General features: G+C 41.2%; 2 protein-coding genes across 3 annotated transcripts; both read left to right on the top strand.

Moving 5' to 3' along the window:
- The first annotated feature begins 2,300 nt into the window (after positions 1–2,300).
- Positions 2,301–62,705, top strand: Yaf2 (YY1 associated factor 2). Its single transcript, XM_057791851.1, is given in 6 exon segments — positions 2,301–2,467; positions 2,750–2,875; positions 25,535–25,588; positions 25,590–25,604; positions 60,789–60,941; positions 61,925–62,705. Coding segments are annotated over 6 exon segments (612 nt in total). The 5' UTR covers positions 2,301–2,441; the 3' UTR covers positions 62,163–62,705.
- A 9,591-nt stretch (positions 62,706–72,296) lies between these two features.
- Gxylt1 (glucoside xylosyltransferase 1) lies at positions 72,297–113,597 on the top strand. Of its 2 annotated transcripts, XM_057792357.1 has the most exons (8): positions 72,297–72,538; positions 83,836–83,928; positions 89,951–90,122; positions 93,019–93,144; positions 97,368–97,619; positions 104,686–104,809; positions 105,156–105,328; positions 108,271–113,597. In XM_057792357.1, exons 1-8 carry the CDS (start codon positions 72,330–72,332, stop codon positions 108,430–108,432), a joined length of 1,311 nt encoding a protein of 436 aa, XP_057648340.1. In that variant the 5' UTR covers positions 72,297–72,329; the 3' UTR covers positions 108,433–113,597. The 2 variants fall into 2 exon arrangements, with proteins under 2 accessions (XP_057648340.1, XP_057648341.1); XM_057792358.1 differs by lacking the exon at positions 83,836–83,928.
- The last annotated feature ends 9,783 nt before the right edge of the window (positions 113,598–123,380 follow it).

Below are 123,380 nucleotides of genomic sequence, written 5' to 3'. Positions count from 1 at the left end.
GAACATTTCCTTGAGGTTTCCCTCTTGCTTCCCCAAATGAAGGGTGACAGTCCCGGCTGCGCAGAGGTTGGGTTGGGGCAGCCACCAGTCTAGCTGAATTAGAGAGCTCCAGGTTCAGCGGGAGACTTATCTGAAGTGGAAGACAGACAGTGACTGAGGAAGCAACTGATGCTGACCGCTGGCTTCCACATGCATGTGCACACATAGAACAATGCACATTCCACACAGACGGGAAAAGAGGGGTCGCGACCCACAGGTTCAGAACCACTGCTGCTGTAGGCTTTACTCCCATGAAAGCCACCTTTATAAGAAGAGAGTTGGACACAGGTTCACATATACAAAGATCAGGATACAGGCATACAAAGATGACTCTGTGACGGTGGGATCAAAACAGATGGTTATCTGCAAGCCAAGAGCACAGGCCCGGGAAGAACCAGTCCTGCTGAAAACCCCGTCTCTTACTTGGAGCCTCCGGTATCATGGGAAAATACATTCCCATTCCAGAAAACACCCAGCCTCTAACACTAATCTTGGAAAATTAATGCAACAGCTAATACATAACTTTTATACTCACGTCTGGTTTGCAAAAATAAAGTGATATTAACTGACCAAGCAAAACCCCACTTAAATCAACCTTTTAAATGTTTTTTCAAATCTTCAGTAACTCAGAGCCGCCGGGCGGTGGTGGCGCACGCCTTTAATCCCAGCACTCGGGAGGCAGAGGCAGGCGGATCTCTGTGAGTTCGAGACCAGCCTGGTCTACAAGAGCTAGTTCCAGGACAGGCTCCAAAACCACAGAGAAACCTTGTCTCGAAAAACCAAAAAAAAAAAAAAAAAAAAAAAGTAACTCAGAGCCTTTTGCATGATAAGCAAGTGCTCCACCACTGAGCTAGACGCCTGGGCCCGTTCTGCTACACCTCATTTTGAGTTCCTTCTCTCAATTCCCTCTTAATTACCCCAATTAATCTCTAATTCCCAATGATAAAAATGATGGCGTTTCTCATTTCGATTATTAACTTATTGGTTCCTGTTGCTAAGAAAGTAATACATCAAAGCCGGGCAGTGGTGGTGCATGCCTTTAATTCCAGCACTCGGGAGGCAGAGGCAGGCGGATCTCTGCGAGTTCGAGACCAGCCTGGTCTACAAGAGCTAGTTCCAGGACAGGCTCCAAAACCACAGAGAAACCCTGTCTCGAAACCCCCCCCCCCAAAAAAAAGTAATACATCAATACAGAAGTCTCCCCTTAGCTGGGGTTTTTCTTTCCTATTTCAATCACCCTCAGATAACATAATGCAAAACATTAAGGCTTTTGTAAATAATTAAAACAATGAAAAGTTTTTAGTTGCCACCCCACTCTGAGTATTATGATGGGAATTTGCTTTATCCTGCTTTGTTCCATCTGGGTAGAGATTTCCTAAACATCCTACAATACACCCCAACAGCGAGTCACACAGCCGTCTTCTTTTCGGACCAACTATTAAGCACCGCAGTGCCTGAACTGGGGTCCTCTTCACTTAAGCCCGACGCTAAGCTTCTATGCCTCCACCGAAGTAAAGAAAGCAGGGCTCTGTGAAGAGATGACATTCATTATTCTCTCTTCAGGGTGCAGCTTTCCTGCTGGTGAGTCACCGACTGCCATGCTAAGGTCGTCTCTTGATTAGAGCGAAGGCATGATAACTCTGGCGGTTGGTTACCGGCTCGATCGGCGAGGCGGAACCAGAACTTAAAGGACCATCTAGCACGAGAAGCATGTCTCCAGCAGGCTCAAATAAAGAGATCGGTGTGTGTGTGTGTGTGTGTGTGTGTGTGTGTGTGTGTATGGGGGCGTGGGTGTTCAGGGCACCAGCAAGCTCGTTTGTCATGAGAAGCATCCGTTTTATAACAAGCCACTGCAGAGCCCCGTGAGGCCGAAAGAACGCTTCTGGAATGAAAACGGGATCAGACCCTGTGGTTTCGTCATGTTTGAATTATGTAAGCTAAGAGCAGGGCACCGAACCTTTCCTTGAGCTTCCGTCTCGCTTCCCCAAACGAAGGGTGACAGTCCCCGCCGCGCGCGAGGACGAGGGGAGCCGCGTGCCCGAGCGCACCGGCCTCTGGCAGCGCCTGCCACCGCGCGCCCCTCCGGGATTCCGGGCCCTGGGAAGCTCCGGGCGGGAGGCGGGGAGGCGGCGCCGCGAACTCGCCCGGGGTGCTGGGCCGCGCTCCCCGCGTTTGAAGTCTCCGGCGCGGCCGCTGGTTGGCCGGCGCGGGTCACGTGCGCGCGGGCAGGAGTTTCCCCGACAGCTGGAGGCTGCGTGGGATCCGGCGGTGGCGGCGGCGGCGGCGGCTGCAGCTCGCGGCGCGGCCTTCCCCGCCCCCTCGCCTCGGCGCTTCCGCCGACCCCTCTCCCCCGGGCGGCTGACAGACCGGCCGCGGCTCCGAGGCGCGCGTCGGCAGCGAGCATGGGCGACAAGAAGAGCCCGACCAGGTAGGGTACGGCGGCCCGCCGGTGGGGCGGCCGCGGTCCGCGAGGCCGGTGGCGCGGCACGGGGTGGGAGGTGGGGGGGAGCGCGGCGCGCGGCTGCTGCCCACAATGGGCCTCGATGGCGGCCGGGGTCAGCGGCCGCGCTCCCCCCCCCCCCGCGCGGCGCCGAGGGACGGGAGGGGGGGCGGGGCGGGGGTCGCGGGCCGGGCGGGGCGGGGCACGGGGGCCGGGCGCGGCCTGCCGCTGACCCCGCGCTGCGGCGTCGTGTCCGGTTGTGTCCTGCAGGCCGAAGCGGCAGCCGAAGCCCTCCTCGGATGAGGGCTACTGGGACTGCAGCGTCTGCACCTTCCGGAACAGCGCCGAGGCCTTCAAGTGCATGATGTGCGATGTGCGGAAGGGCACCTCCACCCGGTGAGTCCCGCGCGCCCGCGGCCGGCGTCCTCCCCTACCCCACCCCCCGCGCCCTCACCCCCGCGTGACGCGGGGACGGCGGGGCGGCCAGCCAGGCGGCGGCCGCGGTGGGGCGCGACCCAGCTCCGCCGTGGCTCGCGGCGGCGAAGGGGTCGGCGGCGGTAGCGCTCGCAACGACCGCAGCGGAGGATGAATGGTGCTAGGGGGTCGCTGGCGCGGCTGCGATTCTTGTGCGCGGCCGGTGCGGTGCCCCCTCCCCAGCCTGGCACGGAGACGTTGGCCGCATTGTTGTTAGTGTGCAGGGGGGTGGGGGCAGAGGGTGGAGGAAAGGCCGCGGTGTCATTCGACCCTCGGGGAAAAAAAGTGTCTCGTTGTAGGATCGGAATAGGTTAAAGTTTCTTAGTGACGGACGTCCGGAAGGGTCAGGCCAAGGTTTTGCGTCTTGTTTTTGTTCCATTTCTGTAATATTTTACAGTGAAGTAGTTGAGAAGCGAACTCAGGAACACGTTTTTTACTTCAAATATCTGAATCTCTTGAGACGAACGATCTTTTTTTTTTTTTTTTTGTTAACGTGATCTTTGCCTGTTTTGAGCCCTAAATTTGTTGTGTGTCTTAATTGTCTTTAAAAGATAAACACAAAGATTAAGTCTAGGAAATTCAGAGTCAGTGACATTCTCCATCTGTCTGCACTTGGAGCCTTTGAATTAACTTCCTAGAATCTTTGTGATTTGTAGCAATATTTAGATAAAGTATTTATTTTGATGCCTAGGAAGCCTATTAAAATACACTTTAGCACAGTAAGAACATTGGGAAGTTTCTTGTTGCTTGAAAAAGAGTGCCTATATAATTTTGACATATTCTAAGTAGTTCAAGTTATTTCTAAAAATGGCTTATCTTGGTTTTGAATGCAATTCATAGAATTTTATTAAAAATTTAAGTGTAGAGATGTGTCAGGATTTTATTGTTTCTACAGTACTAGTTGCTATTTATTTATTTATTTATTTATTTATTTATTTATTTGGTTTTGCGAGACAGGGTTTCTCTGTGGTTTTGGAGCCTGTCCTGGAACTAGCTCTGGTAGACCAGGCTGGTCTCGAACTCACAGAGATCCGCCTGCCTCTGCCTCCCGAGTGCTGGGATTAAAGGCATGCGCCACCACCGCCCGGCCAACTAGTTGCTTTTTAACACACCTGTCTTGTAAATCTCAATAGGCTTTTACAGTAAATTCTTATTTACATTAGATAACATTTTCAGCGTTTCATGTTCATTAAAAAGCAAGTTTTAAAATACCTTATAAGTTAAAGGAAAGGTTCTAAAAAGAGAAACTATTTGCTGTTTTTGAACTCCTGTTTTAAGTGTTTTGAAAAGCAGTATGTATCTTTATAAGTCTGTAAGGCTGGGAATGGCTTAGCATATATACTTGTATATCTACATATTTGTAAATAAGCAATATGTAGAACATTGACTTTTTTGGGAGGCAGGCATTTTGAAGTAGAGACAGCTACTATAATCTTAATCTCTGCTGCTATGTTGCTGCTTTTTTTTTTTTTTTTGTCCCCCATATTCCTTTGTCACTATTAGAAAAATGCTGGAATTAGAAGGGCCTGTTTGTTTATTTGCAGGGACAGCATGGAAGGGGGGGAGCTGGTGTCCTACTCTACCGTCAGTCTTGGGGTTAGAGGTGCCGTGAGAAATAGAGTAGGTGCTGACACTCGGAAGAGAAGCAACAGGCTGGATACCTGGCATCTGGAAGAAGAGTATAGTACACAGGGGAGTTGGCTCAGAGGCCTACCTGGGGGCCCCTGACACTTTTTTTTTTCACCAGTATATCTGAGCTCTTGTAGATCCAATTTTTAGTGGTGGAAACATTACTTGTGGACTCAGAGAAGCATTGTCATTTGGATTGAAACTGAAGAGTCTCTGGGCAACTCACCAGAAGTCTAAGGGACACTCTGTTCCTAAAAGTAAGTGTTCTGCACTGTGACCCTCTCGGCTTCCTCCTTCCTCTCTCTGCATTATCTCTTCTGACTTTGGCCATAAATTGACTATAAGAGCTCTCATTTCTCTGATTTCTGTTACCTGTCCTTCTGCTGTTTCTGAAATTGAGAGTGGAATCCATATTCAGACAGAGCAGCAGAACAGTCATTGTTATAAGTAGGTATGATTACATGCTGAGTATGTCCTTGTCAGGACAATAGGAAACAGTTAAAGGACGCAGAGCACAGATGAAAAACCAAAGTTTTGGTGGTTGGGAGAAATTCCCCCCAGTTGACATGTTTATTAGCAGTTAGAGGATTTAAAGAATAAAGCTGACAAGGAGCACAGCAGGAGTGGGTAGCTGCAGAGCCTAGGGATGCAGCTTGCCAGAGACTTGTTTGTATGACCATTATAAGTATTTGGATCCCTTGGTTCAGGAAGGCCTCTGAACCGAATCTGACTTATTTGCCAACTGTGGGTTTAAGCCTAAACCATCTGAAACGTCAGGTCACTACAGAAGGTGGGTTCATGGTGTTTCTTTCGAGATTGTACTGTAATAGATATGTATTTATATATGTATACATGTATCTGTAATTTTCTTTTTTTGGAGACAGGGTTTTCTGTGTATCCCTGGCTGTCCTGGAACTATAGACTAGGCTGGCCTTGAACTCAGAGATCCACCTGCCTCTGCCTCCAGAGTGTTGGGATTACAGGCATGTGACACCTTGACCTGGATGATGTGTAATATTTTTTTTTTTTTGGGGGGGGGGGTTTCCTTTTTTTTTTTTTTTTTTTTGGTTTTTCGAGACAGGGTTTCTCTGTAGCTTTGGAGCCTATCCTGGAACTAGCTCTTGTAGCCCAGGCTGGTCTCGAACTAACAGAGATCCGCCTGCCTCTGCCTCCCGAGTGCTGGGATTAAAGGTGTGCGCCACCACTACCCGGCTGTGTAATTTTTTTTTAAGCAACTGATTGAGATGCTTTATATTAGAACAGATGACTGTTTCCTTTGACTCCATCTTCAGTAGGTTGTATCATTCTGCTGATTGTGGTTATATACTTATCATGTATGTCAGAATAATATGTGATTGGATATAACTTATGTCATTTCTATTATTGAATTTCATTTTGTGTTATATGACTGTAGTTTAAATTTGTTTAGCTCTTTAAAAAAATCTAGAATATGCACAAGAAGATAGTTCAAGGATCTTAAATTTCTATATTATGCTTTTATGTTAACAGTGATAGAGGTCAAAAAGACAGTTTTCCTTTGAGTTGGCTTTGCCCTGAAGTTCAGGCTAACCTTGAACTCACATCATTCCTTTTGTCTTAGCCTCTTGAGTGCTAGGATTACCTGCATGAGCCCCCTCAGACAGGGAGTATTTTAAAAGGAAACAAACAAATAAAACCAAATCCCCCAAAACAGGCACTATGGTAACATTGTCAGAGGTGCTGCCTAGTCTCCTATATAGCTGGCTGTTTTAAAGTAAGTATCATAATAAAAACTTGGAGACTTCAGAAAATGAACTGTTCAGTAGTAAGGAAGGATTAAGAAATGTAATAGAAAGGAAAGTGTTTATGGAAGGTATTAACTGCTGGATGATTGAATTAAGATGAATATCTTCATTAGGAATGGACAATTTCTTGCTTAATTTGGATAGCAGATATTTAGAAATAAAAGTGACAAAGGCATTTACTTTGGTTTTGAACTGTTGTCTTAATGCTAGTTCGTAAGTCGTCCTAGTCCTGCAGGCATTCAGGCATGCCTGGTAATGTAATTTTTATTTTTCAGGGTAGGTGTCTTCTTGGTCTCATTTTGGGGAGATGTGAAGATGTCACAGTAGAAAAGTGCTGGTTTTTATGGTGGGCAGGAGTCTGGTAACTCCATGTCTCGTTTGAGCTTTTCACCAAGTTTCTCTAATGTCTTTGGTACAGATCTGAGATAGGTACTCCCTGTAGTGAGGAAATTGTAGTTTCTTTGCTTTTGTTAGTGTTTTGTGGGTGAGAAACACTTTGGGCTATACATAATTTTGTAAGTAAGGGGCCAGAAAGGTGGTTCATCAATTAAGAGCACAGGTGCTTTTCCAGAGGACCTAGGTTCCATTCCCAGAACTCATTTGGCAGCTCATAGCCATTTGTAACTCCAGTCTTAGAGGCTCTGATGGCCTCATCTGGTCTCTGTTAGTAACAGACACATACATGATATGTAGACATAAATGCAGGCAAAACACTCAGAAAATAAATAAAAAATAAATTCTTTATGTGAGGTATTATATTTTTAGTGTGAACAGAAGAGATAAAATTACCTATTAAAATATATGTATGCTTTTATAGCTAACACAGTGTTATAGTTAGGAGTTGACTCTTGGTAAAAAGTTATTTCAGTTTCTATAAAGTAGGAATAAATTATAAAGTACACATTTGAAGAAATTCCATAGCAACCACTTATATCAGGTGAAAGTGTTTACAGTGTAGCTATTATCTGTTACAGTGGCTTTCTGTTTGTTAGTCTGAGGTTTGGTACCAGTCCCCCCCCCCACACCCGAGACAGGGTTTCTCTGTAGCTTTGGTGCCTGTCCTGGAACTAGCTCTTGTAGACCAGGCTGGCCTCGAACTCCCAGAGATCTGCCTGCCTCTGCCTCCCAAGTGCTGGGATTAAAGGCGTGCGCCACCACCACCCGGCACCAGTTTTTTATAGACACTTGGTATAGAAATAAAAGAAGCAAAACAAGGGCCATCTAATGGTCTGGGTTTTCTGTTGAAACACACAGTTTCTTATCCTCCCCTACTTGAAGAACACTTTTACTTGTTATTTAGGGACTTATTCTCAAGGGCTTATCCTCTGTTTATCTTGGGTTAAAGAACTCATACAAATTCGTTGTTTAGTAGGGAAATTGTGAAGGGGATTAAGTGTTTGGATTGTATTTAGTAATGATTTTCAGAATGCGGAAGGAGGAACCTTCTTATTTTATAATAGTTAATCTGTGACGTCCAAGTTGTTTTCCTAGCAGCGCTGAGCTGTTGTTCATCCTCCTCACTGTTAACTGTGTGGTGAAATGTGAAAATGTTCGTTTCAGTGTGAGTCAAAGCAGAACCGCATGCCGTTGTAGTCATTGTACCCTTCCTCACCATCTGCTGAAAACCCACCCGAGAGTGCTCCTGTGAAGCAGGTAACAGGTAGTTCTGTTATCTTTGCTCCAGTAGTCTGACAAAACGGGAAGCACATGTGTAGCTCTTCTGCTGGAGACAAAGGAAGATGCTGTGCTGCCTCTGGTGCAAGTCTACTTGGTGTTTTCATTTATATGAAGGGCTGCTTTCACTTTAAAGGCAACCTGGACGATCATAATTATTCAGATGTGAGTCTTTCACAGGTATTTTCTGAAAGTAAGCGCAGTGAGTTTGTCCTTGTCAACAGAAAATTTTTTTAAATATTTATTTATTATGTATACAATATTCTGTCTGTGTGTATGTCTGCAGGCCAGAAGAGGGCACCAGACGTCATTACAAATGGTTGTGAGCCACCATGTGGTTGCTGGGAATTGAACTCAGGACCTTTGGAAGAGCAGACAATGCTCTTAACCACTGAGCCATTTCTCCAGCCCCTCAAGAGAATGATTTTTTTTTTAATCAGTTATATAAGCCAAGTGAAAACCCATAATCAAAATAATGAGCTTTGGTACTTCTGAATATTCAGAAGTTTTTGTATACATCCCCTTTACGTTTTGCTTTTCTTCATATTTTTTTTTTTGGGTCTGGTAAGATAAGTAATGATATCAGTGAATGGTATTTTTTTGAACTGTCTCCATATTTGGAAGATCTGTATAACTTAGTGAACTGTTTTTTCCTGATAATCAATGCAATATGGTGTTAAAGAGCCATATGTGGATAATCAAAGTACAAAATAGACAGATTTTTGAGGAAATATCTTGAAAACTTAGTTGATGGTGCTTTTAGGTTTTCCATTGCAACTAACTTTAAGAAACAAATACTGGGGCTGAAGAGATGGCTCAGCAGTTAAGAGCACTGGTTGTTCTAGAGGATCCAGGTTCAACTCCCAGCACAAGTGTCTAACTTCATTGCAGGGGAATCCAGCATCCTTGCACATACATACATGTAGGAAAAACACGAATGCATACAATAAAAAGAAAAACAACTACTTGGAAAACAGAAGATTTATAATTCCTTGAAGAAGCAGAGTTGAGACTGAGTGTGGTGGCACATGCTTTCTGGTCTAGTGCTTTGGAAGTAGCCAGGGGACATTGCAAGTTTGAGGTCAGCCTGGGCTATGAAGTAAGACACTGTATTTTTTTTTTTTTAAAAAAACTTCTTCTTCTTTTACATATGTTTTGGAGCCTAAATACATTTCATGTTCTTGGACCAAGATAACATAGTGCAAGAAATTAAAAGCATGAACAGGTATGACAGAACACACTTTGGCTAAGCAGATGTGGGAAACGTGCCAAAAAAAATCACTATACACAAATTTATCTTTATTTTGGAAAATGCGGAGGTTCTTTCTCCTTATAAAGAATATATCATTTAATTAAAATGTGATATGTTTAAAAATGAACTAGCAAACATGTATTTGTGTTTTCTGGACATAGAATGCAAGGTCTTGTCAGTGGTAAAGCAAGTGCTCTGTCACTGAGCTTGGTCTGTTTTTATTTCCAGAACAATATACATAGATGAGAACACATAAACAGAGGCTGAAAGATAGCCCAGAACTTAAGAGTGCTTTGCTGCTCTTCCAAAGAATCAAGATTTGATTCCCAGCACCTACATGGCTGCTAATAAGGGATCTGGTGACCTCTTTTGATCTTGTTGGGCATTGCCTGCATGTGGAACATATACATGTATGCAGTCAAACACTCATAAAATAAAAATAAATGAATATTTACAAAGACCATGTAAATGTAGCTTTTGAGAGTGTGACAAAATCCTGAGACCAAAAACTGAACTGCTGGCCCATAGCTTCACAGGACTGTGTTTCCTGCATAGGAGGTTGACTTGAACAGATATTGGTTGTACTTCCTGTTTGGTCTGATAAATGATGGTCTGCCTTAACAGCTAAGACCTGTTGACTTTACTTTAGTCTTTTAAGTGTCACCTTGGTCTTGCGTGTTGGTGGCTTTTGTTTTTGAATTAAAATATTTCTTTGATATCACCAACACTCCTCTTTTCCTAGCAAGTCTCTGAAATTAATTTTTAACCTAGTCATATTTGACTTTTCTATATTCTTTACCTTGTATGTGTCATAAACATTTTCTAGGACCTAAGCTATAAACCATCATTGTCTTAACCTTGACTCAAACTTACTGTTATTTTTCGTGTACAATCTTCCATGGCTTGTCTCTCATTTCTGTCATTACACTTGAGAATCCTGTGCTTTTTTTCCATGAGATAATGTGATATTAGACTAATTGATCTCTTTCTCAAAATGCTGCATACATCTTTTACAAAACCTACACTGATGCTGGTCCTTGTATGTTTAAAAAAATTGGCTACTAAATAAACGATGAGTGCCAAAGCATGGCGCTCAGCTGTCCATGCTGTTCTCAGCAGTCCTGTTTCTGTTCTTCTCGGGTAGAGAGGCAATAACTGACCAAATACACAATTCTACAGCTAGCTGGGCGAACCAGTAAGTTTAATTGGGGTTACTTTTAAGAGGAGCATGCACCCCCAAGAAGAGACTCCCCTCTACCAGGTGTTTGTATATTTTCATACAGGAGAAGGGTGGCTTGCAAATCTTTGGTTCCTGGACTGGTTGCCTCTTCAGTTAGGAAAGTCTTGTGCAGCCGCACTGATTTCAGGATGGCAGTCACTGGAGAACAGAGTTCCTCAGCGTTCTACTTTGTCCTGTCTCTTAGATCTCATTCCTTGTGCTCCTCTTTCCACATGATCCCTGAGCCTTGATGTCATTTTCTCTTATTTAGGGTGGAGCATTGAGCTATTATTCATGGTAAGTGTCACTTATCCTCAGCACTTTGACTGCTTATGAGTCTCTGCAGAAATCTGACCCTACAAAAAGATGGTTTTTTGACCAGGGCCAACAGCAGTCATAATCCATGGTCGTAAACATAAAAGGCAGGTTGATGGGGGCACATCATATCCATTTAGCAAAACCACAGCAGTAGCTTCTCCATAGGCTTTATGACCTCTCAGCCATGGGTCCCTATCCTGACTTATAGTTCCAAACCTAAGTTTCTTCACTGGAGCAGGCCTTGGAAGGTGGTTGAGTGTTCTCTTATCAGTCATGACACTTCTGCATCTGTGGGCACAGCTTTCCTGGCATACTGATGGTGTGCTAGCATGCAGGATACATTGCTGAGTAAGACCTTGGGCAATAATTCTTTAGCAGCCTTTGTAGTACCTGTCTGTACTACAAATCATAGCTAGTTGGGAGTATGCTTTGGACTCAGCCTATCCTGATTCCCCATGTCCTGCAACCAAAGTTCTTGATGTTTTCAGTAGTAGAATCTCATCATCTAGTTTAGCATACCACCTGTAGCACCAGCAGTGCCTTTTTGATTTGTGTGGCTTCAGTGATCCTCCTAGTCTGGCACTAGAGTTTTCATCCAGTAACTTGTGACTTCCACAAGTGCTTTTTTTTCATCCATGCAGGGTACCTTCATGAAAATTCTTAACCATGGTTTTAAAGTTTATAGGCATAGACAGTTGTGGATATTTTTCAGTTACCTTATTACTGGCACCTGACCCAGCCATAAAACTCAAGAATTTTGCAGTGTCCATGGCCCATGCGCTTTATGTGAATTGATTTTCTCATTTGTGCTCTTTTAGTTGCTCTTCCATGTTTTCAAGATTCTTTTCTAAATCTGTGTGACATTCAGGCTTTATGTAATTGAAGTGAGGCAAGTGCCAGTGGGTCTTCAGCAGCTAATAGGAAGAAAACATGAGCAGCAGGGTCCAGAACAGCATGAAAGATCCCATCACTTGCATCAGTTTTCTCGAGTAGTTTTGGATAGAGCAGCTCCATAGGTAATATTACTTATTTTCCTCTAACCCATGGTCATGGATGAACTCCTGTGTCTTGTGCATCCCCTCTCCTCATCCCTGTCCAGGTTTGCTTTTCTGTTGCTGAGAAAAAACACTGACCAAAAGCAGCTTGGGACAAAAAGAATTATTACGTCTTACATAGTATAGTCTGTCATTGAGGGAACTGGGAGGTAGGAACCTGGAAGAAAACTGCTTGCTTGTTGGCTCCCTGTGACTTGCTCCACTACTTACCTTATAACCTAGGACCTCTGCCCAGGGATGGCACTGCTCACAGTGGACTGGGCCCTCTGATGTCAATTAACAACTAAGAAAATGCCTCACACCAAAATATATCACCCGATCTCAGGAATTAACTGTGATTTGAGTTCTGTCCATCAAGCCATTTGTGTTTATCAACTCCATTTGTTTTTCCAAACAATGTTAAATAGCCCACAAAGTTTGTGTTGTTCTCATTCACTAATTTTGTTTGTTTGCTCTTCCTTTTGTTATTTTTTTTCTATTCTAAAAAAAAAAAAAAAAAGAAAAGAAAATGCCTCACAGACATGCCCACAGCCAGTCTGTTATAGGCAATTCCTTAATTGAGGTCCCTCCTCTCAGGTGTGTATCAAGTTGGCTACTGAGGCTGACACCTCCCATTCCCCAGGGGTGAGGTAAGGCTAGATCTAGTGCCTCAGGAGGTGTGCTTTTGCTTGCTCCACAGTCTCTAAGCAGGCAGTACTGCTGCTAGCTGCTGCTTTCTCATTGGCTACACCTGAGTGTTGAAAGATGCCAAACTGGGAGAGCAGTTTGTACTTCCCAGGGTGGATACTCTGGGAGCAATTGCCCACCCCTGGAACAAGTTTACTCTTTTTTAATCCTTTGTACCTTCACTGAAGCTTCCCAGAGGCTCACAAGTACTCAATTTGGTTATTAGCATTTCTCCTAGAAACTAGCCCATCCCACATGTCTTTGAGTGGCCATCATGACAGGCCTTCTTGACTGCTTTAGCACTTTTAATTTTTTCTTTCATTTAAAAATGTATTTAGCCGCCGGGCGGTGGTGGCGCACGCCTTTAATCCCAGCACTCGGGAGGCAGAGGCAGGCGGATCTCTGTGAGTTCGAGACCAGCCTGGTCTACAAGAGCTAGTTCCAGGACAGGCTCCAAAACCACAGAGAAACCCTGTCTCGAAAAACCAAAAAAAAAAAAAATTTAGCCGGGCGGTCGGTGGCGTGAGTTCGAGACCAGCCTGGTCTACAAGAGCTAGTTCCAGGACAGGCTCCAAAACCACAGAGAAACCTTGTCTCGAACCCCCCCCCCCAAAAAAAAGTATTTAAAAATGGGTGTTTGTCGTGTCTGCATGTATCACATGTGTGCAGTACTTTCAGAGGCCTGAAGAGAGTGTCAGGTTCTCTGGGACTAGAGCTATAGAAGTTGCCATGTGGAAATTGGACCTGGGTCCCCTGGAAGAGTAACCAGTGCTCTTAACTGCTGTGCTGTCATTCTAGCACTATCTTCACTCTTCACCACCTTTGGAGCCTGATTCTTTTTTTTTTTTTTTTTTGGTTTTTCGCCCTGCTGGAGCCTGATTTTTATGCTGGTTTAGGTCACTTAGATGCTCTTAGTGTTCATGTACCTGGTAGAGACCATCTCACTAAGGAGCTCAGCAAGCACTGAGGCTTTGGCATGGGGCCAAACTGAGTGAGTCCAGTCCTAGGAAGATCTCAGTCGACAGTCACAACTACTGTGATTTCAAAGATGGCAGTGGCCATTTCAGGTGTGGACAACAGAGTTCCATAACATCAAATCCATAGTAAGTCATTCCTAAATTATTTTCCTAGCCTCACTTCCTGTTGTGTATATGTCTCAGTTAGGGTCACTATTGCTGTGATGAAACACCATGACCAAGCAAGTCGGGGAGGAAAGGGTTTATTTGGCTTGCTCTTCGACATCATTATCTATCATTGAAGGAAGTCAGAACAGGAACTCAAACTAGGAGGAATCTGGAGGTAGGAGCTGATACAGAGGCCATGGAAGAGTGCTTCTTACTGGCTTGTTCTCCATGGGTTGCTCAGTCTGCTTGCTCTCTTGCTTGCGCGTGCTCTTTCTCGCTCTTTCTTTTTCTTTGTTTCTTTGAGACAGGGTTTCTCTGTAGCTTTGGGGCCTGTCCTGGAACTTGCTCTGTAGACCTGGCTAGCCTTGAACTCACAGAGATCCGCCTGTCTTTTCCTCCTGTGTGCAAGGATTTTTTTTTTTTGGTTTTTTGAGACAGGGTTTCTCTGTGGTTTTGGAGCCTGTCCTGGAACTAGCTCTTGTAGACCAGGCTGGTCTCGAACTCACAGAGATCTGCCTGTCTCTGCCTCCCGAGTGCTGGGATTAAAGGCGTGCGCCACCACCGCCCGGCCTGTGCAAGGATTTAAAGCATGTGCCACCACTGCCTGGCTTCAGCCTGTTTTCTTATAGAACCCAGGACCCACGTGCCCAGAGGTGGTTCCATTACAATGGGCTGGGCCCTCCCACATCAATTCCTAATTAAGAAAATGCCCTACAGGTTTGCCTATAGCCCGATCTAATGGTAGCATCTCTCAACTGAGGCTCCCTTCTCTCCAGTGACTCTAGCTTGTGTAAAGTTTTCCAGGCAGCACAAATATCTTAATCAGTTCTGTGAGGTGTCACTGAGGTATTCTCAACTGGTACTGCTGAAGAACACTTTACCCTTTCCCACACTGAAATTTGTGAGTGTGTGGTTGTGCTGTGTAATTATTCCTAGTGAATCATCAAAATGCAGTAGTATTATTGAGATGTTTATCTGCTCTGTAGGGCAGATAATGTTTTATTCATTTCAGTCCTCCCAAACTAGGAAAGCACCTGGAGCATTCTAGATATTTAAATGTTTCCAATTAACATTTCTTTAATTTTTCTTGTTTCTCTATTACTAATGAGTTTTCCAAACATTTTTAAGATCACGTTTAAAAGGTTTTTATCAGATTATTTAGTTCATAAGTTTCTATTGTCTTCATAATAAGGATGATATTGTATAGAAAACCTTAATGTTTAAAAAATTCTTTGACTTATTGGTGTGTGTGTTCACATGGAGGTTAGAAGAGAACCTTTGAGAATTGGGTCTCTTCTTATCTGTTGATAACTCAGGCATCAGGCTTGCCCAGCAGGGGCCTGTACTTGCTAAGCTATCCTGCATTTTAAAGGGAGCTTTGGAAAGTTATTATTTTTTATTATCTCATTTGCAATATTTGGGGTCTTATTATTTAGTTATTGAAAATTATGTAGTCTGGATCCAGGTATGGTGCCACATGTCTTTAATCCTAGCACTTGGAAGGCAGAGGCAGAAGACTCTCTGTAAGTTTGAGGCTGGCCTAGTTTATATAGCATGTTGCAGAACAGCCAGAGATATGTGGAGAGACTCTCTCAAACAACAACAACAAACAAACAACCCCCCCAAAACCCAAACCTAACAACCAAACAAAAATTTATGTAGACTAAAAATGACAACAGTAAAATTATGACTTTTTTTGAAATGTATTATGTTCCTTGACTAAGTTTTAAGTTCCTGAGTGACTTCTTCAATTTAAGGTATTTGTTCATTGGGGGGGGGGGGTGAGGATGTCCATGGGGAACTGGAGAGGTGGCAGTGGTTAAGAGCATTTGTTGCTCTTGCAGAAGACTTGGATTCCGTTCCTGGCACTCACACCATCTGTAATTCAAATTTTAGGGAATCTGGTGTCCTTTTCTGACCTTCTTGGCACTAAGCCCTTATGTGGTGCAAATACATACGTGCAGTCAAACAAACAGCATTAAGTAGTAAGTGGTGGCTTTCACTGTTCCGGAAGACATGTCAGCAGCTTCTTGTTGCCAGGTTAGTTTGACCATTAGGAACTGAGTCAAAGCATTTTTCCTACTATTGGTGGTTCGCTTTGGTCACAGTCCCTTCCTAGGTAGCCTTCCATTTGCCTTCATCTAGTCTCTGTGGTTGGGAAGGAGTAGTATCTAGTCACAGCACGGTACCAGAGCCAGATATTCAGCAGGTTGTCTGACTGCTGCTTGGTCTCTTCATTCTTTCTTCTTTGATGAGAGTTTATAAAACTAGCTGAAATGTCACTTTATTGTGTCTCAGGGTTACCTAGAGTGCTATTACACTTAGTCACTTAGTGGGAATGCAACACTGGGGTGTCAGCTGTCATTCTAGGCCTTTTTGTTTGTTTGTTCGCTTTTTGAGACAGGGTTTCTCTGTATAGCCCTTGCTGTCCTGGAACTAGCTCTGTAGACACAATGCTTTTGGTTTTTCAAAACAGGGTTTATCTGTGTAGTCGGACTGTCCTGGAACTTGCTCTGTAGACCAAGCTGGTCTGGAATTCAGAGATTGCCTGTCTCTGCTGGGACTAAAGGCTTGTGCCTCCATACTTGACTCACCTAGGAAATACTTGTCTCTTAGAAGTTTTAGTAAGTCTTCTGAATCAGCAGTGGAGTGTTACTGCTCTGGCCAACGTGGAAAATGTCCCGCTCTTCACAGTCCACCTAGACTCGTGGTAGCATGCGTACTTGTTTTTAATTCTTACATGTCTCTAATGTCATAATGAACAGCAAGCAAACATTGAGAGAATCTAAATTGTAAGAGTTTCCTGCAGTTAGCAGTATGGTGTTTAAGTTGTAGATGCTGGAGTTCCACTCTTGGATTTGAGTGTTTTTGTTATTTTGTTTTCTCCTCTTGTAAGCTTTTTAAATTTGTTTTTATTTTACCATTTTCTGACTTTTTATTATCAGTTTTTCTCATTTTTAAAAATGGAGATTATAAAATACTTTCTTCAGTTTTAAATGAAAGTAGTGACCATAAAGTTCTTAGCACAAGGCCTGTTCTTAAAAGTGTCAGCTGAAGCAGTCAGGTGTGCCAGTGCTGGCGCAGCAGTAGTCCTGAGCACAGAACACGTGGGTCCCGGTGTGCTGACCCACGCTGTCAGAACGTAAGAGTCATTTCCCACAGATTGCTTCAGCAGCATGTTTTTAATCTACCTGCCTTCCTCCTGTCCTTACACCTCCTCTTCCTTTCCTCCTGCTTGTGTGCGTCAGGAGGGGTGAGAGTAGGAATAAATGGACTTTCTAGTCTAGCGATGTCGATTGTCATATGACATCATGACCAGAACAGTATGTTTAACCTTTACTCTCTGAGCAGCACCCTAGTAGTGTGTGTGAAGGGCAGAGTATGCTGAAGTGTTAAGCAGCAAACGCGAAAGCATTCTCTACTAAAATGATGGTTGTGTTCTGGAGGAATGTTGGTTTTGTTTCACCCTTCCTTCCTAGAATATTTTCTTCTTAAGGGAACCATTTGTTCAAGAGTCACATTTTGGTCTAAGTCCTCATCTTGCCATTTATTTCCTAAGAGAGTTTGGTGATGAGCAAAAGTGGTAAAGGGTGTAGTGTAGCGTATTTAATATGTGTCGGTCACTAATGATTGTAGAGTGTTAATTGAAATTCTCACTGCCTGTCTGCATCTTACATAGGAACTGAAAATGCTTAACTGAACTATAGAGACCTTTGTTATTTATCTCATTATGGTATTGCCTTAAACTTGTTTCCACTTGTTTTCTAAGGAACATTTATTTCATTTCATTTTGAGTTACATGGGTACATTTTATTTCCCCCATTTTACTGGATAAAAGAACTTAAATTTCTGTGACTTTATTTTTAAGCACTTTAAAATCAGTTTTCTTTGACCATCACTGCAGTGTGTGATCAGAACTACAGCCAGTAGTGTTTTATTCTTATTTCATCACACTTGCTTCTTCACTCCAAACTTCAGCGGATCATTTAGGAGAAAAAATTGCAGCAATCTAGGCAAGGGTTAGTATGGTATGAAAAAGGCAATTCTAGTGCAGAGGGAAGTGAATGAATTTTAAATATATTTAGGGGAAAATTTACAGGACTTGATTGTTAATTGGGTATGGTTATAGCAGTAGAAGACTGGGTTATGTGGAAGAAGGAATCTCAAATGCAGTCTGGCTGACTTACACCATTGGATAAGTAGACTTTCAAGTCAATAAGTGTCATGAAGGCAGTAGTTTACTTTTATCTTTGTGAAGTCTTAGGTGCCTAGAGGAAGTCTGAAAGGGTAGATCCAGTGCAGTTAGATATGCGGAGAAGAACTTAGGAAAGAGAAGCTATCAATGCATATCTATTAATATGTATTGGCAAGCGCGACTAGGTAGAAGCCAAGGAAGTGGATGAGGAAGAGTATAATAGAGAGAGTAGACTGCGTAGATGAGAAAAGAGACTTAGGGAGACCTTGGAGAAATGTCCCCGGTCTGCTCCCTCCAGTGGTAGAAGATGAGCTAGGAAGAAGCCCTGGAGAGTGGAGTGTTGCAATAGCAGGATAAAGTGCTTTCCCCCGTGAAGTTCTGTATAATAGATACATACATGACATGAATTTACCGAATCCAGTTTAACATTTGTTTTCACAGGTAGAGAATTTTTATGTATACTTTAATTTGTAAGGGATGATAATACTGCATTTTGCTTGTCTTCAGCTCTTCAAATGTAATAGTTTTGAATTGCATCTATAGGTTAAATAAAAGAGATTAATATCAGTAGGTAGGAAGATGAATACAATTATGCTGTTAACTAGCTTTGATGCCCAAAGAAGATTGGCATAATTATTTAGTAATATCTATTTTTAAAACCATACTTCTTTGGAGGAGGGGAAAAGCTATATTTTTAAATGTAGCTCTTACTTGTAGTTACAGAATAATGTAAATAATATCTCCCCAAATTTGGGTTGGTTTTGGTGTCAAAAATTTTTTAAATCCTGTAGCTTTGAAATGTATGGACAGTTACATAGCTCTTTGTGAGGGAGTGTGTGTGGCTTGGGGAAGCTCCTCTGTCTGTCGTCTCTCTTTAGGAGGGAGACTCACGGCATTCTGCTGATCATCTCACTGAGGACATTGGGTTTGATCCCGATTCTGTGAGTGCTAAGTTATTCAGAGCATAAGCACTCCTGAAACTAGCTGAGGCTCTAGATCTGATGATGAGCGAGTTGCTGGTGACGGCTGAAATTGCTTAGGTTTTGAAATGCAGTTGTGAGACTGGTGCCCGATGAGGTAGCAGAGTTGGAACAGGGAGTAAGGTATACGCTTACCCTCATGGATCTAAGCTAAAAGAATCCAGATATGATATGTGATAACAAGGGACATCATGGGAAACACAAAAACAAAGGGGAGGAAGCTTCTCTTGTGGAGGTGACTTTTTAAATTCTTTTCAGTGCTGGTATAGACCATACAGTCAAATTCTCTGCGAATGAATTACATTCTCAGTCTATGTGTCACTTTACTGTATTTGTGTGTTTGTCTCTGCATGTGGGGTTTAGAGAACAGCTTTGAGGAGTTGGTTTTCTTCTTTTATTATGTGGGGTCTGGGGATGAAATTCAGATGATCGGATTTAGTGGCAGATGTCCATATTGTGCCATCTGCCAGGCTGGTCTCGAACTCACAGAGATCCTCCTGCCTCTGCCTCCCGAGTGCTGGGATTAAAGGCGTGTGCCACCACCGCCCGGCTTAACATGCACTTTTAAAGTGAGGTGGGATTACTGTAAACGTGAATGATTAGAACTGCGTCTGGTAAAATGTAAAAGAGAAATTTTTACTTAAACCTCGCTCATTGGTAATAAAGAAGGAATAACTTCCCTTTCAAAAGAAGGAAAAGGAGGTGCTCAGAACCTGTTCAGTTGTCATGAACTAGTACTTTTAACTTAAGACTATGTTGAATTCACATTAGAAAAATTTGCCACTTTTTTTTTTTTTTTTTTTTTTTTTTTGGTTTTTTTCGAGACAGGGTTTCTCTGTGGTTTTGGAGCCTGTCCTGGAACTAGCTCTTGTAGACCAGGCTGGTCTCGAACTCACAGAGATCTGCCTGCCTCTGCCTCCCGAGTGCTGGGATTAAAGGCGTGCGCCACCACCGTCCGGCTTTGCCACTGTTTTATAAAGTCAGTTTTATACAGAAAATATGCACTTATTTTTTAGAGGTTGTTATTAATTGATTTGAGGGGCTTGTGAGATTTATCGGTGGTTGAGAGTACTTGTTGCTCTTAGACTAGGGTGTAAGGGCTAAGAGACCGGCTCTACCCCCTACCCAGGGTCCCGAAGATGAAATGCCTGTCAGGAGCAAAGGAGGGGTTGAAAATCTCTAGTAACTTCATAAACATTCCAAGAGTCGTGCTCTTTATTATTCTCTTTTTTCTTCTGCCTCTAATTTAATTCTTCTGTCCTAATTGTCTGTAATTTCTTAGCTTTAATTTTCTGTCTCAATTCTAATTTCAATTCCATCAATTCTGTTTCATTTTTCCTCTTCTTCATTTTCCTACATTCTTATCCACTTACATTTCTCCTAATTTCTGCCAGCTTCTCCCTCCAGCTACTACCTCTCCTCTGGAGGCTTGAAGCCAAAGAAGTAGTTACAAGAGTAATTCTCATTGGTCTGAAGTACATTCCTAGGCTAAGCTTTAAGGGCAGAGCCTTTGCCACGGCAACATAAGGTCCCAAGGCCATGGAGCAAAACCTCAACTAGACAAGGGGGGCACAGTGCCCAGTGACAACTTTGAGACACCGATCTATAATAATAACTGGCAAGTGAAGAACGGACATGCTTTAAGGTTAATGTGAGGTTAGCTTGGGACGGCACTTCCTATTTGCTGGTAGAGCGAATCCAGGACACATTCGTGTTCTTTATCTCTCTGAGAGCTATGGCTCAGAGACAAGTTCAGGCATGCTGTAATTCTTGTCCTTGGGATCTGTGAATGTCTTAATAGAGGTCTCTTTGCCTGGACTCTAACATTGACCAACTGTCTGCCAAGGAAGATAATTGCAGGAGGGCAGACTTCTAAGTTTATACAAAGACCTGGTTAAGAGAGCAAGGGCATTGACTGTGATTACTTTCTTGCCAGAATCACTTATTGCTGGGAACAGTCATCCAATATACTAATGCATAGGGGATATTGTGCCCAGTAATTGATTAACACATTGTAGTGCTGTGGGAAAACTCCCCAAGCTGTAATGTGAGGGTGTGAGGGAAAGAGCTTTTTTTTTTTTTTTTTTTTCGAGACAGGGTTTCTCTGTGGTTTTGGAGCCTGTCCTGGAACTAGCTCTTGTAGACCAGGCTGGTCTCGAATTCACAGAGATCCGCCTGCCTCTGCCTCCCAAGTGCTGGGATTAAAGGCGTGCGCCACCACTGCCTGGCGGGAAAGAGCTCTTAACACAGAAATCTGCAATGAAGACAGGTGCTAGATAAGGTGTCTCCATCAGATGTGCATCTCTGGTGACTGCATTCCTCATTGCTTTGCGACATAAGGTCTGTCTCCATGAGATAGGCATCTCTGATGGGCTGACCCCTGAAGTGCTCGGTGAGCTCTTACTGCATAATTCTGCGGTCCGTAGCACCAGGGTTTGAGTCCCAGCACTCACTGACACTCATTTATAACCCCAGTTTCAAGGACCAAGTCCCCTTTTTTGACTGCCACGGGCACCAGGCATACACGCAGTGTGTTTATGTACATGTAGGCAAAGTATCAGTGCATATAAAATAAAAATAAAACAAATCATTAAAAAAGAATTGATTTGAAAAGTGTTGCATGACTATAAGATCTGGTCAGAATAATTTTAATATTGCAACTGTTAAAATTCTCTTTCTTGTCACAAAGCTGTAATTAAGTTGTCAGCTAGAATTGCAGTCATTTCAGGGCCCACCACAGTTTACAGTTAAAACTTTTTATTGTTGGCAGGATTGTCTTTTGAGGGGGAAACTCATTAGAGAAACCCAGAGTGTACATAGGAAAAGGCAGTTGTCGGGGGTAGAGCAGGAATACCAGGGACTAGGACTTAACTGTACTTTTGACAACAATTTGCACATTATTAGCTGTGAAATATCACTCAAGAAAGTGGACATAGACTCAACTTTATATTTTCACTCAGAATTTGTTGGCAACTGCTCTTATAAGATTCTGTCTTATAAATAAGGCATTAGAGTATGGAAACAGCTTGCAACAATGTTTCTGGCAAGTTTTAATGTCTGAATAGCTTCCATTAATAAGGTAAATGTAATATGTAATATAATGCCTTATAGTTATGTATTGGCATGGTATTGATAGTGATTTATGTAGTTAAAATTCAGTGTTTGTGTACATGTGAGAGACAGAGACCGAGAGACAGTGCTGGAGATGGAATCCAAGGCCTCATGTATAGCAGGCAAGTGTTCCAACATTGAGCTATAGCCTGCTACCCTTACCTTATCCAGCCTCTTGTTCTGAATGCTGGGCATTGAACCTAGGAGTTTGTGCATTTTAGGCAAGTACTCTACAACTGAACTACATATACCTCCCCGCAATGTTCTTTTCCAGATAGCTTCCTACTGTGCAGCTCGGAAAGACTTTAGACTCATTGTAGAGTTCAGGGTGGCTCAAACTAACGGTGCCCCTTCTGCCTTGTTTTAAGAGCTCTGGATTGCAGGTGTAAACCACAATGCCTGGGCTTTATATTACTTGAGACATTCTGTTTGTTTAGCCCAGATGAGCTCAAACGCAGGATCCTCCTGCCTCTGCCCCTGGATTATTGGGATTACATGTCCCACTAGCTACTACATTCTTTTTTTTGTGTATTTGTTTTGTTTTGTTTTGAGGCAGAGTCTCTCTACATAGCTGGGTCTGTCCTGGGACTCATTGTGTAGACCAGGCTGGCCTTGAACTCACAGGGATTGGCCTGCCTTTGCCTTTGAGTGCTGAGATTAAAGGCATGTACCACTAAGTTTTAGCTACTACATTCTAATCTAGGCTTTTTTTTTTTTTTTTTTTTTTAAGTTCAGTCTAATTCTGTGAGGTAACTTTTACTGATAAAATGTTTGGCTCTGTTTTGAATACGAAGGAGTAACTTTTGGTTGATGCATGTTATAATTACAAGAGTTCCAACAGACTAATTTTGAGTAGTGCATCCTAATCTCTAGAATTAAAAATAAAATCTGCTTGAAGGCGTAGAGCTCAGTGGTAAAACACTTGCCTAATGTGTGAGGTCCTGGATTCAAGTCCCATCGCCACACACACTGCAGTAACGGAGTAATAGCAACAACAGTAAAATGTGCTTTTTCTGCCAATGTGCAAGACACCCTTCTGGCTATATCAAAATGTTTTGAATATGCCTTAATCCTCTTATTTTTAAAATGTATTTGATTATTTAAGTTTATATGACTTAAGTCTAAATGGAGACAGTATTTTCTTTAAATAAAAATTGGATATTATTTGATTTGGAATGATGTATTCTAGCTCATTCTATTAAGAAAACATATTATATAATTGCTCCTGTAATCTAGATGAATACATGCAAACTCTGTGTGCTGTATGCTGCACAAAGTGACTTGACGGCAAGGGAGAGTCCAGGTATATAAAAATGTTGATATGGATGACCCTTAAAAATACTAACCTGAATTTAGCATGATGGCACACGCCTTTAATCCCAGCACTTGGGAGACAAAGACAAGTGCATCTCTGAGTTTGAGGCCAGCCTGGTCTACAGAGTTCCAGGACAGCCAGGGCTCCACAGAGAAACCCTGTCTTGAAAACAAACAAAACCTAGTCTTTATATTATAAATTAAAACGGAGCCTGCTGTTTGTGTCAATAACAAAATACATGAAGGTGTTGCTTGAAAAAGATAGACGGTCGGGGAGACACTCAGGTTATATCCCAACAGGCAATATAGTATATCCCATGGTTGTGCCCAATTTGAATGGATTAGCCATTTAAAAATGAAATAATCTGCAATTATTGTACTGTAGACTTAGATTTATAGAAAATGATGTAATTTACCCAGAGAAATGTGCATGTTAAAATTAAATGTGAATCTAGCAAAAATCTTAGCAAAGTACGATCAGACTTTGATATTTGTACCCTGTACTAAATACTGCATAACAGTATTGAAATGTACGATCTTTATATTCCAAATTTGTTTCTGTGGAGAAATTATTTTATATTATTTAGTCCTATTTAATTTTATAGATGAAACAGGAGAAACCTATACAGTTTCTTTAGTTTATTTCCATGGAATGAAGAACAATGAAGCCGCAAGAATCTAGAAGGTGGACTGGTATAGGTAGCTCAGTTGGTAGAGTGATTGCTGAGCATTCATGAAGTCCTGGGTTAAGTCTTCAGCATGACATAAACTAGGAGTCATGGTACATAGCTATAATTCTCACATTTTGGAGGCGAAGGCAGGCATATCAGAAGTTCAAGCCTAACCTGGGCTATATGAATCCTTGTTTCAAGACGGAATATTAGAAGGATCTGGAAGGTAGGGAATGGATGTTCAGTAGTACAATGGTAAAAGTACTGAAATACATCTGTATCTAGTGCTACTAGTATAGTATAGGGCTTGAGTCTATCACTGCTGTTACAGAATGAATGTGTGGAGTTATAGGCAATAGGACACCCTTACATACATTTGAGGATGAGATAAAATTCTGCCTGGGGGTCCCTTTCCTTTGGGTTTGCGTGTGTACATGACCTTAGGTGTCATTTTTTTCCTTCCCTCCCTCCCTGTCTTTCTGGAGCTGAGGACTAACTCAGGGCAAACATTCTAGCACTGAGCTTAATCCCCAGCCCTAGTCTTTTTCTTTCTGAGGCAGGATCTCTCACTGGCTTGGCACTTTCCAAGTAAGCTTGGGTAGTGAGCCATCAACCCCAAGAATCCATCTGTCTCTGCCTCCTTGGCCACCAGTACTCCAAGAGCATACCACCACAGCCAGCTTTTTAAAGGTTGAGACAGGTTCTCACTATATTCCTGGTGTCCCCGGAACTGACTGTGTAAACCAAGCTGGTCTTGAACTCAGAGATCCACCTGACACTGCCTCCAAGTGCTGGGATTAAAGGTTTGCACCACCCTACAGCGACAATTAGCTTTTTTTTTTTTTTTTTGTTTTTTTGTTTTTTACATGGGTTATGCAGTTTGAACCCAGGTCTTTATATTTGTAAGGCAAGCATGCTAACTGCTAAGCCATCTCCCCAGGCCTTTCTTCTTCCTTTTGATTAGAATTTTTCTTTAAATGACAGACATGTTTGTATAAGTATTTAAGGACCAAAAGATAAAAAACAAAACAAAAACCACCACCACCAAGAGAAAACAAGAGTTTGTTATTTTTCAATGACTATAATACTTTTATGCTTGCTAATAGCAACCCATAGTAATTCTAATCTGAAGTCTCCAACCATGACAGCTGTGTAAATTTTAGTATGAAAGCAACCATGGTGGCCTGATGATCCTAAGAAGTGACAGATTTTGATCAACTGTGTATTGTTCTACTAGTATTACAAAATGATGGTGGTGGTTCAATGAAATGCAAGCTTCATCGCTGATTTTTTATGTTTTTAAAATACAGCTGCTATTATAGTGGACATTTAAAAATTAAATCATTCAAATATCTGTATTTTCCTTGTATTTCTGATTTTGCTGAACAGCCAAATACTGTTTTTAATCCATATTTTTCTTTTGGTGAGTACATGTTTAGCTCTGTAGTATGTTTACATCTGTTCTTCCTATAGCACGACATGAGTTAATAATCTCAAATAAAATTTAAAAATCTTCTTATTCTGATAGAGAAGAAAAAACTGGATCACTTACCAGTAACTGGAGTTCTCCTATTGGGTAATCTCCACAGATCCACATTCTTTGAAGCTCTTGTGAGTGGCTCGAGGACCAAGGGACCGTTGCAATCCCATTTCAGGAAGGTAAGTGAGCGCCTGCAGCATGTCTCTAGCCTCCTAAGCCCACCTAGCCTTCTCCCGTATGCACCTGTGCTGCATGCCCTCAGTTCCCGTGGATGCGCTTCACGAGATCCTCGAGATGGACAGAAGGAAGGGGTGGATCTGTGAGGGAAAAGACCCAATAGGATAGCTCAAGTTACTGGTAAGTAATCTGGTTTTCACAAACTTGAGATTTTTTTTCTCTCAAATTTCTTCTCTTTAAGAGGTTAATAGAAAGGAAGTTGTTTTAGATGACATTTTTTGTATGTTATGAAGGCTTTATGGATAATATATCAAACTATTAATAGATATATGCATTAGTATAACTAACAGTGGTTCTAAAGCGTTATTTACATAGCTTTCTAAAAAGTATATGTTTTAGGTAAATAGTATAATCTAAAGTAGTTTTCAGGAAAGCTACATGTTGAATTGTTTTAGGAATTCATTTACATTATTGCTTTTAGTGAAATACTTGAACTGTAAACTTTTACACATACAAATTTGGTTAGATTGTTTTGGCACAATATTTCTGAACAGTAAGAACAGATTTTGTTTGTTTGAGACTGGTGCTCAGTGTATAGACTAGGCTGACTTGGAACTCATAGAGATCTACCTCTCTGTCTCTCAAGTGCTGAGATTAAAAGTCTGTGCCACCATGACTGGCATTAAGTTTTAGTCAATAGCACTTACCCTTTTTCTTTCATATACACCAAGCATACTCTGAACCATCAAGCCACATCTCCAGTCCGACTTCCACCTTTAAAAAAGAGATTTTTATCTTTATTCTTTGTCGTGAAAACTGGCTTTTAGATAGACTAGACTGGCTTCAAACTCCCTGGGTAGCTGAAGCTAACCTTGAACTTTTTGGTTCTTCTGCTTCCACCCCTGGAGTGTGAGGATTACAGAAGTGTCCCACCATGCCTGGCTACCAGTGCATATCAAATGACACAGTTTTCAGTGGGCCTTTTGGTTTCAAGGTGCACCTGAAGATGATCTTGGAAATGCTGCAGTGACCTTTCTGTGTCCTTCTCTCTAATTAAGACCCCTGCTGGTATGAAGCACTCTGATTCCATAAGTTATGGGTTAGAATTCTCTGTGTACACACACACACACACACACACACACGAAACCACACATGGGGCCCAATCCAGAATTCTTGGTCTACACACACACACACACACCCCACACACGAGGTCCAATCCAGAATTCTATGTCTATATACACACACACAAACACACACCACACACCTGGGTTCCAATTCAGAATTCTATGTCTACACACAAACAGACACACACACACACACGGGGCAGGGGGGGGGTCCATTCCAAACCCGAGGCATGCTAGGGAAGTACTCTACTACTGAATATGTCACCTGCGATTACGGTCTTATTTTTGGTTTTTCTTTTGTTTTGCACTATCCTCTAAGGACATTTTTAGCACATCGAGTCTGAGTAATATACTTCTATAGCTGTTTTATAAATTTTCATTTATTTCTGGGTATTTAAAGACCTGTTCTAATTCCATTTCATTCTCTTCATGCAGTCTTAATTTCTTCAATTTGGAACTTTGCTCATTGTTTTCACTTGGATAGTTTAAGGTTTTGGCCAGTACTTTTCCATTCTTTTGGAATAACTACCCCATTCTTCTTTCTGTGCTTGAAAGCTGAAGCACTTCTACCCCTTACCAGTCTTTATTGGCTAGCATGTTTACATTTGTGCTGTTGTACATGAGTGGGTGGTCTGTGGAGGCCAGAGGGCAATCTCTGTCAGTCATTTCTCAAAGTTAATATACCTTGACATTGAAAGACCATGTCTCTCACAGGGTCTTGGGACACACTGATTAGGTTAGCATGACTGGCATGCGCCAGGTAGACTGACAAGTGTGTGCTGCTCTGCCTGGCTTTTTGTGTGGGTGTTGGGGATTGAACTCAGGGCCCCATGCTTTTGTGGCAAACACTTTCCCAACTGAGCTATCTCCCCAGTTCCTGGTAGCATCTGTTTTACCTCTGCTTTCTCTGTGATAGAGTGGAAATTTGATGATATTGTCTTAATTTATGGAATGTGTTTGACAAAGGGCCAGGAGCACATAGTAGCACCCCAGTAGCTAATGTTAGACTATAGATTGAGTTGAATCATTTCTGTGGTTTCAGTTACCTGTGTCACATTGCTTAGCCCTTAAATTTTAACACTGCTGGTGATTATTATGCTTCTGTGTAGCCTAGGCTGACCTTGAAACCACAAAATTCCTGCTTCAGCCTCCTAAATGCTGGGATCACAGCTGTGTGCTGTCACATAAAATACCTTTTTAAATACTTAAAAGTTTGTTGGATGTTTTTTGAGATCAAGGATAAAATTTTACCATAATCTCATGTGATTCCTAAAATCAATAACTAATAAAAATACCCATTGAAAAAATTTATTTTCTACATAAATGTGTGAATTTATTTACCACTTTTTTGTGGATGAAACGTTTATTTGTTAGCTGTATAAGTTCTATGTGACCTATATTTTTCTCTGGAAAACATTTTTTTTAAACCTGTTCCATTGAAATTCTAGCCAGCATAATATTAACTTCTGTGGCACATTAAAAAAAAAGAGTATGTGGCTAGTCAGTGGTGGCACATGCCTTTAATCCCAGCACTTGGAAGGCAGAGGCAGGCGGATCTCTGTGAGTTCGAGGCCAGCCTGGTTTACAGTGCTAGTTCCAGGACAGCCAGGACTACACAAAGAAACCCCATGTTGAAAAACAAAAACCAACACACACACACACACACACACACAGAGACAGAGAGAGTGAAAATGTGGCCTCTTGTTGTGACATCATTGAATAGCATCAGGCCATGGTTCTACACTACTTCATGACTGGGTCTTAACGATGGCCACACAGGTGATGAAGAACACAAATTGAGGCCCAGATGGCATGGTGGACACCTCATCAAACAGGCTAAATTTGTGTGGGACATGATCCAGAGTATGCAAAGCCCCTAGGAAGTGTGCACCAAGGAACTACTAAAAGTAGTTCCAAGGATAAGTGAGCACATAAGTCTGATGGACTTTGCACACTATTGCCAAGAGGAAACAGGAGATGCTGAGGAACTATTGGCAACCAAGAGGAAAGTTCCTGCTAAGAAGGACCCATCACACTTTGTCCCCTCTCTCAAAACAGTTATGCTACAAAATAGGGAGGGGTAGAGAGAGCGGGGGGGGGGAATCAGGCATGGCAGCACACTTTTTTTTTTTAATAAACCGATTAAGTCAGTTTATTAAAATACTTGACTTCAGCATCTGTAATAGTGACTTCAACCTCCACTTCTGGCTCAGTACCGATGGCAGTAATCTGTTTAACAAGCTTGGAAGGACTGTCTAAGTCAATGAGTTGCTTGTGGATTCTCATTTGAAAACAATCCCATGTCTTGGAACCTTAACCACAAGGTGTTTTTCTTGTAGTGATTCTCAGTGTCTTGGTAGGCATGCGCACCAGTCCTTTAATTTCCTGATTCTTTTCCTTTGCTCCTCTGTTCCACACACCTTCTCCAGCAGTTCACGTTGCGGGCAAGCACACTTGTAACCCCAGAACTGTGGAGGAATAGGCCGGTGGATTTCTGAATTTTAGGTCAGCCTGGTCTACATTGGCAGTTTCCCAGCTAGCTAGAGTTATACATACTGTCCTTAAACTTTTATTTTTAGTCATAAATTTTTTGATACAGGGTCTCATGTGTAGCCCTAATTGAGTTCTATGTTGGCCAAGCTGCCTGTGAACTCAACATTCATCTACTTACCTCTGTTTCATGAGTGCTGAGATTAAAGTTGTGTGCCATCATGCCTAGTTTGGCCTCATTCTTTGTAGTTGAAGATGAATGCATTTTGATCCTCTAGCCTTGACTTCTCAAGTGTTAGCATTACCATCAGCTTCTGCTGACACTCTTAAGCCATATTCCAACTACAACATTTACACACTCATTCTTACAGCTAGCAGACAGCAGAGATGAGATTCAGAACTGGTACTTAAATCTCAGTAGTCCGATCCCAGGGTTCACTCTGCCCTGTGCTTTCAGTGCTGAGCTCATGGAGAAGGCTAGGAATGCAAGGAAAAGGGAGTGGAAGAATGAAGTATATATTGGTGTCATCCACCACAGCAGACTTATGGTAATGAACACTTATGGATGGATTTGAGAAGTGAGGGAGATCTTGGAATAGGGCAGAAAGAGAAACTAGCTTTGTAGACAACATGTTTTCCCCTCTAAAAGTTTATAGTTTATTTTTGAAAAAGAAACACTACAAGGATTGTACTTTTTAGTTCTAATTTTCGTTTATCTTCCATATTGGTCTATGATAGAAAAATAAAGCAACACGCTGGTGTATCATTGTAGATTAGCCTAGTTTTGAGACAGCAGCAGGCAGGCACTTGAAGCTCCAGAAAAGAACTGAGTTGGTTCAGCCTCTCTTTAAATGCTTCAGAGTTTTACAGAGAAGAAGATGGGGCAGGAGATTCACTTCCTTTTCCATATGTAGATCTACCTTTCTCCTTCCTGTTTCTCTATCCTTGCCTCTTTTCTTCCAAATATAAACTATAGCAGTAACTCACTTACTCTCTGAAGAGTAGTAGTCGATGTCATGATTTGAGGTTTGGGAAGCAGGCAATAACATATTCACTTCCTAGTCTTTTACAAAACAACAAGAATAAATTTTGTAGTGACAAGATATTGTACTTTATTTGCCATTGTATCTCCAAAACTATTATATATTTTTAATATGTAAGATATAGTCTCACTGTGTAGCCCAAGCTTGCATCAAACTCTGGGTGCAGTCTAAACTAACCTCTACTATGGGATCCTCTTGTTTCATCATCTTGAGTGCATTGATTACAAATGTATGCTACCATCACTGGCTGCAGCATGGTGTCTGTGCCTACTAGAGTCTTAGATGTTTGAACTGGTACAGTTTCGTGCTTCACCCTGAAATTAACTAGCACCTCATAGCCAAAGTTCTCTTTAAGCCTTTTGGGACATTTTCTGTTGGTTCCCTTTCTTCTTTTGGTGACTGAGACTAAGGTAGTTTTACTGAGTTTTATATGAATTCCTGACTTGTTTTGTGCCAAAACACTGACGCGTAATATTTCAGTTTATAAGAATTTCTGGTTCTCCAAAATTCATTTCATTTTCACCTTTTCTGAGTTGAATCTGTCTGTCTTTCTATCTATCATTTAATTTTTGAGAAAAGGTCCTCCCTACATAGTTCTGACTGTTCTGGAACTCACTGTGTAGACCAGACTGGTTGTAAACTTACAGAAATCTGCCTGCCTCTTCCTTCCAAGTGCTGGTATTAAAAGCATTTACCACTACATCCAGCTGAACTCATTTTTAAAAATTATTAGACAATTTTGGAATAGTGGAATTGTTCCTTTGTTATGAGTCCACTGCCTTTGAACTAGTGCTATGTTGTAAAACTGCCTATATCCTATATTTTGATAGTGGAATTAATTTATTTTCTTTTTCTTTTTCTTTGTTTTTAGAGACAGGGTTTCTCTGTAGCTTTGGAGCCAGTCCTGGAACTCATTCTGTAGACCATGCTGGCCTCGAAGCACAGAGATCCACCTGCCTCTGCCTTCCCTTCGAGTGCTGTAATTAAAGGTGTGCGCCATCACTGCCTGGCTGTGAAATTGGTTTCTATAGGCCACATTCTTTTCAAGTTGTCAAATGAACCATGAACTATTTCTAGATGATATTAAGGTTTATAGTATGAGAGAGAAATGCCTTTCAAATCTATCATTGTGTCTTATAAAAATAATGCTATTATTTCCTGTTCTTATAGATAGAAGAGTGTATTTTTTTGTTTGTTTTGTTTTGTTTTTTCCAGCGGTGGGGTGGGGGTTCTGTATAACAGAATTTGCTCGGTAGACCAGTGTGGCCTTGAACTCTCTGCCCGTTATAAGAGGCTGATTGTTCATTTCTAGCTGCCTAGACCATGAAATAACCACTCAGAAACTGTATTAATTAAATCACTGCTTGGCGTATTAGCCCTAGCTTCTTATTGGCTAACTCTTACGTCTTAATTTAACCCATTTCCATTTATCTGTGTATCATTGGCACATCACTATGGCTTACCAGCAAGGTTCCTATATCTGTCTCTGGCAGGGCTACTTGACTTCTTAAGTCCGCCGTCTTTCTCCCAGAATTCAATTTAGTTTTCCCTGCCTAGCTCTGTTCTTCCCTGCTGTAGGCCTAAAGAAGTTTTTTTAAATTAATCTATGGTAATCACAGCATGCAGAGGGGAATTCCACAACAACTGCCTGCCTCTGCCTCTCAGGTGCTGGGATTAAAGATGTATGGGTGGTAAATGAGAGCTAAAAGATATAAAATCCTCAAAAGAATAAAAGTTACCTAAAAGTTAAAAGCTGGGGGGAGGGTAAATTGAATAAATCTTAGTGAATACTGTTTATCTCATTTTGTGAAGTATAACCTTTAACTTTCAAATAAAGCATAGAGTGATACTAGTAGATATAGTTAAGTAGATATAGTTAAACTCGGCAGCTCTGTCCCATGTGTGCATAGTGCTTATTTATTCCTGTTGTTAATGTACCTCATTGTGTGCAGGAAGCCAGCAGTTCACATTGAGTGCCTTCCTCAGTCTCTCTCCACCTTGGTTTTTCAAGGATTTCACTGAACCAGCATATTGGGCCAGCTGGCCCGCAAGACCCAGGTTTCTCCTGTCCACATTCTAGGTGCTGGGTTACTGGTGTGCACTTCTGCTCCAGGCTTTTCACAGTAGGACTAGGGATCAAATTCAGGTTCTCCTGCTTACAAGACCACCACTTTACTGACTGCACCATCTCCCCAGCTCTATTATTGTTGTTACTATTATTAGTTTTTTTTTTTAGAGAATTGCAAATTCTAATTAAAAAGTTATCTTTATGACAAATTAAAAATCTATAGAAGGCTAGGCGGTGGTGGCACACGCCTTTAATCCCAGCACTCGGGAGGCAGAGGCAGGCGGATCTCTGTGAGTTTGAGGCCAGCCTGGTCTACAAGAGCTAGTTCCAGGACAGGCAGCAAAAACTACAGAGAAACCCTGTCTCGAAAATAAAATAAAATAAAATAAAAAAAAATCTATAGAAGCCCTTGATCTCATCCAGAGCAGTAATAAATATGGATATGTCCCAAGTTTTTAATTTTAAAAGATCCCATTAGCCGGGCGTGGTGGCGCACGCCTTTAATCCCAGCACTCGGGAGGCAGAGGCAGGCGGATCTCTGTGAGTTCGAGACCAGCCTGGTCTACAGAGCTAGTTCCAGGACAGGCTCCAAAGCCACAGAGAAACCCTGTCTCGAAAAACCAAAAAAAAAAAAAAAAAAGATCCCATTAAAAATAATAAAAGATAAGGGCCACAGGCATTAATCTTGCTCCTAAGAGGCAACAAAATCTTCACATTATATTAGAGCATAGGGGTTTTAAGGTTCTTACTTTATCAAGAGTTTATAGCTTAATTCCTACACCGAACAGGAAAGGATATGACATTAATGGACCAGCTATGGTCAGCTGTCCATAGGTAACACTCCTAAGTGGTTTGCCATGCATTCAAGTTCAGGTGATGGTAAATACTTCTGTCCCATTGGCCTTTGGATTCATACCTATTTTCCTCTGTCCTTTTCATCGGAAAGTTCTTTGAATGGAACATAATACTGGAATTTGGTCAGTGCATTTTGCAAAGTTTATTCTTTGAGTATTTCATATATGCATACAGTGTATTATGACCATTGTCACCACCTCCTGTCTCCTCCAACTCCTCCTTCATAATTTCTATTTTTGTCTGTCTATCTGATAACCCAATATGGGGCTATCCTCTGGAGTGTGGGCAGCCTGGCAGGGACCTAACGCAAACTGATTCTCATTCCCCTGCCAGCTGTCAGCTGCCAAGAGCAAGAGCTGCTTAGAGGTAGAGGGCTCTTATGCCTTTCCCTCCATGCTTGGGGACTAATTCTAACACATACACAGGTGTCATTCACCTTTCACTTCTTTAAGTGCTATTGCCAGGTTTTAGAGACTTCTCATTTTAGCACCTGGCATTGCGTTGTGTGTGTTTCTTTAAATGAAAGCTACATTTAATGGTACAGTTTCATTCACAAGGCATTAAAGTTTGTCAGTAGCCTACACTTTGTTTAATTACATATTACTAGCTGAGATAATTTCTTCAGATAATTTCTTTCGTATTCATGGGTCAAACCTCTGCTTACCTGGTTATTCTTCCTCATTAACTTAGAACTCTAGCTACAAGTTGTTATTCTGTGCCTGAGTTCTTTCATTTTTGATTTCACTTATAGTAGGACTTAAGAGCATCTATTTTATTTTTTAGGATTTATTTTTATTATTTTAATTATGTGTATATTTGTGTGTGTGTGTGTGGGGGGAATATGCACATCAATGCAAGTGCCCACAGAGGTTGGAATGTCCGATTGCCCTGGAGGTATAAGTTGCCTAATGTGGGAGCTGGAGCTCAAACTCAGGTCCTCAGGAAGAAGAGTATGTGCTCTTAGCCACCGAGACATCTCTCCAGCCCTAAGAACTTATATTTAATTGCTTGTGTATTTTTTGTACTTTTCACGTAAAGTGTAAAGGCCCAAACCTCGTCTGTCGCGTTAAAAGCACTGCTTTGAATGCTGTTGCACTAATGTCATTGTTAGAAGGTCTTGCTAGTCAGAACATCTACTTAAAGTGTGACTGTAAAATAGTGTTTGTGACAAGTGAGGTATGAACAGTTGTTTGCCTGTGAGCTGCTGGACCTTTATTTAGGATTCTACTTGTAACTGTCTCACACTTAACATGTTCACAATTCCACATAGATTCCCCACCCCACGCCCTCCTACTCTCTGGATAGTCTGTGTATTGTTACTCCCTCTGCTGTTAACATTCCAGGGTAAGTGGTGAGCATCCCCAGCGATTTCTCTGATCTTACTCTGCTCCTCTCCCTGTCTCCATTTTGGAGCCAGGTAATTTTTTATTTTAGTACTATCACATCCAGTTATTTTCCTGGTTAGAACTTCTTAATTTCTTATTCTCATTTGAATAAAATTGTAAGTTCTTTGTGTGTTTGATGAAAAGACAGTATGTAATCTGGCTCCTTGCTGTCTCTTCGGAAAACTACCATTTTCTTTCCCTTCTCAAGTCTCCTGCAGTTCTCCTTCACCCTGTCCCCCCTGCTGATTTCCCTAGGTCTGGAACATACTCTCCTCCTTGGTTGGTAGGTGTAGCGCTCCATTTCTCTTTGAAGTAGTCTTTCTCCCATTGTTTCATTGGGATGATTTTTTTTGTAATATTTAATTGATTAATTTATTTACTTTTGAGACAGGGTTTTTCTATGTAGCCCCACCTGACCTGGAACTGCTATAGTAGACAGGACTGACCTTAAACTCACAGAGATCTGCCTGCCTTTGTCTCCTTTGCTGGGAATTAAGACATGTGCCATGACATCTGGCTTGTTTAAATTTTAGTATGTCATATTTTATATAAAATCTTTGTTCATTCTTACCCTACCTAAGTCTCTCTTACAGTGTTGATAAGATGGGGAAATGAGTGGCATCTTTATGTGCATGTTGCTAATACTTTGTTTACCAGTATATTCCCCTAAGCATATTTATTTAGCAAGCAGTGGGTATTCCATAAATAATAAAGTTGATCTATAAATTAAATTGTGTCACAGTAGAAGCATCAAAAGGGGAAAAATTGTGAAAGGGAAAAATTAAAGAAAACAAAATCCAGACCTAATGTACTCGTTAAAACTATCAATGTCCACCATGTGAGCTTAACTATTAGCCAAGGTTCAAACTTATGCGTTATGGCTCCTCTGCTCAGCCTCCAGTGCAGCATTATAAGCGCATCATTACACCTGGCAAACACAGTCTTCACTTCTAGCTGTTTATTCTATTGTTTAGATGTGATCGGTTTTTTTGCATATGTCTGTACCTGGAGCTTTCTCTGACTTTGACTAATCCAGCTTGTCCTGGGCATCCCCATTCTCTCCCTCCCAAGTGCTAGGATTTCAGGCACCTACCACACCTGTCTAGCTTTTGTGTGGGTTCTGGGTATCCAAATTGTGGTCCTTACGTTTTCATGGCAAGCAGTTTACTCACTGAGCATGTATCCTAACTCATTAGTTCTTCCAGATTATGGTAGACATTAAGTTATAAGTAGCTTGAAGGGTTCAAGTGATTGATGGGTGACTAAAGTTGCCAGAGGCAGATATACTGAGAAGTGGTGACTGACAAGGCAGGCGACAGTAGAACCATCAGCTGGAATGACATAGCCTTCTGAAAGTGCTATTTTAAGTCTGGGCAGATGGCCCAGAGCATCTTCATGAGTCCAGACTTGTGTGAGGTTCCAAACAGTGGTTGTGAGTCATCAGAAGCCCACGGCATTATGGGTGTAGAAGGATGAGCTTTAGAATTTGGCAGACCTGGAGTTGATTGAGACTTGGAAAGTTATCATAATAGGTTTCTTCACACACAACAGAATTTAAAAGTCAGTGGATAAATAAAGGTAGAAAACTTCATATAATCTGTTGCATTTCTCACTTTTATGGTAGTGGTTCTCAACCTGTGGGTCACCACCCCTTTGGGTTCACATATTGAATATTACAATTCATAACAGTAGCAAAATTATAGTTATGAAGTAGCAATAAAATTATTTTATGGTTGGGGGTCACCACAGCATGAGGAACTGGTATTAAAGGGTTGCAGCATTAGGAAGATTGCCTTAAGGTATCCTTAAAATTAATAGCATTTATGTAATTAAGGCAGCAAAGCAAAAAGATTTAGTTGAATAGAGAATCAGTTTTATCTAAATATTTCATTTATCTCTAACTGAAATCTTATTCTGTATTAATTAAAAATTCATTTATAGAGTTATATCAGGTCAACATTGCAGATATAGAATAGATTTGAAGTATATTCCCCTTCCTGTTCTGCCATTCTCTTCTTTCCCTTCCCCTTCTCACTTCTGTCACCCCTACTAGTCTTGTTTGTTTCTCCTGACAGCTTTGCTACCTCTTTTTATGTCATCTATACATTTATGATTTCAGTTACATTTAACTTCTGATTGTTAGTAAAAGCACACTGTATGTAATTAGATAATGTACTATCAAGTGTATAGTCCTTACATGCAAAAATATCCTCTTAGGTTCCCCTTGCATCTGTACATAGTGGTAGCTGCTTTGTGTAAGATAGTGAAGTTTCAAATTTCAATTTATCTCCAATTTCTTGATATATTCTGGGTAGTCTAATTTACTTTGAATCTGTCAAAGGTCTCAAGTTACTCATGCCTACTGGCTGGTTAATTCATTGCTGTTCCATATTTATGTATTTGTTAGCTTAAACCAAACATTTATATTTTAGTGCTCTTTGCTAAAATAAGTTTTGTTTAGCAGAAGACTATAGATAGGATGCAAGAAATTTGCTTAAAACCACAACTTCCTTTTCATCATCCAATGTCGGAGTAGGTTAACTCGACAAAAGCCCTGGTGGTTCTTCACTGGCTTTGGAAAGGGAAGCCCAGACTTGCTTGAACTGGGCATACACAGACATACACCCACACACATGTAAATAAAAATAAAACAAAAAAAAAAAAACCAAAGCTTTTCCATCTGATGTAAAAATGTTACATATAATTTTTTTTGTTATGTAATACTTTATATGGCATCATGTTTAAGTTATATGTAGATGCATATTAACAGATAGACCTCACTTTATAATGGCTTGACTTCACAGTTTTTTGACATGTTGTGGGTTTATCTTCTGCAACTGCATTGTATTTGGTATACTATTTGTGTTTTAATAAATAAAGCTTGCCTGAAGATCAGAGGGCAAAACAGCCATACTAGTTGGTCATACAGGCCAGAGAGTGATGGCACACACCTTTAATCCCAGGACTCAAAGACAGAAGCAGATGGATCTCTGTATTCAAGGCCACCCTGGGCTACACAAGATTGAATCATCTAAATGAGAAACAGAGCTCACACAAAGGTGATCCTAGTACTTGGGATCCCACCCCTTTACTCCCAGCACTAGGGAGGTGGAGACAGGAGCAGTATGGCTGGGCAGAGAGAGGAATATAAAGGGGAAAAGACAGTGAGTGTGGAGTCTTGTAGTGAGGAGCTGTGGGCTGCTTCCTGCCGCCCAGCTCCTGGCCACCGGCTAGTTTTATCCAAAATAATTACATAGAAACTGTATTCTTTTTTTTTTTAAGATTTATTTATTATGTATACAACTTTCTACCTCTATTTATACCCACACGCCAGAAGAGGGCGCCAGATCTCTTTACAGATGGTTTGGAGCCACCATGTGGTTGCTGGGAATTGAACTCAGGACCTTTGGAAGAAGAGCAGACAGTGTTCTTAACCACTGAGCCATCTCTCCAGCCCGAAACTGTATTCTTTTAAACATTGCTTGGCCCATTAGTTTTAGCCTCTTATTAGCTAATTTTCACATCTTGCTTTAAGCCATATTTAGTAATATGTGTAGCACCACGAGGTGGTGGCTTACCAGGAAGGATCTTAACCTGCGTCTGTCTCAGAGAGGAGAGGCATGGCGACTGCCTCACTTCCCTTCTTCTCAGCATTCTGTTCTGTCTACTCCACCCATCTAATTTTCTGCCCTATCAAAAGGCCAAGGCAGTTTCTTTATTAACCAATGAAAGTAACACATAGACAGATGACCCTCCTCCATCAGAGTCTGAGGTTGGTGGAGAGCATTGCAGGGTTGCCTTTGTTTGTCTGACCCTTGGTAAAATCTCTCTAGTGTTTGCACTGCTCTGCTGTTCTGTTCTTCAGGTTGAACCCCAATATCTGTCTTTGGGTTTTTATTATTCACACTTTACATCATAGTTGTGAGCACTTTTTTGAACATATGTACATGTATATGCATGTCTAGCCCCACAGCCAAGCTGGCACGTTATTGCTGTAGAAAAGCAGGGGTCAGGCACCTTAAAAGTTCTTGTTTCCATCCTGTTCCCAGTACCATTGTGTTGACAGTAGTGAGGATTTTAAGTGGACTGTTTTCTAATTATTCGTTATAAAACATTTCCAATTATATGTAAAATAGAATAATTAAACATCTTAATATAGATTAATTTGTGAAAAATAGTATCCTGTCCTCAGAATCCAATCCAGGCTCCAGACCTCTTAGTCAGGTGCAGCTATTCACAGCTTGACCCCAGCCTTTCCTGCAGCCTGTTTCCTCAACTAGCTGCTCACAGCCTTTCCTGAAAGTGCTTTAGACACTCCACATATCTTTTTCACATGGTAGCGTCCTCTGATTTAACTGCCCTGCTTTTCAGCTTTGTCTGTTGAAACTCTGCCCATGGCTAGTTTGGAAATCCTCTTTTCAGGAATACTTTTCTTGGTATATTTCTTCTTCGCCTTCCAGGTGTTGAGGTGTTATTTATGTTTTTTCCCTTTCATATTTATTTAGCAAATACTTGGGCGTATGCTATGTTAGAAATCATTACTGGATTCCTTCTTCTAAATCACGCTTACTGATGCTAGAAACCACACCATGTTCATTAGTCACTCTTCATTTTAGCATAGTATTTTGCATGTAGAAGCCTTAAATTGAATTGTGATCTCAACAATTGAACCTCATTTTTAAAAATAGACTAAAACATAATAAAATATACATGTGCTGTTCTTTTAATTTCTAAAGTAAAATATGTTAAATACTTAATAGGGTCAATGAGACAGCTCAGCAGGTAAGGGTGCTTACTTCTAAGCCCTGACAATCCATAGTTGGTCCCTAGGATCCATATTGTTGAGAGATTCTACTCTTCTGGCTTTTTGGGGAGCCCACCACCCAGCTCCCAAATAAATCATACACAAAAGTTTGTTCTTAGTTATGAATGCCTGGCCTTAGCTTGGCTTGTTTCTTGCCAGCTTTTCTTAACTAAAACTATCCCAGCTATCTTTTGCCCCTGGACTTTTATCTTTCTCTATTTCTGTATGCTTTTCCTTACTTCTTTCTCTGTGGCTTGTTGTGCAGATGGGTGACTGAAGCCTGATGTCCTCCTTTCCTTGTTCTCTTGTTCCTCCTCTTCCTTGTTTCTCCTTCTATTTATACTTTCTGCCTGCCAGCCCTGCTTATCCTTGCTCCTGCCTTGCTATTGGCCATTCAACGTTTTGTTAGCCCATCAGGTGTATTAGACAGGCAAAGAACCACAGCTTCACAAAGTTAAGCAAATGCGGCATAAACAAGAGTAACACACCTTACAATAATATTGCCCAACAATACTATAAAAGAAGAGAACTTTCTCCCATAAGTTGTCCTGTGACCTTCACGGGCACCGTGGCATGTGCACAAACACACACAAAACAGTAAGACAGAATTAAAAATTAAATGATTTAGAAACATAGAAGCCTAAAATGTTTTTTGCCTCTGCCTCCCGAGTGCTGCGATTACAGGAGTGCGCCACCACCGTCCGACTCTAAAATGTTTTTGAATGCCATTGGTTTCTTCTGCCAACGTCTACATGTCAGAGCGAGTGACCCAAGTGCGCTGATGAGCTGTGTTCTCATTGCTCTATATTTCTTTTTAAAAATTTATTTACTGCCGGGCGGTGGTGGCGCACGCCTTTAATCCCAGCACTTGGGAGGCAGAGGCAGGTGGATCTCTGTGAGTTCGAGACCAGCCTGGTCTACAGAGCTAGTTCCAGGACAGGCTCCAAAACCACAGAGAAACCCTGTCTCGAAAAACCAAAAAAAAAAAAAAAATTTATTTACTTTTATGTGTATTGATATGTTGCCTGCAGGTAAGTCTGTGTGAGAGTGTCAGATCTTGAAGTTACAGACAGTTGTTAGCTGCTGTGTGGGTGCTGAGATTTGAACCCAGGTCCCTTGGAGAGTAGTCAGCACCCTTAACTGTTGAGCCATCTCTCCAGCCCCTTGCTTTTTGTTTCTGTTATGTTCCCTCTCCTACATTAGGACGTATTGCTTTTTTTTATTGATTTGTTTTGTTTTTCGAGACAGGGTTTCTCTGTGTAATAGTCTGGCTGTCCTGGAACTTGCTTCATAGACTATGCTGTCCTCGAACTCACAGAGATCCTCCCATCTTTGCCTTCCAAGTGCCAGGATTAAAGGCATGTACACTGCCCTGACTCATTTAGATCTTTTTAGTAAAGAGATTTATAATTACTTTTTGCAACAAATTCCTTTAGAACATTTATTTTCTCATTTTCGGTTAATCTGCCTTAGTTTTTAACTGTTCTTTCAGGCTCTAACTTATTTTGAGGTTATAGTTAATGTATGCTGAGGTCAGTTGTGGTGGTCCATGCCTATAACCCAGTCTCTTAAGAGACTGATCACTAGTTCCAGGTTATTCAGTTTAGTCAGATCCTGGGGAGGAAGGATGGGGTGGGGAAGAAATCAGGAAAGAAGATGCTGAGACTACATTCATCTAATGGCTTGACCTGTGGGGCATCTCCTTTCAAGATGGCTCGCACACCTTGACTTTGTTGTCGGGACTGCCTAAGTCCTTCCCATGTGTGCATCTCCATAAGGCTGATAAGTAAGTCTCTTTAGACATAGCAGCTGGCTCTCCAGAGCAAGTGATCCAGATGAATAAGACAGAAGTGACCCAGATTTACAGGTCCCACTTTACCATCTCTTTAGTAATTTGACAGTTTGAGCTGTTTTAAGGTGGGGGTGTGTACAATGGTGGGAATGGCATCAGGCATGAGCTGACTGTTTTAGAGGGAATGAGGTCAGATAAATGAGAGCAGCAGTTGCCTGGCACCCACTGTGTAGTTGGGAAGCCAGGTTAGAGTAAGGTGGAGAACAAACAGCTCTTGTGTTTTTTCTAACCAGGACTTTGGAAGATAACATTGCCATGTTGTTCAAAGAGAAGGAGACTAAGTACTTTTGGGGGTCTTGAAACCTCAGTCAGTTTTTAGTGCTGCTTGCACACATTTGCTTTGAAGCTTTTCATGGACTCGATTGCCTGAAAACCCAGGGTAACATTCAAGAACAATTGTTTCTTTAATGTTTGTTATGTGTGTTGTAAGACAGCATATGAAATATATGTTTTTAAGCTGCACATTATTTTTTATTTAATTTTTTCATACAGTATATTTTCATAATGTTTCCCCTTTCCTTAACTTAACACGCACCTCCTCCCCAACAAAACAAGGAAACCCTGGAGTTCATTCTGTGTTGACCAAATACTCCTGGGCATTGGAGGATTTAGTGGGGCAGAAGATGTCTTGTTGGGACATTGTTTCCACCATTGTATGAGGGCTACATTTAGGATCCTTTCATGTACATATATATTCCTTTCATATACGTATATATTTTAGGAACATACACAGTTTTCAAAAGGTTTTCAGTGTTAGCTGTCCCTCCACATATTCCCTCCTTTATCCTGCTCTCTCAACCCCCGCCCTCCCCTCCCGTTTAATCCTCCTGTTCTAGTTCTTCCTCGTCTCACAATAACGCTGTGCTATTTCCTCTTTCTTATAAAATCCTCTCCTCTCTGCTCCTTACTGTGAACCTAACCTCTGTGGTTATTTGGATTATAATACACATACAAAAAGTTTAAAAGCTAACATCCACATATAGGAGAAACCATGCAAATTCTAGGCAGCTCACTTTTGGCGTCAAACTGTTGGACATTATACTATTGTACCCCAGGTATCTCAGTCTTCTAGTATCCTTGGAACATACTGGATATGGAAGTATGTTCACATTCCGGTAAAGTAAAAAAAAAAATTGCATTTAAGTCAAATAATATTACAGGAAACCAGGTCTGGGGAAGTAGTACTGCTTTTTATTCTGTTCTTTGTAGAGCTCATTTTAGAGAACCTTAAAAGGTGTAGCCTTTAGGACTCCCTTTCAGGGTTCAATAAAAGACAGCACAAATATCTAAAGGAGGGCTGAAGACCTGAGGGTAAAGAAGTCTACTCACAACAGGTTCCATCTGCCCATAGTTATTTATTCCTCTCTCTTCAGTCATCATTTTCATTGTTCTTTCTTGTTCTCCATTGTTCTTAGTTCTACATCGTTCTTCTTTGTCCTCCTCATTACAAATGTTCCCAGTCATATATACCCCTAAAGCCTGCATTTCTCCAGCCCTAGCAGGTTTCAGGACTGGAATTCTTTTGCCCCATAGGAAATCAGATAAGGGTTCTCTGTCTCTCTGTCTCTCTGTCTCTCTCTCTCTCTCGTGCGCGTGCGCGCGCGCACACACACACACACACACCTTTGGGAGTGGCTAGTTGTTGTAATAAGAGCAGCAGGGCTGCGTCCCCGGCACCCGGCTGCCCGCATGGCTTTACCCAAAATAATTATATGGAAACTGTATTCTTTTGATCACTGCCTGGCCCATTAGTTCCAGTCTCTTATTGGCTAGCTCTTACATATTGATCTAACCCATTTCTAATATTCTGTGTAGCACAACGAGTTGACTTACCAGGGAAGATCTTAATCTGCGTCTGTCTGGAGTGGGAGAATCATGGTGACTCCTGACTCGGCTTCTTTCTCCCAGCATTCTATTCTGTTTACTCCACCCACCTAAGGGGTTGGCCTATCAAATGGGCCTAGGCAGTTTCTTTATTAATTAACCAATGAAAGCAACAGATTAATACAAGACCCACCTCCATCAGCTAGTGCATGTCCAGTGAACTCCTTAATGGAGAAAGTTAAGAAGAGGGATTAAGTCATCAGGGAACTTTGCAGGGGAAGGTTAGTATGCTATGCACATTTTTAGGTAGTAGATAAAAGGTTTATTTTCAGTAAAATTATGAATAGGGCACAGATTGTTTAAATCAATGCGCTGCTGCTTTTCTCCCAGCAAGCATAGGATCAGGTAACCAAGCAGCCTACAAAAACAGTCAGGGAGAAACTGATGACTCTTGATCAGGTAGCACATATACCAGACACTGCATTTCTGTGGGCCTACGTTTGGAGTTAAACTTACTGCTCTAAATGGTAGAAACAAAGAAGGGATTCAGGCCTCTGAATTGTTAGTTCTGGCCTATACTGTTATCAGCTGTTCTGGTTGTGGGATAAAAACAGCAGCAGCTTGGGCAGGTAGTAATTCTATGTCCTTGGAGATCCATGAATACCTAGATGGATGCTCTTTGCTTGAACCCTAAACTCTGACCAAATGCCTGCTGATAAAGATAATTTCAGGAAGGCAGATCTCTGTGCTTCCTTAGGAGAGAGGAACAAGGCCTGGCCAACTAACAGTTCTGAACTGTGGGAATTAATTTTCAAGTATGTAACAGAAAGGGAGTTAGCTACAGTGAAAAATCTACAGCAAAGGACAGCCACTTATTCACAAAGCAGGCACACCAAAAAGTCTTGCCTTTTGGTTTAGCATTTAGCAGATCCCTTGGTTTTGATAAGTCACTCATGAAAAGATGACTTGAGCAAATACTGTACAATATTGTGGCTTGTAGCAGCTCATGAGTTTGAACTATAGATTGCATCTTCATTTAGCATATTTCTTTTCCTAATTTCTACACTGTATTTTCTGAGTTGTCTAATTAAAACTAGGTTTCTGAATTGATAACAGTCACAAACTTTTCAGATAATCCTTGCTATTTAGGTTGAAATTGGTCTAGAAATGAAGAGTAATGTCTAATTGAGTGTTTTTTTTTTTAAATTGTAGTCTCATACATATGTTTGTGAGTGTGTTTCTGTGTTTGTATGTGTGTATTGCCTACATGTATATCTTTGCACCACCTGAACGCCTGGTGCCCGTGGCAACCAAAAGGAGGCATTGGATCTCCTGGGATTGGAGATTATAGACTTCCCCTATCACTGAGTTGTTAATTAGGTTTCTAGTACCAGCTATGGTATTCTACCTTTTGTTGAGTGGTTTGTAAGTCCAAGTAGAGAGCTGTTGGTTACTGCCAGTGTATGCATGCCACTATATGACCCTGTTATTTAGGGTTATCATGGCATGCTGGTCATTGTGGGTCATAGGTGTTGTAACTGGGTAGTGCTGCTGGTTGCTTTCTTCCTTTGGAAGCTTGTATGGTTCCTTCAGGAAGGAGGCATTTAGGTTCCAGAAGGAGTCATTTAGGTCGGTTCCAGCAGAGATATCTGTGGCAGAGAGAGTACATTTTGAAAGGCATGAGTCTTTTGAAACCTCTAAGTTTCCCCTCCCCCAGTGACACCTTGGCAAACAACAGATCCCAGGTTTATGTTAGAGATAAAGATTCCTTCTGAGTGGGATGGCGCCTGGGAGCAACCTAATGAATATCTACCCTGACCACTGTAGGAGCCTTTCTTTTTTAAAGACAGTCTCGCTAAGTACAGACTGTCCTTGAATTCTAGATCCTCCTGCCTCTGCCTCCCACATACTGGAGTTTAGCCATACAAAACTGTGCCTATCCAAGCAATATGTTTTGGTTTTTGTTGGATACATGCAGTAGTGATTATATTGGAATGATAGACATATTAGACCAAATTTTAGTAAGAGATGGAGAGTAGTTTTCAAAAACAGGTGAAACTGATTAGCTTAGCCTTCCTAAAGCGGAATATAAGCTGGAAACAACACAAATGTCAAATATTCCTTCTTATCATGACATAATAGGGTTAAATAACCATGTTTTGAGAGAACAACCTTTCTTTGAAAAGGGAGTAACAGAAGACTCAGAATTAAAGGACCGTTTCATTCATCTGTCAGGTTTATTGAGTACCTGTTTGTCTCTCAGTTTAGTACCATTATTTTGAAAATTTAATGAGCTTATGGACATGCATAAACTTATTGTGATGATTTGAATAAGAATGACCCATATAGGCTCATATAGTTGAATGTTTAGTTACCAGGAGTGGCACTATTTGAGAAGGATTAGGGGGTTTGACCTTGTTGGAGTAGGTGTGTTCTTGGTGGAGGAGGTGTGTTCTTGGTGGAGGAGGTGTGTTGCTGGAAGTAAACTTTGAGACTTCAAAACCTTATGTCAAACTCATTCTCTCTTCCTCCTTTGCCTCTGTGTGTGCCATCCTGCCACCTCTGCACCAGGATGCAACTCTCAACTACTGCCCGGGTGCCATGCTTACAACCATGATGTTGGGCTAACCCTATCGAACTGTAAGCAAGCCCCCAGTTAAATATGTTCACTTTGGTTATGGTGTCTTTTCACAGCAATAGAACTTAGTTAACAAGGTCCTCAGTGTTGAGGCAGTATCTCCCTGTGTAAACTAGATGAACATCAGACTCACTGGGTAGCTCAGTTCAGCACATGGTGTGCCCAGGTTACAAGTGGGTGCCATCATACCTGTCTCAATTTTTATAGCCACAACTATAAAATTTAACACAGGTTTAAGTGTGTGACATTTCATTTTATAACCAAGTCCAATAAAATGTTACTTTTCTTTTTGTAACCAAACAGTTGAGGAAATAACTTGAAGAAGGAAATAGTTACTTTGAAGGTGTCTGTGAAGGGAGAAAATGTGGTTGAGTGTGGTTCTAGTCATTGTAGGAGCATGATGTCGGGTCACTGCATCTATAGCCAAAGAGAGAGATGAATTCTGGTGCACAGTGTGCTTTCTATCCTGCTTGCTTTTATTCAGCCTGGGACCCCAGGCCATTGGTGGGATCTCTATCTCTGTTTGACCTCTTTGGAAACAACCTCAGATATGTTTAGACATGTCTCCTGAGTGATTCTGAATAGAATGAAGTTGCAGTTGTTACTAACGGGTACTTCTATAGGAAAGGCTATCAAAACTGAAATAAAACACCCTTTAAGGAATGACTGGTAGCTTATAAGAAGTGTACTACAAGAAAGGAATCTGAAAGAGGATGTATGTCATACCAAATAATTAAAGAATTCAGTGATAGCAATGTCCTATTCCTGTTGCTTTATCCTACAGAAAGATAACTTGTTTTGGGGATATGTCTCAGTGGTAGAGCACTTGTCTGGCAAGCAAAGATCCTGAATTTAATCCCCTGTGCTGCAAATAAGCAAACAAAAGAACAAACCAAACATCTCAGAAGAGGGTCCTGTTTGATGATGTGGTGATCATTTGGCTGATAATAGATTCCACATTACCTTAAACTGCAGTTGATCACAGAACAAAGGTACTATAAAATTGCTAGCTCCATGCCCCAGCCCAAGAGTTTTTGGGACCAATGGAGATCTTTTTCTGGATAGCAAATTGTAAGGTCCAATTATGATATCAGGTTATGAACAAGTAGTGTTTGAGAAGATGCTCCTAGTAGACAGGTACACGCACAGATATATTCATCCAGAGTGCCAGAAAAAGAGGATGTAGAATCACTATGTAATATTTGTTTCTGATTGGTAGTTGAAGCTATAGACATACATGAAATTGCTCTTTGAACTTGTCTACATGAAAGGAGAAGTTGAAGACACAGAGATAAGTACACTATTTATTGGAAAAGGTAGGAGAAAGAAAAAAATGTGAGGCAGGGACTAGAAAAATAGCTTAAGAGCACTCGTTTGATTTGCAGAATATCAAGGTTCGATTCCCTGTATCTATATAGTGGCTCACAACCAACCATAACCCTGTTTCCAGGCAATCCAGCAGGCATGTACTTAAACCACGTTCATGCATACAATCTAAGTATTCATAAACATAAATGTAAAATGAATATGTCTTTAAAAAAGAATGTGAGTCTTCAAGGACATGTGCTCAACTATGTTCATAGCAGCAGTATTTGTCATAGCCAGAACCTGGAAACAACCTAAATGCCCCTCAACCAAAGAGTGGATAAGGAAAATGTGATACATTTACACAATGGAATACTACACTGTGGGAAAAAATTAATGTATCTTGAAATTTGTGGGCAAATGGATAGATCTAGAAAACATCATATTGAGTGAGTGTCACCCAGATCCAGAAAGACAATTATCACATGTACTCACTCATAAGTGGTTTTTAGACATTAAAAGCAAAGAAAACCAGCCTACAAATCACAATCCCAGACAGCATAGACAACAAAGAGGACCCTAAGAGAGACATACATGGTTCTAATATACATGGGAAATAGAAAAAGACAAGATCTGAGTAAATTGGGAGCGTGGGGATCATGGGAGAGGGTAGAAGTTGGGGGTGGAGAAGGGAGGAAGTGGAGAAAATATGTAGCTCAATAAAAACAATTAAAATAAGAATATGAGTCTTGTAGTTATGGTAAAAGTGTTAATAACTGCAGCCATACTCTTTGTCCATAAAAGATACATCTCAAGATTATCTCCCACTGGATGCCTGATACCTAGTTAGTACCAAACCCTCTATGCACTCTTCAGTGTGTGTGTGTGTGTGTGTGTGTGTGTGTGTGTGTGTGCATGTACATGTATGTGCACACAGAGAGAATGCCACTCTGATAAAGTTTAATTTATAATTAGGCACAATAAGAGATTAATAGTAATAATAAAGTAGATGAGTTTTATATGGTGAAATAAAAGCAATATGAATATGATCTCAAAATACTTTGTTTCTGGAGTTTTTCGTGTAACATTTTGAGCTTTGCCTACACTTAACCATGGACAATGAGGGACAATTGTGATACTATAGTGTCTCAATTCACAGAGAGCTAATATGATAAAGGATGAAAGTGTGCTTTGCTTTTGGTTTGTTTGACAATTTTAGTATGTATAATTTATGTGGTAGAAGTAAAATTTAAAATATTATAGTTATCTGAGAGTAGAGTAGCTGAAATGTGTTTTGGGAGTCTAGTGTTTGGCAAGGGTACACAGGCTGTAGATTCATTCCTGGGGACTGCTAAAATCAATAAACAAATGGGCAAATAAAAGTTGAAATTTGAGAGTTACAATGAGAGAGATAACTGCTTTATAGCCTCAGAAATGTAAACAATTTTATTAGTGGCTGGTTGTAGCTCAGTGCAGTGTTTCCCGTCATGCACAAAGCCCTGGGTTCCGTTTTCAGGAAAAAAATAATAGAGAAAAGGAAAATGAATTCGTTTTTTAATTAATTTATTTATTTTTAAAAGATAATCTTTTCTCATTTTACATACCTATTCCAGTTCCCATACCCTCCCCTCCTTTCCCCCATCTCATTCACTATCTACTCCTCAGAGAGGGTATGTCTTGCCATGGGGAGCCAACGAAGTCTGACACATCACTGTGACCCAGGACCAAGACCCTTCCCCCATATCTAGGTTGAGCAAGGTATCCCTCCACAAAGAATGGGTTCCAAAAAGCCAGTTCAAGCACTAAGGATAAATCCTGCTCCTACTGGCAGTGGTCCCACAAACTGTCCAATCCACACAACTGTCCCCCACATTCAGAGGGCTTAGTGTAGTCCTATGCAGGTTCCCCCACTATCAGTTTGCAGTCACTGAGCTCCCACTAGCTTAGGTCAGCTGTTTCTGGGGTATCTCCATCATGGTCTTGACCTCTTTGCTCATATTACTTCTTCTCCTTCTCTTTGACTAGATCCATAGCTAAGCCGAGCTTCCAGAGACCAGTCGAGAATGAATTTTTACATTTCAGTGTGTGTGTGTTTGTGTGTGCATATGTAAGCAGCATGAATGTGTGCATGTGGAAGTCAAAGGATACTTGTGAGAGTCAATTCTCATCTGGTACCCTGTGACTCACATGGCTCCATCTTTGTCCTGTTTAATATCAAGTACCTTAATGAATTCTCCATACTCTCTGCTGTGCTGAAGCGCTCTCACACTGAGCTAAATCCCTAGTTCCCAGAAATGAATTCTTATACAAGATACTTTTCTTGGTAGTCTTGGAAACTTTTTTCTTATATCAGAAAAACTTAAATTACTATGTAAAATGATGAAGACAAGAAGGGAAGCTAGAAATTTCCAGTAAGTATTCATTAAACTTCTGCTCTTTGCCATTTATGTCTTCACCACTGAGCTGAGTAAAAGTGATCCTCCTGACATGCTGGCGTTCCTTAGAATGAGTGTGGTGGATCCAGCAAGCAGATCCACTAATGATTGTTTTGTCCTTAAATTGGGTCCAGTTGTATTTTGAGTCTTTTCCAACAGTTCCATTTAAGGGCTACTGTTTTATATTTTATGCTTTCCTTATGGTCTGCAAGCAAGAACACTTATTTTAAAAATATCACTGTATATCTTTTTGGACTCTTAGTGTCTAGTTATGTATAACATTTTATATAATATAATTTTATCTTTGAATATAAATTTTTCCAACTATAACTTTTTGTTGATTTTTTTTTTTTTTTTTTTTTTTTTGAGGCAAGGTTTTTCTGTGTAGCACTGGCTGTCCTGGAACTCAATCTGTAGATTAGGCTGGCATGGAACTTACAAAGATCCACTGGCCTCTGCCTCTTGAGTGCTGGGATTAAAGATGTGTACCACCACTGCTCAGCCCCAACTTTATTCTTTTTTTTTTTTTTTAAAAATATTTATTATGTACACAATATTCTCTCTGTGTGTATGCCTGCAGGCCAGAAGAGGGCACCAGACCCCATTATAGATGGTTGTGAGCCACCATGTGGTTGCTGGGAATTGAACTCAGGACCTTTGGAAGAGCAGGCAATGCTCTTAACCTCCGACCCATCTCTCCAGCCCCTCCAACTTTATTCTTACAAGTGATTAATAAAGTACAAAGACAGTAAGACAATGCAATCACCCAAACAGGAAGATGTGGTTATAGAATAACTCAGTGCTATTATATCAATTTCAAGGGAGTAAATTTTGGCGGGGGCAGGGTTTTTTTTTTTAATTTTTTTTCAAGGGTTTGGAGAAGACAAGGACTTTTTAGCCTAGTTATGTTGGAACTGTTTAGAACAGGTTGGCCTTGAACTCAGAGATCTGCCTGCCTCTGGGAATAGAGATGTGTGGCACCATGACTGGCTAGAGTCATCATTTTTGTAGTCTTTGTTCTCTCTATCCTTTAGGGTTCTTAAATATGATGAAAGTCAGAGCATTATCTTTCCATAGAGATAAAGAGAAGAAAATGGACAAATGAAGGTGTTTCATAGTCATTAGATGAGTCAAAGGTTGATGTAGAGATTGAGACCCACACCTGTGATGACCGTGCTGCAGTAGACTACAGCAGGGAACTATTGGACTGCGAGTCTTCAAGTGACAGTATACTAGACTATTTTCCTCAAACACATGAATTCCTAAGTGAGCAATGTGTTTCTTTTTAAAATTTTTTTTTAAAAAATTTATTATAAAAACTTGCAAATAAAAAAATCAAACAGTATGTGCATCTCAGTAAATAACTGTGCAGTTCGAGTAGCTATTCTGAAGCTTTGGGACTTCACAGTGGGTTTACACTTTCACTGTCAAATCTTACCACAACAACAACAACAAAAAAAACGAGTTAAAATGATAAAAATAGCTTTCTCTCCTCTTTCTCAACTCCAGTGTCCATTGCTTGTGGCTCCTGCTCGCACATCCACGTGCATATGGGCAGCTCCCAGTTGGGGGAGGGTAAATCTGAAGTAGGAAGGAAGATCTTGGGGGAGACCATGAGAGTTGGAGAGAAGTAGTAGGGAGTGGATATGATCAAAATACATTGTATACCTGTATTACATTTTTAAAAAATAATAAAAAGTATTTAAAAATTATACTCTGGCATTGTTAAACTTATAGTAATAATGAAGAACAAAAAATTAAAACATTTGGGTGCACCCCTCGGAGTCCTGAGTTCCTTGCTCGTGCTCACTCTCCTTCGGGAACTCACCAAGGCCAGCTGGCCGCGGACTGAAAAAGCATAGGACAAAACCAGTCTCGCTGAACATAATGGACAATGAGGACTACTGAGAACTGAAGAACAATGGCAATGGGTTCTTGATCCTATTGCACGTAATGGCTTTGTGGGAGCCCAGGTAGTTTGGATGCTCACCTTAATAGACCTGGATGGAGGTGGGTGGTCCTTGGACCCCCCACAGGGCAGAGAAACCTGCTTGCTCTTTGGGCTGAGGAGGAAGGAAGACTTGATTGGGGGAGGGGGAGGGAATGGGAGGTGGTGGCGGGGAAGAGGCAGAAATCTTTAATAATTAAATAAATTAATTAATAAAAAAATTAAAACATTTGGTTATTTTTGAGCAAAGAAAGTGGCTGTCCTGTTTTTAAAATTTAAGAAGAGTTTTGAAAGTAAAATATTTGATGATAGATGTTTGGGAAGAAATGGAAATAAAGATCAGGTAGAAATTTATAATAAGTATATTTGAAATAAAAAACAGCCTTTACAAGATGAATATATTCCTTGTAGATTTATAATTAGTTAGATATTTAAAAAGAAAGAAAGGGAGAAAGAAAGGAAAGAAGAAAGAATGCCCGCCTAACTGCATAGGTGTGTAACCCTAGCTACTCTGAAGGCTTTGCCTATGGAACCACAAGTTCAAGGCCCATATGAGCCACAGAATGAGTTTAAGATCAGGTTAGGACACTTTGTGAGACTGTTTCAAAATAAAAGTGCAAAGAGGGATAGCGATAGAGCTCAGCAGTAGAGTGATTTCCTAGGAGGTGGGGAGGATTTCAAAGTGGGAATGCATGTGTTTAACATATATGAGCCAGCTCTACCTTTGATCCCCCGCACCACTAAGCAAAACAAAACAAATAAAATCAATAGTGATTTTGGGTCTATTTCACCCACTCCCTCCAGTCAGTTTTTACATGCATGGATTAAACACCAATTACAGTCACTTTTCAAGGGAAAAAATTGCTTCTATAGCAAGCATGTATAGACATTTCCCCTGCTATTTCCCAAACAATATAGCATAATGATTATTCACATAGTGTTTGTATGTTATAAGGTAACATAGGTTATATGTAATTTTCTAAAGTATACAACAGGGTATATCCATATTATATGTAGATATTATACCGTTTTATATAAAGGACTTCCCATTTCTATGAATTTTAATAGCCTTTCAGTATATGCAATGTCTCTTAGAATCAGTGCTCTGTAAATACGGAAGGACATTAGTGTATCTTCAAAACTATTATGGAATAAGATAGGTTTATTACATTTTATATTATTCAGAAAAACTTTAATAAAGTTTATTTTTTTCTTGACACAGTAATGATTAAGGAATGATATTTCATCTGTTTATAACGTATTTTCATATTTTCTCTAATTAAAGCATCATTTTAAGTGCTTATCATTTTTTTTTTCAAATTAGTTTTTTGGGGGTGTGGGCCAGTGTGTATGTATATATTTGGAGGCCAGAGGAGATATTGGGTGATATTCTCTATCATTCTCCACCGTATTCCCTTGAGTCGTGGTCTCTCACTTTCTGAGCTGCCTGCAGCAGGCCCCAGTGATCATCTTGTCTCTGGCCACAGAATATTATGGTTACTGGTGACCGCACTAGACTTTTTAAAATGTGGGTGCTGAAGACTTGAGTTCCAGTCCACCTGCTTGTGCAGCAGATGCTCTTCATATGCTAAAGCTATCTCCCCAGCCGTGAATTAATATCTAAAGTTATCAGAGTGCTGACTACCTAATGGCATTTTCTTATATTTATATTACCCTTTGTTCTTCCTAACATCCTCTTCTACTACCTTCTTTTTGTCCCTCTATCTCACTGTCGATCCTTTTGTTTTCTCACATGTATCATATGTAAAATTTAAATACATTGAATGCTTAATGAAATTTATTTTTCCTTTAAAAAATACTCTTATTTCTTTGTTTGGAGAACCCTGGCTGGAACTCAGGATCCTCCTGTTACAGCCTCCCAAATGTTGGTCCCCGTGCTGTTTATAGATGCTTATTACACACCTGGCTTCCTTGTGGTTGTTGGCATCCCCATCCTATCCCTTTTGTGAGTTCCTCTCATAGTTTACTTTGTATTTCTGTGGTGAACACTATGACCAAAAAGCAACTTTGGAAGGAAAGAGTTTAGTGTTACAAGCTGTAGTCCATCATCAAGAGAAAGCAGGAGAGAAGCTCCAGGCAGAAACTTGAAACATAAACTGCAGAGGAGCGCTGCTTATTTGTTTCCCTAGCTTGTTCAGCTAGTTTCCTTATACAGCCCAGCCCATTTGCCCAGGGATGGAACTGTCTGCCATGGGCTGGGCCCTCCTACCTCAATTAGCAACTGAGAAAAATACCAATCTGATGGAAGCTGTTTCCCTAGTTGAGGTTCCCTCCTCTTAGATGACTCTTAATTTGTTTCATATTGACAAAAACTAACCATTGCAACTCCCTTTTGTATATTTTAGTAAATCAGTAGTATACCTGCTCCATGTTATACACATGAACGTACAGATTTTTTACAATGTATTTAAAAGCTAGGGATGTAGCTCAAATGGTAAAGTGTGTAGCATGCACAAAGCCCTGGCTTGATCTTCAGTACTACATAAACTTGGCATAGTGGTAGATGCCTATAATCCCAGCACTCTGGGGGATGAGGTGTTCCAGGTCATCCTTAACTACATAGTAAATTTGAGGCCATCCTGGAATACATGGAGCCCCATTCCAAATAAAAGAAAAAAAATTATTTCATGATGACATCCTTTTACTTTTTGAGTTAACGAGCCTACTGTGTCATTCAGCAGAATGCTCTCATCAAGTAGAAGGGAGGTCAGTCACACTTTCTCATGATCACTCTGGGCAGACAATGCCTGCATGGTGGAGTTGTGCCTCTCTAGACGTCCTGAAGGACAATCAGAAACTGTGTCGCCCCTGATGACAATGAAGGATTTTTGAAGCTCATTCAGCATCTAAAGAGTAGTAGAGAAATTAATTTTGTTTAATCAGTTTGTTTCCCCACGTTCTCTCCTTTTCATTCAAAGTTGAATCAGATTAAATAGTCCTAGAATTTTGGGATAAAGTTACATTCTTCAAATGAAATGTGATCCTTACTATTAGAACAGAAATAAGACAATGGAGTATTATATAATATACATCCAGAAAAGCCTGTGATAAAAGAAAGATAAAATTACTCAAACTGTAAAAATTAATTATATGACAGTTTTGTACATATTAGTGCATTCTCTCACCCTGTATCTTCTCTTATGTCCCTCTTACCCTGTTTTGCCCCTACTTCTCCCTACAAATCCCTTTCCCACACTTTTTTGTTTTGTTTTGTTTTGTGACACAGTGAGTTTAAACAGGCTCTTCTGGGTTTGGAACTCTATATTGGCACTTGGTGAGCTCGCTAATAGGTAAACAAAGGAAGGTAATTGACTCTGTATCCCACAGGAGCCATTGGTAACCAGCAGTGATGGCCCCTTTCCCATCCATGACTGCCTGTTAAGAGGCCTATTCTTGTACAGGTCCACTGTAGGTTCCCACAACTGCTGTGGGCAGTTGCAATGGCCATATCATGCACAGAAATAGTATATCTTAGTCCTCTCCTTGTCTTCTGGCTCTTACGCTCTTTCTGCTCCCTCTTCTGTAGTGTTCCTTGAGTCCTGCATCCAATGACGATATCAATGTCCTGATTAAGACTGAGTCTTAATCATTTTTTCTCAGCACTTGAACAGCCATGCGTCTCTTTCAGGAATCGCTTTTTGTTGTTGTTGTTGTTTTGGTTTTGTTTCTGGAGACAGGGTTTCTCTGTAGTTTTGGAGCCTGTCCTGGATCCTGCTCTGTAGACCAGGCTGTCCTTGAGCTCACAGAGTGAATCTCTGCCTCTCAAGTGCTGGGATTAAAGGCATGTGCAACCACTGTCCGGCAAGGAATATCAGTTTTAAAGGCAAGGAGTACTATAGAAAGTTCACTGGTGTCTAAAAGGAAAAGGCACATGGTACAGAACTGATTGTTATCTACAATTCTGCTTGCCCCATGGCCAGCTTCACTCACAGTTCAAAAAACTTGCAAACTCAGTGATAAAACAGCTGACAGAACAACTTAATGGAGAAGAGGTTTAATGGCCTATGGCTTCATAGTACAGTCCATATTCACAGAGGGAGCACATAGCTTGGGTTGTTCTTCACATCCTGCCAGAACCAAAAATGAATGTCACCTTGACAGCTTTCCCCAGTGGTTCAGTCCACTTCTGTTTTAAAGGTGCCCATAGTCTCCTGAAACAACACTGTCAGCTGGAGAACAGTTGTTCAAACATAGGATGAGTCAGTGGGAGACATTTTACATTCCAGCCTTAATATTTTGAGTGCCCAAGATCAAGTTGATTGGTTCTATTATTTAGAGAAGGTCATTGTTGTCCTCTTAGATCCACCATTTCTTTTCCTTACATGATTGTCAGCTCCTTATCCTGTATATCCAGGTATACATTAGAGTGCATTATTTCACTTCTAGATTGCTGGACCATAGTAGAGATCTAATATTATTCGTTTATAGCCTGATACATTCTATTTCTCCCCTGATAAATTCAACTAGTTCTCCATTGGTTTTGCCTCCTGAACTATAATATTCTCAAATATTTTGTTCTTTACATTAAGAGTGTAGTACTTTAGGGATATTCTAGATTGATAGTTCATTTAAAATAAAGGATCTGATTCCACTTTATGGATTTATGATGTAAATTATATTGTACTAATAGATGCTTACTTTTACAGTGGTTAACCCTGACTGCCCCCACAAGGAATAATTATTGTAGAGAGAGGATATCTGTCAAGCATACATAAGACTTAGAAGAATAAAAAAGACAAAGTAGCAACTATCTTGTAAGTTTTGTGAGTTGCACAGTTGTTTTAGTCATGCATGAAAAGTGGGGAGTGTGCAAGTCTAGATGGATCAAAGGCCTCAACATAAAGCCAGCCACACTGAACCTTATAGAAGAGAAAGTGGGAAGTACACTTGAATACACTGGCACAGGGAACCACTTTCTAAATATAACCCCAGCAGCACAGACACTGAGAGAAACAATTAATAAATGGGAGTTTGTGAAACTGAGAAGCTTCTGTAAAGCAAAGGACACAGTCAACAAGACAAAACGACAGCCTACAGAATGGGAAAAGGTCTTCACTAACCCCACATCAGCTAGAGGTCTAATCTCCAAAATATACAAAGAACTTAAGAAATTGGTCATCAAAAGAACAAATAATCCAATTAAAAAAAATGGAGTACAGACCTAAACAGAGAACTCTCAACAGAGGAATCTAAAATGTCTGAAAGACACTTAAGGAAATGTTCAACATCCTTAGTCATCAGAGAAATGCAAATCAAAACAACTCTGAGATTCTGTCTTATACTTGTCAGAATGGCCAAGATCGAAAACACTGATGACAACTTATGCTGGGGAGGTTGTGGAGAAAAGGGAATACTTCTGCACTGCTGGTGGGAATGCAAGCTGGTACAACCCTTTTGGCCTACTGGTAAGGTTCTGGAGGGGATCTTTCTTCTTCATCAGCTACATGTTGTCTCCTTGACTCTGCCTACTCTCTCTATATCTCTGTTCAGATTTCCCATCTGGCTTTGCTCTGCTAAGCCATTGGCCAAAGCAGCTTCTTTATTAATAAATGGTAATAAAACACATTTATAGTGTACAGAGGGGAATCACATATCAAGGACATTAATATTTATGTCATTGTATTAAACCATGGAATATTGGATACATGCAGTCAAGAATTTTTATTTCTTGATTAAGGAGTATCTCTTGGTTAGAAGTAATGAGGGCACAGCTAATCAGTTACCACACACTTTTGATTTTTATCTCCAGAGAGTCTGATGTCCATTGTTCCTTCTTTACATTAGACCTTTTTATTTATTTATTTTCTCTTTCTCAGTTTATTTTTCTATGGCATTTAAAAAAAGAATACTTTTCTTCCTAGTCTACTAAAGGAGATAACAAGCAACTTTCTTGTCTTGTAGAACCTTTTTGCTTTAGACTGAATTCTTCAGTCTTGGTCAAGTTTGAGTCTCTCCAGTGACTCTCTGTTTCTAAAGACTAATTAATACCCTTTAACTTTCTCTCAGGTGCTTTTCGGTGTAGCATTCTTCATTCCACTGCTGCTCTTAGCAGTCTGGGACTTTCTGCTGAAACAGTACCAGGATTTTCTACATGTCTTATGTTTCTTGAAGCATCTTTTCAGAAAGATCTCTTATCTGTTTTCTCTGAGATTGAAACATTCTATCCTGCAGGGAAGCTCCTTAAACATGAAGATAAACAAAAGAACTTCAGGAAATCCTTAAAACTGACTAGATTCACTAGGCCCCTCCCTGCCACATAAGCAATAATAGCTAAGGGTCTAGTCTAGAGACTAGTGGAACAGAGCTTCAGTGAAGACTGTCAAACAAGCTAAGCCTCGGAGCTGACTCAGGAGAAAAGCTGCAAAGAAGACTCTGAGACTGGATCAGCCCAGCTGCCTGGTGGAGTTTTAGAGCAACTGAAGTATCTTGAAAGGACACTCTCTAACCTGTTGAGCTGCCTGCATGCTGTGTACTGTGCTCCAGGTCCTAGCTTTGTGAACTGTTACCTATGCTGGTGTGAGCTTTGGTGATGCAGTTGCCTTTGAGTCATTTCTGCTCCTGTAAGTAACCCCTCACCTATATTCCTGTACACAACTCCAATAAAGCTCATTGGTTCACTAAATTGAACTTTGGTGGTATCTGTTGTCTGTACTTTGTCATGAGTTCTCTGTCCAGGAGGCATTTTTCTTATACAACATCCCAATGTCTGTAAGGTTAACATTACTTGAAAACTAGTCAGAAATGCAAATTCTTGGTCTCCACCCTGAAGTTACTGAATCAGAAATTATGAAGGAAGGAGTTGGCAAGACAAAAAGCCTTCCAGAAAATTCTGATACTGCTTTAATATGTGAACCACTCTCTTAACTCTTGTTGCGTTCTTTCCCTTAACAGAGCTAACCATTAAACACACTACCTTCAAGTCACTTTCATATGTGTAACTGTTTTGCATGTGTGGTCTATGCATGTGTATATGTATGTGAAGATGCACACAGGCCTGTCCTTGGAGGCCATGAGGATGTGTAGCGTTCTCCTCTAGCCTTCTTATCCCCGCCTTAGTCCCTGGAATTAGGCTCTCTTACTGAACCTAGAAACTTGCTAGGCTGATGCCAACAAGCCTTCGCTGTCATCCAAATCTGTTCTCGTCACCAGCACTGGATTTTTCAGGTGTGTCAGGAGGCACGTCCAGCTTTTACCTGAGTGCTGGTGATCTGAATTCATGTACACAGCAAGTACCCGACTCATGGAACCATTTCCTCAGCACTTGACTCATGGAATCGTCTTCTCAAGCACTGTTGATGTGAACTCAGTCTAGAATTGAACCCTGATTTCTGTCAAACCTATTTTTAAAATAGTGTACGACTTTCTTTGGCATGTTTCCAGTATTTTACACTAAGTAGGCTCTAAATGATCCACAACCCATTTCCTGAAATTTGTTTTACACTCATGCTTCCTTATATATTCCCTGCTAGCCCTCAGACTTTTAATGTTTGATTATGCAATATTTTCTCATTTCCTATTTTTTGTCCTGCTATAATTAAAAAGGACATGGAAGATTTAAAATAATTCTCTGTCCAATATAGGATGGGATTTATTAAAAATAAAATTTTAATTGAAACTTTACTGTAAAAAACCTTGCATATTAATCCCATTAAATTTGGGAGGCAGAGGCAATCGGATCTCTGAGTTTGAGGCTAGCTTGGTCTATATAGTGAGTTCCACAATAGCCCAGGCTACATAGTGCAAATCCTGGAACAAAACAAAAAGAAGAAAGAACTTGAAAATAAATAAGTACATGCCCAAATTAGGTAGATAAAACGTCTGAACATCTACATGAATTTCTGTACAGTTAGAATAGCCATTCTGAAGCTGTGAAGCTTCATGTTAGATTTTTTTACACTGTATCAAGGCATAACCATGACAAGAGTTGAAACAAGAATAACAATTAGCTTTATGTCTTCTTTCACGACTCAGATGCTCTTCACTGTGTTCACTGCTTCCTCATTACCTACTATGTGGACCCTTTCTTGTTCTCCTTTCTACATGTTATACTCTGCTCACATATATGCACACACACTGTGGGCTAGGAGCTACCGAGGAAGGAAAATGTGTGTTGGTTTTTTTTTTTTTTTTTTTTTGTGAGGCCACAGGAGAATGTTCAGTGTTCTCAAGTGTTGCCTTCTGCTTCTCTACATACACAGTTGTGTAATATTAATTAATACTGTCTAGTCTAAGTTGCTTCTCTGGGTTTTATGCTTTTCTAGAATAGGATTTTCTGAGCAATAAAGTTACCATCATTTATAAAACATGTGTTAAATATATTTTTGTTTTGCCCATATTTCTCCATTCCTTGTTGTCCTCCTCCTTTATTTTTCTTTCTTTTTTAGGAATTTAAGAGATTGTTTTTTCTTAATCTTGCCTTGGTTGCCCAAACTCTGTCACAGTTAGAGGGGTCCTTGATCTGGAGTGATAGGATTCTTCCTCATTCTTTTTTTTTTTTTTTAATATTTATTTATTATGTATACAACATTCTGCCTCGGTGTATTCCCGCACGCCAGAGGAGGGCACCAGATTTCAGTACAGATGGTTGGGAGCCACCATGTGGTTGCTGGGAATTGAACTCAGGACCTCTGGAAGAGCAGCCAGTGCTCTTAGCCTCTGAGCCATCTCTCCAAGCCCCTCCTTCCTCATTCTTGCATCCAAAGGAAAAGCTAGATACGTACCCTGAAATAAGTGCTGCAGTAGTTTTTTAGAAGGTACCTTTAAAATGTGGAAGTCAGAAAACCTCAGAGAATTGCCATATTCCAGCATCAGAAATGCATAGGAAGATTGTAGCCAGAGACAGGAGTCTATGATTTCAGTAATGAGTTTGACTGTAAACACATAATCAGTGAATGAATTAAGGATTCTAGAGAGGGAACAAATTGCTGTTACCATAGAGACTTAGGTCTTTCTCTCAGGAGAAAGGATGGGCTGAAACACCTTCTTGGGCTGGGGTGTGCCTTAGCTTACACGTTGCATGTGTGAGGCCCTGTCCTTTAGTCTCAACCGTGATGGCAACAGAAACTAAAGTATAAGCTTTTGTGTTAAATGTCTAAAATTCATGTTTATTATTATACGTGCCTTATTTTCTCAGATAATACATCTTAACTAATGTCACATGTTCCTTTATATACAGTTATATTCTAATGGTTTGACCATATATCTTGGACTTAAAATTTGAACTAGTATGATAGTTTGTTCTATTTTGTTGAAAAGGAATGAAAATCTATATTTCACAGACAAGGAACTTTATACTTGAAATCTTGATAAAAATATATCCTCATAACATGCTATTCTTTTATAAGAATGTGTATCTTTAAGTTATAATAAAAGCCTTTTTCTTTACTGCGTACAGGAAACCTCGACCTGTCTCCCAGCTGGTCGCACAGCAGGTTACTCAGCAGTTTGTGCCCCCTACCCAGTCAAAGAAAGAGAAGAAAGATAAAGTAGAAAAAGAAAAAAGTGAGAAGGAAGCAACTAGCAAAAAGAACTGTCATAAAAAAACCAGGTAAGAAAGTGTTTTATGTACTTTTGAAAGAATAAAAATAATCATTTAATATTCTTTTTTAACCTTGATATTATCCTTATAAGTAGAGTGAAAGTAAGCTATTTTATCTCAATATAAAATATCATAAACATTTTCTGAGCATGAAAGTTATGTTGGGAATCAGGAAAGGTCAAAATACTATCTTAAATGTGAAGAGGCTTTCTCTTTTAGTAGATATTTAGAAGACATTTATGTCTTCTTTTTCATTAAAAAGAAGAGGTACTTGAAATTCAGGAAACTTATTCAAAACCATGAGTGGATATTTGCATGACTTTTGACCAGTATCATGGTTGTGGATCTTGTAACAGTCAGTGTACAGCAATGGAGAGAAAGGTTAGCCTAGCCTTACTTTTATTTTGTTATTTTAAAGATTGATTGTTTTATGTGTGTGAATGCTATGCCTGCATATATGTCTGTGCATTGTGTATGTCTGATGCCAGCAAAGGTCCGAGGAGTATGTCGCATCCCTTGGATTAGAGTTAGGGACACTGTGAGCTGCCATGGAGATGCTAGGAATTAAACCTGGGTCCTCTTGAAGAATAGCCCGTACTCTTAACCACTGAGCTGTCTCTCCAGTCCCTAGTCTTAGCTTTTATCATCTGCCTTTGGGGTGCGGTTGTGTCTTTGTTGCCGTAAGACATCTATTGGAATAAAATTCTTAAGCTGCCTGCAAACTTCAATATGATGTTAAAGCATGGTTAAACCATTATATCTGGGCTGTCAGTCATCTGTCATATTGAAAGTTGATGAATGATTTTGTTTGGTCAGTGTCAATGTGTTGAAATATTTTGTGATACTTTTGTGGTTTACTACCCATGAATTGCTTTAAACAGAGATTCACTCATTTTGTAACTTTGCTTGGTTATTTAGTATGTTCTCAGAAATTTGATAACTGGGAAAAACTTGCTTAAAAAACTCATCTTTTTTTGTGTGTGTGTGTTTAGACCAAGATTAAAAAATGTGGATCGGAGTAGTGCTCAGCATTTGGAAGTCACTGTTGGAGATCTAACAGTCATTATTACAGACTTTAAGGAGAAAGCAAAGTCAGCGCCAGCATCCAGTGCTGCTGCTGGGGATCAGCACAGCCAGAGCAGCTGCAGCTCCGACAACACTGAGCGGGGCGTGTCCAGGTCCTCCTCTCCTCGAGGAGAAGCCTCATCCCTGAATGGAGAGTCTCACTAAGCATTCTTGCTCCACTTAGTCACGCCTGTCCTCCCATGGAAATACAGATTATGCCAAGAACTACCACATTTTCATGACAGACACATTCATGCATAACCTATAATTTGAGTTTTACATGAAATATGAATTTGCCAGGACTTATTAGATTTTATTGCAGTGTAAGCTACCAAATGTTTGCAGACTTAACATTTTGGTCTCTGGTGTTAAATGCCATGAAAATGTGGTTGAATTATTCATTATGCAGTGTTATTGGTAAGTCTATTTTCACTTATAATTTAGTGAATTCTAACACATAATTATTGAATTCTCTACTATCGGCATGTAATGAGTTTAAATTTTTTATTACATAGTGCAAGCTGCCTAAATATGTATTATTTGAGAATTGTGAAACAAATAGTTATATGTATGCAAGTCAGAGATCAACTTAATCAACTATTGCTGCAACAGGATTTTCTTAATGGTTATCCTCTTAATGCACCTGCTGGTACTTGGTGTGGTTAAATAGGAAAGTTGTTATTAAATAAAGAATTTGTATGAACCTTTGCCAATGTGTTTGACATGTTCTTACTAAATTATTGTTTCTGAGTTATGTTTTATCCATTTTGCAGTTTATGTTTGTTAGTTTGCTTATTTTTTCAAAGCATCAATTTATTGTAATGTTTACTAGCAGAATTGTAAACAATAAAAAATGGATCGTTTAGCTTTCTAATTCAGGTTTAGTGCTGTTGTCATTGAACACTGGTTTTTCCTGTATTCTCAAAGACAGAGTTATAAAGGAATTACACAGTGAGAGAAATTAAATAAAAAAAACGAAAAAAAAAAAAGACAGAGTTAAAGAAGTATAAGCATCTGGCAGAAACAGAAAAGAACTTGCCATACTTGGAAAAGCTTTAACTTAATGATAGTTTAACACTGTTTCCTTGTTCCAAACCTATCCACGGTCATAGACATGTGAATCTAATTAACATAAACATGGTGACTATTGCACAGAACCAGGAGGTTGATCTTAGATCAGTTTAATTTGCCTTTTATTAAATAGAACAATTCATATGAAAACCATAGTACTCTATTTCCAGATACAGCCATTAATTTATGCATTTATCAATATCTTGAAATAAAAGTATTTACAGCCCCACTCACTTATGTAAGATTACTAATAAAATATTTTTTATGACTTCAGATTTTGCATTTTGTTTACAACTAAATGAAGTGTGTTATGTTGTATTTGAAAATCTATCTTAGAAACCACATGCTACATCTTAAATTCTATTCAATTCTCCTGTTTTCTCTAGCCATTTGCTTAATATATATCTACCTGTAGGGACTTCTGAAATGTAAATCAACCTAAAGACAATACGTAACTTGAATATAACTTATCACATAAAAGATGCCATGATAACATTTGAAGGAAAAATAAAACTGTGGACCCTGAAAGTTGTGATATTTGGTTTCTCATGGCAATGTAACTCTGTTCAATTGCAGTGCCTTCTATTGGCACAGTGGTACTCCTGTAACATGCTAGTGTGAATACAGTTTATTTCATGCAGTAAACGTCTGTGATGAAAACATTCAATACCTCATTCTTCAGTGTTGTTAAATGAAGATGTAAAACTTGTTTTATTCTAAGATACTTCCAATGGAATACCAACTGTCTGGCTATGTTCTTTTCAAACATGTTATTTTTGCATTGTTTTTCATGTATAAATGTCCAGTGTATCCAATTTTAAATACTTGTAATGGGGAAATACTCTAGTTCCTAAAACAAAATAAGTAAAGGCAATATATCTTATAGTGATCATATATTTTCGTAATATATTTTCAATTTCTCTGCAAGAAAGAAGGTGCTGGTGGAAGGCAGACTGTTGCTTGCTGCTCGAGCCTCCTCTAGAGTGAATACTGTACATTCTCTAGCTTCCTTCTCATCCGGAAAGTGGGGGAATGATGGCTCTATCTGATGCATGTGGTCCTAGGGAGGAGTAAATGTTAACCCATTAAGATCCTTAACATTTCTCTAGCACACTCTATCAGTATTGGTAAAATGCTATTAATACATTTTTATAACCAGATCATCTCAGTGCTTCCTAGGTAATCTAAGAGAGCAGTGTTGTCAGTGTTTGCTCTCTCTGAGAAGCCAGTACTCCACACGTGAGACTGGAGAGATGAACTGTGCAGTCTAGTGGATTTTGTTTTCCTTTCATCTTCCTTTATTTCACTCTACCTCAGATATACTTCATATCAGGAAGACATGCAGATTCCATTTATACATGCACTTGATGTTAAAATATGCAAAAGACTACTCAGCAGGGCTTAGGGTATATTCGTAGCTGTTTTGTAAATTTGTAATATAGTTTTATTCGGTGGATTATTTTATATTTTTTGATTATGTGTATGAGTGTTTTGCTTTGAATACATGTGTGTGCACCATGTGCATGCCTAGTGCCTGCGGAGCTTGGAAGAGGGTTTTGGATTTCTTGGAATTGGAGTTATAGACAATTGTGTGCTCCTATGTGGGTGCTGGTAATCAAACTCTGGTCCTCTGCAAGAGCCGCAGGTGCTCTTAGCCACTGAGCCGTTTCTCCAGCCCCATCAGCAGTGGGTTCTTTTAACCGGATTCCACCCTGAAAGAATTTGGGTATTTTTCAGTTTATTACCTTAGAGATAAGCAGAAATGAAAGTGGAACTTTGAAGCCCACGAGAATAGACACTCTTAAAACCTTTTGTGGGGATTGATGACCTATGGCTTAAAGCTTTTACTTAAGGTTTAATTAAAGCTTTTATTAAGTGCTTTCCTAAGATTAGTGACAGCAGTCCAGATGAGGTATAGTAATAGGAGGAATAAAATCAACTAAATGTTGACGGCGTTTGTCATCTTTCTTTTAGGTATAAATCCTCAGTGCCCAAAAAAATGTACTTTGCCATATCGTATACATTAATGGTAAATGGCTTGAGTTTCTTATTATACTTTCTTAGCGCTTACCTCTTTGGGGATCTTTGTGAGGATCTGGTATAGGAGCTAGTCACAGAAAGGGATCTGTTGTGTGACTTTACAGTTGAGAAGGGGGGGGCGAGATAGCAGTAAAATGATAATGCTTTGACTTTGTGCTGTTTACCTTCTCAACACATGCAGAAGCCTGGAGCAAAGAATGTAAAAAGTTGAAGTTCAGAAAAGCCAGTGACGGAAGTAGCCAAAGGCAAACAGTGAGCAGTACAGAAAGCAGGAAGCAAGGAAGGCTTTGCTCAACTTAAGAGTGAGGAGAACAAGCTCTACTAAGTGTAAATGAGGAAGAAAGGGAGGAAGATCGCAGGGAAGAGGCAGTAGGAAGGGTGTCAGGGTGGCCAGGCTTCTGGACTCGTCTCTTCGGGCATGTTAGTGACACGCAGTGATTAGTCATCCTCATAATTAATCATAAACAGCTTCCTCAGCACATGCTGCTAAGTAGGGCAGCGATGTGTTTAATAATTTAGACTGCTTTTCATCAAGTCAGTGCACTGTAAGCTACTGCAGACAAGTTTTCTTTATATAAAAACTGTTCTGAACACACATACTTGCCCAAATCATTTAAATGTTACTTCAGTGTACTAACGAGACTGTTTGTAGTCTGTAGATCATCCGGTCATTATGAGATTGGCCAATTTTTGACCATTCGAAATACTATAAAAATACTGGATAACTCAGTGGAAAAGCAGTAGTTCCGGAAAGTGCCAGTATTCTGAGACCTGTTTCCTATATTTTCTGTGTGTGTAAAGTATGTTTGTGCAGGTGCTGCCAGTGTTGTTATTCAGGCTCTATCCACCATGTTTTGTTTTTCTTTTAAAATTTTAATTAAAAATGTGTTTTTGAGACAGGGTCTCTCTATGCCTCCCTGACTGTTCTGGAATTCACTGTGTATACCAGGTTGGCTTTGAACTCACGGAGTACAGAGATCTGCCTGCCTCTATTTCCCAAGTGCTGGTATTATAGGTGTGTGCCTGTGTTTGGTTTTATTTTATATGTATGAATGTTTGCCTGCATGTATGCATGTGTACCATCATGTTAGATCCCCTATGGGACTAGAGTTATAAACAGTTGTCCACCACCATTTAGGTGCTGAGACTCAAACCTGGGTCCTCTGCAGGGTCAACAAGATCAGCTCATAACCATTGACCTAACTTTCTAGCCCCCACCTTGTTTTCTGAGGTAAGGTTTCTCATGGATCTGTAGCTCATCAAGTAGGCTAGACTGAGTGACTAGTGAGCCCAAGGGACTGGTTGTCTCCACTGCCCAGTCCTGGGTTACAAGTCCTGGTTATTTATTTATTGTTTTTTATCTGTAGGTTCTGGAGAATCAAAATGAGAATCCAGTGAGTCCCCATCCATGCTTTCAATGCTAGCCTCGACCAATCAGCTGAGCTCCCCAGCCCTGCATACTGCATCCTTCCACAGATCATAGCTTACGATTCAGTGCTGCCCTGGGCTTGCTGATCTAATTTTTTGTCACTTTAGTGTTATTTAGTTGTGGATAGTTATTAAATATACTTTGACTTTTAGGTACTGTTTCTAGGTTTGATTACAAAGAGGTTGAAGATGTGGAATTCACGTTTTAGAGATCTATAAATGCAGTGATATCCCTGTAACAATAGAAATATGTACAAGACACAGAAATAGGAGAGGAAGGAGTACCTGGGATTTTTTCCTGAGAAAATTCACCTAGGCCTTAAGCATCCCTGTAAGTCTGCACTCGAGTACTGGGCCTCATCTTGGTGTCTGCGTGCGCTGAGTATCACATGGTGTTTGATCTGGCTTTGATTCTCACATTTACCCCCGTAAGCAATGTAATTGGAGATGCAGCATTTTCTTCTAATTTGTTGGACGTTTTTGTGTGTAAGTGCATACACGTGTGCAGTGCCTGAGGAGGCAAGAAAAGGGTATTGGATTCCCTGGAACTGGAGTAATAGCTGGCTGTGAGCCACTATGTGGGTGCTGGAAACCAAAAGCAGGTCCCCTGCAAAATCTGAGTTCTCTTAACTCCCGAGCCATTTTTCCCCCTAAATTTTAAAGGTAGGTCTCATTTCAAAGTGAAGGAAGATACTACACTACTGTTCAAATTAGAAATATTAGACTGATTTCAGCAAGTTTACTTCATCTGAGAAATCAATTAGCCATTTTTATAGGCAATTCAAATTGTTAATTGATTATTCTCAATTTTTGATGCTGTAAGAAATTTTAGCTAAAATTTACTGCTTTAATAATTTATGTAGAATTCAATGGTTGTCTATATTCTAAGTTTTTAAATATATAATATACATAATATATAATACATATATTTTACCAATTCTGACTTTATGCTTTTCTTTTGATTTTATAAACTGCCTCAACTCTTTTGGATAAATAGGACTTAAAATTAATATTTAAAAATTTTTTATGTGCCGGGCGGTGGTGGCGCACGCCTTTAATCCCAGCACTTGGGAGGCAGAGGCAGGTGGATCTCTGTGAGTTCGAGACCAGCCTGGTCTACAAGAGTTAGTTCCAGGACAGGCTCCAAAACCACAGAGAAACCCTGTCTCGAAAAAGCAAAAAAAAAAAAAAAAAAAAAAAAAATTTATGTGTTTTTCTTGCGTTTGTATCTGGGCACCGTGCATGTGCCTGGTGTCTTTGGGGATCAGAAGAGAGTGCCAGATCCCCTGGAACTGGACCTGAGCTACAGAGGCTTGTGAACCACCACATGGGTTCTGGGGATCGAACCCAGCCAGGTCCTCTGCAAGAGGAACAGCCTCTCAGTCACTGAGCCATCTGTCCAGCTCCTTCTTACTGTTTTATTCTAAGTGTGAGAATAGGCAAAAGTAAATTTGGGGCAAGAATTTAGTCCCTCTGCTGCTTTCCCTGCAGTTTCTGAGGAGTGCCTCCTAGGGCCTGAGGTTGTATCTCGACTTTTCACTTAAAAGACTCGTAGAAGAAAGCTCCCTTCTGGTTGTCACCTTTCTGTAAACTTTTCATAGGAAAATTCAGGAACTAAATTGAGGACCAAGGTTTAATAATTTAGGTTTCCCCATGTGTGTTCTTTTCATTATGCCCTTTGCTTCATAATTATAGCAAAAATGAGATGGCCCTGTGCCTACTGTCGAGTGGGGGAGTTAAGTAAAAACGGGAAAATGTGGACAGTAAGAAACTAGCTTGGGAGGAGAGAAGCCTAGGAAGACAGAAAACATGTCTGCACGTGGAGCAGGTTGAGTTTGCAGAACAGGCGCAGGAGGGGCTGAAGTCCAGAATAAAGAGGATTGTCTGTCTAGCACAGTTAGTCTGAGATAGTCTGAGGGACACTTTTCACTTTTTGTTTTTGAGTCAGGGTCTTTCTATGTAGATGTCCTGGAACTCGCTATGTAGACAAGGCTGGCCTTGAATTCACAGGGATCACCTGCCTCAGCCTTCCAATGGCTGGCACTAAAATGCTCCACCGCATCTAGCCAGTTCTTCATTTTGTATTTTGTTTGGAGACAGGGTCTCGTTTTATTAGCCTAGGCTGGCCCAGACCTTGTAAACCTTCAGTGTTATTATTAGAGGTGTACACTCCCAAAGCTAGCTAAGGATCATTTTCTCTTTATTAAAATACTGATATGTAAGCCGGGCAGTGGTGGCATACCCCTTTAATCCTAGCACTAGAGAGGCCTGGGCAAGAGGATATCTCCCATAGAATTCCTTTTTCATTTTAATAAAAAACTCAGAGGTACAAATGGGAAGGAAATAGTGGACAGGACTCCATACGTGTGGGATGGGCGGAAAGAATGAAAAAAGAGAGCACCAACATTTAACATTGTTATTTTTAATCGTGTGTATATGTCTGAATGCACGTGAAGTCTAGAAGAGGGCATGAGATCCCCTGGAACTGGAGTTAACAGGTGGATGTGAGCTGCCCCACAGGGCCTGCAACAGACTCGGGTCCTCCACAAGAGCAGGCATCTTTCTAACACCGTACCTTCTCAAAGAGAGGATTCTTAAATTTCAGTGTAAGTCCAGAGTCAGGTTTTTTTTTTCTTCTCATAGAGACCTTTTGTATTTTGAAGAAAACCTTGACAAATTACCACTTTGAAATTTCATTTCCGATCCTTGCCTGCAGTCTTGCCACCTCGAGTATGCCTGTCCTTAAAGTTCATTTTCTTCACTGACATTTGTATTTTTGAGTTGAGAATTTGGACACTGGAAAATTAGCGTTGTACTTAGAGATAGACTTGGAATACATACGTCTGGTAAGTGAAAGAAATACCTGCTTGGTGCTGAAATAGGTGAAGTTGTTTTTAGTAACAAATGTCAATTTTGGAATATAAAAGTGCAACATGTAGTGACTCCTCACCTTTCCAGGTAACCAGGACTTGCTGTGTGATGACATGACAAGGTCTTGAAACCCCATGTCAAGAGCATGACTATCTGTATGCTATAGATTGTTGGCTGCCTTCCTTTTATACTATTCCATAACTTTAGCGATCTGTGAGTCGAGATCACTACATGTAGTTTCTTTTTCGGGGGAAAAAAACTATTAGTAACTTTCCTTCCCTCCCCCCCACTGTTTCTTTCCTCCCTCCTTCCTTTTTTTAAAATAGGACGAAGCTCTGTAGCTCAGTTTGATCACTGTGTTGACTAGGCTGGCCTTGGCCTTGTGGCAGTACCTCTGCCTCCAGAGCGCAGGAATTCCGTGTGTGTCAGTCGTCAAGCACATTCAGCGTCTCTTAGATGAACATTCTTTGCCGGGGCATTCGCTCCTGCTCGGCTGGTGCCACATCCTCTCGTTTCCATTCTTGCTAGTGCTTTTGTAATTTTCTGTACTTTTTAATCTTTATTTCTCTAAGAATTGTAAGGTGTTTTATTAGAAAGATGAGTATTTTTTGTTTTTGAGGGTAGGACACTCCTTTTATTTCTGAATACTGTATATCTGAGCCTCTTGTCTGGCATGTAGTAAATATGCAATAAATATTTACTGAATGAACCAATGTATGTTTTCTTTCTCTTCACACATTGGTAGTTCACTGGGTTTCTTTTTTATTTTTTTAGGTAAGACAAGAAGTTTAATCCTTAAGGCGAGGAAACAGCCCACCGTTCATCTAGTGACTTCCCATGGTTGCAGAGCCAGCCCTTGGTGTAGGGGTGAAAGCTGCTGTGCCCACCCTTTTCCTCATTGTCCTTTGTGGATAAACTTCTCAGTGACCCAGATGCAACTTGAACAATTCAGTAGTGTGGGTTTTCTTATGAAGCGTGCGTGTGTGCATTTTAAGCCTGTTTTAAGTATGCATGCATTTTAAGTGTATGCTTTTAAGTGTGTTTGTCTATATGTTTTTAAATATGTGCATTTTACATGTATTTTAAAATGTTGTGTTTTAAGTGTGTATTTCTAAGTGTGCATTTAAAAATATTTAAGTGTTTGAATGTATTGTTTAAGTGTATGTGCATTTTACGTGTGTGTTTAATGTATTTTTGTGTGCATTTTAAAGTGTTTAAGCATCAATTTTGGCTTTGGGCCCACTTTCTTCAATCTCTGTTCCAACCTTCACTGCAGCCAGAATCGCTCTCTAAAATGCAAGTGTGATCATGTTACTTCCTTCCTTAAAAGCCCTTCAAGCAGATCAAGTTCAACCTCCCAAGAGTTTGCTGTAATTGCTAACCCTTTCTGCAGTCTTAGCACTTGTGTGTCCACTCTTGCATTCTCTTATCCTGGCATCACACTTCTCACAATCCCCTGAATACAAGAGCAGGTTTCATTGCTCACTAGGTCTAGAATTCCTTCCCTTACTAGGGCCACCCTCGCCAAGAACTCTCACGTATACTGGAAGGCACAACTGACTGCACTTTTGGGCGTGTCCACACCTTACAGATGGCTATCCTGTCTGTGTGAAACAGGGAATAAGAGAATTTATTTTGAGCCAATTATGGGTGACCGGACACATGGTTTCGGGTTGCCTGGAATACATGTTCCTACATGGAAGACTTACATAGTCACAGTATGAAAGAAGTTAAGGCAATTTTTCAGACACCGGTTGGATCATCAGGCTGATTACAGCAAACTGAGGAAAAACAGAGGTTTCAGATCTTTAACTGATGACATCCTTAGCTTTCAGACTGGTGGAAACCAGTGGTCCGCTGAGATTGTTTTAAAGGTTTTGAGTCATAAGGGTGTTAAGACACGCGTGGTCAACGAATGCCTTTTTCAGGGACTGAAGGTATCTAAGGATAATCACGAAGTTTTAACTAGTCATTCTGCCTTGTAAAATCGTCACCGCAGGTCTCCCGCACCAGCCTGCATACGCGAACTGCACTCAAAATATCTACGCCACTACCAACGTCCCCACTAAGCTTCGGTGTGAGCCGAGCTCAAGGCGCTGGAAGAGGCTCAGGAAGTAGGAGGAGGGGGAAGGAAGGGAGGCTCCGCCTGGAAATGGTCAGCTTTGCTTTTGGTATGCAAATAGTTGTTAGCAAAGTCTAAAATCGTGAAAGGTAGGAAGGACCCCTGCCTCCCAGCCTGATGTGTGGAGGGATAGGCAGAGTAGCCAGAACTACCGCCGCTTTAGGAGGCTGCACGAAGCCGACAGTCTAGACCCAAGGCTCACGTCCGTGGGGAGCAGTATGAGGCGAGGAAGAGCTAGCCACTGCGGAAAACCGCGTTGTCTTTTTAGTCACGCGGCGATACCTTGGAATTCAAGCTGTTCAGCGTCACAAACGACGCAGTGGAAGAATCGTAGATTTAGGTCATGGGCCTAGAGCCCCGCTCCTTTCGCTACGCCTCTCCGCAACTCAGAGCGGGGTGACCTCTACACAGCGTACACCTCCCGGCTCTGCTCCGTGGACCGCCTGCTCCAGAGCGCAGCTCCGCTTCCGGAAGCGCTGCAGGGCCCGGGCGGGAGTTGGGGCGTGGCCCGGAGGAGGGACCAGGCAAGACTAGGGGCGTGGCGGGATGCGAGGGCGGGGCTAGCGCGGAGGTGGGCGGGTCAGGGGCGTGACACGACAGGGTAAGGGGCGTGGTGGAGGGGCAGAGCTTGGGAGGGGTGGGGCGGAGTCGAACCTGGCGGGGATTCGGGGGCGGGGCGGGGCGGGAACCCGGCTAGTCACGCTGCGGCTGCGCGGTGCGGCTCCTCGCAGTTAGCCCGGGCGGGCGCGGCAGCGGTGGTGGCGGTGACGGCGGCGGCGGAGGCGGTAGCGCGGGCCGGGATGCGGCGCTACCTGCGGGTTGTAGGGCTGTGCCTGGCCTGCGGCTTCTGCTCGCTGCTGTACGCCTTCAGCCAGCTCGCCGTGTCCTTGGAGGAAGGAGCGGCCGGAGGTCGCAGGCCGCAGGCCGCGGCTATAAGTTCCTGGCTGGCGGACGGCGGACGCGGCCCCGGGAGAGGCGCGGGCAGCGCGGGCTTTGGCCGGCCGGGCAGGTATGGGCCGCAGTGTAGGGCGGTGGGATCTGTGAGTCCGCGGGTGGGACGAGCTGCTTCCAGAACCGAGAACTTTCTGTTTGGCTTTAGACCCAGTGTCTAGAGCAGTTACAAATTGAATTAATTTGTAACTTTCTAAAAGGTTCGTTGGGAGTGATGACCCACAAAAATCCCGGTTACACTGTGGCTAGAGGGAGTTCCCTCCTGTTTCCATGGAGTTGAAGCTGAGCTATTTAAGAATCAGGCTGGCGCCCTTGTTGAGTCCCCACCTCCCAGGTGCCTAAATTTTCATCATAAATCTTAGCATTTTCATCAGCAGTCGCAGTGGTTAGATAAATCTGGCCGTGGCATAAAGTGAGCTATGATTTTTGTTTTGGAAATACTCGGCTTATCAGGAAACTTGGAGGAAGTTGAGAGCGATGCTTTATGTGTTCATATTTTATGGGAGGGGTGGGATGAAGATTTCATTTTTTAAAAATTGGATATTTATAACACAGCATAATGACTTGGTGGATTTCCATAAATCCCTGCCAGGGTTCGAATTGTGAAATTTAATGGAAAACTTGTGGCAGTGTACTTAACAATCCGAGCGTTTCGCACTGCCTTCAGGATACCTGTATTTTTGGGCAACATATTGAAGAGTAGAAGATTGGGAAATTGTAAAAAGTACCCTCTTTGAGTTTTTGTGTGGCATCCAGAGAGAAGGGAGGTACAAAGGAAAAGCAGCATGGGGATTGTGATTTGATTGTAGTCAGAGAAATGTGGGATCTAGGTATATTCTTAGGTACCATTGGCCACATCTTTAAAAAAGTATTAATTGCTCAGAATTACAGAACAGGAACTTCTTGGGAGGGGAAAATCTTTCCAACTCCATAAAGTAAAACATATTGAATGGTAAGAATAGTATTTCAGAGAAATCTTTTCTCAATTAGTGTATACGGTTTGAAACAATTATTTCAAGCCAGGTTTTGTGGCCTACACCTGTATTCTCAGCACTCAGGAGGTAAGGCAGGAGGATGGCAAATTCAGTGCCAGCCTGGTTTTCTTAGTGAGTCCAGGCCAGCTTGGGCTACACAGTGAGACCCAGGGCTGGCTATGTACCCCAGTGGTGAAGGATTTGCCTGACCAGGAGTTTCTTCCCTCCAGGGTTTTAGTAGACAGAGAATGCCTAAGTTTTAGTCAGACAAACTTGTGTTCTCATTCTCTCATGGGTGCAGGTTCCCTTGATCACGTTGTTACTTTGTTGTGTATTAATTTCTTTACTGTAAAATGTAGATAATAAATTTTCAGCTACATTGGGATATAATTGACAAATAAAAGTTGTGTGTATTGAATATTAGCAACTGGATATTTGGATGCACGTTCAGAAATGATTGTCATTTCCCTCCCTCCTCCTCAGATTAGCGAGACATCGAGACCCTGGTGGGATAGATGTGAGGATTAAACACTGGAGAGAGTCAGGGCTTTTGAGTCATGGACTTGACCTTTGACACATACTGGCTCTGGACTTCCTCATTAGATATGCACTGTTTGTGAGAACTGAATGAGTAGTTGCATAGATTGCATAGTATGGTACCTGGCCCTGTAAAACTGTAGCCGATGTTTTAATTTTAAAGGTTAAGTCCTCCGCTCTCCCTTTTTTCTTTATTTTTTTCTCCCCTCCCCCCCTCTCTTTTTTCTTTACTTTGGGGTAAAGTTCTGTTCCCTTTTTTTCTTTACTTTGGGGGCCTAGGATCCAGTAAGAAACCTGCTAAACTAGAATGCCTGACAGTGAAGTCCAGACATCTGTGTTTTAAACATGGGGTATTATTAAGATGCAAATAAATACTGAGATCCCCTGATACAGTTGAGAGATAGATTTGACCATTATTTTTGCAATACTGTTTCGCCCTTCTTCTGAATCTGATTTTGAAGAGGAGGGGAGTTGGGGCACTGAACACGGGAGAAAGTTGAAATACCTAGGTAAGCCCCTTACTCCGCCTCGTTAATGAGGCCTCCAGCACCAGTGCCACACTGTATTTCAGTTTATTGAACAACATAGTGGCATGTATGTCACATCTTTGTTGAGAGATGTCTGGGCTGTTATAGCAAAACTTCTGTGTTGCTTGGAAACAACAGGAGTCCATTGTTTCTTATACCTTCTTGCTGTGTTCTCTCATAGCTAGGCGGTTCAGAGCCTCTCTCTTCTCCATGGACAGTAATGTCTATGTTCTAATCACCTACCAAAGGCCTGGGCACCCATGACATCTATGATCATTATCACATCAAAGATAAGAATTTTTTGGTGGCGTAGGAGCATACAAAAACAGTCCACGTTCTTAGCCTAATCCTGATCCATAATATTTAATAAAAACTAGTAATTAATATGTGCCCTTGGAGATACTCATTTGACTAAGAAGTATACTTTTGGCTTAGAGCTTTTTTGTTTTTTATTTTATTATTTTTTTGTTGTTGTTATTTTGAGGTAGAGTTTCTCTTTGTAGACTTGACTGTCCTAGAACTTGCAATCTGAGTGCTGGGATTAAAGCTATCCAATGGCTTAGAGATTTTATTGTAAATATTAAATACTGTTACCTATGTCATGTCTGTTGGAATTCTTTTCTCTGAATAATAACTTAAGTTTTGTTTGGAAAATGTATGTTGTGTGAATTTAAAGCTTTTTGTTTTCAGGTTAGCTTTTTTTTTCATTTTTTTATCTTTATTATGTACAGAACAACTTTGTTCCAGAGTTCCTCTTCTCACACATTTTTTAAAAAAGCATTTAACACCATAATCTAGATTTGTTTTTTGTCAGGGGAAGAGAGTGCTCTGTGATCACTCTGAGGTGATTGGGCAGTTGTTTCAGTACCATCTGCTTGTGACACTACCCTTTCCTCACTTTCTGAGTGGTCATGAAATTAGAGACCCAAGACCCAGGGAAGATCTGATGGAGAGCTAGAAGTTAGACACACAGCAGTTGCAAGTGAGTTGCCCAGGCAGACGTAAATCCCTCTAATTTCCCCGTAGTCTGAGAATACTCTCCTCTGACATGCTCCAATTGTGGTCTCTTGTATGTCCCAGGTGCCCGCAGCTTGATGGTTTTGTTGCCTTGTAGCCCTGCACTCAGCCTTCCACATTCTTACAGTGAATTGCTTGAAATTTTCCTTGACTCTTTATAGAGAAAGAAAAACTTAGGTTGTATACAGATTTTACAGAAGTCTTGTGATTATTATGGACATTTTGAAATGAAAAAAAAAACACCTTTTTTAATTTAATAAAATACAGAAGACTGTTGTATCCTGCATTACTTGGTCCTGGCACAAGTAACTGACTGGCACAGTGAGGGAACGAAGAAAGGGCAGGCATGCAGCCACATGGACAGAAAGGCTGGGCACTCTGATGGAGTGCTACCACAGCACAGGGAAGTTATCCAGGAGCCATGTCTGCAGTAGAGAATTCATAGGCTGTAAATATCAGGAAGAAGCTGCAGTCAGTAGTTTTTGCACATACTGGTCAGTACATCTACACTGTAAGTGATCACACTGGGGCCAGAGGAAGGAGCCTCATGGGAGCGGGGGTGGGGCTTGAGGGGGAGAGGCTTCATGGTTCCCATGAGTCTGAGGCATGAGGTCCTTGATGTGTCCTGTGGATGATTCACATGCACTGAGGATGTGTCTGCTCATTTTTACTCAGAGCCTGTCTACTCAGGAGACATCTTGGATTTAATCCGCTCCAAGTTTGAGAGGTGTTGATGTGGAGAGCATTGATCTTAAGTGCTTTGGTTGTTTGTGTCTTTGGCAGGGTCTCACTAGAACCCACACTAGTCTTCAACTCCTAGACTCACATCCTCTGTTTCAGCCTCCCAAGTAGCTCGTACCACACTGTTTTGTTTTGAACCCTGGCGCTGTCCTGGAACTCACAGAGATCCAATGCCTCTGCCTTTTCATGCTGGGATTAAAGAATCACACCACCAACCAGCCAGCCAACCTGGCTTTATGCTTTTTTAAATAAAAAAAAAAAAAAAAAACATTTTTTTAAAGATGTATTTATTCTTATTTTATGTACGTGAATGGTTTGCCTGCATGTGTTTGTGTACCACATGTATGCCTGGTGCTCTCAGGCCAGAAAGGGGGTTAGATCCTCTGAAACTTTATCTAAGATGGACCCAGTCCTTTGCAAGAGCAGCCAGTGCTTTTAACCATTGAGTCATCTCTCCAGCTCCTTGTATTTATTTTTTTGAGACAGGGTTTCATTGTAGCTTACGCTGTCCTTAAACTTAGTCTTTCCACCTCAGCCTTCCAAGTGCTAGGATCGCAGGTGTGTGCTGCAGTCCCAGAGTGTAATTTTTGAAAAATTTGTGATTACTGACAATTTTGAAAATGTGTCTTTTTAAAAAAATTTATTTTATGCATATGAGTGCTCTATCTGCATGTATGCTTTTATGCCAGAAGAGGGCATCAGGTCCTACAATAGATGACTGTGAGCCGCCATGTGGGTGCTGGGAATTGAACTGAAGACCTCTGAAGAGCAGCTAGTGCTTCTAACTACTGAGCCATCTCTCCAGCCTCGAAATGTGTCTTATTCTAAATTAGTTTTCTTTTGAGAAAAAAAAATTTTTTTTGTTTTGAGATATGGTTTCTCTTTGTAGCATTGGAGTCTGTCCTGAAACTAGTTGTGTAGACCAGGCTGGCCTCGAACTCACAGAGACCTTCCTGCCTCTACCTCCCAAGTGCTAGGATTAATGTGCGCCACCGTTGCCTGGTGAGAAAATTTTTGTTCTGAAATAAATGCTAATTCTTGGTAAGTTTAGAGATACCCTATGCATCTTTCACCCAGCTCCTAGTAGTAACATCTCACATTAGAGTGAGTTTCTTTATATCCAGAAGATAGATCAGTGTAGGATAATATTAATGCCCGAAAGTTGACATTGTAGTCTCCAGACCTCATCCAGACACCATGTTTTGCACAGTTCTCTCTCTCTCTCTCTCTCTCTCTCTCTCTCTCTCTCTCTCTCTCTCTCTCTCTCTAGTGTGATTATGTAGTTTTGAGCATTTTAATTACATATATAAATTCCTGTGACCTGTGCCACCCTTGATTTGTTTGCTTATATTCAGCACCTAGAGCTTTGTGTATGAAACCTTAGGTAACTTGGTAACAAGGCCCAACACGCACACTCAGGGATGTCCGTGCCACTGATAACATAGCTACTTCCCTCGCAGTCTCACCATATGCTGGTTATTTAGAGTTGCTACTTTGAGGGTTGAACATCCATGTACCTTTTTGAGTAGTAAAAGCTGGGTAACCCCCTTTATTTTTCAAGATTTTGAATCTCAGTCTGAGTGGGCAGAACACTGTCTTCAGATTGCTCATGTACCTTTATTTATTGAATCTAGTAACACTGTAGTCTTCAGAAACACTTTTATTTCCCTCCTTTCCTCCCACAGGGTCTTGCTCTATAGCTTATGCTTGCCTCAGCCTCTTGAATGCTGGGATTACAGGTGTTTGCTACTATCCCTGACCTAAAAAGCTGTTTTTCACAAGTGGAAGGGAGAGTGGATATTTGAAGTGAAGACTCAGTGTATCTCTGGTGTTTTCTTTTCTCTGGATTTATCTTTATTTCTGTGTTTATGTGTGTTTGCATGTGTATGCAGGTCAGAGGGTAATAGATCCCCTGGAGCTGGAGTTTTAGGCAGTTTGAGCTGCCTGATATGGGTGCTGAGAACCAAACTCTGTCCTCTGCAAGAGCAGCCAAACCTCTTTTCCTTGTCTGTGTAGTATATGTGTGTGTGTGTGTGTGTGTGTGTGTGTGTGTGTGTGTTGTCTTAATCACCGTATTTCTGAGATAAGTCTCACTGATCCTGAGCTAGACTGGCTGGACAGCAAGTCCAGGGGTCATCCTGTCTCTACCTATAGCACTGGGGTCACAGGTGTTCTGTGACACTGGATTTTTATGTGGGTGCTGGGGATCTCAACCTAGTCCTTGTTTGTTTCTCAAGCACTTTACTGAATGAACTGTCTCCTTAGCCCCCCAGTAATGAATTTTAACTCTTGTCTGTATACTGTGTTTTCCAATGTGGCATTACAACCAAGAAACAGCCTAAAACCTGACTCTTCCCATCCAGATATGTATGTATTAGCTTTTAGAGTTTAATGACTGCCCGACAAAGATCCCATACCCATGAATCACTCCATTCCTTAGTCCTGTAACCCTTGACTCCCACAGATCTGTTGTCTTCATAAGTTCGCTTATCCTGGTATTTTCCATAAATGAATCATACCAAGTGTGAACTTTTGAGTTTGGCCTCTTTCATTTAGGTTGTGTTTTTAGGGTTCATCTGTAGCATGTATACTATTGATATTTTATTAAATGGATCTAACACATTTGTTTATTGATAAGTATTTGGGTAGTTTTCTACTGTTTGGCTGTTATGAATAATAGTTCTATTTATGAACATCTATTTATATTTACTTTTGTTGTTGTTTTGGGGACAAAGTGTCACAGCTAAGCCTGGCCTCAAGTTTATTGTATAGCCTAGGATGACCTCTGTCTCAGCACTTTCTGCCCATGTACGTCTTTCCTGTGGACATAGGTGTTTTTAGTGCTGTTGAGTATTAGGGGTGGAAGTTGTGGGCTGTGGTTGCTCAAACATTAGCTTTTAAAAAAAAAAAGTGTGTGTGTGTGTGTGTGTGTGTGCGTGCACTGTAGCGACTGTGGAGGTGACAGGACAACCTGTAGCAAATTCTCTTCTTCCATCATGTGGGTTCCAGAGATTGAGCTGCCTGCAGAGCCATCTTGCTGGTCTCTAAATTTATACTTTAAAGGGAAATTTTGGCTTCTGTCACTCTTTATTGCTTTTCTAACATCTCCAAGCTTCTCTGCAGTTTATAAATTAACAATAAACAGTAACAGTTTCTTAACCATTGCAGGTCTGTGCCTGTCACTCTGCATTGGACATCTCATTCTAAAACTAAGGCTGAAGAAGCTGTCCTTACACTGTCCTTACCTTATGCTCAGTCTCCTGCAGAAGTTGAGTGAGAGGGCTGGGGTTGGGAGTCAGTGGTAGAACACTTCCCTATCATGCTCCAGGTCCTAGGATAAGTCGCTTACGACATGTTATTTTGGCCAAAGCAAGTAACTTCTGGCCAGAGTCAATGAATAATGAAATACAGCTTCCCTTTAGAGGTAGGAAGTTAATGGAGGCGAGTAGGGCTCACTTACGTTAGTTCAGGGTGTGAGGTGGGTGATTATGAGCATTGAGGTAGTTTTCCTAATGCTTCTGATTCAGGAGAAGGCAGGGCAGGGCTAATTGATACGAGGTGGTCTTTTTAGGGCCCCTGGGAAAAGTCTAAGAATACAGTGCAGGTGAAGTGCGTAGTGTCGCGATCCCACAGAGGGCTGAATCAGTTCAGAGTCGGTGTATGTATGTCATTTCTTTGTAGTCATCTGAGCTTGTGAACAAATGACCTGGCTTTAATTTGATATTGTACTAGAAAGGTATTGCCAAAGGATAGAGTAAGAGTAGAGAATGGATTGACCCTGTGCTCTAGAGTAATAGGAGGGAAATGAGTACAGGAGGAGCCTGCGTGCACCTGGAGGTTGTCTGACAGGAGAGGAGGATTGCCATTTAGGGTGTCAGTTTCGAGTGATGACCAGGTCCAGCCAGGATTTCCTGTTTTAGCTCAGAGGAGTTGGGGTACAAGTTAGTGGTGTTGGAGAATTGTGGAACTATTGAAGCTATTCTACATTGCAGTATCCAAGGTGATACTTTCTCATTCCCTACTAGACAAGTGTGATTGTGCCTACTTTACTCCCTGTGTTTTTTTCTAGTGTTTTGCCAGTGTATCTGATCATTCAGTTGGTAATTTATTGAATAAACAGGGAGAGAATTAAGAACTTGGTGTGGACAGGAGGAAGGTGGGCCAGATGCCAACATTAACTGGAAGAGTACCCAGTAGGCTGCTGGCCACGCAAGTGCTACAGCAGGTCAGCTTTCACAGAACTGGCATTTAATGCTGGCTTCTGACCCCAAGCCCAGCTGGGTTGCTGCCTTACACCCACTCATGTTATTTCTCCAAACATCTTTGGTATCTTACAGTGCATATCCGTTAGTTCAAAGGTCCAAGAAACATGCACCTACATTTTGGGTGAGGTAAAAAATTCTACTTACCTCTTGGTAGGAATGCCCTAGAATTTATGACCTTAATCTACTGAACTTTGATTCTGTAGTTAAGCACCAGCAAAGTCCAGACACCTTTGTGTATCTCAAAAATTTAGAAGATTTAAGCTTAATTAGGCTGCCAAGTGCTTACAACAGTCTTGAATTCAACTCTCAAGTCTGTGGCCCTGCCTTCTGTCACCTTTATTAAGTCCTCGCCTTGGGATGTAGCAGGCTATTGTAATTGTAACACTGAGGAGCAGCCTTGACTTAGAAACTCTTGTGGCTAGCATGTGTGGACAGTTTGAGGAAGCCGCTTCTGCTTACATGGGTGTTTACTTGAAGCTACTCAGGCTTGAGCAGTGTCAGCAGCTTCTCTGGGTTTGTCAACATGTATGCCACCTTTTCCTACTGAGACATTTGTGGTCAATTTTTTTGTTGGGTCTCAACTATGTCTTTCTGGCTGCCCTCGAACTCACAGAGATTGCTTGACTCTGTCTCCCAAGTACTGAGATAAGAGGTATGCACCCCCTTGCCTGGCAGGCAGATATCTTAAAAGTATGGGTAGTGATGATATACAAATATTAGCAGTGATGAGTGATTTGTTAGGCTTTGAAAAGTTTAAATTGTTCTTGGTGACCATGGATCCATTGAAACATCCAAACTTAAGAATCTAAATTGTGTTGGGTGTGAGCACCCACCTTTAATCTCAGCACACTGGAGGCAGAGGCAGGCGCATCTGTGTCAGATAGCAAGTTCTAGGCCAGCTTGGACTACATAGTGAGTAGCCCTGTTTCCAAAAAGAAAGAAAAAGAAAGGAAGGAAGGAAAGAAGATCTTAAGTTGTTACTGTATATAAGCAGCATTTATTATATGAGCAGCTTTATTGGTAACTTTTGTGGGGATGGATGGGTGCAAGGAACAATCTCTATACCTTATGCATATATGGCAAGCCAGTGGTACTACCTTTTTGAAATATATATTTATTATGTATACAGTGTTCTACCTGTATGTCTTCCTGAAAGCCGAAGGGCACCAGATCTCATTATGGATGGTTATGAGCCACCACATAGTTGCTGAGAATTGAACTCAGGACCTCTGGAAGAGCAGCCTTAACATCTGGGCCATCTCTTCAGCCCCAGTGGTAGTACTTTTGATGAAAAGTTCTTTTGTGGGGCCTAGAACTAAAGAGTCCCTGCCTCAGCCTCTGGTGGTCTAAGGATTCCAGGCTTGTGTGTCCACATCGTCGTCCCTCCCGTGCTGCCTCATTACTTGATATATTATGTTCACTCAGATTTGGCTTTGAGGCCTGGTTACATTTCCAGCCACCATGGCTTCTGCTGATGCTTGATTAACCAGACAGAGGACAGGATCCTTGGTCTGCATTTCTAGTAAGGGATCTTAGGACCAGGCAGATTTAGGAAATAATGCACAATCGTGTGTTGTGTAAAATGGAGTAAAAGCTGCAGCAGAAAATGGTATTGTTGTACCCAACTTTACAAAATAATATTTATTGAACAACTGAGATTTCCGTTTTCATTTCTCTTTTACCCTGTTGTGTAGTTTGGCAGGAGAAATAGAATAATAGGGTTGGTTCCCCCTCCCCCCAAGAGCAAAGGCACATGCTAGGTGTTGATTGTAAGTAAGCTGTGTTAAAATGATACTGAAAATGTCTTTTTTAAAAAAATATTTATTTATTATGTATACAGTATTCTATCTGTTTGTATGCCTGCTGACCAGACCTCATTACAGATGGTTGTGAGCCACCATGTGGTTGCTGGGAGTTGAACTCAGGACCTTTGGAAGAACAGGCAGTGCTCTTAACCGCTGAGCCATCTCTCTAGCCCCTGAAAATGTCTTTATCTGAAAAGTTTGTTGTTAGGCTTAACTGGCTGTGAAAGCACTTGAATTTGAAAGACATATATGTATTTCGTTAGGGTACCTCTGAGTTTGGCTGCCTATAAGAACTGTTATATTTTAAACACAAACAATTATCCCTAGTAGGGTTCAAACAAAGTTTCTAATCAAGAGATGAGCATTACTGTTGGGTACACATTTTCTTTCCTGACTAATCTTTTCGAAAATTAAAATATTCAACTTTGTAGGCGTTGATGTGTCTCTCAAAGGAAAAGCAAATAACAGCGTAGCTTTTCCCAGTGACTTTAGAGTCCCAGTGCTGTAGCTTATGTAGTAGATAGAGAATCTCCTAGGCAGTGTTTAAAAACTTACCGGTCAGACCCTGGTCCCATCGTCTATTTCATCGTTAGTCTGGTGTGCATTCTTCAAGAGAGAGCACGATGCCTTCTGGCTGAGGGCTCCTGCTTTGCATCACGGATCGTAGAAATTTATGGAAAGTCAGACTAGGAGTTCTGCAAGTCTGAAATTTCTTAGAGTTTTGATATTAGAGTAGCAACCTCGAGTTGACTCCGCGGAGAGCAAAGCTCTGCGGTGCTGAGTGGGATGTCCTAGTCAGTGATGTGGTGCAGAAGGCCTTCGGGCAGTGAGTGGATGTCAGATGGTTGCTTTGGAAGGAAATGACCGTGAAAAACATTTTTGCAACGTGACACACTTTTCCATTTTTTACCTCCTTCCTTAAGCAAGCCCACAAGTCTCTACATCTCGCTTTTGTAGTGTATTGAAACAGAGTGTAGGCTGAAGCAGCCGTGACTGTCCTCACAGTGCCTGCTTTTCAGCTTGAAACACCGTAGAAGTAGTTCAGGTTGATTAGTTTGAATGTATTTAATGATCCTTTTCTCCCATTACACCTGTATTTGCGACATACTACTTTTGTGGTAAATAGAGTATGTGGGTGAAGTGATTTTCTAGGATAGTATGCATAGTTTGTGAAGAAAAAGATAACGTGTATTAATGTCTTATATATGTCAGAGTAAAAGGGGTTGTAATATATCCAGAGAGTTCCTGACCACAAAAATGTACAGTTGTAGGATATTCTACCTAATCAATGGTCTTAAGGTTCTATTGAAAACAGTGTGCCCTAAGTAAAGAAATCAGTTTTCTAAAAATGCTTTGATTTTCCATAGCAATTGGATTTGTAATTTGATGCTGTAAAATGGAACATGAAGTTAATGTGTTATTCAGTCAACTCCTTGGTAGTGCGCAGTCTGAATACTCACCCAGGACTGTTATTTCTTCTCACCGTCAGGTGTAAAGATCTCTCTCTCTGTTACTGGAATCACTATTGGATGCTGCCCTCTGATGTTTGTGGAATGAACTGCTTTTGGGAAGCGGCTTTTAGGTAGGCCCTTAATATTTAATTGGTAGATCAGAGTAGGTAAGACTAGATAGGAGATGATCAAACCTTTCACTGTAATAAAACATGACTGTTTATTTTCCTATAATTTAGTATCATATAACTAAATAATTTATATACTGCTTGGGTTTTTTATTCTTTTATCTCCTAGTTATTACTAATTTTAATACATATTATATGAAAATGCTCTAAATTTTTTTCTAAATGTCATTAAGCTGTAAGTTTTAGGAGAATATATGATTGACCTTTACTAATAAATTGATAAGTAGGTATGATTAGTTTGCTTTCTGTTGCTATGATAAAGCAATCTGACTAAACACAGCTTGGGAGGAAAGGGTTGCTTGGTTTACACTTCCAGGTCACAGTCCACTCCTGCGGGAAGTCAGGAGGAACCATGGAGGGATGCTATTTGCTGGCTTGCGTTCTTGCTTGCTCAGCTCCCTTCATTATAGAATCTAGGCCCACCTACCTCATGATGCCTACAATGGTCTGGGTCCTACCATTCAGTCATGGAGACAGTCTTCCCAAACATGCTCATGTTCCATTCTGATCTAGGAGGAGGTTCTCTCAGGTAACTCTTAAGCTGTGTCAAGTTGACAATCAGGCTTACATAAGGTAAGATGATACAAGGCTTCCCCTAGACATTTACAGATAACATGCACATTCTGTATGTATGTGTGCGTGTGCATTCATGTGTGTATATTCACACATATGTTTGTCAGTTACCTAATTTAAAGGTAGGGGCTTTAATACTGGGTATTAAATGCCCAGTGTTTTTAAGTCCTGGGGCTAATGGATGGTTCATCTGGTAAAGACACTTGCTGCCAAGCCTGCCATTGAGCAGAGGAAGATAAGTATAATGATCCTTTGGCCTCCATGTGTGTACTCTGTGTGCACACCCGCCCTAAACAAAATGTCCTGAAACCAAAAAGCTAGTGTACTAAAAACACATTTTGTAGGGGATGAGACAGCCAAGGAAAGATTGTTAGCTTTAGTCTAGAGGCTTGTAGGGATGCAGAGGATAAGAACATCCTTACTGGAGGAGTAAAAGAAAAGACATTATTTACCGCTTTTTAAAGTCACTATGTGATGAAGAAGATTTTGGACTGGGGCCTGTGCTGCTCTTGCCTTCAGGAAGAGAATCAAGTGTTGTAGGCAGTTGCTCTCCTGAGACAGTAGTGGTGGAGAAAATGTGGGAATGACCTGATGTGCCTTTCTCAAGAGCAAAAACAGTTCAGATGTTTTTGCAGTATCTTTATGGTTAATTTAAATTCTCAGTCTGTTTGCCAGTGACCATGCTGGTTGCCACATTCTTTTTTTTTTTAATAATTAAAAAAATTATAATTGCATCATTTCCTTGCTTTGTACCACCCCTCTTAGCTGCCCGCCCCTCGCTCTCTCCTCATTTATGGCCTCTCTTTCTTTACACACACACACACATACACACGTACGTATGTATGTATACACCCTGCTGAGTCCACTGAGTAACTTGTATGCATATGTTTTCAAAAATGACTACTTAGTACCGGAGAACCAACTAGAGGACTCATCCCTGGGGAAGACTTAATTCTTCCCCTTTCAGCAGTTCTTCATTGCCTGTAATACAAGCTGCAATTTTTTTTTTGTTTTGTTTTTTGTTTTTTTGAGACAGGATTTCTCTGTAGCTTTTGGATGTTCTGGAACTCTCTCTGTAGACTAGACTGGCCTTGATCTTACAGAGATCACCTGCCTCTGCCTTCTGAGTGCTAGTATTAAAGGCGTGCACCACTACTTCCTGGCAACAAGCTGCATTCTTAATATTTATAATAGTATACATAAAGTATCAAATTCTCAAATATGCATCCTAGAAGCAAATAGCAAGGGTTCGTTGATATCAGGTTTTCTCTCTGTGTGACAGATATCCATGTGTTGGTCCCAGGCTGTGTTTGGCTTATAGGCTCATGTAGTCTCCATGTTTCAGCCTTTCAAGTAGCTGGAGTCTGCAGTGGTAACACTAGGCTTTTGAATTTGAGATTTTAAGTCATACCCCTCTTTTACACTTTCTGCTTATAATACTGTATCTGTTTATACCAAGTGAATACAAAAATAAAAACCATTTTGCATTATGTATCATTATCATTCTGTAATATATCTTAAACTCAGTTTCTTTTTTCTTTTCTTTTCTTTTTTAATGTATACAAGTGTGCTTAGTGCTCACAAAGGCCTGATGATAGGGTGTCAGATCCCTTTGAACTGGAGTTACGGGTGGTCATGAGCTATCTAATATGGGTGATGAAAATGAGCAGACGCTCTAAACTACTGAGCCATTTCTCCAGCCCTTAAACTCACTTTCTTACATAGAACTAAATCTCCCTCTTTCAGTGACCCTGAATAAGACAGACAGCAGAAGTGACAGATGCCGTGTCATGTTCACCCTGTTTTAGTTCTGTGTGTGTTCCGTGATTCTGCATGCAGGTGCATGTGCTCTGCCGTGGTAGAGATCAGAGGGTAGTCTCGGGTGTTGTGCTCTGTCATGGTGAGGTCAGAGGGTAGTCTCGGGTGTTGTGCTCTGTCATAGTGAGGTCAGAGGGTAGTCTCGGGTGTTGTGCTCTGTCATGGTGAGGTCAGAGGGTAGTCTCGGGTGTTGTGCTCTGTCATGGTGAGGTCAGAGGGTAGTCTCGGGTGTTGTGCTCTGTCATGGTGAGGTCAGAGGGTAGTCTCGGGTGTTGTGCTCTGTCATGGTGAGGTCAGAGGGTAGTCTCGGGTGTTGTGCTCTGTCATGGTGAGGTCAGAGGGTAGTCTCGGGTGTTGTGCTCTGTCATGGTGAGGTCAGAGGGTAGTCTCGGGTGTTGTGCTCTGTCATGGTGAGGTCAGAGGGTAGTCTCGGGTGTTGTGCTCTGTCATGGTGAGGTCAGAGGGTAGTCTCGGGTGTTGTGCTCTGTCATGATGAGGTCAGAGGGTAGTCTCGGGTGTTGTGCTCTGTCATGGTGAGGTCAGAGGGTAGTCTCGGGTGTTGTGCTCTGCCGTGGTAGAGATCAGAGGGTAGTCTTGGGTGTTATGCTCTGTCATGGTGAGGTCAAAGAGTAGTCTCCGGTGTTGGTTCTCATCTTTTGCCTTGTTGATGCAGATTCTGCTGGTTTTCTACTGTATACAGTGGAGACATTCTTGGATTCTCCTGTCTGCTTCCACAGGAGGAGGCTAAGACTCTCTCCTTGCACAGGGCCTCCAGGGATTGAACTCAGCTTGGCAGGTTTGCCTTCAGGCATGTTTACCCACTGAGCCATTCTACTGGCCCCCATCTTTTGTGACATGATAGTTTTGTTTGGTTTTGCAGAATGACCCTTAGTTTGATTTGCCTGGGTCCTCATGAATGGATTAAGGATTTGGTTTGCTTTTGTCTTTTGCTCATAGTGTCATAAGGGATCAGCTGGTGCCATAAACTTAGCATTGTTAGCTAAGTTTTATCACACGGTTAAGGCCCTGGACTTCCATTTCTGCTCTGTAGTAGTCTCTGTGTCCACTTTGAAATAGGTGTGGGAAATACCCTGGTTTTGGCAAAGTAATCATCATGGTGATTCTCTTATCCTGTATTTGTTGGCAGATTTGGAAGACTTTTTCCCCTTCCCCTTTTATTTAGGTTTACTCATGGATTCAAGTTTTGATTTTTATTATGTTGATCATTAGTATTATATGTTTTTGGTTTTTTGTTGGTGGTTTTGGAAACTGAACCAGAGTGAGCTGGGCTGGAGCTTTAGCACTGAGGTACATTCCAGCTCTTCCTTTTTTTGTGAGCCTCGGGCTCCTCGAGTGTAAGAGGGCATTGGAAATGAAAGAGGATCTGTGGAAGACCCTCAGCCACTGCTCAAGCAAGGAAAGGCATGACTGTTTACCTTGCTTAGGGCCCTTAAGAGGAGCTAGTGCACTGAGTTTGGGAAGGCCTCTCCAGTGATGGCAAATTGTCCAAACCTCCCCACACAGTTTACAGATTCCCCTCTACTTTAGTGTCATTTCCTGTTGCTGTGATAAAATGTCTCCACATAAAAAATTTAAAGGAGAAAGGGCTTATTTGGCTTCCAAATTCCAGGTTATGATCTGTTAGGGGAGGTCAGAATGTGAGAACCTGCCCCACACCCAGTCAAGAATAGACAGCGGTGAATTAATGTGTTCATGCTAGTGCTTGGCTTGTTCTCACCTTCTTACTGAGCCCGGGGCCCAGTTAGTATGCTGCCATATTAGGGTGGGTCTTCCCAGTCAGTAAACCCAGGTTAAGAAACTCTCACAGGGCATGCCCCAGGCAGCCTACCCTAGACAGTTTTCCTCATTGAGACTTCCTTCTTTTTCATGGTATATCCTGTCAAGTTGACAGTCAAAATCAACCATTACAGTTCAGACAACCTTCTAGTCAGTAGCTTACAACACAGTAATTTTAGCTGTCCCTAGAATTACTTGGGGTGAGGTTGGAAGGATCGTTGATAAAAACTCAAGCTGCGTGGGAAGCCTGCCAGAGGGAGCCTGCAGCACAGTCTAACACCTTTGAAGTCCAGGGCGACTAAGCTGCTATCTCTCTTTGTGGGTATCTGAGGGATCCTGCTGGGCATCAGGACCTTGTTGTGCCTAGCTCCCACTTGACGCCATTCTGAGAGGTGTCTGTCCCTCTCCTCACAGCAGACAGTGCTGTGCTTCCCACTTAAGCTATGCTTTAGTGAATTATAAGAGCACTCTGGTGTTCTTTGAATTATCTAAAGACTTCTTGTTGTCAGGTGGGAAAGTAGATGTGATTTCAAAATTCTTTTTGGGTAAGATTTTTTTTATCTCTGCAGGGATTTTAGTTAAGATAAAGCACAATTTAGCAAACCGTGATGAAGAATCTTAACGTTCATTCATTTGGGCCAGAATGACTGGAATGGCTGTTTCCACATGAATGCTTAGGAAACTTTAGTCACCAATTCCTGTCATCTAGAAGCTTGTTTAAGATTTCTTCTAATCTTCTGCAATTGTCCTTTCTGTCCTTGGTGTTGAGGGGTCAGGAACCATCTCCCCATCCACAGGCTGATGTTCTAATGAAGACTTTTTTAAAACCATTGTGAGCAATAGGATCTGAATACAATTAACAGGAAGATGAGATAGAATTCTCTAGAATTGTGTGCCTTGATTGTCTTCGCTGTTTTGAGATGAACTAAATTCATGTTTCCTTGTCAGAGTGTAATGGTACTCATACAGTTCCTATTAGGAATGTTGGCAAATATGAGGGAAGGGATTAAGGGGACGGATAGGGGAGAAGGCACCACTCCCGTCCAGTTCCTTCAGTGGAGCAGTGTGGCGAGTTTTAAGACTGAAGCTCATGCCCACACCAGGGGGAGGAAAGGGCTCTCCAGCCCGCATACCACTGCCCTGTTAGAAGTGAGTTTCTGCCTAGGCAGAAAGGGGAACTGAGGAGATCTTTCCTTCCAGAAAGATACATCAGAGTGTATGAGGTCCTTTCAGAAATCTCTCCCTATCTTGGTGAGTACTCGGTAAGTGGAACTGATACATGCCACTGAAAAACATTACCTGAGCAAATTTCCTGTGACGAGCCTGGCTTATGACGGGATGTGACGTGGAAATATTTGTGGATGAGTTGTGGCTGACATGCTTCATAATGGTCTGATTGTGGGGTGTGGAAGGCATGTGAAGGGGCTTTAAAGGGAATTGGAAGAAGTTTCAATGAAGAACTACAGTTTTAAAATACTTGAATGGGGGCCTTCAGAGTACTTAGGCTTCCTTTCTTGACACCTGGTGCAGGAGACGAGTGAAGTCAGTTGTACGTTCTTGGGAGAGTTGCCTCATGAGGTGTGTTGCTTGTGGAAAACTGGTGAAGAGGAAGGCATACGATTGGATGATGGAGTCAACATTGTAATATTTTGCAGCTTGATATTTCTTTTGCATTTTTAAAAGAAGTTGTAAACTTCTGTTTTTAAATATGGTAAAAATACCACTTAGTAGTAATTACGTGCTAACCTGTTGGAAATGCTCTCTTCTTTGCTATTAGGTACAGTCTGAAAGCACAGCCCACTGAGAAAATGCACCTTGCTGTTGTCGCCTGTGGTGAAAGACTGGAGGAAACTGTGACTATGTTGAAGTCAGCTCTCATTTTCAGCATCAAGCCACTGCAGGTGCATATTTTTGCTGAAGACCAACTACACGATAGCTTTAAAGACAGAGTAAGTACTTGAACACACAGTAAGGACTTGAGATTTTACTATCGGATAGTCTGTTGTACCAGAACTGCTCAGCAGCCTTCCCTCTTAGGGAGGGAGCTCTCGAGTCCAGATATAGTGTAGAGGAACATTGGATTTTGAACAAGATTAGGCAACCTAAGTCCCCTGCCAAGTCTGAAGATTTTATTTACTTATGTTACATGGTAGTTCTTCATCTTTAAGGAGGGCTCTTATTTTTTCTGGCTGTAGTCAAGCCATTTTCAATATAAGACTCTACCTCATGGTTTACAATGGCCATTCAAACTCCAGCCATCACAACCATATTGTATCCAGTATAAGGAGAAGAAAGAGGAAGAAAGAAAAATGCTGTTTTCCTTTAAGGGTGTACTTTGCATTAATAGTTGAGACTTTTTTCTGTTTGATATGAGTTTAGTCATTTGATCGTAGCTGGCTGTTAGATTTGAAAATAGACTATCCACTCAGGGCAGCCTTGGACTTGCTAACAACAGTTGCCCATGAGGAATTAGGGGGTATGCAAAGAAAGATGGCCTGCATCTCCTACCTTTGTGTTCCCGGGGGTGGAGATGATACTTGTGCCTCTCATTCCATCCCAGCCCACTCACCTCTCTGCTAAGTCTTGCTTTCAAGCTGCTGTGGATGTCTGTGTTTGATCTAACTATGTATAAAGATTCTTTGCTTTCCAAGTTAAATTAGTTCATTTCCATGTTGAAGAAAAAATGCTGTTTGCAGCTTTTTAGTTTTTGGCCAAGAGCTTTAAATTCTATGAGGTATAAGCGGTGTGCTTACACTTTAAATCCTACGAGGTGTAAGCAGTATGCTTACACTTTAAATCCTACGAGGTGTAAGCAGTATGCTTACACTTTAAAGTACTTGTAGTCATTTCTTTTGTACTCATCATCTTATTCTCTTTATCCAGATTGTTTCTTAACTATAATTTGCTTTTGTTTATGTTTTGTTGTTGTTGTTTTGAGACAGGTTTTCGACTATGTGATCCAAGCTGGCATTGAACTCCTGTTGATCCCCCTGACCCAGTTTCATGAGTGTAGGGATTACATAGGCCTGAGGACTGCCCCAGCTCTATAACCTTTTCTAGTTAAACGTTTGGTTTTGATTTTGATGAAAGAATATTTTATATATATATATATATATATATATATATATATATGAATGATGGACCAAATTGCAAAATATTCCAATATTAAATGAAAAATGTCAAAGACTTCATTTTGAAGTTAATATTGAAAAGATCTCTAAGTGATCTGTAAGTTGAAAGGGAAAATGAAATTATTGTTCTTTCAAAATAGTTAACAGGGACACCAAAGCAGGGTGTCACAAAAGCGCTTTTTAACTTTGTTGGAAGATACTTACGCTTTTTGAAGGACTTGAACACAGTTGTACGTCAAAGAGAGATTTTCAGTTTGGCATAAACTCTACCCCATCTCCCCCTGGTCATTTCTGTTGGTGTAGACTCTATCCCATTTCCCCTGGTCATTTCTTTTGATGTAAACTATAACCCATCTCCCCTGGTCATTTCTGTTGATGTAAACTCTACCCCATCTCCTCCTGGTCATTTCTACTGGTGTAGACTCTACCCCATCTCCTGGTCATTTCTGTTGGTGTAGACTCTACCCCATCTCCTCCTGGTCATTTCTACTGGTGTAGACTCTACCCCATCTCCTCCTGGTCATTTCTGTGTGCTCTTGTGTAATTTGAACCAATAATTCTAAAGCTGGGCCTGTTGGCCTGTGCTCATCATTCCAGTTAATCAGGAGATTGAGGCAGGAGCCGGGATTTGAGACTTGCTTCTGGAGGGTGACTGCTCCTTGTAATAGCTAAGCCTGTTGGGATGATATATATGCTGTTAGAGCAACAGTGGTAAATTATGTTTGTAACTGAGTCTGGACCAAGGCAGTACTTTGAAGTGAGTTTAGGACACTAAAGACAAATACTCGTTATGGTTTTTTTTTTTTTTTAAATATTTTGAGGGTTGGAGAGATGGCTCAGAAGTTAAAGAGCATTGCCTGCTCTTCCAAAGGTCCTGAGTTCAATCCCCAGCAACCACATGGTGGCTCACAACCATCTGTAATGAGGTCTGGCTCCGTCTTCTGGCCTGCAGGCATACACACAGACCGAATATTGTATACATAATAAATAAATAAATATTATATATATATTGGGTCTCTAATGGTTTTTTTAAATTGGCACTGGGTAAGTATTTATCAGAAGAGTTTATTAGGAATACCAGGGCACATTTAAACTTTACAGAAGTGAACTAAACTGGTGATATATTAGTTTGACACTTTATAAATTTTTTGTATCATATATACTATAGTAATAAATTGAGTGTTTAATTTTTCTGATTTTAATTTAAGATTGAGAAAATTCACATGGTGAAATGAAGGGCAGTCAAATTTGGACTGTTGGGCTTAGCAACCTGTAAGTGCTCAGTCACTTTTTGAGATAGGATTTCTTGGTTGGCCTGGAATTCACCATGTTTTAGACAGTTTGACTGCTGAGGAAGCCCTGGTTGTTCTCCTGTCTCCTCTGCAGCACTGTGCTGGGGCCTGAACTCAGCTTCTCACTCTGTGCTTTATGACTGATCCATCTTAGTGACCCTGAACACAGACTTAAAAACATCCTCTGTGCCTTAGATGAGACGGTAAAGTGTTTGTAGCATATCATTGTGATTTTTAGATTTGAAATGGAAATGAAGGAAGTAATGGAAAAGAATCTTTTAACTGTGTAACATAAATGTGGTTGTAAGTTTTAGCATTTTTGTTTTGTAGCTGTTGGTTTATTATGTTACAGAGAAGGTTGAAAGTAAAACAAATCTATATTGGTTTATGTTTTTAACTTTACTTCCTTCTTGTATTTTTAGCTTGATAGCTGGTCATTTCTACAAAGATTTAACTATACTTTGTACCCTATCACCTTCCCGAGCGACAGCGCCGTGGAGTGGAAGAAACTCTTTAAGCCGTGTGCTTCCCAGAGGCTGTTCTTGCCGGTGAGTTGTTTTCTCTCCCAGTATGTACTTTCTTTCTATTTTAAACTTGAAGCTTAGTTTTATACAATGATGTCTTGGTTAGTGTTCTATGGCTGTGAAGAGACACGTGTCCATGGCAGCTCTTAGGAAGGAAAACAGTTTGATTGGGGCCGGCTGACAGGTTCAGAGGTTTCATCCTTTGTTGTCATGAAGGAAAGCATGCTGGCATACAGGCTGACCTGGTGCTGAAGAGGAAGGCAGCAGGAGGAGAGACACTGGTCCTGACTGGAACATTTGGAACTCAAAGCCCACCTCAAGAGACACATTTCTTCCTCCAGGGCCACACTCGCGACTAGTGCCCCTCCCTGGTGACCACACATTCCAATCTATGAGCTTATGGGGCATTTCTTTTCTCACTACCACAGAAGAGTTTCTGAATAATTACACTTAAACCTCTTTAAGTAAACAAAGGTGCGTGTCAAACAAGAGAAAAAAATTTCCATAGAACAAGTCAGGGCTATAATAAAGACCAGAAGGGTGAAAAGTTTGGGGCTTTGGATTTAGCTCAGTGGTAGAGCTGATTCTCAACACCGAGAAACACAGAGGGTTTTTTTGTTTGTTTGTTTGTTTGTTTTTTAATTTCTGTTGAAATAGCATTTCTTACACATAGTTGCTGTGGACTGTTTTAGCCATGAGAAGAAATAATTACCAGGTCTTGGTAGGGTGTGTGACCTGCAGGCCCCTGCTGAACCCACAGCTTGTCACTGATGACATTTCTGTCTTAGGCCAGTTAGCTTCCCTTTCCCAAGTGATCTTGAATCAGTTACCCAACCTTAAGGCAGGAGAGCTCAGAGACAGTGGGAGCCATTTGCTTACTAGAGCTCTTTTTTGGTGATTTTGGTAATAAACCCCAGGCTAAAGTTACCCAGAGTTTGAGTTGATTTCACTTAAAATTTAAAAACCACAGTAGTTTTTTCCAGCTCTTAATGTTTAAAATTCTTACGGTATATTCAGTTTAAAAATAAATAAAAAATGCTTATGGTAGTACAAATGCTGATGTTAAAAGTGTAAGTTTGCCAGGAGGAGTGGTATACACCTTTAATCCCTGCATGTGAGTTAGGGGCAGGAGGGATCTTTGGGGTTTCAAGGCCAGCCTGGTTTACACAGAGATACAAGACAGTTAATGATACATAATAGACCTCATTTTCCAAAAAGTAAAATAAAATAAAAGACATAAGTTCCTGGAAAATATATGAATTATAGGGAAGAATCTTTAGTTGCTTGTTAAAGTGGTCAAAAACCACCTGAGTAAATTAAGATTATAGTTTATAATGCCCAAGCATATCAATTATAAATTTAAGTTGTGATTATTTTCATTTGAGTATTTCTTTAATGTTTATTGTTTTGCTTTGTTTTGTTTTTTTGGTGTGTGTGTGTGTGTGTGTGTGTGTGTGTACATGTAGGTGCCTTTGGAGGCCAGAAAAGGACATTAGCTTCTCTAGGGCTGGAGTTGCAGGTGGTTGTGAGTTGCCACATCTAGGAACTGAATTCAAGCCCTCTGTGAGAACAGGAAGCAGTCTTAAGTACTGAGTCATCTTTCCAGTCCGGCTGTTTGAGTTTTTTTGTTTGTTTGTTTTGAAATGTCTCCTGTTTTAGGCTTGTCTCAAACTGTAGGTGATTCCCCTTTCTTTAGCCTTCCGTGTGCTGGGTCACAAGGCTAGCTTTCATGTTAGAATTCTGATAGTCACATTGACTTCACAGAGATCTCTGAGGCTATACAGGCTTCATGTTTTCATGGAGCTTATTGTCTGATTGGAGAGACATTAGACAGGTATATGTTACTGAAAATAAAAGTTCAAAGAGAATTTTTTTGAGTGTGTACAATCTTTTCTCTTAGAGATTCTCTCGCTCTCTCTCTGTGTGTGTGTATGTATGTGTGGTGCTGGGGAACAGCCCAGATCTCACACATGTAAGCCAAGTAATCAGTCTACCACTGAACTGTACTCAAAATCTTTTTACTCCCCCAAATTACCCAAACTGGCCTTCAATTCAGAGTCCTCTTATATCAGCCTCTTGAATACATGGTATGGGCTGTAGAGCCCATACCAGTAGGCCTGGTTTTGAACTTGAAGTTCTAAGTGGTGTCTTTGTAGTCTTCTAAGAGTGCTAACCTGTAAGCAGATGTACATTCTGCACAGAAGCAGACTACTGATAAAAAAGCAAATCGTGGGCTAGTGTAATGTTCAGGTCTATGATCCAGCATTCCTTGGGAGGCTGAGACAGTAAGAGCCCAGGAAGCTCAAGTCTAGCCTGGGTTATATATTGGATGCCTGGTGTATTAGTCTGGATTAACTAGAGGAACAGAGCTGGTAGAGTAAATCTGTATATATTAAAAAGAGATTTATTAGAAAAGAGATTTATTAGAGTGACGTATGCCTGTGATCTGGCAAGTCCGACAACGGCTGTCTACTGGCAGAAATACCAAGAATCAAGTAGCTGTTCAGTCAGGAAGGTTGGATGCCTCAGCTGGTCTTCAGTCTGCATTGGAATCCTCAAGAAGTAGGTTTTTAACACCAGTCAAGTTATGCCTCCACAGCAGAATAGATGAACTTGCTAACAAGAGTGAACGCAAGCAGACAGAAAACCAAATGCTTCCTTCTGCCTCCTTTTATGTAGGCTGGCACCAGAAGGTGTGGCTCAGATTTAGAGTGAGTCTTCCATCTCAAGTGAGCCAATCAAGAAAAATCCCTCAGGTGTGCCTAACTACTTGGATTATGGTTGATTCCAGATGCAGTCAAGTTAACAGCCAAGATTAGCCATCACACAGGGCCAACAAGGACTCTATAGCGAGATACAAAAATGAAAACAAAAACCATTAACGCCTCTAAAAGCAATTTCCACATGTTTTCCGCTAGTGGGGACACAGCCTTGCCTATCTCCTGTAACCTTTTCTGATGGTGGGGACACAGCCTTGCCTGTCTCCCGTAACCTTTTCTGGTGGTGGTGACACAGCCTTGCCTGTCTCCTGTAACCTTTTCTGGTGGTGGTGACACAGCCTTGCCTGTCTCCTGTAACCTTTTCCGTTTCTGGGACACAGCCTTGCCTGTCTCCTGTAGCTGGAGGGGGAAGAGGGCCTTCTCCACTCAGGCTCAGCCATCTCTATCAGGTATTTTCCCTATCTGCTACTGAATTAACCTAAAGCAGACTGAGAGAGGGGTGGGGATTTCAGCCTAGCTACTCAGTGAAGCCACGTCTTAAGTCGGTTGTGGGAAGGGTAACAAATTTGCGGAGTAGCTGAGCAAGGATCAAGTCTTGTTCTCATTGTGTCTTAACTAAAATGTTTTAGGACCATCCAGCCAACTGTCTGGCTCTATGAATAGGGCTTAGCTATGAACACAACCATTAGAAAGTTGTAAACATTCATAGAGCTTTAGGAGAACTGTTTCTTTTCCTTTGGTAACTCGATCGCATGGTCCTCTAGCCTCTGAACTTTGTAGATGATGTCATGTTGCACATGTCAGAAGGTTGGATCCTCCTGCTAGGCTAATCCAATCATTCATTGAGTTTTATGGATATTCCAGGATAGGCAACAAATTTGAAAAGTTATTTTAAAAGTTTGTAAGGAAAAATGAAAACTTATCTTTGAAAAATCTCGTGGATGGTACTCAAGGTTTATAATTTTAAGAAGTGCAACAGAGTCAATCTTTTAAAATAAAAGTCTGCTTCTGTCCTTGTTCTTCCTAAGTGAGGTTTTGATCTGTTGATGGTGCGTGTCGAAACAGGAGCATAGACTGGAGTAGATAGCTTGGGCTCAGTTTGTCTTTGTACTTTGTAGTGCAGACTCAAGTGATGGCGTGCGGTGTTCAGGCAGGGGAGGGGTCTGGGAGACCTCCATTATATTGCTTCATTTGTGTCTAGTTACCTGCTCTTTAGGCTCAGTGTATGGAACCATCTGAAGTTAGTGTATTTTATATCTTGAAAAACAGTTTTCTCCTAACCATTCATGTATTTTTTTTCTTACTGTAAGTGAGGTTTTTTTTTTTTTTAACTAGGGTTTGTATTGTTTTTCTAGCTTTTCTAAAAATTGGTGAAAAAAATAGCAATGTACTAATTAGAAATGACATTTCAGAAAAAATTATCTTAAAACATTGTAAACTGACTTATTTCTTAGGTATAATTTCTATTACTATGCTTTTATTAAAAAGATATATCATAATTAATTATTCAAATATCTTTCCTCATAGTTAATCCTGAAAGAAGTTGATTCACTACTCTATGTTGACACTGATATCCTTTTTTTACGACCTGTTGATGATATTTGGTCATTACTAAAGAAATTTAATTCCACACAAATCGCTGCGATGGCCCCCGAGCATGAGGAACCTCGAATAGGATGGTATAACCGCTTTGCTCGGCACCCGTACTACGGGAAGACCGGGGTGAACTCTGGAGTGATGCTGATGAACATGACACGGATGCGGAGGAAGTACTTTAAGGTAACTCGGTGCATGTGCAGGGTGGTTCATTGCAGCTTCCCTTTCTCCTGGAACCATTTGTTTTCCTTCAGTCCAAAACTAAAGTAGGGGCTGGAGAGACAGATACTCAGTGATTAAGAGCTCCTACATGGACAGTGTGATAAGGTTTTAGGATCTACAGTAGGCAGCTCGCTATTGCCTGCCTGTAACTCCAGCTCCAGGGATCAGAGGCCCTCCCCTGTCTTCTGCAGGCACATACAAATACACAAACACATAAGTAAAAATGAAGCAGATGTTTTTTTTTTTTTTTAAATATTTATTTATTTATTATGTATACAATATTCTGTCTGTGTGTGTGCCTGCAGGCCAGAAGAGGGCACCAGACCTCATTACAGATGGTTGTGAGCCACCATGTGGTTGCTGGGAATTGAACTCAGGACCTTTGGAAGAGCAGTCAGTGCTCTTAACCGCTGAGCCATCTCTCCAGCCCTGAAGCAGATGTTTTAAAAAATACATAGATTTAGGGCTCGTCCATAGATGGCTCAGTTGTTAAGTATATCTGCTATTCTCGCAGAGACCCAAATTCTGTCCCCAGCATATGTGGCTGGCAACTCACAACTGTAACTCTTGATTCCAGGGCATCTGATGCCTTTTCTGGTCTCTAAGGGTACCAGGCAGTCACATGGGTGAATGTAAGCAAAATACATAAAATATTGTGTGTGCGTGCATGTGCGTGCATGTGTGTGTGGTATATCTCCAAATGTGGTGATACGCACCTTCAATTCTAGCACTCAGAAAGCAGAGATAGGCAGATCCCTTTGCTAGCCAGAACTATATAGTTAAGGCACTATCTCAACCCCGAATATATGTGTGTGTGTGTGTGTGTGTGTGTGTACACACACACAATATAATTGTGTATACACACACGTATGAGATGGACAGATACGAAACTGTTTAGCATAATTGAATAAAAATGTGTTCATAATGTTATTTAGTGGCAAATTCAAGTAGGCCACATCAGATGGTATTTCTCATGATGAAGTAAAATAGTGTACCAACAAGTACTGCCGTCTTCTAGACTTTGATGGCAGGAAGCTGCCATCATTTTATAGTGGTAGGCATAGAGAACTTGAATCTGAAGTGACATTCAGGCAGAGTTTTGGTTATCAACATAGATTCTGCAGCCTGTCTGTCTGACTCTTAACTTTGGCACCATAGTAGTTCAGTGACCTGGAGTAAGTTTGACTCTCTCAGGATGTTTGTCATCTGAGTGGTGGGATGGAGCTAACTCCAGGGGATCCTGTGCCCTCCCTTGTCCTTCACAGGTAACTGCATCAACAAAGAACACATCACATATATTACTTGGGCACATGCACATAACTTAAAAATTAGGCAAATTTTTAAATATTAGGTGAAACCAATTAAAAAGAAGAACTTCTGAGAAAACGCAGACTTCCCTCTAATGCCTATTCTGTTATATCTAGGTAGGATTAAATTAATTTAAGGGGTTTTAGGAGTCATATATATTTTGCAATTGTGTTTTTCAAATATTTTTTCTGTGACTTCTGGCAGATTAAAATTTGCATTATTTTTTCCCTTCTACACATCTGTTTAAATCTTTATGTTATGTAGAGTTTTTTCTTTTGTTGTTTTGTTTTGAGCCAGGGTCTCTCTGTACTCCTGGCTATTCTGCAACTTGCTGTGTAGACCAGACATCTTCCCACTTCCCTCTGCCTCCAAAATGTTGGGGTTAAAGTTGTATACCCCCATGTCTGTGCCAGTTTTTTTTTTTTTTTAAGTGTGGCCAATGTACTGCTTGTTGGTGTCACCACTGTATACCAGCCTTTCCATCTTAGAATCTGTAGTGTGTGTCATGCTATTCTCTATCCATCACATAAACTGTTCTTTTTAGCGTTCCATTTTCTGGGTCTTTACAAAGATCTTGATTTTTTTAAATTCAGTTTGTCTCCCAGAACTGAATGAATGCAATCAGTGTTCTGTTGATGTATTAGAGTTTTCCAGAGAAACAGAACTGATAGAATGGGGGGAAAACATGTATTTTCAATATGTGTGTGTGTATGCACACACGCACACACACACACACACACACACATATGGAACTTAGGGAATGGCTTACAGGATGTAGTCCTGCTAGTCCAACAGTGACTGTCTACCAACAGAAGGCTGGATGTGTCAGCTGGTCTTCATTGTGTCTTGGAATGCTGAAGAAGTAGACTCTCATGCTAGTGAAGGAATGAACTTGCTGTCGAGAGTGAGGGCAAGCAAGCAGAGGGCCAAGAGCTTCCTTCTTCCATGTCCTTTATATAGGCCGCTAGCAGAAAGTGTGAACCAGATAAAAGGTGGATCTTCCTACCTCTGGAGATCCAGTTAAAAGGTGGGTCTTCCCACTACAAATGATTTAATTAAGAAAATTCCTCATAGGTGCTTGGGTTTTAGTTAATTCCAGGTTTAGTTAAATTGACACGAAGAATAACCATCACAGTTGCATCTGCTCTTGCTTAATAATTAATATTTTGTTTAGTTTGCACTTACGCTTTGAATATTTACTATTTGTGGAACATAACAGATGATTGCTGTTCCATGTGCCAAACTTTGCTTGGTAATATCATGCCAGAAGATGGTGCTGTAAGATTATCTGCTAAGAATTATGGGGCTTCTCACCAGCGGCATTTGAGCCTTGTAGAATTATGAGTTTAGTATTTTTTTAAAAAAAACTGTGGAAATAATTTAACACTTTGATTTTTTAATTGGGCTGTGTAGCTCAAGTTCATGACTGCTCTCAGTTTATCTGTTATTTCCTTGACGTTCACTCTTAACCACCTGAGTAGATCCTGTCTCCCTCTTCCCCCTTTTCTTTTGGCATGTCTTAAGCTAGCTAGAGGTGAGGATATAGAGATTTAAATAATTAATAAACTTTTATATCTTTTTTTCTTTTAAGAAGATTTATTTATATCTTTATTTCTGTTTGTTTCTGACTATGTGTGCACCATGTTTATATAAACCAGAAGGCTTCCAGATCCCCTTGGGCTAGAGTCATAGGTAGTGGTAAGCTTCTGGGACTTGAACTCCAGTTCTCTTCAAGGGTAGCAAGTGCTCTTATCTGCTGAGCCATCCCTCCAGCCTGATGAAATGTTTTGTTGTATGCATTAATGGCTTTACAGAGAAAGAGCTGAATGGATTGAGCATATGTAACTATGTGGGTGGAATTGACTGCATTCACAGTCCGAGTGTTCACACAGCTCCTTTACACTTAGGGACACAATCCCATTGTTCTTCAGTATTGTGCATGAACTTGCTCAGATGGTTTTATAGAATTTACTTACTTTTAAAATGTATTTTCTCATGCATATTTTTATTTCTTTTTTCATAGCAAGCAAATTTTAATAATATTAACAACATACTTCCATCTAATTTGATCTCCTCTTCAGCCACAAACCAAAATTGAGTATTTTCCTAACCCAAGCACATGGTGGTTGCACGACTGTGGCCCCAGTACTCAGGAAGTGAACGTGAGAGGATCTAGAGTTTAAGGCTAACCTCAACTGTATAACAAGACCCTTAAAAAAATCCCGAGACTGATGAGAGGATCTAGAGTTTAAGGCTAACCTCAACTGTATAACAAGACCCTCAGCAGTTAAGAGCACATACTGCTTTTCCAGAGGACCCAAGTTCAGTTCCCAGTACCCACTTCAGGCATCCCACAATCAGCTTTAACTCCAGGGGGGTCTCACACCTCTGGCCTATGCAGGCACCTGAACTCACACACACAGACACACATAATAAAAAATATTAAGGTGCTGGAGAGATGGCTCCATGGTTAAGAGCACTGTTTACTCCTCTAGAGGACCTGGGTTCAATTCCCAGCACCCACATGGCAGCTCACAACTGTCTGTCACTCCAGTCCTAGGGAATCCAATGCCCTCTTCTGGCCACCATAGACACCAGGCATGCACATGGTACATGGACAAACATGCAAACAAAACACCCATACATATAAGTAATAAAAATTTTAACTATATTAAAATAGTTTTTAAATGTGGATATTTTTCTACATAGTTTTTCTATCTCTATCTGTAGCAAATATTGCCTTGGTTCCCCCTGTTCAATAACTTTGGACACAGATCATCAATCTTTCTTTACCATTTGACTTGCAGTCACTTCCCAGATTGTCCCATACGACCAGAAGAGTACTTGTTTATAGTAGAAACCATATTTAAATTGTCTGTTTGTATGGCTGACACCTGTTCTTGGCATTATGACTGTGCAGTTCTAATCTGCTGCATAGTAACACTTAAAAAATTAAAACAAAAATTCATTTTTGTTCTCTATATCTTTCCCTGCTTGGTAAGCAGTGATACCCTATTGGTTAAACTATTAATATATACTTAGATTTTGTGTCCTGATCATATTTGCAATGTTGAATCTTTGTTTTTTACATGTATATGCATGTGTGTTAAATACATACACACATATATATGTTGCATGCAATGGCCTAAAGTTGATGTCTTCCTGGGAGCTCACCGATTATGCCTAGGCTTCCTTGCACCAGCGATCCTCTGTGCCTCCCAAGTACTGGGATTACAGGTAGCTGCCGCACGTGCCTGCTTTTGTCTGCCTCCTGGGGATGTACAATTTGATCTTTATACTTGTGTGACAAGTTACCCATTAAACCATCTTCCCAGTTCTTTCTCATTTTGGTTGTGAGCCTTGCCTTTAATGACTTAACTGTCTCTCCAGCCTTTTTATTTTCTGAGACAGGGTCTCTCTCTTACCTTATGTGGTTTAGGTGTGGTTTCACATTTCAAGTACTGAGGTTACAGGTTTGCACCATCACACACAGATCTTTCTTTTTTCTTAGAAAATGATGAGCATGTTACTTAACATCTCTTATTTATTAGAGAAACAGAAAATACTTTTTTTTGTATGTATTCTGTTTCGTGCCATATGTTGTTTTGTGGAAGTGTTTTGATCTGTTTATTTCTACCTCATGAGTACAAGGTTTATCTTTTGTTGTTTCAGGAACTTTTCCTGGGGAGATAAATGTTCACCTCTTCCTTAAAATGACTCTGATGACAAACCATAGCACAATGATGTCACTAGATCAGACTTAGGGAGCCGGACTTTATTTGTCTTGCTTATGGAGCATGGTTATAGAGCTTGTTTGTTTGGTTTTTTTTTTTTTTTTGGTTTTTTTTTTTTTTGGTTTTTCGAGACAGGGTTTCTCTGTGGTTTTGGAGGCTGTCCTGGAACTAGCTCTTGTAGACCAGGCTGGTCTAGAACTCACAGAGATCTGCCTGCCTCTGCCTCCCGAGTGCTGGGATTAAAGGCGTGCGCCACCACCGCCCGACGAGCTTGTTTGTTTTTACCAGAGAGTGGATTACTCCTAACAGTTGTACCACCAGAAAAATCTCACCCAGCACAGATGACAACTTCCTCTTAGCTACACGTGTGGGATCCCCTTAGTTAACCTGCCACCTCCTGTATATACTAAGACCTCCCAAGACCTCAAGGTTGGGTGCAGAATTACATATAAATGGCTCAGGGGTGAGCAGAGGAAGTCTCAGCTAAAGGGCTCATACTGTCCTCGTGTATTTTTATGATGGATATGACAGTTGACAAGGCTGATTGTGCATGTGACCACAGCTGTTCTGAAGCTTAAGGCTCTTAAGCTTACAGGACAGTCACCAGACAGCAGGCATCCTGCCCTGTCACTCTCCAGAGTCAGGCTCTCATTGGTCCTTGGCTTGAGTGATGGCCAGCAAACCTAAGTGATCTTCCCATTTTCTGCCCCACCCAGTGCCGTGGGCATAGCTTTTTTACATTGATACTGAGGATCTGAACTAAGGTTCTCATTCTTGAGCAGCAAGTGCTCTTAGATGCTGAGCCATCTCCCCAGCTCCTTGAAAATCTTTTCATATAGTTTATTGTCATTTCTGTTTCCTGTTGTGAATATCTGCTTTAATTGTATATGTATTAGTTATATGTACAAACATTCATATATTATGTATGTGCACACATGTATGTGTATTCATTCACATGTACACACACACACACACACGTACATTCTGTGATGAAGTGAAGACTGTCCTTAAAATAGCCTCAGGTGTAGTATGTATGTGTTGTGTTACAGTTGGGGTTGAACCTAATGGAACGTGGTAAGAGGTGCTCAGTATAGTGTCTGGCTGGCACCTTTTTTTGGCACCAGGACTACTGTTTCTTTTATAATTAAAAGTTTAAAGAAATCATTGAAAATTAATCAATAAAATTATACAAATAAAGCTTTAACACTAAAAAACTGTGCTTCCCCAGCATTTAGGAGGCAGAGAGAAGCAAGAGGTTTGAGGCCATGAGTTTGAGGTCAGCCTGGATCACATAAGGTTGTGTGTTCAAAAAAAGCAGTAAATTTGACAAAAATTAGATTGAAGTGGGTAGGAAATAAAGAGCAAAGAAAGAAAACTTAATGAATTTTGTGTACTGTGGTACAGTAGTCCCCCACTATCTGAAGAGAATACATTACAAGACTATCAGAGAATGCCTCAGTGAAGGATGGGTTGCTATGGAATTTTTCCCTGGGGAGTTATGAACCCCAGACAGGGCACCAGTGATGTGTGTCCTCAGCATCCTTGCCTTACCAAGCTATGGACTTCCCAAGGTGGTGTGATGGTGCAGTTTGTATCTTAGCATTCCAGAGGCAGAGGCAGGAAGATGATGAGTTTGAAGTTAGCCCTGGACTACATAGCAAAACCTTGTTCCAAAAAACGAAACAAAAACCACTTTTCATAGTCCTTCCCTTAGGATGAAGATGTGGCTGAGCTGTCATCCTCCTTTCCTTTCCTTGCTGTCTCTTGTCTCAGTTCTATCCCTGCTGTTTCTTCCTTCTGTTCTGCCTTCCCGTCTCATACTGGCAGCCCTCCTCACATTTAGGGTAATAAATGACACATAGTTTTGTAGCAGAGGACTTTTCCTTTCTCTTTGTGGCTTTGTAATGGTTGCTAAAGGAAGAATGGGAGCTGCCATGCTACCACTTAACCCTGAATGATGAGACTCTTCAATGCTTTATCAACAGAATGATATGACAACCGCACGGCTGCAGTGGGGCGACATACTTATGCCATTGCTTAAAAAGTACAAACTAAACATCACGTGGGGTGATCAAGATCTGTTAAATATCATGTTTTTTCATAATCCAGGTAATCATCTAAATTCCTTTAATTCTTTGCATTTGTAAAAACAATCACAGATTAAAAATCAGAAAGCAAGAAACAGTGGGCTGGGGCTAGCTCCCTGGGAAATGCTTGCTTAGCACATACAGTGCCCTCAGTTCAATCCTTGCTACCACAGGAAACAAATTTGTTTGAGTTTTCCACTTATTAACGGTTGTCAGTATTTTCATTTGAGGCAGAATTAGACTTGAATATTAATTTGGAAATCTAAATATTAAGGATAATTTTTAAGCAAAAACATTTGCAAGTGTTAATTCTGTAAATTATTTTGTGCTTTATCGTTTTCCTATCATTGGGCTTTTCTTTATTGTAGAAAGCCTTTTTGTTTTTCCGTGTCAATGGAATTATCGACCAGATCACTGTATATATGGAAGCAACTGCCGAGAAGCAGAAGAGGAAGGAGTCTTCATTCTTCATGGAAACAGAGGTGTTTACCATGACGACAAGCAGCCAGCATTCAGAGCTATGTATGAAGCACTAAGAAATGTAAGGTTTGCTCTCTTGAAGTTGTCACTTAAATTTACAGTGTTATGAAGATTGCACATACAATGTGAAGTATTTCCTTTTCCTGTGTTGTAAGGTCATCAGCTCCCAAAATTTGGCTTTGTGGTTTGTTATAGATTCTCTTTCTCTCTGCACATTACTGAACACAAATTGTATATAATATCCTCTTGACTCCTAAAAACTGCAATGTTTTTTAGTAAGACTATGGATATTTTTTATTAGCCATTATACAGATGCTCTTGCTTTGCATTTTATCTTTTCTTACTCCTAAAAACTGCAATGTTTTTTAGTAAGACTATGGATTTTTTTTATTAGCCATTATACAGATGCTCTTGCTTTGCATTTTATCTTTTCTTATCAGCAAGGTGATAGCTTTATAAAATCATAAGGGTATTTATATAAGTTTCTGAGAGGAGCCTAACCAGGGACTGCTGGAAACAGCATGACTGAGGACTGAGCTGTCTCTGAACTGTGGGTGCAGGCTGTGCCTGCTGTAGTCAGCCCTTCAGTGGTGCCTGTCTGTTAAACAGCGGCTGTCCAACAAGAGAAATAGTGTTTAAAATGGAAAGCCAAGTCAAACCGGGAGCACTCTTATGTTCTGTAGGCATTCTCTGTAGGCTTGGGATGGAACTTCCCCTCAAACATTCCAAACTCTTTGGATGATGACAGAGATTTCTGTCCCGCCCAGTCCTGCAGCCATTCAGTTCCAAAGAAACACACAGAGGTTTATATTACTCATAAACTGGTTGGCCTATTAGCTCAGGCTTCTTATTAACTCTTAAAACTTACATTCGCCCATAATTCTTGTCTGTGTCTGAATGATAACTGCAGACTGTGTTTTTCCTCTTCCCAGAATTCTCCCCTTCTCATTGCCCTGCCTCTGCTTCCCACCTGGTCGCCCCACCTATACTTCCTGCCTGACTACTGGCCAATCAACATTTTATTAAACAAGTACAAGAAACGAATCTTTATAGGCTAAAACCATTGTCCCACATTATTTGGATATATGGATGCCAGGGACTGGGGTGATGCTTCCACTCAAACAACTAGATGTTAGTACTTTCCTGTGGCGTGAACCTTAGATCCTCTCAGAAAGCAGTTGATTACCCCATAATAGTCATGTCACTATTGCCCCAGTGAGCGCATCTTGCCTAGCAGGTCAGTAGTTGGCAGCATCTCTTCCATCAGTCTACATACATAGCTCCAGCGCTGCTGAAGCTGAGTGAGCAGGGAAGTAGCTTCCAGTGCAGTACCAGCTTGATTTGTAGCTTTGGTTTCTTCCTCTAGGTGAAATTACCCCCCAGGGATAATCTTGGTGTATTTTTCTCAGATTTTAAATTAAGTTTATGATTTTGGTTTTCATTAACTTCAGACTTTCATGTAAAATGTTCTATTTTCAAGACGCATCCATCTTTTAAATAGAAAATAGTTGAAAACACTAGATCATGTTTAGTTATTCCTATTATTGTTGTAATATGGAGTGGCGGGGCTGTGTCCCCAGCACCCGGCCGCCCGCATGGCTTTACGAAATAATTATATGGAAACTGTATTCTTTTGAACACTGCCTGGCCCATTAGTTCCAGCCTCTTATTGGCTAGCTCTTACATATTGATCTATCCCATTTCTAATATTCTGTGTAGCACCACGAGCTGGCTTACCAGGAAAGATCTTAACCTGCGTCTGTCTGGAGAGAGAGAATCATGGCGACTGCCTGACTTGGCTTCTTTCTCCCTGCATTCTGTTCTGTTTACTCCACCCACCTAAGGGTTGGCCTATCAAATGGGCCTAGGCAGTTTCTTTATTAATTAACCAATGAAAGCAACAGATTAGAAAGAAATCACTCCCACATCATATTATTAGAAATAATAGCTATGCATATTATTTCCACTTAGTTCTGCAATGTGTTTCACTGTGTCACTTGAAGATTTATATGTTGTACATTATAGATGGAAGCTGGTCAAAAATATACTTTAAAATTATTAGGACTATCACCATGTAGCTGATGTTTCCTGGTTTAGTTCATAGATAGTCTTGTGCATTAAGAGCTCCTGGGAACATAGGTGGTATTTAGCAGTTCTCAGGTATGTTTATCCTTGGGTCCTTGTGTGCAGTGTGTTAACAAACTTTCCGTTATAGAAAGACATGCCTGAGGTTTGTCAGTGTCTGTGTAGGGAGATTGGATTTTCCTCACTGTTTCAGAAAGTTCAGTTCATAGTCCTCTGATCCCATTACCTATGGTAAAATGTTATATCACGGTGGGAACTGAGCAGAGGAAGCAAGAAAAGGAATTAAGTGCTTACAGTCCTGTGTCCCCTTCTAAGGAATGTCCCCAGTGATTTAACTTCCTGCCACTAGATACCTCCTAAATATACCACCACCTCCCAGTATCACCACGATGTAAGGTCCAATCCAACATGTGGATCTTCTGGAGACATGGCCAAACTACAGTAAGTGCTGAACTTCTTTGGGAGGCGGACAGTTTCACTCTTGCTGCTCTGTGGCCATTGTGTTCGTGTCTAGGTTCTAGGCCACTGTCGGCACTGTCACTGAGTGCCTTTCAGGAACGGGAACGCATGAGGCCCCATTCTTTAAATGAGCCTAGCTTTTATTAGTTTCTCCAGGTGCCTTTAACAAAGCTTAGCCGTTTTCTTCCAGTTTTTCTGCATCTCTTCTGCTCTTGAATGTGTTCTTCCCTTGGCTTGGGATGCCTTTCCTGAAGCGTTCAGAAAGACATTGCCCCTGTCTTCAGAGATTCATCATCACAGACTCTTTCTCTAATAGTTTTGTTTAATTCACTGACAATATTGATTTAGTGTGGACTTCATGTGAAAATAATAGAAGTTAATACTTAACTGATTGAAGAACTTAACTTGAAAAAAATTAACCTTTTATTTGTTTTGTTGCCTGTTGAATTTCTTTTCTAGTGTTCTTTTGAAGATGATGCTGTCCGTTCCTTATTAAAGCCTTTAGAACTGGAATTACAGAAGACAGTTCACACGTACTGTGGGAAAACATACAAAATATTTATCAAGCAGCTGACAAAAAGCATAAGAAGCCGTTATGACACACCACCAAAGGAAAGGTGACTCTTCGTGACTGCTGACCGACATGGGCAAAGTAGTAGAGCATCTGAAGTGAAGGAATCATGGGAGGAGGATTTGGAAGGCATTTCTGTCTCCAGAATAACCGTCTTCTGAAGAAGTTAGAAGAGCAGTATATTCAATACCATGAAGAATAAGTTAAACTCTTGGGCTCCAGTGAGAAGACAGTTTTGGTCTCTGATATTTTGTAACATTACTTGGTGTCATTCCAGTGTTAAGGAAAACAGTGAACAGTGTGGCCCGTAGAGCTGTGTTGGCTCTTGAATCAAGTAAATAAAAACAGTGGTGGGGGGTGGGAGGAGAAGATGTACCTCGAACACAGTGGAGACATTCAAGCTGTGAGTGTAGCAGTAACTTTATGTCAGCACTAACCTCACTTTAAAGTGTGAGACGAAGTTTACAGGGGCAGAAGAGTTCTGTTTCTTAAGAAATGTGATGTAACCAATGTAACCATTGACAATCTATGTACCCGCATACATTTCATCTCTCTTCTACAATGTCTTGTGACAATCATGTTTGAAATTATCTGTACGTTTTTATGTAAGCTGCACATTTAGAAATTAGCTATATGAGGAGGGAGAAATAGTGAAAACTTGGGGAGGTGTGTGTGTGGGGGTGTGTGTGTGTGTGTGTGTGTGCGCGCATGTTGAGAAAAGTTTTTTTTATTTTATTTTATATGTTTTAAACTGTCTTGCCAAACCTAAGCGCTAACATATTTGGGGACATTTTTGAAATCACTTTAAGTGAAAAATTACAGCTTTACTGGGCATTCTGGAAGCAAATATGTATTATGCTGATAATAAAGTGAGAACCTTAATTGTAGCGCTAGCGGGAAATGCAGCGGACCAAGTCTACAAGCCTGTGAGATTAAAGTGGTCCATTTAGACTTTCCTTCTACCTCAAGTGCATCCAGGATCCTTTCCAAGAGACAAATGCAGAGCCTTACTTTAGATTAGACAACTGTGGAAGACAGTTCTGAGGAAGAGGATTTTTATATCTAGCTGTAGAAAAAATTGTTTTGATTTGGTTAATGTGCCTATTTTCTGTTTTGAATACCATTGAAGACAGTTGCCTTTTAAAATGGGGACCATTACCCTTGTCCTTCTTGTCTTGACCCTAATGTAACTGAGGATTCTGAGTGGGTAGCGTGTACCGTGCTGGGGAACATAACTCATCTTACCCAGGCTCCTGGGTTATTGTCTTTTTCTCTTGGGTTTTAATACTTACATGGAGAACGGGAATTATGAAGGAAACATATCATTTATGAAGATCCTGTATCCTCTGCAGTGGAATATTCAAAAGCAGTGATCATTATAGCTTTCTAATTTCTGCAGTTCAGCCAGAGACATACTGAGAGAAGGTTTAAAACACAGTAAAGGTATTTGTGGCTTTGTGCCCAGAAGAGGGATTGTGAGCCAGCTCAGTCCTCTAGAATAGATGGACTCAGAGGGCAGCAGCCATGAGTCCTTGGCGGAATGCCGTGGTAAAGTAAGAACCTGTGAGCTGTGTTAACGTTTAGCTTCTTAGAGAAATGAGAACCTATCCTCTGAAGTTTGGCTATACTCTGAGGGTGCTTGCTAAACACAAATGGCCTACATATACTGTAACTAGGAGTCTCAAGAATTTTTTAATTTGAAGAGATTAATTTTAAATGAAGATAAACAGATAAAATTTTTTAGATGAAGAAATTAAAAATTATGTGAATGTGGACTAGGGCTATTATAGCTCAGTAGTGAGGGTGCTTGCTTAGTGTGCTCAAGGGCCGGCACTACAAAAAATAAATGACAAGGAATTGAGAGTCTCATACAGTGGTACTCTCTGTTCAAATCTGTTACCGATCAGTATCTTACCATGTTTACTTCATATATTCCTTTTTCTTAAAGTCTCAGGCATCATTTTTTGTCCCTGCAGTGAATGTTTCAATAATTACAAGTAACTACAGTAACTACATCATAGCTAGCAAAAGTGGCAGCTGGCCTTTGGTTTCATCTCATAGTCAATCCTTGTTTCAGATGTGCACGAGATGATGATTCTGTTTTTAACGAGTCCTCGGAAGAGTTGATCCCAGGTAGTCAGGAACTACTGCAAAGTAGTCTCCATCTTTAAGGTTGAAGTTGGGGTCACAGTTATTGGTACAATTGCTAAGTTGTGTCATTTTTGGATAGAGGAAGCAGTTGGGGTTATTGGCAAGATAGGGATTTATATGAATAAGTTCCTTAAGATTTTATTTTTTTCAGTAGCTGGCAATCTCACCCCATGGGCTTCAGTGTGGTTGGTTGAGGTTGTATAAAGGACCCTAAAATGTAGTCAAACTTCACTTGTATAAAAAGAATTTGGAAAACCTCTAGAAAATATATTGTAAGAAAATGCAGTTTTTGCTTGTGAAGAAGAGAGCTCGTGAGCTCTGCTGTTTGTCTTTGACACTGCTTGCTCCTGGCTCCTACTTGCCTCCTGTCAAATACCAGTATAGTGTCAAGAACAGGTTGGGAACTGGCCTGCATTCCCTTTTCTTGGGCTTGAGGGGCATGCTGTTGTACACAGTGCCTAAGAAGGGAGGCTTGGGAGGGTGATGGCAGGAAATCCGGTAGCTCTGTAACTATACCGGTGTTGGTGGAGGCTGGCTTTCCAAGGGGCAACTGACTCCCGAGGCTGAGTGCCTTTTGACTTATCCTCCAGTGTAGACTTGCTGATGGTATGTGGAAGGATCATTTTTTAAGGAAGAGAAAGTAGAGACGAGAAGGATGATGCAGATGAGTAGTGAAGGAAAAGGAAAGAAAAGAAAGGTAGAAGAATGACGGAAGGCTGAGTGAGCGGAAAGGTGGAGCGACAGTGGAAATGGAGAACTGGAAGTGGAGGAAACGGGAAACATGGGGTCCCCTGCCTAGGTCGGTGCTTGCCTAGAGTCTCTGGGTGGGGACGGCAGAGCCAGCTTGGTTTGATTTATTGATACCAGACAGGTTTCTTGGTCACTTAATTCACTGGTCCTTTAGTAGCAGTTCCCAGCATTCTTTGTTCTCTCCCAGGGCCCCCATTTGTGAGCCAGGACCTGTGGAAACACACATGCTTTCTGTTTGGTGTCCTTCAGCATCTCCCAGGGTGTGAAGGGAACTGCTTCATTGTGTCTAATGTGGTGTGGCGGTTTCCCCTGGAACCTGGTAATAGTAGGCCTTGAGGGGCTGGACCAGTGGTCAGTCTGTTCACTTCTCAGTGGGGATGCTCTCAGTTGAACTGTTGTGAGAGGATTCAGGAGGACAGAATATGGCAGCAGCAGTAAGTAAACCTTGAGCAATATTCATTGTCAGGACAGAGTTGGCCCGATGGTTATGAGCACGTGTTCCCAGCATCCACATGGTCCACAGCTGTCTGTAACTCCAACTCTAAGGCATCCAACATCTCCTGACCTCTGTGGACACCACACACACATGTGGAGCATACATACACACAGGCAACACACATATAAAATAATCTAAAGAATTCAAGATACTCATTTTCCTTTTCAGTTGCTTACATTGTAACATATAATACAGGTACAGTCAGAGCTTCTGAGGTGTTTTAGAAAGATGGTTGAGCTGTCTTTTTCCAAAAAATGTTTTTGATTTCTTTGAATAAATAGAGAAGAAAAATAGAGTGCAATAATGTCAAGTATGGGGCCAGTTATCCATTTGTTATGTGTGATTTCAGTGCATGGAGGTTGACAGAGATGACCAGTACCGCAGGAATCATCTTTTCTACGTTGCCAAAGCAACTCTTATTGTCTTCTAAAACCTGGCTGACTTGCTCTGAAGTTTGTTGTTCTTTAACTCATTGACAGTAAAGCTAGATTTTAAAAACTAAGATATATAGATTTAAGACAGCTGTCTAAGAGCTGCTATAAGGATTAAAACTGGGCATGGTAGCACACGACCTGTTACCCGATACTTGGGACAGTGAGGTACATTCAAGGACAGTGTGGCCTTTCCTGAGATTTTGTCTCAAAAAGCAAAAAAACAAAAAAAAACAAAAAAAAACCCCAAAAAACAAACAAAAAACAAAACAAAAAAACAGAAACAAAAAAACAAACAAAAAAAGCTAAAAATGTGTGCTTTTTTAATACTATAGTAATTAAGGACCTATTAAGGACCTATGAGAAATCGTATCACAGCATATTGGCCTGGGCAATCTACAGTTGATACATATCAGTGACAGGTTTACTTTTGAAAACTTGTCACCTCAGACTAACTAATAATTGCAAGTATCTTATTGGGATTTCCTTAGATTTTTCTATAAATTGATGTTTCAAACAATTGGGAGCTTTGTAGGGAATTTCTCTCAATAATACTGTGAATACCAGATATTTTACTACCAAACTTGAGGACTGATTGGAGCCTCTGTCTTGTGTAGGTTATGTGTGCCGTTGAGCTTTGAGAGCATATTCACACGCACAGCACGCCATGACGGCTCCTAAAAGTTAAGAGAATGTGATACCCGTACACCATTTAACAACTCAGTTGATTTTTACTATGATAGTTTAGTAGGGGACTTCTATTTAAACTGTTATAAATGGACTTTTTTTTAAAAACTATAATAGCTGATTTCAATTTTTATATAAAATCTCTTCAGGGAATACTGAGATGTTACAAAATAATCCATAGTGTGTAGCATTGCTGTAGACTGCTATCTGTTCAGAATTGAGCAGAATATGCCGTCATACTAAGTAATTACCATTGACGTTTGAGAGCTGCATCGGAGACATTTGTAGTGCTGGATCAGTCTGTGAGCTGGGATTCAGAACTGGTGTTTGCTTCCGACAGATGTTTTGCATGAGTCTATTAGTGTGCTGTGTAGAGTTGTCCGAAACTACAGGAAGGCACTGGGATGAACCGTGCTGCGTAGACAGCATCGTGATGAACCGTGCTGCGTAGACAGCACTGTCTCGAAACCGCTTTTACCTTAAACTATTTTGGTTTTATAATAATGTGAATATCTTGAAATATCTTACTTTTATATCTCGAAAATTCTTTAAAAAGAGTATAAAATTATAGATTTGGGGGCTAGCTTACCAATATTGGAAGATGCCTTATTCTGTTTTGGGAGGGATTCAGCTCAGGTTTTTCTTGAAAAACTGTATTGCTGTTACTAAATATGTACTCAATAAATATTGGATTTTCTCATGTGTCTTAATTATTTTGCCACGCAAAACCATTTTACAGACTGAGCAGATGACTCAGCAGTTAAGAGCACTTAGTGCTCTTGCAGAGGACCTGAGTTCCATTCCTGAATTAGGATCCTCAGCGCCTAAGAGCCAGGCACCTATGACCCCAGTGCTGCTGAGGGTTACAGCTAGATCCTGGAGCTTGCCCAGCTAGTCCAGCCAGTGAATGCTGGCTCGGGGGACCCTGTCTTAAAAACCTGGGTATGGTGGCGCACAACTTTAAAATTCCAGGACATGGGAGATGGAGGTGGTGGGTCTCTGTGAGTTGGATGCCAACCTGTCTATAATTCCAGGCCAGCTAGGGCTACACAATGAGACCTGGTCTCAAACAGTGCCCCATGACAGAGGAAGGCACTCAACATGAACCTTTTGGTCTGCAGATGTGCCAAACATATTCCACAAATACACAGTATCAAGAAAATATGGTATTCAATCCCCTGCACCAAAAGGAAAGAAGGGGGTTGGAGAAATGGCTCAGTGGTTAAGAGCACTGGCTGCTCTTCCAGAGGTCCTGAGTTCAATTCCCAGCAACCATGTATGTGGTGGCTCACAACTATCTATAGTGGGATCTGATGCCCTCTTCTGGCATAGAATCATACATGCAGATAGAGCACTCATAAATCTTAGTGTTTTTTTTTTTGGAAAGATAAATGAGAACAGCAGTTAGAATCTAGTTGGGCTGTGTAAGAAGTAATCTCTGAAGGATCAGTTTTTGATGGGCTAATTCAGCAAATGCAAACCATCAAGAAGCTCGTACCTCATCTCCATCACCGGATGAAGGTTTGCCCCTGGATTTAAAAATGACTTCCCTCTGAAGAGGAATGGCTGCTGAGAGCAACCAGCACATGGGTTCTGAGTGAAGTTGCTGGCGAAGGAGGCTAGGGTTTGGGGTGTAGCCACTGGGCAGGCACACGCCATATTTTAATTTACTGGTGAGGACTTGCTATAATTTTAAGGACTAAAAGCTAGATCTCTGGCAGAGTGCCCTGACTGTACCAGGGACTGGTTTTGTTTTAGCAAGTCTGTAATGTTAAGAGCCAAGCCTCCAGTTTTCTGTATTTTATTTCTTATACAGCACAGGTCAGTTGGCTGTTTCCTGGAGTGTCATGATGTAAGGAGTTCTGAGAAGACTTGAAACATTCCTTAAGATTGGTGATGAAGGGATTGGAGAGATGACTGCTCTTCCAGAGTAACTGCTTTTGATTTCTAGCACCCACATGGTGGCTCACCATTTGGGACAACAGTCCCAGGAGATCTGACACCCTCTTCTGTTCCCCATGGTTACTGCATACATATGGTGCACAAACAATACATGCAGTCAAACAAGCATAAAATCTAAAAACATTTAAAAACAAATAAATTGGTATAAATTCGTATAAAAAATTGAAAGTCCTCTTTTATTCATGTACACCCAGAACATTAGGTGTGTACCCTCCTAGGTGTGTTTGTTTTTCTTTGTTTCTTGGTTGTGCTATCTATATGTGTGAAATGTAGATGTGGTCATGAAAACCCCCGTGCATTCATGTTGCATGACATTCGGTTTTCCTCATTTTTACAGCTTCCTATTATTTTCAGATAGTGTCTTTAATACTAGTATACGAACTGGTGGGTCACCACAGTGTTAGGCAATGGTTTAGCTTAGTAGAGGAAGGAGTAACTAGGCAGTTTCTCACTTGTCTAGGGAACATTGATTTGTGAGTAGAGCTATTGTGTGCTTCAAGTGCACGGGTAAATGGTAAATTATTCTAAATTGAAGGGAAATTTACTTGGTAAGTATTATTATTTTTTAAATATTTATTTATTTATTATGTATACAATATTCTGTCTGTGTGTATGTCTGCAGGCCAGAAGAGGGCACCAGACCCCATTACAGATGGTTGTGAGCCACCATGTGGTTGCTGGGAATTGAACTCAGGACCTTTGGAAGAGCAGGCAATGCTCTTAACCTCTGAGCCATCTCTCCAGCCCCTTGGTAAGTATTATTAATAAGTTGCTGTAACCATATTTTGTAAAAGTACCCTGTCTGCTACTTCCAATATTCTTTTACCCTTCTTTTTTCTTTTAACAGTTTTTTACACTTACACACACTACCACCACCGCTTCTTCCTCCTCCTCCTGAGAAGAAGAGGAGGGAGAGGAGGAAGAGAAGAAAGAGGAAAAGTGGAAGGAGGAGGAGAAGAAAAGAAAAAGCAGTAGCCATCCGCAGAATGGGAGAGAATCTTTGCCAGTTTTGTGTATGACAGGATTAATACCCAGAATATACAAATGACTCAAAAAATAGGCAAGAAAACAAATGACCCAATTAAAAAATGGGCTAGGGATATAAAACAGTTCTCAACAGAAGAGATAAAAATGGCCTAGAAATACCTTAAAAATGTGTTTATCATCCTCAGCAATTAGGGAAATGTAAGTCAGAACAACTTCGAGAGTTCATCTCCCCCAGTCAGAATGGCTAAAATCACCCAAACAACTGACCAGCAATGCCGGTGAGCTTGTGAAGGAAGAATATTGGTCAGAGTGCACATTTGGGTAGAGACTCAGTCCTCTACCATATGACCCAGCTAGACCACTCCTAAGTCCAAAGACTTGACATCATGATGTGTACTCAGCCATGTTTATCTGCTGCCCTATTTATAATAACCAGGAAGTGCAAGCCTAAATGTCAACAGATAAATAGATGAGGAAAATGTGGTACAGGTACACAATAGAATACTTGAAATTTGGGGGTAAGTGGCTGGAACTACAAAAAGTCATACTGAGTGAGATAAAGAGAAGTATCTCTCATCCGAGGTTCCCATCCTCACATTTTCAAATGTGAGCATACAATGTGGAGTGACTGCAGAGGCCAGGGAAATATAAAGGGATATAGGGTGGGGAGAGGAGGTCAAACATGGCGAGAGGACTGTAAGTGATATGAAGTAAGAAGCAACGATGGGACGAGGGAGGGACATCAGTAGAGGAGACAGAAGTGACTCCAAGGTTGTTTGAGAAAAGAAATACTTACCTGGAATTATGCACTGTGTGTGTGTGTGTGTGTGTGTGTGTGTGTATAACTCCCTCTGTAGGCCAGACTGGCCTCAGAGATCCACCTGCCTCTGTCTCCCGAGTGCTGCGATTAAAGGCATAAATAAGTGAGCACTCTTAACCATTGAAACCACCTCTCCGGTCTCTGTATTAAGGATTTTTACAAGTAGATAGCCAGTATAAGAAGTTGAAATATTTATCTGATTTGGTAGAAATTTTATATCACCAAATTTTTAACCTAGCAGGTCCAATACTCAGTGGTCTATTGGATGCTTCTTTCTCTCCTCTCTCTCTTCTCTCTCTCTCTCTCTCTCTCTCTCTCTCTCTCTCTCTCTCCTCCCTTTTTCCCTCTTCTTATTTTGAAGATAATCTCTCTCCTCCCTTTCTCCCTCTTCTTATTTTGAAGATAATTTATGATTTGAATAAGTGAGACAGTCCCCTATCTACTCTGTTTCTCTACTTTTTAGTCAAAAGTTTTATTAGAATTCCCTGATGAATGCAGTGTTATTACTAGTCCCAAATCATAAAATACTGTCCTCCGCAGCTATGAACTGTCAGCATGTCCTCTAGGGGTGGAGCCTTGGGAGCCCCAATCCCCCCATGTGGGATTTTTAGCTGACTTGGTTTTGTGGAGGTAACCACTGCTGCTGTGGTTTCATGTCTACAACATGCCCTGTCTGTGTCATGTTTAGAAGATATTTCACGCCACAGCTCCCTATGCTCCAGCCCTTACATTATTTTTACCCGGTCTTCAGCAGCTTTCCCTGAGCCTTGAAGGGAGTGTGTGACAATAGATGTCCTATCTACAGCTGAGGACTCACAGCCAATTATTCTTGGGACTTTGAACAGTAACAAGTCCCTGTTAACAACTGTCCATGCAATAAAATGATTCTGTAACCAAGGCCAGGAGCAGTTCATACCTGTGGATATAAACATATTTAGAAGAGATAACCTGATGTGGGATTTCCCTTTGTATGCTGTGAATATGATTGGTTAACTAATAAAAAAACAACTGGCTTGGCCTGATAGGGCAAAAGAATAGAGGTAGGCAGGGAAAGCTAAACTAAATGCTGGGAGAAAGAAGGGCGGAGAGAAGCCATGTAGCCCTGCCGGAGACTGATGCCGAAACTTGAGCCGGTAGCCACAACCGCACAGCGATAGATTAATAGAAATGGGTCAAATTAATATGTAAGAGTTAGCCAATAAAGCCAGGCGGTGGTGGCGCACGCCTTTAATCCCAGCACTCGGGAGGCAGAGGCAGGCGGATCTCTGGGAGTTTGAGGCCAGCCTGGTCTACAAGAGCTAGTTCCGGGACAGGAACAAAAGCTACAGAGAAACCCTGTCTCGAAAAACCAAAAAAAAAAAGCCAATAAGAAGCTAGAGCTAAGAGGCCACACAGTTATTTAATACAGTTTTGGTGTGATTATTTCAGTTTCTGGGCAGCCAGAAAACAAAGCAGCATTCTCCGACAGTGCCAGCTTGTCTTAGCTACTCTTCTGTCACTGTGGTTAACACCATGGGTAAGACAGCTTACAAAAGAGTATCTCATGTGAGGGTTCATAGTTCTGGGGTTAGTGGCCATGACCATAACAATAGGGAGAGTGGCAGCGGGCAGGCATGGCACTGGCGCGGTAGCTGAGAGCTTACATCTGATCTATAAGCAGGAGGCAGAGGGAGCTACTGGGAATGGCAGGGCTTTAGAAACATCCAAAGGCTGTCCACAGTGGCACACTTCCAACACGGCAAGAACGCCTCATCTTTCCCAAATAGTTCCACTAACTGAGTAAACAAATATTCACATACATGAGCCTATGGGAGCATTCTCATTCATACCACCACAGTGGCCGTTTAGAAAAGAATAGAAAGTTTCCCCTAGAGCCCATGACTTCCCTAGCAATAACCTTTGACCTTGTGTACAGTACTACACTTGAATTCCTTGCTGTAAAAGCAAACCTGTAATCCAATCGAGAGAGTGACTATTTCCCACGATAAGCAGTCTGACCACTATTGCATTGGTGGCACATTTTGCCTGATGGGTCAGTATTGTGCACAGCATGCAGGGTCTGGCACTAGACAAACCCATTGATGTGGTCCCCCCCTCCCCCAAGAATCATACATAGCACCTTTCACCATTGGGAAAGCAGGCTGGCAAGGGGAATGCATCCTAGTCAGTTCAAGATTGACTTCTCTGTGCCCTGCAACCCAAACATATGATGTCTTCACAAGGAGAGTCTTAACCTTACCATGTACTTATGCTGGGTGCCCAAGAGCAGTGGCAATAATCAGTATTGAGTTGGGTGTTTCTGGGATCTCTCTGCCCACTAACTTGTAGAGTAACCTATGCCTGGCACTGTGATTTTTTTTTAAAAAAATAAATTACTGACATCTTGAAGCAGTATGGTTCACTAATATAGATTGGGCATCTTTGTTCAAACTCCTTTAAACACATACACACACATTAGCTTACAAAACTAATCAGGTTTGTGAGGCTTCATGCATCTTAGGTTTGGTTAATCTACCTCCTACCCTCATTTCCCTTACTCCACTGTCCCCTCCATTCATAAGCCTTTGATCCCTGTATCCCTGAATTCTCCCCTTTATATCCCATGTGTTCTATTATTCTTTCATCTTATATGTTTTATTTGGATTGCAAAATGATAAATTCCCAATACCTTCTTTCATGCACGCTTCATGATTGAGCCTTCCTTCGGCCTCTCTTTCCCCCACCCCCATCACTCTGTGACCTGTTTGAGCTTTTCTTCTCCCAGATTCTCCTTTCTAATTCCGTTTCTCTTTGTGTCTTGCCCACCACCAATGGTCCATTTCCAGTTTCCTGTCTTCTACACATGCTCTACATGAAACTGAAGGCTTGAATCTGGCATCCCCATATTCTAGAGGGCATGTGACATTTGTCTGTGCCATGGCTCTTCTACTCACAGCAGCTAGGAGATAGAACCAACCTAGATGTCCATCAACTGAGGAGTGTGTAAGGAAATGTGATTCATGTACGCAATGGGATAATGCTCAACTATAAAGAATTAAGTTTGCAGGTAAACTATGGAACTGGGAAAAACTCTACTGACTGTCTTAATTGCATGAGAAGACTTGTAACCTTAGAGATGACCAAGAAGAATCGACATGGTGAACCCTACTACTCCCATTCCTTCATATTTACCCTCCTACAATTTACCATCTTGGGATGGCCCCTCTTAGTTCATCATCTTTGAAATACCACATAAACTCTTGTCTTTCTGAATATCGTGTCTATATTTCTTTTATGTGAAGGCATTCAAATACACGAGAGGTAAGAATTTGCAACAAAATGTGTCTTTCCCCATGACTTGTCTTTTGTCGGTTGGCAGGACCTAGGAGGGCAGAGCAAAAGTATTCCTCTACAACTTATCCACTGGAGTTCAGTCCTGGAAGTAGCCCCCAAGAAGGTAACAGGGTAGGGCCTGATTGTAAGAAGGTGGTTGTGCCAATTACAAGGGGAGCGTCTGAGTTGGAGGATCAGGAAAGCTGCTAACTAACTGTCCTGAAGAGCTTGTGTGGGTGGACAGTTTGGAACTTACTGGGGAACATGAGACACCCCATTACACCCTCCCAGAAGGGAGAAGCTTGTGGCCAGGTCTTAGGACATGACTGTCTGTGTTGCTGCCTCCTCTGGAACTGGGGCATTCAGAGGGGACTGAAGCAGAAGGGTTATAGAATGGAAAGCTAGGACAGGATGAAACCTGCAGGTGATTCTGTCTCAGGTCATCACTGTATCTGACTGAAAATTCCTTCCCAATATGGGTGTAATTTGTTTTCCATGTTAGCAAAGTTGGAGGAAGAATGTGAGTGAAGGAAGGTAGGAGAAGAGGAGAGGACAGAGAGGGATGGGGGGGGGGAGAAGGAGGGAGGGAAGGAGGAAGGGAGGAAGGGAGGAAGGGAGGAGGTAGGGCCTTCAAAATGCTGTACGTTGTCAGCGTGAATTTTTTTTAGTATAACTAATGACTCCGTCTTCTCTCATTTAGAAGCAACGTTTGGTGGATCGATCACTTTACTTAATCATTTAGTGTCTACACAGGGGACCCCGTATTCAGTGTTTGTGATGAACCGAGGCAGTGATGAGCACAAATGCCCCCCGCTGCCAAAAGGAAAGGATGTAGGGATATGGAATCAGAAGATGAGGAACGTCATAAATGCACCGTGCGGAATTAGGTAGAAATTACAAATGACCAAAAGACACTTAAGGTCATGCTCAACGTCCTTAGCGACCAGGGAAATGCAAATCAAGACAACATTAAGATACCATCTTACACCGGTCAGAATGGCTAAAATAAAAAACACCAATGATAGCCTTTGCTGGAGAGGCTGTGGAGAAAGAGGTACACTCATCCATTGCTGGTGGGAATGCAAACTTGTGCAACCACTTTAGAAAGCAGTGTGGCGGTTTCTCAGGAAATTTGGGATCAACCTACCCCTGGACCCAGCAATACCACTCTTGGGAATATACCCCTATCATACAACAAAAGTATATGCTCAACTATGTTCATAGCAGCATTGTTTGTAATAGCCAGAACCTGGAAACAATCTAGATGCCCTTCAATGGAAGAATGGATGAAAAAAGTATGGAATATATACATATTAGAGTACTACTCAGCAGTAAAAAACGACTTCTTGGATTTTGCATGCAAATGGACAGAAATAGAAAACACTATCCTGAGTGAGGTAAGCCAGACCCAAAAAGAGGAACATGGGATGTACTCACTCATATTTGGTTTCTAGCCATAAATAAAGGACATTGAGTCTGTAATTCGTGATCCTAGAGAAGCTAAATAAGAAGGTGAACCCAAAGAAAAACATATAGGCATCCTCCTGAATATTAACCTTCATCAGGCGATGAAAGGAGACAGAGACAGAGACGCACATTGGAGCACCGGACTGAAATCTCAAGGTCCAAATCAGGAGCAGAAGGAGAGTGAGCACGAGCAAGGAACTCAGGACCGCGAGGGGTGCACCCACACACTGAGACAATGGGGATGTTCTATCGGGAACTCACCAAGGTCAGCTGGCCTGGGTCTGAAAAAGCATGGGATAAAACCGGACTTGCTGAACATAATGGACAATGAGGACTACTGAGAACTCAAGAACAATGGCAATGGGTTTTTGATCCTACTGCACGTACTGGCTTTGTGGGAGCCTAGGCAGTTTGGATGCTCACCTTACTAGACCTGGATGGAGGTGGGTGGTCCTTGGACTTCCCACAGGGCAGGGAACCCTGATTGCTCTTAGGGCTGATGAGGGAGGGGGACTTGATTGGGGGAGGGGGAGGGAAATGGGAGGCGGTGGCAGGGAGGAGGCAGAAATCTTTAATAAATAAATAAATAAATGTGGATATGGAAAAAAAATTACAGCTTAAGCTGGCTGTGCACTGGCTGTTTGACAAGAATCTCTGGAAGAGTGGGATGGTGTCGGGGTGATGGGGGCAGATACCGGAATGGGGTACTTAATGAAGCAATATTTGCCAATAGGGTTAAGGAAACAGGACGAGATCTCACAGCAGTGGGCAGCCAGTACCCCAGCCTAACCTACTCAGAGGTAGAGAGGTTTCAGAATTTAGCATCACCCAGCAGCAAGGAGGAACCTGGCAGGGAGCCCATGATGGTGTCCTTGCTGTCTGATCCCAGACCTCACACCTGTGGGGGAGTCTGAAGCTGGGTGGGGGCACCCAGGAGCTGCCCAGCAAAGTGCCATTAAATAGAGCTAGGTAGCGTGTGCTTGGTACTCCTGTTGTGAATGTTAGGTCACTTTTGTGTTGATATTTAAACCCAGGTCTTCTGCAAGAACAGCATGTGTCTAACCTTTGAGCCATCTCTGCAGCCCTAAATTCCAGTTTCGATAGGTTAACTTCACCTAGCTCTAACAAGTGTCCCCTGAGCCTTTCCGCTGCATCTGCCCAGAACATTGCACAGCTTTACATAGTTAACACAGCCTTCAGGGAACGCCAAAGACCTTTGCTCAAAATCCAGACTGAACCAAGCACGTGGCACATACCTGTAATCTCAGCACTTGGGAGGCGGAGGCAGGACAAGGAGAAGTGAGAAGGCCACCCTGCGTGCCATAGCAAGAGCGCACAAACAAAACATAATGATGAAACTTCGCAAAACAAAGAAAGATGGCTGAGAAATACCGTAAACGAATCAGAAAGATAAATAATAGTGGCCTTGGCCGACGTGTGTGCTGAGGAGACAGCGGTACACAGGGAGGTTCAGAGGGAGAAGGGGGTGGTAAGGGAGGGCAGGGGTGCATGCGAATGTCAAGAGAGGAGACACAGGCTGGGCAGAAGGTACAGTGTTGCTAGTGACATGTGACGTTGAAGGAGCTTACGGACCAGTGGAGCAGAGCCAGTGCGTGTGAAGCTTCAGTTCTGCCAACAGCGAAGAGCACTGGAGAGTGTCCACAGATGGTGTGACTGTGTGTAACCTAACCACACTCAGAGATGGTTAAGATGGAGCCAGCTGCTCCAGCACACTGGTACATGCCTGGCTTCCCAGCACTCAGGAGGCAGAAGCAGTGGCATCATGGAGCCCATGTGGGCTCATAGTGAGACCGTGTCTCCAGAACGCCAGGAGCAAAAAGAGGAAAGCAAACATACGAGCAAAAAAGAGGGTGCAATGACAAAGCTTCTGTTACCTGTACTTGACTTTGAGCTTCCCCATTGCAGAATATAGTT

This window comes from Chionomys nivalis, chromosome 17 (genome assembly GCF_950005125.1).
Source record: "Chionomys nivalis chromosome 17, mChiNiv1.1, whole genome shotgun sequence".
NCBI lineage: Eukaryota > Metazoa > Chordata > Mammalia > Rodentia > Cricetidae > Chionomys > Chionomys nivalis.
The sequence above is the reverse complement of the archived record's forward strand: the minus strand, read 5'-3'. Positions and strand labels throughout refer to the sequence as shown.

Coding starts and splice junctions, on each gene's coding strand:
- Gxylt1 (XM_057792357.1), top strand. CDS start 72,330: ATGCGGCGCTACCTGCGGGTTGTAGGGCTGTGCCTGGCCTGCGGCTTC. Junction 97,620..104,685: donor TGCGGAGGAAGTACTTTAAG/GTAACTCGGTGC, acceptor CTTTATCAACAG/AATGATATGACAACCGCACG. Junction 105,329..108,270: donor TGTATGAAGCACTAAGAAAT/GTAAGGTTTGCT, acceptor TTTCTTTTCTAG/TGTTCTTTTGAAGATGATGC.